Below are 135,162 nucleotides of genomic sequence, written 5' to 3' on the forward strand. Positions count from 1 at the left end.
GTTACAAAATTGGTTCCAGTTTGTAGTGAACAGGACCTCGACCATTTTTACAAAAAACTGCTGCCACCATTAAGGTCCAATCCCAAACTACACATTGGAGTCATATTTGTAATCAGTCTACGGAACAAGAGTGTTGCAACCTGGTTCCCATGTGTGGTGTAGACAAGGGACAAGATTGTCTCTCTGAGGAGCGAAAGTGGAGTGAGTCATGCAGGATTGAGTCAGGTCCAAAATTTGAAAGGGAAGCTATGTTGTTTGGTGATATGGCCACCTAATGACCAAGTCTAGTGATTTAGATAGTCTTTGTAGCGAAAGCTTTCCTCTAAACATGGGATAGCTCAGTGGTTTGAGCATTGGCCTGCTAAACCTAGGGTTGTGAGTTCAATCCTTGAGGGGGCCATTTAGGGATCTGGGGCAAAAATTGGGGATTAGTCCTGCTTTGAGCAGGGGGTTGGACTAGATGACCTCCTGAGGTCCCTTCCAACCCGGATATTGTATGATTTTAAACATTATGCTGAGTGTTTACAAAGTTGTCTAGGAAACAGTTCCCCCACCTCTTCAAGCTGGCAACAATCTCATGGGATTGTGCAACACTCTCAGATCTTGTCTATTCCGAGAATGTGGTGTTTTTAAACTAGCCCTATTTTAGGGCTTGTCTACACTGGCAATTTACAGCACTGCAACTTTCTCGCTCAGGGGTGTGAAAACACACACCCCTGAGTGCAGCAAGTTTCAGCACTGTAAAGTGCCAGTGTAGACAGTGCTATGCCCCTTGTGGAGGTGGGGTGTTTTTTTTTTTTTGGTTTTTTTTTTGGTTTTTTTAAGAGCGCTGGGAAAGCTCTCTCCCAGCGCTCTGCCGTGACCACACAAGCCAGCGTAGACTAGCCTTTAGCATACGCTAGGTGCTGAATGGGGATATACGTGTTAACTAATATGTTTTAGCTAACATATGCTAAACACCTCATTTTCCTGTCTAAACAGGGCCAATGAGAAATAAGATCCCATTAGGGTTGCCAGTTTTGGTTGGATGTACTCCTAGATGTTTCATCACACGGCATAATCTTTAATTAAAGATTAACCTTTAAATCTTTCCTCCACCTCCACCCTTCCTCATCTTGTATGTATCACACACAGTACTCATTTCCCTCTGTGCTCTCATTCCTGCCCATCTGAATCTCTGTAGCGGAGGGCTTTAGGAATTCAATGGATTTTAAATTCACTTTTCCGTTACTAGTCAGTTGCCTTTAGTTTGGTTTGAACAGCCCTAGATTGCAATACCAGCTTAACGGCGGCCTGAAAACAATAGAGATTTCTCTTCTGGCAAATGCAGCTGTTCAGTTTAGTGCGGATAATTCATCTGTAAATCCATCTGTTTCCTGTTAGAGTTTCTCAAAGGAATGATGCCAGCTGGTGTGTGGTGGAGCAAGGGGCCACATAGATGACTCGGAGGGCTGCTCAGACTATTTAAATTAGGGGATGTTGCATATGCTGCTTTCTGATTGTGAGGGAGCCTCTGGACCTGCAGCACTGTGACTCATTGGCAGTCAACATTCTGTCTCTTCTATAGGCTATGTCGCAATAAATAGGAAGCCGTGGAGGAGCAGAGCTGAGAGTAAGAAAAGTAGAAACGGGGCCCAGTAGAAATGCTGGACCTCCTCCTCACAAGCCTCCTGAACTTCCACAATGACGATGACACTCAGCCTGGAGAGGCATTTTCCTTTTCAGACTAGCCTTGAGAGTCACCAATGGCAAGAACCAGAGTAAAGGCATTTTAGTGGCTCAGTCCAAAAATGAAACTGGTGAATGATCTCTAGACACCTTGAAGGCGAGTGTATAAGTGCCTAGGTAGGGTCCTTTGGTCCTTCTCAGGTCTCCTTAATGGAAAAATTACAACTTGCAATCCTGGCAAGTCCTCTCTGGGGCTGAAACAGGGAGACAAACACCACATCTTTATCTCCAGTGCAAATGAGGCAACTGGATTTTAAGGAGTCATTTTTACTCAATTAGAAGCATTACATTCTTGCAGGAATCTGGTACAGCATGACTGTATTACAGTCAGTTCTTTAAGTGCATGCAATTTGAATGCATAGGTGAAACCACAGCAAAATTTTGATAGGCACTAACAAGACAACTTATCTACAGAAGGAAAAAAATTAAGAGGAGGCAGTGCAAAGGCTTCTTCCAGGGATGCTTTTTTCCTCTCATTTCCAAAAGTTAGGACATTGGAAAATAAAGAAATTGTGCAAAAAATGTGGTTCATGCAAAGCAGCACACCCGCTACGAATGAAAGCCTCTTTATCATTCAGACTGGTGCTGTACAAGACTGCTGCCTCGGCGGGACATGCTCAGTTTCTAAGCTGACAGAGGCACTAAGGTATATAAAATAAATCACGTGCCTTCCTGGAAGTCACATATCTAGTGAGTGAAAATGAGTGTCATTCTATACAGTTGATAATCAGTGGTGGGGATAACATTTATGTCAAACCTAAACCACATTAAATCCTGTGTCTTTTCACTCTTGAAAGAGTTAAAGCCTGTAGGCCAGTCAAATCATCTCTCCTTGCAGAGGTTGGTGATGCTCCATCAGGTGGTACATAACACGGATCTCAAACTTTAGTTAACATTACAATTTTTCATCTATCCACTTAATAATTACCAGTAATACTGCACATTCACAGCACCTTTTGGACGAGACTCTCATATTACTTTCCGAACACTGGTGACTAAGCGTTCCCCAGAGGTTCACACTTCCTACTCCCCCAGTGAACTGCAGTCACCTGTGGGATGGAAAGCAGCAGCAGTTTGACAGTATCAACTCAGCAACATTACAGAGTCATTTATGAGCAGAAGTGAAGGTGAACTGCATCCGTAGGAAACTGCAGAGCATTAATGTTTTGGATTGTAGTTTGGCCACAACAGTGAGGTTAACGCCTCTATCTTTATGAAAAAGTTGCCATGACAGACCAGCCTGGTAAGGACCTTTACGGTTCATCTGAATGACTGCAGGTGTAACAGCACACGGCATCCTACCCTTCTGGGGCATTAGTTTAGAATGGTCTCAGAGGAAAGAGCTCCTTCTGCTGAACTAAGACTACTTACTGCAGCATCTAGGATTTACTTGGTTCTGATCCAGCTCAGTTTGCAGGATTTGATGGGCTCACAACAGAATGTGGCAAGCAACAGGCCATTTCATCTGCTTTATCCCACATAAGTGTCAAAGTGTGCCCCAAAGTCACCTAGCTGTGGTGGTGGTTTAAAACAGGTCTGAGATAATAGTTTAATACTTGAAATTCTAATATAATCAGTTAAATCCCAAGCCCTACTGGTGTTGTGAAGCCTCAGAAAATATTACTATTTACATTTCCAATCTGCTACACAGGTGCTTTTGGAAAATTCTTGGCATGGACTCTGGCACAAAACAAAAAGAATATTTCCATTTTTTTTGGACACTGGAGTGGGAGTAAACAGAAAGAAGAAGTTAGAGTAAAATGATTGTGAAACAAAACGAAACTCACCATGTGAACTCTGGCGGTTTTCATCCAGTAATAATTCATAAATTAATGTTAGAGAAGGCTGGTCTTGATTTTAAGGTATTGGACTGAGATTCAGGAAATCTGAGTTCAATTCCCCACTTCTGCTTCAGACTTCCAGTGTGACCTTGGGACCTTAATCTCTGGGCCTCAAGGTTCCTCCGTAAAATGGGGGTGATAATATTTCTTTTCTTATATATTTAGACTGTAAACGATTTGGGACAGAAATTGGATAGTGTCTATTAGAATGGGACCTTGATATCAGTGTGGGGCTTGCTACCATAATATAAATAATTAACAAGCTTCATTATGACAATGCTGCTATTAGGTCTCAGCTCAGCAGTTACTCACTGAGACTGGGAAGAGAGCACACCCACACGCATGAACCAGAAACATTTTAAAGAGAACAAAAAGCAACACATTATGTGAGAAATTAAGAAACTGGTAAGTCAGAGTCACTAAGGGAGTAAAACATACTCCTCAGTAAGGCTGAGGAGCAACTTCAGAGTGTAGAAAAATCTTATTTCTTCAACAGCTGCTACAAATTTATACAATAAAATAAATTGTTAAAAACACTAACAAGCTGGACTCAGAAATCTCAACAAACTGTTAGAAGCCTCCACCCTGTTTCCATTTGCCCCAGTTCTCCTCCAGTTTTCATCATTTCTTGTATAATCACCAATTAATAGCCAAATTTAGACTACAAGTACCTCTGTGCAGGGACAGTGTTATATTTGTTCGGCATGGTTATGATACTGTATAAATAAGAGACACCTGAACCCTTTCCATTGCACCAAAGAGTCTCATGCAAAATCTTTTATAAATCAACATTTTAATGCCATTCTAATTTAAAAAATGGCAATTTGAGCATCAGACTCAGTCCCCTCAATCTAATTTTTGGAATGCATCTTCTGAAGTGGAATAACATAGCATGATTTTGATTCAGGCATAACAGACGAACTTAAAGGAACACAGAGTGAACTTACATTTGACTCAAAGTTTAAAAATACGTTGGTAAAAACATGATTTTAGAGAACTTCAGACTAGTACAAAACGTTTCCACAATTAAAAATCCAAAGACAGCAGCTTTGAAACAAATCAGCATCCCCTATATTACCCCCCGCAGTGTTTGAAACTCTGCCACTGCTACTCTGAGAACATGAAAATGAATACAAATGAAAACTTAAAAAAAAAACAAAAAAACCAACCAAAAAAAGGAGTATAAACAGGAACTGACTCCATTGATTGATTTTTTTTTTTTTTTTGGTCACTGCCTCCATCAAAAATTGCAACTGAAAGGGGGAAAAAAAGAAACAGGAAATTATACCACATTTCATTACAGGTAAAAAACCACATTTTCAGATCATTGGCATTTTAAGTGGCATCCAAATCTGTGCACATATTAAAGCATAATGTCCATATGATTCTACGATCTAAAACTTGGTAATGGGCATGTTTTTGTTTATACAGTTTTGTTTATGCTGCATTGATTAGTGGGTATTGACAGAAAACAACACATTCCATATTATACTGAATATAGCTCTAGATTTTTTTTTTTTAAAACAAAAATGTCAAAATATGATGGCTTCCAAAATTTCTCAATCCACTGCATTGTTTCCTTATTTGGTTAATCTTTGCTTGGGTGACTCAGTGTTATAGTAACATTCAGAATTTCTTAGCTCATCTACAACCAAATATTGTTATGGTGCCTGAAAGGGGGAAATGAAAGCACTAGTTTTGAAAACAAATCTGGAGTATGCATAAGGATTGCCCAATTTTTTTAACACACTTTTTTTTTTTTTTTTTTTTTTTTACAAGGAATTGAGCAATTAAGTAGAATCACAGCAAGATAAACAGTCTGCAGAATGCAAGCTAAATATTTAGGTCCCAGCTGCTTGCAAGGCTGCCTCTCTTCCCCATATGGTAGCTCACCAGTTGCGGTTATCACAAGCATCCTTTTGGTGTAAGTGGGAGGGAATAGGCAGCAGGGCATTCCCAGGTCTTGACTACACAAAACATTCAGCAGTTTAATTAAACTGGTTTAGTTAGTTAGGACAAACCCCTGTAGACACTTCTTTCAGTTGAAGAGTCACTTAGTTTTGTCTTTTAAATTTCCTGCATGAATAAGAGTGTGTGTGGGGGGGCCTTTGGCAGATTGAAAACTATGGTCTAGACTGCAGGGATGTCTTGATCTGAGGTTTCTTTCAAGCTCAGCCATCCTTAACACTCACACACTGCAAGGCATATAGAAACATGCAGTGCTGTGCAAGAGACGTGTTGTGTCAAAAAGCAACAGTCACGCATAGAGCTAAGATAAACAGCAAAGACAGCATTTCAGATGACATGAAGCAGGCTTAAAAAGAAAAGAATAAGATATTTTCTTCCATTTACAGCAAAGCTGTTGGAGATGTTTGCTCCAGACCTTGCAGCCTCTCCCAGTTTTCCTTCACCTCAGAACTACCCAATTCTCAAGGCATTTGAAACTCATTTAAGCAACAACAACAACAAAGTGTGTTTGCAACGAGCAGATATAAGCTATGCATAAGCTGGTGTCTTCATCTGTGAAATCTATTCTCCATTTCCAGGCTACAAATACAGAAGTTTGATTTGCAACTCCTGTGTCCAGCTGGAAAGAACATCACACTCTCCACTGAAAGACACTGAACAACTTCATTGAAGAGTTTTCCTTTTCTCCCTGTAAATTTTTGAGTAATTTTAGACTATCAAGAGCTAATTAGAGAGATGCGAAATTCAAAGATACTGAGTTGTCTTTAATAGGCAAAATCACTACACACCTATTGAGTACGTTAAGCACATCGCTGAGCTCCAATGCTGTGGGCACTCTATTGATATATATTGTGGTAGCGCCTAGCAGTGGTTTTCAAACTTTTTTCCAGGGGACCCAGTTGAAGAAAATTGTTGATGCCTGTGACCCAACGGAGCTGGGGATGAGGGGTTTGGAGTAGGAGGGGCTCAGGGCTGGGGCAGAGGATTGGGGTGTGGGCTGCGGGCTGGGAGGTGCAGGCTCTGCGGTGGGGCCAGGGATGAGGGATTTGGGGTGCAGGAGGGGCTCCAGGTTTGGAGGAGGCTTAGGGCTGGGGCACGGACTTGCCTCCAGTGGCTTCCGGTTAGCGTCACAGCAGGGGTGCTAAGGCAGGCTTCCTGCCTGTCCTGGCGCCACAGACAAGTGCTGCATCCCGGAACCAGACAGCAGCAGGTCTGGCTCCTAGGCGGAAGTGTGCAAGCGGCTCTGTGCGGCTCTCACCAGCAGGGAACCCACCAATGAGAGTGCGGAACTGGTGCTTGGGCAGCATGCGGAGCTCCGTGACCCCCCTGCCTAGAAGCCGGACCTGCTGCTGGCTGCTTCTGGGGCCCAGCGCAGGTGTCAGAGCAGGTAGGCACTAGCCTGCCTTAGCTGGGCAGCACCGCTGATGGGACTTTTAACATCCTGGTCAGTGGTGCTAACCAGAGCCGCTAGGGTCCCTGGGTGCTGAGCAAGGCGACCCAGTACCTTATATGCTGCAATCCAGTACTGGGTCGTGATCTGAACTTTGAAAAACACTGGCCTAGAGGCCCACATCGGACATCAGGGCTATTTGTGCTAGGCACTGTACACACAATGAGAAGCTGGTTCCTGCCCTGAAGGAAAATTAGACAGGTCTTACTTTAATTTCTTCCCTTGTTCAGGAAATCTACCACTCATTCTTTTTGTCCCTTAATTCTTTCTCAGCCTGATCTGTTTTCTACTTTAAAATGTTTTTCTTACTCAGAACACTCTTTCTGTGCCGTCTCCCACTGTCAACTCAGCATTCACAGCCTAACTGTTATCAGCTAGAAGTCAGGTCAGAGTGGATCAGTTTAGCTCTCTATGGCCAACATAGATTTTTAGATCAAGCAGAACAGGTCCAGTACAAGTTTCCCTATGACATACTGGAGAATTTCTGTAGACTCAAGAATTCTTCTGCACTCCAGGTGAAAAACCCCTTAAACCTATGATGCAGTGCAATTGTCTTAAACAGGCACTTATTTTTAATACACTTGTTTGCTTCTAAACATACCAAAATTGATCATGAATCAGAATCACCACAGCAAGACTAATTCAATCAAAAATGAAAGATACCAGACCATTTAGGACAACACACTAACACATCTGCATTTGTGATGGCTCATCCATGACCAGTTTGGATTGCCCAGTTATTAACATGGATTAACATGGCACAATTTTCTGGAGTAATCATGGATTTAAAAAAAAAAACAAAACCAAAAAACCCCAACACGCAATCACTATGACTCCAAACTCTGGTTCTTCAAATGAACTGAACTTGAGCAACACTTGGAAAGGAACAACATTTCTTATGAGGTAAGAGTACACTTGCTTAGAGCAGCCAGTCAGTAGTTCTGCTTCACTTTAATCTTTCCTCCTGCAGATCTGTTAAAGGCTAAGGACAACTCAGACTCATGAGTACAGCATTACTTCCTCAGCAGCAGTTTAACACACAGGATTCCACAACGTTTGGAACCACATAAGGATCAAAAAAATTCCCAATGCAAATACAGCAGAGGAGCTCAAAGCACTTAACCACCAATTATTCTTACCACCCCTTATTGCTACCATTTTACAAATGCGTAAACAGCCCGGAGAGGTTGAAAGATGGTATATTGGGACTTTCAGCAACAGGATACCGTACTGAGTTCAAAGACTAGCATGCTTACTATTAAACAATGCCTCCTTTCCTTGTCTAGTGTGAGAATGTGCAACAAAAGTGAAATTTTGATGAGGTAACATCTTATGCCGTGTACCTCTTACTTTCCTTCGTGATTCTCATCTTTAGACCACTCATCCATTGAGATATTTCTATAGCCCCATCACCATAATAGCCACTCTTTACACTAGATACAGTCGCTCAACAGTTGGCTCTTCATGGAATTACAGTTTAAAGCCTTTACTTAATTTTGCATGTCCTGGAGAAAGGGAGAGAGAGCTTTGATTAAAGAGAGAACCCCAGAATACCATACACATGGTCAAACTGAAAATATCTTAAGGGCAGACAATACATTCAGCCTTACGCAAGTAACAAAGACAGCCCCTCATCCATGAAGCCCAGTAATTAAGAGCAATCACAGAGATGACAGGATGCTTCAGGAAGTGGTGTTCAAACAGTTCCTCTCCTCAACTTCCAGTAAAATATAAATCACTTAAATTGTTTAAATAATCATTTTAAGTGATATGGGGGAAAAAAAAAGAGCACAGTGAATCTTTAACTTCACAGCAGCCAACAAAGTAACATCCATATTTTACGCAATACAATCACACCACTGTGCAACAGTACTGAAAAGGCTTTCCAAAAATAATAATTCTCAAACTTTCTCTTCCTAGAACTGCAGAGAAGAGAAAATGTGTGTTTCTTTTTAGAAATTGTAAGGCAGACAGACAGTAGGGCCAGGAGCATAGTGCAAATACTCTAGCTGATGGATCATAGTTCTGGGAGGGTGGGTCTCAAACATGTTTCAGGGGCTCTGATCACCCTTCTTTTCTTTATGGCTCGATTGGGGAAGGGAGGAGGAAGAGGGAATATCCATATATTTTTTTCCTGATTAACACGGGGTTGCAATATAGAAAGGTTGAAAGTCCCTTCACTATAAGATTCTTTCAGTGAATCAAATTAATGAGAATTTTCTTAGGGATGCATTCTAATATGATAGATATAGATATTAACTTGATTCTTATGCCGTAGCCCTATCTACACATTTTAGTTACACACACGCACACCTTGCAAAGACACGAGGATTGAGAGCGCAGGTGGAGATGTTTGAAGACCAAAATATCTGGCATTGACAGACCTTGCTCTTGCTATTTCTTTTGGAAATGGATGAGCCTGGGGTAAAAGATACTTCTGACATATTTCCAATTAACAGTGAGAAGCTTCCAGTCAAACAGGTTCTGGCAGTGAAACATGCTTGGGAGATTGTTACTCCTAGAATCCTACCCTTCGTTTACTCAGAACTGAAGGCATGATCTCAGATTATAGTCAGGCAAGCAAGGACAGTCTCATGAGGTTATTCCCAGAATGTTAGAGAGCTTCAACAGAAGAGCCCTAAAAGGTGGCCTGCAACACAAGGTCTATTAAAACAGCAGCAGATTTCCGACCATTTATGTGTTTTAGTGGATTATGACACACAAGCCTCAACATTGAAGTCCTAGATGCAAATTCTGTTTGGTCACAATTGAAAATGAATTTGGACAGCCTCATCCTCACTGTTTGGACACACCAAAAAACAATTACACCTTTGGTTTGAGCTGGCAGTCTCTCTGCTTAACAGAAATCAAAATGGAGCTAGCAAGTCAGGACTGAGGTGCAAAACGGAACCCACGTCTTCCAAGAATCAAGCCAGTGTAAACTGGTTGGGTGACCTACCTGACTCAGAGAACATACTTATCTTAGGTAACTACAGAGATATAAACTGTAGATAAGGTAGAAGCTGCACTAGTGTGGATTTTTTGTTTTATTGTTCAATGCATTGACCTGGGAGAGGAAAAACGTATGGCATTGTGTATGCCTACAACTTCCCATTTTTCATAGGTGGGAAGCCACATGTATGGATGATACTAGAAATGAAGGTTAGACTTTGTTAGATGTGGTGAGCGGAAACTAGGGGTGAAATCCTGGCCCTATGGAATTCAATGGCAGTTTTGGATTTCATAGTTGACACCACTCTTTGAGCATGCAATACATTACATGGGCCAGTAAATCAAAGGGTGTAAGCCATTAAAGCAGGCAGGATTCCAAGGGTGGAAGAAAAGGGGACATAACCAAAGAAGAATTTAAAGACCTTCCTCAGAGAAGGTTTGGCACAAGCTTGAGCTTTCAACTGATGGGGGCTGGAGAAGGAGGCAAAGAAGCAAGCAAGAAAATACATTATCTTTCAAGATGATGAAAACAGGGCCACAAATAAAACTGCTGTACATAAGACCAGTCCTTCCTCTATCGGTCTCTGCCACTAACTAAAAGCAATGAATTAGCTTGTTATTTAGATTTACAGTAGGACTTAAAATATACAACAATTTCGCTCTGGATGCTTCTAGTGGAAGCAGAACAGAGATTGATGCTGGTTAAGAAAACACAAGCTGATGAAAACTTCAACTCTTATCACTAGTTGCCTACAGTCTTTTGGCAGCTCCAGGGAAAGATTGCCCAGTAGCCTGCATTGATAGATCCATCCATCTGTGCAGATTTTGTTTCTCACACCCACCTCTGTAGTACCTGAGGAAACAGAATAAAGATTTAAATAGAAGGGTAAAGGCTGAGGAGTGTTTACTGCATTTATAGCCTACTGGTTAGACAACGTTGCCAAATGAATGTATGACAATAAGCTCTACTTTGAAATTCTATCTTGTTGAAAGGGGCAGTGCCAAGGAGCACCGACCCTAAATTAGACTGCAAAAAAGTTGTGGTTTTTTTTTAAACCCACAAATTGAAAAAGATTTTTATTAAATTAAAAGAAGTCAATGAAACCAGCCAGGAAAACCAGTGATCTGTAGAGCAGCAAGTCAAGGTATACGCATCCTCTAAATAGCACTGATTAAAAGGGGAGATTGCCAACCTGTAAGTTATGTTTCCCCAAGTATGTTGTATCTACTATTGCAACTAGAAACCCTATAAAATTATTACAATGGAATCTGATTGCAGAAAAGGTGTATTTTGCCTTAAATTTTTTACCAGTTTGTTTACTTGGTGCATTTATCAGCAATTTGGGTAGATTCCATGTCACCATTTCATTGATGCTAGCTGTGCTTCCTGGCTTGTGCCCAAACAGGAAGCCATCTCTCAGGCACAGAACTGCAGGAAGGTCACATGTGCACTCTACAAGAAGAGGTTTATTGGTAACAGCAGCAGCAAAGCTGAAATTAAATATGAAGAGGCATAGGCAGGTGTGTACAGAGAAACGAGAGGGAAGAGGAAGATGGAGAAAAAGGGAGCCCAAAAGGGTTGATGTTGTTCTTAGGTCCATGCAAAAAGTTTTAACACACAGTAGGGTAAACAGGGAAAAGACAGACAACAAAAAAACAGACACAAACCACAACTTTTTAGAAGGTTTAAGAAAAACAACCCCAAAACAATCCAGACCATCCTATTAAAGGGGCTCTATCAGAACACTATATTTTAAAAAAGTTATTCAGTTTAAGAAAAATGAAAGTTGACATTGTTCATTTAAATTGGCACAAATGCTCTAGGACCATGCAAGGTTGGAGGGTCTCACAACTGCCTGAATGGCTACACTGCAATTAAACAGCCCCTTTACCCAAGCTCCGGGACCCCAAGTCAGCTGGCACAGAGCAGCTGCAGGGGTCTAATTGCAGGGTAAACATAGCCTAAGGTAATGTTATGTAAACTCAGGGTTAGTAGAACTCGAGTTAGCTGACCCCAGGTTTGTTAACCTAGGGCTTGAGCATCTACACTCATTTGTAACCCCCAAGTTATGAATTATTGAACCCTGGGTTCCAACCTGGGGCTCCAAGGCTTAAGTCCAACCACCAATAACCCAGCCTTCCTAGCGCCATCCCAAAATGTGGCCCTTCTAGTCCTTTGTTCGTGGTGTAGTGTGGGAAAACTTGACTGTCCGGAGGACAAATAAAGTCAGCCCATAGGGCTGTGGGATATTTTTGGGGGACTTCCAGAGCATAAGTCCAGTGGGGCTGACTCACTGCAAAGCAATAGGGTTTGAACCCTGGGCTCCAGCTTGACTTAGCCTCAGACACTCCACCCCCATGTGGTCCTTAGGATGATTTGTGTATAGATGGAAGCCGGAGTTAGGCTTGAGCCCGAGTTCAAAGCCTGGACTTACACTGCAATGTAGACATACCCTAAATGTGCTAGGGGCTATCAGATCACCTCTGAAACTACACACCACCAGAGCAGCGGCATTTGACATGGAAACACTTATGAGGCTCTTACCTATGGAATTTGTCACAGATAGGGATAGCCTGAGCCTGAGTCATGTCATTCTTAAGGTGTGGTACAAGGACTGGCTCATCTGCCTTCGTCTAGAAACAAGTTGTGAAATAGGTCTAGCTGCATGTTCTAGGAAATAAACTACTGAAATGCGAAACTTCTGAAATAACTGGCTTTAGCCTGTGGGGAGAGGAGGAGTTTTATTCCTTTCCTGAGAAGGAACTGAAGTTTTTTCAAGTTTATGCAATGGCATCCAGACACCACAGGGATCGGCACAGAACAATGCGTAACCATCACCACCTACTACAAACAGAACCTGTGGTAGTCCATAGAAATGGAGACATGTCTACACTTCGGAATAACCCTAATTCAGCAGTGTTCCTGAAGTAAATGGGACTAATTCAATTGGTATAAGATCCTGCATGCCCTTGTCTACACATTAAGAGCCTGTGCATTTCTGCAGATAACTCATCTCTGACGTGTGAGCTGGCTATTACCAAGTGTGGACAAGACCAAAGTGAGAATGGTTGAAGAGGTTATAGCTGACCAGTCTAGTTTCATCCCCCAAAAGAGAGTCATACACCCAAAGTAAAACACAGCATAGTGACATCAATTTACCTAACATTTTTAGTCTTGTGTGTTAAGACATAAGGAATTAAGATAAAAGGTAACAAATACAAGCCATCTATTCTGACAGCTCTGGAAACATGTAAAATTTGGAAAATTGGTATTTTAGAAAAGAAAAATTTGATTTTGGAGGGGAGGGGGAGAATGGACAGGAATGTTCAGGACAGGACAGGAATGTTCCTGAATTGCAGATAAGCCTAACTGGGATTCCGATCATTAGCACTTACTTGTAATACAATTTTTAATATAGAAAGTTTCCCTTTAAAGTATGAGGCCTATCAATTGACTTAATCTTTAAACTTAGATTTTTCTGAAGGTGTAAATGCAAAATAAGGCAGTCAAAAAAGCTATACTGTACTCTCCATGCTGCCTCACCCTGTTCAGACGTGCATTATGTGCGTACTTATTGTATGTGTGGGGTTCCTATAATTACAAATTGCACAACTTAATTAGTGCTGAGATATATTTGAAATTGTAAGAGACTACCAAAATAAAAGTTATACTAGTAATATTTAAGGGTTTAATTTGTGTATTCTAATATGAAGGAGCCCACTTTAAAATGAATAAAGACCTAATAAGATGCAAAGAGGGTTGTCTTTGCTTCACTGAAATACAGATAGTGATATACTGAAGTGTTTTTATAAAGCTGCTATCCAGATTAGAGCAAATAATGCTAACTTCAACAATGAACACAACAAGGGATTGGTGTTACAACTGGAAAGTCGTCAAAATGGGTTACATTGAGATTTGGGTCCTCACTGTGGTAGGTCTCATTTACATCAGCAAATTTAAGATCTAAAATGTTTACCACAGGTGTTATCATCAGCAAAGGTGGCTGTACTGAAGACACTGCTGAATAGGTTATAAAAAAAAATCTTTGGCGTCCAGGCTAGACTACTGCTTTCACCATTGCCATGTTCAGCAGGGCTGGATTAAGTTTGATGAGTTGTTATAGTTTTGCCGCCTCCTCTTTGCATACTCAGTTCCTTCCCTTTACTATTTTACCAACACGCATGCCTGATGTCAAATATTTTATTGTTAAATGACCTTGATTATTTCAGTTCCAGATTTTAAATCTGAGATACCAATTGTAAAGCTGAAAGAGTTACAATTAGGTCTGTCAAATGATTAAAAAAGTTAATCACAATTAATCACAGGTTTAATTGCACTGTTGAACAATAATAGAATACTATTTATTTAAATATTTTTGGATAATTTCTACATTTTCAAATATACGGATTTTCAATTCCAGCACAGAATATAAATGGTACAGTGCTCACTTTATATTTATTACAAATGTTTGCACTCTAAAAAAGGAATGAGGTGAATTGAAAATTCTATTTCTTTTAAGCACTGTAGTGTGATCTCTATCGTGAAAGTGCAATTTACAAGCCCACTCAGTCCTACTTCTTGTTCAGCCAAACGTTAAGACAAACAAGTTCGTTTACATTTAGGGGCGATAATGCTGCCCTCTTTTTATTTACAATGCCACCTGAAAGTGAGAACTGGTATTCGCATGGCACTGTTGTAGCCAGTGTTGCAAAATATGCTAAATATTCATATGCCCCTTCACGCTTTGACCACCATTCTGGAGGACATGCTTCCATGCTGCCAGGTTCTACTCAATAATGATCCAAAGCAGTGCGGGCTCATGCACCTTCATTTTCATCACCTGAGTCAGAGGCCACCAGCAGAAGGTTGATTTTCTTTTTTTGGTGGTTCGGGTTCTGTAGTTTCCGCATCAGAGGGTTGCTCTTTTAAGACTTCTGACAGCACGTTCCACATCTAGTTCCTCTCAGATTTTGGACGGCGCTTCAGATTCTTAAACCTTGGGTCGAGTGCTGTAGCTATTTTAAGTGCTGGTTTGCACTACCGCTTAAGTCAATGTACGTTACACAGCAGTGTGAAAAAGTCACCCCCTTGAGCGATGCAACTTACAGTGACGCTGTCCCACCGACATAGCTTCTGCCTCTCGCAGAGGTGGAGTAATTATGCTGATGGTAGAGTGCTCTCCCGTCAGCATAGCGTGTCTTCACCAAACGTGCTACAGCAGCACAGCTGCATCGGTGAAGCTGCGCCAATGTACCGCTATCGTGTAGATTTGCCCTTAGAAATCTCACCATTGGTACCTTCTTTTCATTTTGCCAAGTCTGTAGTGAAAGTATTCTTAAATTGAACAACATGTACTGGGTCGTCAGAGACTGCCAGAACACAAAATATATGGCAGAATGCAGCTAAAACCACAGAGCAGGAGACCTACAATTCAGCCTCAAGGAGTTGAGTCACAAATTTAATTAACTTTTTTTTTGTTTGTTTTTTTAACAAGCATCATCGGCATGGAACCATGTCCCCTGGAATAACGGTCGAAGCATAAAGGGGCATACAAATGTTTAGGATATCGGGCACGTAAATAACTTGCAACGCTTGCTGCAAAAGTGCCATGCGAATGCCTGTTCTCACTTTAAGGTGACATTGTAAATAAGAAGTGGTCATCATTATCTCCCGTAAACGAAACTTGTTTGTCTTAGCAATTGGCTGAACAAGAAGTAGGACTGAGTGGACCTGCAGGCTCTAAAGTTTTACATTGTTTTGTTTTTGTGTGCAGTTATGCAACAAAAAATATACATTTGTAAGTTGAACTTTCATGATAAAGAGACTGCATTTGGATGAGGTGAACTGAAAAATACTATTTCTTTTGTTTATCTTTTTACAGTGCAAATATTTGTGATAAAAATATAAAGTGAGCACTGTACACTTTGTATTCTGTGTTGTAATTGCAATCAATATATTTAAAAAGGTAGAAAAAACCATCCAAATATATTTATAATAAATTTCAATTGGTATTCTATTGTTTAACAGAGCGATTAAAACTGCGATTAATCGTGATTTTTTTAATCAAATTTGTTTTGAGTTAATTGTTTGTTAATTGAGTTAACTGTGATTAATTGACAGCCCTAATTACAATGCATAAAACCATTTTTATTTAGGCACATAATTGGTAGTAATTCACAGTGATGCTATGGCTTTAATTACCTAATAACCTATAGCATTTATAGCAGTGGTATTCAATGCCTTATCTGGCCTTCCAGAAAATGTAAATGTCCAAACCTTGGCAGGCCAAAAGGCAATCACTAGGACCAAGGGGCTTTGCTTTCTACTGGGCTGCAGCATGGCCCCCGCCAGGGGTTCTTTACCCCCCTTCTCCCTTCCCAGGTTGGGCATAACAGAGAGGGAGGGAGTGGAGAGAAGCCATTCCTGCTCACTGGAGGGGAGAAGGGAAGAGGGTGTGGAGCTGCAGGGCTCTTTCTGTTTTGTCCTCCTCTCCTGTGAGGAGGGACGGCTTCTCCCTTCCTGTGAGAGTAGAGGCTAAGCTCCTGAGGGAAGGGGGACTGAGCTCAGCAGTTTGTGGAGCAGTTGTGATTGGCTGCTGCTTCCCAGGAGGCATGAAAGGAGAGCAGATACCCAGCAGTGGGCCAAACAGAAGCCCCTCACAAGTCAGAACTGGACTGCAGGCTGCCAGCTGAAGAACAATGAAGTAATTGATTCATATTTTTGGGGTATCCTCAAAATCCAAGGGCCCAGGCTGCAGTCCCTAATGCCCCTGCATTAATCCAGCCCTGACTGTCACTAATGATCACTGCTAGTGTGGATGCAGGCTTAGAACATCCACATTTAACCCTATTTGGATCTAGGGAGTAATGAAGGCCTGAACAATTCTGTACCCCTATGGTTTGGACTCCCCTGTTCATAACTCCTGTCTGCACTTGGGAAACGTTTCAAGAATTTCCCAACCTTGTTAATAAATTTACCATAATTGCTGTTAGCAGTGCTAAGAGCCATCATGTGGACAGGCCAAGAACGACAGGTTAGATCCATTCTGAGGAGGCTAGATGGCAGTGCTTAGAACAGCAGTGGCAGCTGGAAGCCTGTCTACATTATGGCTTTCAAAGCTGCTAATATTGGTAGCACTGAACTGGCATGAGCAACAGCGGGAAATTGTTTGAAAAACACCCCTAATACAGACAGAGTCTGACAGACAATGATGTAAGAAATACAGTTAAAAAAAAGAGAGCCTCCCCACAGCAGACTGGATGCAAAACTGCATTTTGCATGCACTGCAATTATGTTAGAAAACTTTTAAATTAGTTACATTTAGGTTAAAGAAAACAGACCTAAATATATTTATGTATCAAGCCAGAAAATTTGTATTTCTGAGCAAAGACAATGATGTTTCAGGCAATAATATTGTGTTTTACAAACCTTAATAATAATGCTCAGTGTTTAGATACCACTTTGCATCTTCACAGAACTTTTCAAACATTACCTAAATGAAGCCTTATTGTATGCTTGGAAAGTATTATCATACCCATTTTACAGACAGGGTAACAGACTGAGAGGTTAAGTGATTTGCCCAAGATCATAGAAAAAGTAACTATTAGAGCAAGGATTAGTACTGGGTTCCTGGATCCTAGCCCTGTCCACACCTCTGATTGTCCTTACTGAAACAATTATGAAGTGGGGGTAGGGTGGAGGAGCGACTTGCCTGTAAATTCTCATCAGACAGGAGCAATAGGTGATCCATTCAGACTTATTCTTCCATGCTTTCCATGGAGTGGCTGGAACTGAATAAGCTTTATCTGTATATTCTGGTCAGCTGTGAAGAACATTGAGGTACCAACTTCTAAGAATGAAAGTTACATATAACAATTCAAGTGTGGGGGAAGTCTTTTTGTTAAGTCTTATAAAATGAATATTTTCAAAACAGAGAAAAGGAAATCATGTTATATAAACAGCTTATTGAGTGCACCATGTTAAATACATGGGGAGGAAAGGTAATTTTTATTAAAACATTCTAAGTGTAGGAAGTGACTTACATGTATTTTAAATAGATTTTAGAAAACCCAACATTTGCCCCCTTAAAAGCACACCTATTGGTGGGGAAGAGGGAAGAGAAGAAAATTGCATAGTATTTGGAATCTCGAACATTACCTGTTCACATGATAGGATGCAGACATTCCATTTAACACTAATAGTTCGCTGCTGAATAAATCATTCAAAACTTAAATTTCAAGTAGTTGTGATCCACAATGCCACCCTGTGTTATACCTTGGTACTGAAGAGCTTAGATTTCACACTGATAGCCAATCTTTACAATGGTGGGTTGAAATCAATGGTATTCTTTAGTGCATTATATAGCACAAAGAGCTGATGAGGACAAGAATCCTTTCATTTTTACATAACTGGGTAAAATTTAGCCCAGTCTGGCACAGACCAAAAGCTGTTCCCATTTGACTGCTGTTTGAGTCTGATTTCAACTTTCCATGCATGGCCCATCAGTTATCCAAAATAATTGGCATTAATTAGTAGAATTGTTTGTAGAGTTAATAGAGAAACCAGGTACTGGGTGTGCATGAGGAGCGTCTTCATTTCAATAAAGCAGTCCCTCGAGGATAAGGTGAGATATAATGGCTGAGCAAGAGTGGAAAGCCTGTACTGTTTCTATCTGTGCTGTGTCTCATCTACAGACAAAGAGAAGATTTCAGTCTCTAGAGCTATCATGCCATAGCCACTTTCATAAGCACTAAATTTACATAACAGTATCTTTAATCAAATCAGAACCTTGAGTTATTCCTTCAAGCTAGAAAAGGCATTGGTGACCTGTACTATTGTTATTTAACATTTGTATTGTGGTAGCATGGAAACCATACCATGTACCGTATTTTCTACAGTGGTATTAAAGCTTTATGTAGTTTCTCTCCTCACATAATATCTATTGAAAGAGAGGTATCAGAGTGCTTATCAGAGTATAATCCATGGTATGAATTCCAGCATTCGCAAGAGTACACCATACTTACAGCAGATAGTGTGCATACTGCTATTGGATGGGTTCAATACAATTGTTCACAGACATTTTGAAGAGTCTAGAGCTTACTCACCAGTCCCTTTCTGTTCCTCCACTCCCTGTCCCCAAGCAGAAATAAGCAAGACACAAGCCTTCTGCCATACTAATGTATTCCATCTTTCAAAAAGAAAGACATGATTTTAATATTACTTAACAATATGTTAAAAAAGTAGCCAGTTAGGCTTCAGTGTTAATACAATTATACTCTCTATAACAGATTTGATAGTGTGAGTATTGTTCTTTTTTAAACGTTCTCATTCTGCAAGTATTCTTACACAAGCTGGCTACAAGTCAGGAAAAAATCAAAACACAAATAGCGTAACTTGTACACTCTTTAACAGTAGATTGTGAAAGAACTGAGGAAATGCTTGTCCCATGAGAGCCTCTTTTCCATGAAACCGTGTCAGGAGAGTTCTGGAGCAGATGAAAGCGCAACTGACTAGGTCCATTCCTTTGTCAGGAGTCAGAATGACAAAACATAGCTAGATGCAGAAGTGACAGGAGCCACTGCAGATGATGCAAAATAAGATTTTGGCCTCCACCCAAGCCTAGGAAGCAGGTTTAAAGTCTCTGAGGCCAAGGCAATCAGAAGGAGTTGGAAAAAAAGCTATTGTTCCAACTCCAACAGCATACAGCTACAATCAAGTAAGTCTCACTCACAGACTACAAGCACACAAGCTAACAAATTCAGGTAGAAAGTGGCAATTTCTCAGTCTGCAAGAACTATCAGGCCAAGGGGTTCAGTGCAGATCCACACAGCACTGGGGACAAGGCAAGGCAGCACTGGCTCAAGACCAGATAAGCTCTCAGCACAGCAGGACAGATAAGTGGAGTTGTCTTTCATTGATTCCTGCAGGGTTCCCTCCCCAAACTGTGTCATTTCAATGAGCAGCAAAGGTGGTTTTTTTCAAGCTAAAATTGGACCAGTTGATGGAAAGTCTCTGCCTTGTCTGCCTGGCAGAGTCCAAGCAGAATCTGTAAACAAAACAAGCAAACGATAAAGTGAAACCGTTACACTGTTTACCAGCAAAAAGGTACAAATATTAGTTTGCATTTAAATAGCATCTTTAATCCCAGTGGACCATAAAACACTGTAAAAATCACACACAGAGGAAACACTTCACCCACCACTGAAATGTAACTACCCCTGGTGTGGAATATACCAACCATTTTAACAGTCCGCAGTAACACTAACGTTTAAGAGATATAGTGAAGACTACTGCATTCAACAAAGAATAGGAAGTACTAAGGCAAAGAAAATGTTATTATCCAAACTGGAATCTGCCTAGACACTGAGCCAACACTTTTTTTTTTGGTAAAAATAGAACACCCCCCCAGGATAGACTAATTAATGAACTTAAGTTGTCAGTGCCTCTGCTTTACATATCATCTGTATTCAGGACACCATTACTCCTATACAGTGGTCCTCTCCTGACTGTAGTGAATCTGTACTTTTAAAAGCTATGTTTCAGACACAAATGAATGCCATGAGAAAGTATCCAGGAAGTGGCTATAACTAGGACAAAGACAATAGTCCATTTGTCTGGATAAAAGTTCAAAACAAAAAAATATCTACCTAGTTTCATTGGACATATAGTTCATGAATAAGACAATGTTTCAAGAACAACTCAATAGAACAGGTAAGCACGTATTCTAATGATTGTTAACGTGTATTTGTGTCCTGTATCAACGGCAAGCTATATTCTCTATTGAGTGTGATTGTGCAATTCTTAGCATCTGTGGTAGTTACATGTAAGCCTCAAGAGAACACACTCACAAAAAGTAGTATCTAGTTCCTCTTTGGTGTGCTAAATTGCTTTCACTAAAAGTACATCTACACTGCTATGGCTGTGATGCTGTACCACCATATTACAGAAGCTTCTTGCATTGATGGAAGGGGGTTTTCTGTTGATACCACCCCTCAGCAGTGGTAGGTAGGTCAACCGAAGACCTTTCTGTTGACCTGGTCAACCTACAGTGGGTATTAGGTCTACTTAACTACAGGGCTCAGGGCATGATGTAGCTAGGTTGACTGAAGTTTTAGGAGTAAATCAGGCCTATGAATTAAAGTCCACGGAAGAGAGGGAACAGAGTGAGAGGGGCAAGGCAAAAGTTACCCTGCACGTACTAAGCTTTTATTTAACCTGGAATGGAGGAGATTTAAAGGCAACTTGCTAGAGAAATTCCAAAATGTGGATAAAGTGACACTAACTACATTACAGAGGCAGTAAAAAGTACCAGTTACACAACTCCTAGTCAGCCTGTACCATTCATTGCTGTAGTACAATTCATTGCTAGAAATTGTAAAGAGTACTGGCAAACTGTATAACAATATTTGTAACTGGATTTTCTATGAATTCTGACTGATTATATCTATGAAGGAAACCTCTGAAACAATTTTTAAAAAAAATGATAGAAAATAAAGCCCATTAAATGTGTCTTCTTGGTGTAAGTAGACAACTTGCCAGAGTTCAGAAGAAATTGTACGAAGTGTTCAGATACCATGGTGATCAACAGTTTAAAAAACTAAACAGACAGCACTGAACAGATAGCTAAGTGCATTGTGGGAAAGTTTAGTCTTCCTCCAAAGTAATAAGTAATGTCAGTGATGGAGGTAGAAGAGCAGATGACATGGATAAATGTCTGTTCCAGTATGGCAAATACATATTATTGGCTCTTGTCCGGTTCTCCATATTCTGTGCTAAGGCCACATGACTATAATTTCTACCCATAAAGCTATAGCTTTGAAGCTCATTGTGTAACCAGATTGTGTCAGCAGTGACTGGTGATTTAAGACAGTCCTAGTAAAAGCACATGCTTTTATGCAAAAAGAGTTAATTATTTTCATTTTGGTCACATATATTAAGCAACACAACAGGTGTACATGCAGGGTTGACAGCACTTTTATTTACCTTTTAAAATACTCCACTTCCCGTTCTGTCTCATCCATTTCTACACTGTCTAGGTCAATGTCTTTGGGCAGAAACACATCATCTGCAAAATGGAAAGATACATCAAATGAGTTTCAGTTGGCTGTTTTACTCTAGAAGAAAAACAAAATTTGGACAGACTGAAGTGAGGTCTCCGAGGACTGCTTGGCCTTTGTATACCTCTTTTGACTGAAGGCTTAAAAAACTAAACAATTTATTTCCAAAAGTAAAGACAAAGGAATCAGCAGCAGATTTACTCTTCATATTGATTACAAAACATTCCACAGGACTGGCCCATGCAAGAGAGAGTTCAGTTACAGAACAGACTGGAAAACTGAAGAGCTGCTCAGCCAGCAAGGGTTACTCGGAGTGAAAAATATACAATAATTGGCTGTCCTGAACTTGCTAGCCTCATCACCCTCTGATGAATCTAAACACCTGAGAGGCAATTTTTGCAAATACCTAATTCACGTTTGCATTTAAAAATACTTTTGGAGTTGGTTTTTTGCAGTACTGATAATACTGGCCCTGGGTCATAGTGTCTGGCCCTGTCCACAATGTAACCAGAATAATGATATAGCTATGATTGTGATCATCTGTGCTTTTACCATGATTAACATCCATACTTAAACATAGTCTGACCTCAGGACCTATTTAGGATATATAAAGAATAGTGCTGGCCCAGGATGGAATGCTTAAAAAACCACAATTCATTACGGCTTTGTCTAGACTAGTTTTTGGTCAGGTTGTAACGCAAGTTAACGAACGTGATTTGAATGCTAATCTAAACATAAGAATGGCCATACTGGGTCAGACCAATGATCAATCTAGCTCAGTATCCTGTCTTCCAACAGTGGCTAATACCAGATGCTTCAAAGGGAATGAACAGAATACGGCAATTATCAAGTGATCCATCTCCGACATCTGATCCCAGCTTCTGGTCATCAGAAGCTTAGGGAACATGGGACTGCATCCTAACTAGCCTGTCTAATAGTCTTTGATGGACCTATCCTCCATGAACGTATCTAATTCCTTTTTTGAACCCAGTTATACTTTTGGCCTTCACATCATCCCCCAGCAATGAGTTCCACAGGTGTTGTGTGATGAAGTACTTCCTTTTGTTTGTTTTAAACCTGCTGCCTATTAATTTCAATCAGGTGACCGCTGGTTCTTGTATTATGCGAAGTGGTAAATAACACTTCCTTATCCACTTTCTCTACACCATTCATCATTTTATAGACCTCTATCATAGCCCCCTTTAGTTGTTTCTTTTCCAAGCTGAACAGTCCCAATCTTTTTAATATCTTCTCATATGGAAGCTGTTCTGTACCCTTAATCATTTTTTGCTGCCCTTCCCTGTATCTTTTTTTGAGATGGGACAACCAGAACTGCACAAAGCATTCAAGGTGTTGGATTACCATGGATTTATACAGCAGTATTATGTTAGTTACCATCTTATTATCTATCCCACTCCACAATCATTTGTTCCTGGTCATGGTTCAGTTTACACTCTGCTGAAGCATGATCTAGAACGAGTGCTTATGGAACACATAGTGTAGCACTAAAACTATATTAGTTAACTCCAGTTAATCGGCAATCAATTAACTTTGGAACAACATGACCAAGAACTCCCAGTCTAAACAAAGCCCATGAGTAATTGGAGATTCATAGTGCTGAAATGGATGGCTGAATCCAGAATAAGAGCACATCAGGGTATCGCTTCTGAATACTTGTAATAATATTAAAGGATGCCTCATTTGTTCTGCACTAGTCCAGGTTCTTCAAAGAATAATTACAGAATAAAATTACTGCTTTGTAAAACAGGGCCCATGTCCAATTACTTTTTCTGAAAGTGATTTTACATTTAAAAAGGAAGTAGTACTTGATCTAAGGAGAAAAACAACAGAAATAGCTAATACGATGCAGAGGCTGCCCTCCCCTTCCTGTCCCTTCCCACCCAGGGTACAGACTAGAGCTGCACAAAATTTTTCAGATGAATACTTCACCTCCCCCGCCCCCCGCAAAAACCACACTGCTGTTTTGGTCAACTGAAAACTATTTCCTGAATTTAGCCTAATTAGCGTCATGAATGTGCACGTGTGCCATTTAGCCCAGTGCTTAAGGCATATGGGAAACCCAGGTTTGAATACACAAATGGAGCAGAGACTTCAACTCAGATCTCCCAGCTGAGCATACTAACTATAGCTATTCTAGAGTGGGTTCCCCACAATCTCTCCTGCTGAAGCAGTTTCTCTTTGTATAGATATTTAAATATTCACTGGGCCTTAGAGAGAGAATAACTCTACAGCTTAATGAGTAAGATATTCAACAGGGAGAAAGGATATATGAATTCAAATTGTTCCTCTGAATCAGCCAGAGAGAAGATTCATCAGGACAAAAACATGTTTCATTTCTTATACAACCATGCTATGGCATATGCTTTCTTAGAACATGATTTAGAGGGCATTAAAAGAATTTGGTCCAGTCTACCCTGCCAGATTTAATTGTATCTTAACCATAATTGGAGACTACTGTTGTTGACTATAAAGTTGTTTCTACAGGAATTGGGTATATACAATGGCTTTATTTTACAATTTAATTTTGCTTTTCTAAAAAGTCTCTCTCCATGTAATCTAAGTAAATATGCTAAAAACTAACAGCAGCAGCAGCCGCCTTTACAGTCTTCTTGTTAGCACAGATCCTTGTGCTGTACCTTCCAAGACAACTGGCCGTCAAAAGGACTGAGAAGAATGCTCTCTCATCCTCCTCCTTCTAATCCCACCTTAAAACTCTGTCGTGATGCCTACAAAATCTTGGTGTACTGTCACTGGAGGTTTTTAAGAACAGGTTAAACACACACCTGCCAGGGATGGCCAAAGCATATTTGGTCCTGCCTCAGTGCAGGGGCCTGGACTACGCAGCCTCTCGAGGTCCCCTCCAGCCCTACATTTTGATAATTCTATGATAATCAGCAGGTGCTCTGAGCTACTGAATAGTAAATCTGTAAACTGTATTTGGAACAACATGTGGTCACCAAGCAAGACAAGCAAGAGTTCACTAATTGTAATATTCCACATGCTCCCAATTCAGGCCTTAAAATGGAGATGAGATGAAATTAGGAAGGGTGAAAAGATAATTTCAACTTAAAAGGTGAATTTTAAAATGGAGATAATTGGAAGAAGGATAGGCAAGCTCCATTGTCGTAGAAAGTGAATATGAAAATCAGTAGACAAACTTGAGGGAAGAAGCTAGTGCTGCTTCCAGTGAGGGATCCCTTCTCATTTAACAAAGCATCATTTTATTGTAGGATAATGTAATAGTTCCTTCTTATGATGAAACCACGCAGAATGAGAGTACAGGAGAGATGCTATGTATTTACAGGGCTTTCTGGTTCACAGAAGGGTAAACTTCGAAGGCTAGTTAAATTACATGAAACTCTTCTCTACAGATGCTACTGGGTTTGGCACTCTGGAGAATCCTGGGGTACCTAAGGGCTTTCATGGTTAACTTACTCCAGTCTCTTCCTTTTTAGAGCAACTTTTGAAGCTGCTACAAAAATGTGCAAAATTAAAGTGTCCCTGTTTTAAATCTACTTTGAACAAGCCTGTGTTTGTATAAAAGCTAACTGGAGAATCCCATGCATCTGAAGAAGTGGGTTTTTTACCCATGACAGCTTATGTCCAAATAAATCGGTTAGTCTTTAAGGTGCCACCAGATTTCTCATTGTTTTTGTGGGTACAGACTAACACAGCTACCCCTCTGATACTTTCCTTATTTATTATTTGTATGATCACAGCACCTAGGTGCCCTAGTCCAGGACCAGGACCCGGACCCAGACCCCACTGTGCTCAATTAGGCAGCATGAAGATTTGAATCCATGTCTCCTACCTCCCAGGGCAGAGCCTTTATCACGAGGCTACAGAGTCACAGTCACTCTGTCTTTGGCCAAATAAATACTTAAGTACACAAAGTAGAATAGCTTCAAGGGAGGAGAGACTGAGAACAGCCCACCCCAGAAGACCTTGTAGATTAATGGTTAGGATGCCTGCCTGGGAGGAGAGATATCTGAGCTGACATTCCTGCTCCAGGATGGGGATTCAAAGCTGGGTGTCCCAGGAAAGTGCCCTAACCACTGGACTAAAGCTTACAGACACACAACTTAGTCCAATGGTTAGGGCACTTGTCTTGGACATGCACAAACGTTTCTGGAACCAACCAAATGTTTCCTGATTTTTCACTTGGCTGGCTGAAGCAAAAAAATTCACTTATTCACCCAGCTCTATTATAGAACCTTCCACACCTTTCAGTTCCTCACCAGTAGTGATCATTAATTCCCACCAAATATATCTGGAACTAGGAGGAAGAAGAGAGGTGCCATGGTCTATGATTCTCCTCTGCATATTGAGAAGGATAGTATGCACAGGAGAGTGGGAAATAAAGGAGTTAGGGTAGGGAGGCCAATGTGAAGAAAAAACAAAACCCAACAAACTACAACTAGATGTGCAGGGAAGGGTCAAGGAATGGGAAGAATTTGAGAGAGATCTGAAGTAGTTTCATTCAATCCCAGCATAAAACCACTGAAAACAAACCTGGGCTCCCCATCCAGCACTCATGACCACCATGCATTTGTTCTGTGCTCTGGTAATGAAACTTACAATAATTCAGTTTTGTAAAAGTGCTGGAACATAGCCCACACCACCCTCCAAGGTTCTCAATTCTAAATCTGCAGAATACTAAAGGGAGCTGCAGGGATGAAATACAAAATACTAAAATTAAGTGCCATTATGCCATAGAGGCTTCGTTCAAGCACTGCTATCACACAGCTATTTGGTGATTTATGGAAAATTAGTTGATATTCTCAGTCCAAGTCGACAAGTGTCCATATCACTAAATTCGTAGTCTCATCAATGGCTAAATAGACACATTCTGAACTATGCTAGCACGTGGAGGTGGTATTCAGGGTAGCATGTTGGCAGGGCACTGTGGGGAAGCCTGGACTGCACCTGCTCATGATATGCCTGTTCTGAGGTGAGAAAGGGAAATTAAAGTAACCTGGTTAATCTGTGCATTTTCAGAAGTGCTAAAATCACTTTATGAAAAGAATTCTACATCTTTCCACCTTGTGTGAGAAATATAGAGACATGCCTTACTATTAATAACTTCTTAGCATGGAAAAATGCATAAAATAACTGTATGAAGCAATTCTTATCTGATGTGTGTTATTTGGATGGCAAACTTTCACATTCAATTATGTTACTTCACAGTATATTTACTCATTGTGAATGCATAGTGAAACTGTTTGTAGTGGAATAAAATGAAATACTGAATTTGCTTTGTAATCACCTTTCCTGTACAGAGAAGATGTTCTATGGAGAATGATTTTAGTTAAAAACAATCTATATATGTATAACTCTTCACTGTCTGCAAAATCCTGTGCTCTTTGATTTACCATGTGATGTGAGAGTGACGCATTTTAGACTCTATATTCCTACTGATTCAATCCTACTATCACAATAGAGATTAATTTTAAAAACATGCTTTGAAAACTAGTTAAAGAGTTTCTCCAAAATGGGTTTTGTCATCAAAATATCAAGTAATTATATTTCAAGTCTGTCACTTCATATAGGCCTTATGAAAGAGATGCTACCTGTATCTTATTGTTTAGCTGACTCAAAGTGTATGGAAAGGATACAAAACACTACTAGTTGTAATGTTCTCTTACATGTTTTTCCATACTTATTAATATTCCATACTGGTTAGCTATTTGCATCTCTATTATTAATACTGAACATCAGATTAAACATCAATGCTAAGAGCACAGAAAAATAGCAGAATTAACTAAAAATGTCATTTTAGTGATTGACTCAACAGATGAAGGAGATCTGATTCTCCTCTCACACATGTTTAACATCAGTGAGTTACTCCCAATTTACACTGATATGGGTGATTGGAGAGCTGTCCCAAAATTTTGAAACGAATCTATATGAAAAATTCTTAGTTATGCACTTACCTATGGAATTGTTGACTTTGTCTCCCTTCTTCTTCTTGTTTTTCTTGTTCTTGCCTTTTGGCTGAGGAGATTCTGCGAGTATCAGTTTATTGTTTTGTTGCTGCTCACTTGGAGAAGGGGATTCACTCACTACAGGTGTTTTCTCTTCCTTTACGTGATTCAGCTGCTTTTTGTTATTATTACTGCTTGTTTTTTTCTCCTCTTTTTTCGGCTCTGCAAGCTGTGGGAGCTCTGCTTCTTTCACTTTGGATTCTATTTGGTTTCTGGTCTTAGATTGAATCTCTGTTGCTTTGGGGGATTCAGCAGGCTTTTTCACTTGTTCAGCACAGGGTTTGTTTATTTGCTTTAGTTTTTGTTTACTATTACCTTCTTTATGATGATGCATTATATCAAAGAGAAAAGACAGGGGCTCATGCTGTTTCACATTCATCTCTTTCTGGAAAAGCAACTTTGAGTCTCTAGTGTTTGTGGGATCAGATAGTTCACAGATCATCTCAGGAATTGGCCTCTGTGCCACATGATTTACATGCCTAGACAGTGAACTAGATGAGGTTTCTACCTTTTCTGATTGCTCAAATATGCCATTCTGAATGTCTTCGGGTGTTTTTGGGATTGATTCCTTCACTGCCTGGCAGTCTCGAGTAAGCATTTCCATCTTCTCACAGTCTTTACTTGTTCTGTCTTTTTTCTTTTTCTTTACAGCCTGTAACTGCTGAAGTTCTTGAAGTCGTTGCAGCTCCTGTTTTAGTCTTTCTTCCTCCTCCTCTTCCCGCCGTCTCTGCTCTTCAATCAACTGATGATGCTCCCTCTCTTTGGCTTCTGCTTCAAGACGAGCCTTTTCTTCTAGCTACAAAAGCAGCAGTTTATTAAATAAAGGATGACAAAGATTCTAAGAACTAGACATTTGGGAAAAGATCTTCATCTCAGTAGCTAATTCCTAAACATTCCATGTTACAAGGATGTGTTAAGGTATTTTAGAAGTCACAGTATGAAACATAAATGTACCCCTCAAGAATAGTATTAGAATGGGTAAGCAATTTAAAACGAACACACTTAGCAGCTACCTACAGATATTGTCCATGAAGCTATAGCACATTTTCCATTTACAATAACTTGTATTGTGCTCAATAGAAAGCAGGAAAAAAGCATTTTTCAGCCCATTTTTGTAACATTAAAGAGGCAATATTTAACTGAGTGCACAACTGTATATCCTTCAGAATATTATCACAAGCAAGAATAGGTCGCTGGGGTGGATAAAGGCTGGGTGTTCATATATAGTACTAATAGGTGTAAATATGATACAAGAAACATGACAGTGTTATTCCTGACCACAAACAGGCCCTTATTCTGAAAATCCAATGAATGCACCCAGATAAAGGTATTAGGCATATAACTAAAGTTGATCACACCTTTTTCAGTATTGTTTTTACAATATTAAAAGTCTAGTATTCTACTGAACATTTGACAAATTGATAGGAAAATATGCTCTTCATTGGAAAATTCCACAGTAGTTTAAATTTTAACAACCACCAGTAAAAATAATGTTATCCAGTAACACTATATGAGAATCACAGTCCTTTTTACTTGTACATTATGAAACAAATGAACACTAAAGTTGTAAAAAATAAAAGGACAGTCATTCATTATTAATTTTTAAAAATGGTTTACTTGATTACTAATTCACAATGGGTTTTCCCAGTTATAACTGAAAATAATCAAGGTTTTATTGTGCTAAGTTTGCTTACCCCTCTTAATTAAATTACGAGCAGTAGCTTTTTGCGCAATGCCATTTGCTAGTTGACAGCCAGATCTCGCAAAAATTTTGTGAATTTTTGGAAGCGCTTATGTGTGACCCATTCCTTTTAAGAGATTAGCAAGTTTTGGGAGGGTGGGGGAGGGTTCTTAAAAAAAAATCCTATAAAATCTTCCGATTCTTTTCTTCTGAGTACACAGCACTGTATTTGCATAATTTGTGTTTTTAAAATGAATTAATGGACAATGTTAAAAACAAGCAGTTTAAAGAAAAACTACTTGTTAACTTTGGGACTTATGAAAAAAATAGTTTTCAGAGTAGCAGCCACGTTAGTCTGTATCTGCAAAAAGAAAAGGAGTATTTGTGGTACCTTAGAGACTAACAAATTTATCTGAGCATAAGCTTTCGTGAACATCCGATGAAGTGAGCTGTAGCTCACGAAAGCTTATGCTCAAATAAATTTGTTAGTCTCTAAGGTGCCACAAGTATTCCTTTTCTTTTTGCGAAAAAAATAGTCTGTTTTTCATTAGTATGGCCTATGTTAAAACACAACTTTGGCCCCCCCACAAAATACCCCAAACTACAAAAATCCAAATGTGCAAAGTAAAGTATCACCTAAAATGTGGAATACTTAGGGAGCTTATAAAATTTATTTTCCAGATTTCAAACACACACAGTAACTTAAGCCTTATTTTGAACCTTTTCCTGTATATCCTGAAGTTGGTGTGTGAAGATATCAGCTCAACAAAAGACAAAAATTTAACTATTTTCCTGCATCCCCTCACAACCAAATCGTCACAATTTTTGAAGGACATAATTCCATATATTTTCTCTTTTTTTGCCAACTGACATTTGAAAGCTAGTTAAGTTCAGACGTCATACTGCAACTTGCCACTTCTCCCTGACCCAATATTTATTTAGTTGATGAATTAGTTGGGGTTGGTCCTGCTTTGAGCAGAGGGTTGGACTAGATGACCTCCTGAGGTCTCTTCCAACCCTGATATTCTATGATTCTATGAATATTTACCCTCCAGCCAACCAGGGAGACCATGGCTCTTCACTCAACCTGTCTTTTATTCCACTTAGACCACAGTAGAGACCAAATAACTTACAAACCTTGACTCTCCTCCACATCAGCACAGACATACTGCTCCTATGCTACATGGTTGAAGGAACATTTTAATGGAGCTGACTGATGTCCTGGTGAAGAATGCTAGATTTTGACATCCACCCATTATTACTGTGTCACTTTGGGTAACCACCCTGGAGTGCATTAAAGATCCTGAAATTCTGACACTAAGAAATACCCCCTTTGATGATGTGCAGTTCTAATATGTAATTTACTTGCCACAAAAAAAAAAAAAAAAGGGCTATGATATACTGGTAAATCCTCTGAGAGCAAAAAATCTCAGGTAGCTTTCAAAACAGCACCATGAATATACTCACCAGACTAAACCAGCTGTGTTATATACCTGTATGCTACAGAGTACATCAATGCCAGTTTAAAATCAGTAATGCACATTCAATCAGTAGTGTGCCATTTAAAATGATGCCTATGGAAAATTTCACACAAATACCTAGACACACAATGCCTTTATAAATTCAAGTTAGATAATTTGTGACAAATATGGGTCTGTTTCTTACCTTTCTTTGCTTATGTCTCGCTCGCTTGGCTGCCCGAGAGCTGCTTACTGGTTTGGTCTCAGAGCTGTTTATGAATTGTAGCAAGTCTTCCACTTTTCGATGGTCAACTACACTCTCTCTTTCAGAAATCTGGTCTGGTTTCTTCGGCTGCTCCTCTTTCCTCTTTGTCAAACGTAAGCGAAGTTTTTCCCTCATTTCTGCATAATTTCTACTGGTTGGTGCAGCTGGTGGCTAATGGCCATAAGAGAAAAAAAATGGCTTGAAAGTTTCACAGTGCTGCTTAGAATTTTGCAATATGAAGTTTCAGATAGTGCATAAAAAATACCGACCCCCAATGCCAGTTGTGTGCACATGCAATACGTATGCAACAGACAACAGTATCACAACAGATTTTTGGCTGTCTCATTAGCCAGAGCTGTTTATTTTCATCTTGCAGGTGGGTGGGGAGGTAGAGGGAGACCAAATGCCAGCAGAGGAGTTTCCAGTGGTAGGTCAGGACTTAGTTATGGTTGTTGACAGTTTATCAAATGTAAGTTGAAAAAGGAGTAAGGAGTTGCTGCCACTGTTTTCCATGTAAATATTTAGTGGCAGGGAAAAAAAATAAGCCACCACGACTTTCATGCAGTTGTTTGTTTGACTTTGGGCTAAAACTGTAGCCCAATCCAGTCAGCTAGGTTGGTTGTCACTTTGAATTGTCTTTACTGCTATACAATGTAGGTAGTATTGGCTGATTTTATTTTAATCCCCATAAGCACAGTTTTTACCCCAAAATGGGAAAAGCGCCAGAGACTCCATGAAGTCTACTAGGTGCTTTATTATTACAGATTTTACATGGAAGATCATTAGCTACTATGGTAATGGATGGCTGTGTAAAACCCTAAAATAGACTGCCACATTAAAAGTATCTATTTCAATTTATAAAAACTGCAATTAAACAGAACATTTAAAATGTTCATATTTGCTGCTTATGCAAGGAGTATGCACTTAAGTCTTCAGATTCCCATTGACTTAAACAGGCTTGAGTCAAATCCTCAGCACTGAAGAAAAGCAGACAAAAGGAGAGATCCCATAGCCAATTAATAAGTATTAAAGCTTTGTTATGACTACAAAACGCCTTTTAAGTTGGTCAAGTCACTGTTTCAGTGTACTTTTCTTATTAGTGAATTATTTTTCAGAATTGTAAGTATATTTGTAATACTAAGAATTAGGAAACTTTTTAAATTTAATTTAAAAACACGGGGTTTTAAGCTTTGCTCATACTAGATACACAAATTTCCCAGTTTACATTTTATTTTCTACTCTTATATTGATCTCTCTAGCTCCATCCCTTTCTATTATTTCTCTGTTCTTAGTGTACTACAAAGGTGGCTAGAGTACAATCACCCTATTTCACAAATATAACAGAGGTTAAATAATTTGCCTAAGATCACACAGTGCTGGAAATCTAGCTGTGAAATAGTTTTATTGTCACTAGCTTATTTTTAGTGCTTCTTAGAAAAGGCTTTAGAATGCATTTTCTGTCTACAAAACTCCTATCTTTGCAGTAAGCTTATTATAAGATACCAGATTAAAATTTACAGTTAAAAATGAAAAAAGGAATTTACAGTCATTTATTTTTACTATTTCTGCCACTAAACAGTTACAGCCAATTAGATAACATAACAAGCAGCAGATGATGGCACACTTGAAAACAGTTACTCTTATTAAAATAATTAAACAAAACTTACACCTCCATGACCGAAGAACTCACAGTAGCAACAGTCACAGTATTTTCCTTCTTTCTGATTTGTGGATGTTGAGGTACTAGAGCTATGCTCTGAACAGCTGTCTTCATCTTGGCTCTCCTCTCCATCATACTGTTGATGATCATACGTATTACTGTTCTCACAGCGATGGCCCTCACAGTCAGGATCACTGTATTAAAGAAAACAGAGGGTTTATTACAATATAACAAAAAAGAAACATATTATATGTATATATAGAGAGATATGTATGTGAATCAGAAGCAGCAGTTCTCAAACTGTGGGACGTGCATCACCTCAAAACCTATTCTAGCAGTCTGCAGACCTGTATGTTCAAAACCAAGCAATGAGACTAGGGTATTTTAAAGGGAAGATGGCTCCATGAAATGCTCATGAAGCGGTCCACTGAATGAGTAAATGGGAGAATCACTGTTTAGAGAAATCCATCCTGGTCTAAAAGGTATACTTGTATTCAGAATCTGGAAACCAGTTATTTTCATTTGTTAAAACAAAGTGATTTACAAACTGTGATCTATGGATCATTGGTGGTCAGTAGAGCTGGTTGGTCACACAGTATTTGCTCTCCTCCTTGTTTCCCCCCTTGCTTCTACAGATGTCCAAACTCTTTACTACAAACAAGACTCTCAAGATCATCTGAAAACAAGGAGCAGACAGTGATCCAACTAGTCCAGTATCAGGTGCCTCAGAGGAAGGTGTAAAGTTCTGCAGGAGGCAGTTATAAAATAGTTTAGCCCAGGGAAAGTTTATTTACCAAGAAACACAGGTTGATTTATATCCTTACATATTTAAAATAACCTTCATGCTTATAACTTTGCACATGCACGTAATTCATGTAAGTGCCCAATCCTTTTTGATTTCTGCTAAGCTATTGTCCCCAAAGATAGCAAAAGTCAGTCCCATAAGGTAACCATGCATAGTGTGAAAAAAGTACTTATAATTAATGTCTCATTATGAGAAACTGTAAAATGTAGTGCATGTTCTACATGTTCTATGTTTATTTATCTCTTCACAAGGTGAACAGTGCCAGTCTTTTCACTATCTCTTCATACTGAATTTTTCCCATGTCTCTCCCCATTCTCTTCACCTGTCTCTGAACCCCCTCTACTTGAACTATATCCTTTTTAGACAGGATAACGGAACTGAACAAAGTTTTTCCAGTGAGGATGTACAATTGATTCACATAACAGCATGATATTTTCTGTCTTTTTCTCCATCCCATTTCCTACACATCCTAATATTATTCGCATTGCAGCAGCACCTAGTGGTGCTAACAGAAATTTGGGTTCTATTGCACTAGACTAGGTAACCTACGCTCAAAGAAACATTTCTCTTTTTATTGCAAAGAATCATTTTTATATTTCAATAATTTCCTCTAGTTCAAACAGCAGTAATACAAAGCTAGCCAGATGTTACAAAGCTAACTTTTTGAAAAGTAATTCAAGTGGATAGCTATCACTCTGCTTGGTTCTCAAGATCCCCCATCATAACTACGGCTGTGGCCTCCCATCTCCTCCATAGCAACCATCAACACAGTACTACAAGTCAGAGTACTCAGAAGAATGAGTCAGCTGCTTTGCCTTTAGGACATTCCTGCTCTTCAGACACTAGAGAATCAGTGTCACTATGAAATCACTCTGCCATAACGTCCTGTACTCAATTCATCCAATGCTTTCAAAGATCTTTAAAATTTTAAGTATCACAAAAAAGGTTAGTTATTACATTCATTTTACAAATGGGGAACTGATACTCAGAGAAGTTGCAAGCACAGTTATGGTCAAAACACTGTTTAAATATGGTAGCTTTCACATGAAGTATGCTCCTTGTATGGTCTCCAAGTCAAGTCTTTAAACCATGATTTGAGGACTTCAATAACTCAGACATAGGTGAGAGGTTTATTGCAGGAGCAGGTAGGTAAGATTCGGTGGCTTGCATTGTGCAGGAGGTCAGACTAGATGATCATAATGGTCCCTTCTGACCTTAATATCTATGAATCTATGAAGTCTGCTGACTAAACTAACAAAAAGTATGTTGTCACTTGAATGATGAATGAACCAGAAAGCACAGTTTGACTTTTCCATCCCATTTTAGCGCACACAGTGAGAAAACATGTCTTTTTACTTATAAGCTGAACAAGTGTGATTCTGCATGTGACAAAAAAAATGCAACCCCAGAAACACCATGGCCACACTTTCCTGAGAGTAACACCACACTTGATGTGACTTGTGCAAAGTCACACGGCTAGTGAGTGGCAAACCAGGGAACAGAACTCAGGTGTCCTGCTCATCTATCAAATGGACAAGACTCCCTCTCACGTTATAATGGTGTACAAAGTGGTGCTGCAACAGTGAACATTTATTTTGCATGTTTGTTACTATTTTTAATGCCAATTTAAGTATGAACAAAGTAAACTCACCTGCAGACACTTGGTGGCGCACTTACGGAGCTGTTTGTGGTTGAAGTTGGGGGTGCAACTGTGGAGGGACAAAGACCTGAATGTGGATCCACAAATCCAGGGGCTGTTGCAGCAGTTTTGGGGAAAGATGGAGCAGCAAGATTTGGGATATGGGGTGTAGCGGCTGGAGACAGTGCAGCAGGAGAGAGTGAAGGAAGGGATGCTAAACTAGTAGGGCTATTTCGTGGTGCAACTGGTGCAGAATGTCTATGGTCCTCTTTATTGATATTGTGGAAGACTTCTCCTAAATTTGGAAAAAAAGAAAAAAAAAAAAAAAAGAAAAGGTTAATTTCCTTCAAAAAATGAAGTAACAAATCTCCACTAGCTTGAACCAGCTATTCTTGACTTCTAGCTCTTTAAAAATCAGCAAAAAGAAAAGGAGTACTTGTGGCACCTTAGAGGCTAACAAATTTATCTGAGCATAAGCTTTCGTGAGCTACAGCTCACTTCACTGGATGCATGCAGTGGAAAATACACCTCCACAGTATGCATCCGATGAAGTGAGCTGTAGCTCACGAAAGCTTATGCTCAGATAAATTTGTTAGCCTCTCAGGTGCCACAAGTACTCCTTTTCTTTTTGTGGATACAGACTAACATGGCTGCTACTCCGAAACCTTTAAAAATAAGGTAAGTGATCTTTTTAGTCACAAACTAAGCAATTAAGATATTCAAGCATATTTAAAGAATATATTTTTAAAATGTATTTTCCCTTTTTACACACCAACATTTTGGCCAAACCAACCCTAACCCAAAAGGACTTAAGAGTCCTAAAATTAAGAGAGTACAGAAAAAATATAGTTCCAGAGTAATAGCTCAGTTTTGAGTAAAAGAAGCTGTTTAAACCATTTAAATACATAATATGAATAATAATACCTTAAAACCTTTGTGGCTCATTAATTTAGGAACTGACTTCAAGTTACTTCGCATGCATTATAGTTCTTACCTATTGATGAAGGTCTCTTAGATGATACTTTAAACTGGTTGCTGCTTGACTGCACTGTAGTAGCTGTGCAAGAGACAGAAGAAGTGGCAGAAGAGGTTGCCATGACAACTTTATTAGCTTCCATAAAGGCATCCTGGAAATTGTACAGACATTTCTTCTTTGCAGCATTTTTTTTGTCTTTGCTATCTGTAACTGCTGTTGCTTCACTGCTAGATGTAGTAGGAAGTGCTTCAGGTCTTATTTCCGAGAGTGCTGGTGCTAATAGATCACTCCCTTCAAGTGAAACATACAGAAATTAAGACTTCTAGAATTACAAGAATTGTGTTTATGGCACTTGGCCAGATTTAAGCATGTTCTAATTTGCTGAACTCTGATGTTTACTTCTATATCTAGCTATGTATGTTATTACTGGCGTGGTAGGACTACTGAAGTAAATATGTTCTCACTGAATGTTAGTCTATGTAAGTGTAACTAAATTTAAATTCTCAGGCCAATTTGTCATATAAACTAAAATTTGAAAAGTGTTCTTAAAGATCAGTAGAGGTAATAAGCAGCATACTGCATTACTGTACATATCTGTTCAACCTTTTAATTTTTTTAAGTGAATTTACACTTGTGAAATGTGTAAGATTGACAGCTCTGGAGTCTAATGCCCAGTTTAGCCATATAACACAACAGGCACTGACAGCATACCACCTCAATCAGAGTGAGAAGAAAATGTAGCCTTAATGCTTACTTAGTTATTGGCGACTCCAAGTGCCAGTTTGTGCTGGTGTTTTTTGGGGTGTGACTTTCCATAACGGAGATTACTCTCACTTGTTTTCCACTAGTGACCTGGATGGAGTATTTTGTTAGTTTTTTAATGCTACTATAGTAGCTGGGTACAAATTAGAAACAGGCCAGACAAGAGACAATCAGAACAAAAAGCAAAATAAAGTCTCAGAACAAGACAGTTTTTCAGTGAGTCATGTTTTACAACAGAAGGAAGTCTTGCAAAAAAATGCACTATTTGTAATGAAAACAAGAGAAGTAAGGTACATGTATACTGTACTATTTTAGTATACTATAAGGTACTATTTTACTGGTTGAGTTTCCACTGTTCTCTCTCACCTTAACAGTATTTTAGATTTCAAGAATGTTGCTGCAAAGCAGCACAGACTTTTCGGTATCCAAATGCCAATTAGAATTCCCTCAGACTTACTAGTTTAATGAAGCAAGACATACTGAACTCACATGAAACATACCTATACACATTCAAATTTGGACAAGCCCCTAAATACCTGATCCTATAGTGGCAACTGATCTATAAATTGTTCCTTTGTATGATAAGTCAAATAAATTCACAGATCTAAGGAAGTAATTCTACAACATAATGTAACATGAAAATATTCTGAAGCTTGTTTTGCATCTAAGTCATCCACTCTGGGTTCTTCTAGCTTTTCTCCCATCACAGTGGCAAGAGGAAGGAATCTGTGGCAGTTGTGGTGGCGTTAGTCTAGCAGTGCTCCTATAATTTTATGAAACAAGATCAAGATCTTGTGACAGGAGACTCAGGATTTTTACTTCTTATCCCTTCCTTATAAGTATCTCTCTAAACCCACATCTTTCTGTAGCTGCACGAATCTGAAGATACAAGCATCTCTATAAATCTTTCTCTATACCAGAGGCCAAGAGAAGCAGTTTCTTTTTGCTTTTGCCCCTGCAATGAGATTAAAGAGTTTTTACTTTCATGTTTTCAGCCATTATAGCTACCATGACTCCCTGTCTATGCAAATCTTTACCAGAACTGCTCTCTCAAAAATGACAATGAAATGTACCACTGCCAGAAAGTGCCATATTCAGTTTCATAATGTAGTTTTCATCGCTATCCAGTGCGAAATTATAACAAACCCTCACCAGGAAGTGTGTCAGGCAAAAATGTAGCTGGATTCCAGTTCTTGTCATTCATCATTTCTGTTTCCCAAAGACTTATAAATTTCGAGCTATTCCAGTCGGGAGTGCTCCCAAAACAGCTTGGATAAATATGATCTTGGAGCGATGCATTGAATACCTGATGCTTGTTTGTATGATTCTGAACCGGTGCTGGCGGTAATGCCTACAAAAATTATAAGAGTATTTTCTAATTAATAATCTGTCTGCCTACACAGTTATTCCAACAGCAATATTCAAGTCATTATAATAAAGTGTTATGATCCTGTAAGAAATTATGTAAACTAAAAACTAATAGAAGTTTGCTCCTGAAGTAACAATTATGGCAGGTTTGTTTATATTTATATAGGAATATATGTGGGTCGTACCTTAACTGCTATATCTATATACACATACATACATATACACACTTATATACAGCTCTTGAACAACCAGCTGACAGAAAAATTTTCCTCTTGTAAAAAGTTGTGTGCATATTGAGTTTCTGTTGGTCTTAACTTTTTATTAAAAATTATATTTGCATAAAAGCTGAACCTTTAAGGACTCATTATTTTTAACTACCTATTATCCACCAGAAAACAATCCTCTGTGACAATATAATCATTACCACAACAGGGGATCAGGGGATTATGAAAATATCAGTTGGTAAATAAGCACAGGAGAAAGAGAAATAAAGTATATATTCTAGTCTAAACAGATGTGTTTCTAAATAGATTCTCTCTAGTACTCTAAATCTTCTACTCTTGTCATCTCAACAGGAGTTTTAACAGTATTTTTTTAACAACTGGAATCTATGAAATGTGTAAACTATTTTGTTCCTAGAATTATTAAGTCAAAAGCACATAGCATCCTCCTTTAGTTGCATGGAAGTAGGTTCTGGATTTCTTCTGGTTTAAATTTTGTAATTTCAGTTTTCAATATTAGGGATGAAGTTTGAGTGTGTTGTACAAGCCCTCTGAGTACCATGGCCTTTAAGCAAGCCTAGAAAAAGTGTTTCAGTTTTATTCTTCCAAAATTAATGGGATGGAAAGATATATACAACTGGAAATCTGCATATTAACACTGAAATCACTGGCCGTGTCCAATAACTTTTCTAACAGCAAAGGTAAATACCACTCATAGTTGAGAAGGGTCTTCACAATTTAGCCCCCCTTTTTAATATGCTCTCAGTACTGCATCTGCAACTCCCCACTTCTTTGGCAAAGATGCTAGCCAACTAAGCCCACTTATTCCACAGGCACCCAGCATGCTTTCTTTCATGCCACACCTTGTGTATGAATAGACTCCTTCAAAAACAAAACAAAACAAAACAAAACAGAACACAAAACAAAAAAACCACAAAGCACTATCCTGTCCTCTTTCCAACTCATTTTTACTGGGATGGTTACAGAACACTATCAGCTGATGATGACTAGGAAGTTGGCAAGATCAGATCACTTCTACAGATCTACTTGTCTGCAGGAACAAAAAACCTCTCACCTACTAACTAGGCACAAAGTTAGCCTATGAAAAGACATGTTCATACACTTTTCACTGTTCCCGCTTCTCCTCCAGTTTCACCAACCTCTTAAACCTCTGAATTAAAGATTACAAGCTCTGATTTACTGTGCCTGGTGAGCACTTCCCAAAGGGATGTGACGTGGATGACGCCTGTAGAACTACTGTAATACAAATGTAATCTCCCCAAAACCCACACATACCAATGTGTGTCTCATCATCATAAGCACGACAATCGTTCATGAATTTAGTCTCACAACAACCCTGTAAAGTAGGGAAGTTTTACTGCCTCTCCCCCTTTTATTATTATTCCTCCTGCCCCCCATCTTTTTTCTAAACACAGATGCAGAAATGTGGCAGATTTAACAACTTGCCCAGGTTCACATAAGAAATGTATCAAAGCTGGGAATTTAACCCAAACCTTATCTTCAGTGCAGTGCCTTAACCAAAAGATCATCTCTCTCTTTTGAGAAATAACCTCTTTCCTATAATCTTTGTTAATTTCATATCTTCCAGTTTATACAAAGGCTTACTTGTATCTGGTCACACACCATATCCTCTCCTCAAATCTTTAACGCTTTCAAAAGTAAAGAGAAAGCCAGTCACAAAAGTTTCCTGTACAATCTCCAAAGTTTCTCTCAGGGGGCTGTGTCTTCACTACCGGGATAAGTAGACCTAAATTACGCTACTCCACCTATGATGTAGCTTAGGTCGATTTACCCTTGTGTCTTCACTGCATTGCATCGATGGGAGACGCTCTCCGGTTGACTTCCCTTACTCCTCTCAGAGAGGTGGAGTACCAGGCTCGACCGGAGAGTGCTCTACTGTAGATTTCGCAGGTCTTCACTACATCTGCTACATTGACCCCTGCTGCATCGATTGCAGCAGCGTCGATCTCCCCATGACGACGACCAGCTCAGACTTCCTGTTCCACTGACTTATTTCCCATCCTACTCCCTCTCTTCCTGCTGTCTCTCCAATGACTAATACAAACTCCTTTATGCATCCCCACTATCTGCAATAGCTTTTCCTCTGTGCCTATTCAGCTCCTTCTCAATACTAAAACCCTATTTTAGAACCCCCTTTCTGCCTAACCTACTGTCAAAAAGTCCAAAACCAATTAAACCTTACTCTGACTTATTTTCCTTACTTCTTATCCCTGAAGCTTTTATATACTCACTTCACACCTCTTTTACAGATGTTACCAGTATAGTTTGCTTTCATCTGAATATATACACCAATTGATGTGTTCTGTGATCTTTTTTGTACGATACACTAAGATTTTGCATTCCAACTATCTTTGTTTTCATCACAGAAATACACATTTAATTCACTTTGGACCAGACATTAAAGCCTCCATCTGAATCAGACTAAGATATGTGAGTGCAAGTTTCCTCTAATCTGGAGAGTTACACTCTAAAAGTAGCACTGCAGGGTCCCAAATTTTCTGAGTCACTGACTCCATATAAAGTCTGCTCCATTTTCAAATAAAGATTTGTAGTTTTCCAATTGCCAGCTCTGCATATACAACTTGGAAATTGAAACTGAAGCGGTGTTTTTCCCCCCTCTCACATATAACTGACAGTAAAAGCGATTCAGCTTGTTACGCTGGCAGACCAGGTGCCAGCTCATGCCAGAGACCCAGGCCAATTCATTTGTATATTAATATAGATCAAAGTGATTCTTAGATGTACAAGAGTGTATTTGGTGTTTAAACTTCATGAAAACTAATGGGATGTTACATGCATTGTTTTCACTTATTTGTATCTGTTATAATATAGTACCCAACATTTACATTGTGTATGCTCCTATAACTAAATAATCCATCAAACGAGAAAGAAGCCTTGTGGAATGGTAATGATGAATTTTAACAGAAAAGTTCAAAGCAAGTGGTTATTGTGTGAGATGATCGGCGGTCAAAGACTCAAAATGCATTCCTCACTATTGGTCATCAAATGAAAAGCCTACGTGGGTAGTAACAAAGTCAGCTTGTTTTCTGTGAAAGAAGCTATAAGTATGGATTCGGGCAAAGATCCTGTATGTTTGGACTGTTTTGACCTCTTACAGGGAAGTGTATCAGATGCAACACGGAGCTCCCCAGAGACAATTTAAGAATGCTGAAAAGACTTTGGGGAAACTGGCAAGTTATATCATCACTACCACCATTTGGAATTACAAACTGACTCATGCTTTAATCTCTCAATAACTCTCACTTCCTTCTCTTAGCTAATAAACCGTTAGTTAGTTTACTATACAATTGGCTACCAGAGTGGTCTTTGGTGTCAGATCTAGAATACCAATTGATTGGGAGTAAGTGACTGGTCTCTTGGCATTGGAAGCAACTTGAGTGTATTGTGATTTTTGGTTTAATCACAAAGTCCAGTTTGTCTAGGTGGCAAGGTAGACTGGAGGGCCTAAGGGGACTATCTGTGACCTAATATGGTAAGACTAGTATAGTGATTCAGAAGTTCACATTTGTTATTGCCTTTGTGAAATCTAATTATAGAACACAACACCAGCATGGGGTGTCTGCCCTGTTTTCTGACAGTGTGCCCTGAGATAGACAGTCACAATTGTGAGCCACTCCAGACAGCATGACACAGGCTAAGTTCAGCCTTCCACACTACTTACACAATCCCACTAACCTTTCATTTCAGAGGTAATTATGCATGAGAGCACAAGGAATCTTCCCTCCCTGCCCCACCCAGCCCTGTTTGGCACCACTCAAAGCTCAGACTGAGTTTATGGGGCTGATTAGAATACTTTATACATGAAAAATTAACTAATTGATTTTGAATAAAATGATGTGGAACTCCACAGAGCTAATTTTTAGAATCCCTTTTCAGAGCAGACCTGTACTGCAAAGGTGAATCACATTTTTGTTTCAGTCTTATCTGACAGTCTTCATTAAGTGCAAAAAAACCCTCAAAAATTTAAATCAGAGCAACTTCTGAAAAACTAACCAGGCAATTATCTGGCCCCACTCACTGAAGTGTCAGAGTGCCTGAACATCTCCAGATGAACATGGATTATAATAGCCTTATCTTGCTAGTTAACCATGCTCTTTTGCAGAAGTGCTTTGCTGAATTTACTCTCTCCTAAAAGCACAAAAACCTTGAACAAGTAGTCCTCTACACTTGACCTTATTCACAGTATTACCATTTTGACCCAAATCCAGGACAGTAATGTTGAAAAGGAACAACAGCTGCCTTTCTTCTATTAACTTTTGACCTCAAATATATACAAATTTAAAATTTAGCACAGCCATATTACATTAAATGTAACACTGATCTTTTAAAGACTTTTTTCTTGTCCCTACATCTACTCCAATTGATAAGAAACTGACAAAATCTTTACCAAGATTAGCCTTACGATAGCAACTGCTAATCCAGTGATGGCCAAATTCCATCAGAACTGGGGTATTCTCAACTTCAGGTTTCCCTTTTACAGAATGTATGAGTAGATTACCTTTATAAATTAGGAAAAAAGTAAATGTAATGTGCCAATAAGGCCTTAAGTTAAATTACTGTAATGCACACAAATTTACAATTGTTTTCCTGAAATTAGAAAGCATTTTTTTAGTCACACTTACCTTATTGTGTGTAAAGGGGGAAGCTGTATATAAGGTAGGGTGGATAAGTGGACGAGGCAGATGAGGAATAGTATGCAATGGTACATGTCCATGTATATGGGGGTAAAGGTGAAGTGCAGGATGTGCAGGTTTTTCTGGGTTCACAAACTGATGGCCAGCAGGAAGGCGTCCGGCTGCGAGCGCTGAAGCAGTCAGACCTGAAGCTTCCTGTTTGCAAACATGGCATTCACAAGTATTTGGACCTTGGTCAGCCTGTAAGGAATGAAAAGTTGCTCTCCTCATTTTGTCAGACAAGGAATTCAGATAGTTTTATTTCTTTTAAATGTCATAAAACAGCAAGTCTAAATATTGTTTAGTCTTGTATAATGAAGGAGAATGGGTAAGGAGCAATTGACACATTTATACAGGTTTAAAACCAAAGTTAATATTCATCAGGGTTCACAGGTCCAGAGTTGTAGCAAAGGCAACGTAAAGCTATTCAAAGCATTTTTATGGTGGTTCCTGTGGTCAGGGCTACAAAAGCATGAGCGCGGTTTGGTTCTTGCTTGGAAGGAATTAACGAAGGCAACTGATTTTGTTCCACAATCAAACTATTAAAAAGCTTGATTACCAGTCTGGAAATGATCCAGTCAGAATATGGCATTATGAATGCAAGCAAGCAGATTTATAATAAAGTATAATGGTTGTTTTTAATCAATAGTACATACAGGTTCCCTTGGATTTGTAGCAACTGTCTTTTAAAAAAATTAGCTCACACATAACTGACTAATTTTTTTTATTTACTCATTAAAATAGAAACTAATACACACTGAGCAGAGAGCCAAGTATGATATTTGGGAATTTTTAGTAAACAGATCAGCAATCCAATAAAATATTGAGTCACAACAGATCTACATGCAAGACATCTATATAAAGTATGAAGCACTGAACTATCCTAGACTCCCCTACATTTGCAAATCAGTTTTAGATCAATTATTGAAATATTCATTAATTACTTCAACAATGGGGAAAAAATCACTGTCCATCACTTAACTAAAAGTTTTTCACCATTCAAGCTCACAACAGTAAGTTCATCCTGGATTTCTGTTATAAGTTCAACAGTTTAAGTTCATGCTGACTGAAGTACTATTTCAACCAGGAAGCAGTCTTTTTAAGACAGCAGCAGCAAAGAGTACAACTCCTTACAAAAGGTCTCAGATTTCAGTTTCAAGAAGGCCAGCCAACACTAGATTTCTAACGGTTATATATTCAGTTGTGAAAATAATTTAAGTCTCATAATGACAACTTAAGAGATCAAAAGATTCCCTATATCTGCAACTTACCTTCTAATTAAACTATTTTCACTCATTCTCAAATAGTCAAGATTTTAAAGGTAACTTACAATGGATATAAGACTTCAGTGAGCTATACCTGCTGACTCGGATAAGATGGGGGTGGACTATCCATTTTGGCCTCATCTTTCCTTAATGTTCTTTTTCCTAGACTTATTTCCTCCTTCTGAGTCCCTGGTGGTTCACCACTGCTTTCCCCATCTGCTTCTTCATCATCTGCTTCTGAAGAACTGCTGCTAGTACTGCTCACCTGAGGAGACTGAAAATCCATAGTTTAAAAAAAAAAAAAAGAAACTAGTCTCCAATGATTATTTCATTTGACAGATTAAAGACAAAATTTATGTAAAGTGCCATATACCTCATCTTTCAATGCCATGTTTTCCCCTCCACCATTTAATTCGCTATGGATTCCATTCATGTTGGCTACGACCTCTGCATCATCATAGTTATTCAATGGATAGATATCAGTAAATTTTGCTGATAATGGTGCAACATCTTCATCATCACTACCACTGCGGAAAGAGAGGTTTACATAAATGATGATGATGATGATTAGTAACCTAAGCCACTGTGAAAGCAGTTACAAAACATTGGAATGAAATAAAATTTAGATACATAATTTGTATTTCAATTTAAATTGATCTGCTTCGAAATAGTTAAAAGATAGCTGTTTTTTAAAACAGACTTGCTAACTACCTACCATCTAGCCTGTTTAAGGTACTAGCTTAACTCCTCACCAGAAAGCCTGGGCTAAAAAGATTTTCTAGTATTTTTATGTGTAATTTTTCCCTAATACTGTGCCATCAAGAAATCCAATAACTCCACCATGCCAAAACACAATGAAGGGTAAATCCAGCTTTGCTCTGATGAGACAAAAGCCTTATTTCAATGAGTTTATTGGTAGAAAATGTATGAACTGTAAAAGTTTAAAATATTTCAAGCACTGACATGTTAAGCCAGAATTCCCTACATGAATTACTAAGTATAACAATCTCATTTTTTGATTAATGATCATTCATTTTAAAATTTCCCCCTAATAACGCATTCTTGGATACCACACTATATTAGCTTAGCTATGTTTAAAAAATAAAAAAAAAAAGCATTCATCCTTCAGGCCTTTTTATAGTGCCTATTCATACAATTCCTGAATAGGGGACTAGAAATTTTTCCTGCCACAACTGAACAAAGTATGCAAGCTTAGTTACCTACCTCACGAGGGTGTTGCAGTAATATCTGTATAGCACTCAAACATATAAAGAGCTCTTTAAGTGTATTATTATGTCCTTTTGCATTCCAGTAAGACTTTTGCTGAGATTTAATTACAGTACAGTACCATTAGGCATACGTCACATGTGCCACAGGGATAGAAATACCTAAGAGATTATTTAGGCCCTAATTTGAGAAACAGAATGATCCTCCCCTGAAGGAAGAGTGAACTAGTGTCTGTCTGTAGATAATACTGCCTTCAGTAAGTGCGGTTTAAATTAGTATCTCAGAAGACAGTTAATATTATTGATCTTCATTCTTGGAGAACTGAAGTTAGCTTAAGAACTTCTGAGATAATATAGTAAAATATTGGCAAAAGCAGATCCATAATATTACAAAAGCCCACCCTCATCTTTGAAAATTTTACGAAGATGAAGAACTAGAAGACAGATAATTTAAATACAGGAGAAGAAAACCTACTGATGTTTTTCATAACACCACAGTGCAACATCATAGAACTACCCAAACAACTGTTTTGGTCTCATTTAGGCATTAGGCTAGTATCAACACAGCAAACAGAGAGAGATATAGATGCTAGTATTTAAGTAGATAGGAAAATTGAAATACTTGCACAATGCTAGTTGTTTTGGAAACATGCTGATTTAAATGTGTGTCAAAATAAACAAACAAGCTGAACGGCACTTTAACTGCTTCAAACAGAAAAATAATTACAGTGATCAGAAACACTGAGTATAATGCAACTGCGCCACTGCATAAATGGCCATATAAATGCCCTTTTCAATAAACTTTGCACAAGATTATAATGAAAGCATAGATTCTTGAACATAAAGCAGTAAGTCTAGCAATAATAAATGCAAAGAGAAAATTTGAAATGAGACCCAGGTAGAAATCAATGAAGTGATATTAGCTTGAAACAATAACTGACATATTTGTGCTATTCCCATTCACTTCAATAAAATGTTAACGTTGAATCTTAATGACAACTCCCTAAAATACTGAGGTTAGCTATTTCACTACTGATCACCATAGCAGAATCAACTTAAATGTTCTTCACTGTTGTTGATGTGCCACATACTGTAACAGGGTGTAGTAGTTAGATAGTTGCTAAGAAGGCTTGATGGGTCGGGAATAAAAAATTCAATCCACTCCCACAATTTTAAAATCATTTCTACCCCTTTCTGGTTTTGGGGAAGGGTCAGGAAGCAATATCAAATGCCTCAGTTTCTAAAATCACTATGATTATTAGAAGGAGATGAGAGAAGAACTTTTTTCACTGCACATGAATCTTTGCTAGGAGTCTTAATTAATGTCAACTCAACAGTCTTGATAGAAGATTTCAGAAGTCAGTTACTTGTAATCAGGTGACTAACCTTTCAAAAAAAGTCTCCTGTTCTCACACTAGATAGCCAAAAAAAAAAAAATCATTAAGCAGTTCTTATATTCAGGTTTATCGTTGCTCAATCATTGCTTGAAAGTTTGAGCGAGTGCTTGATCGGTTGGCTGAAAAAGGCGGGAGTTGGGAGTGTTTTGTTTCAGGTGAGCCTGGCTGTCTAAAAAAGCCAGCGCTCCGCTAACCAGCTGAGCAGTGGGGAACAGCAGAGCAGCAAACAGCAGGAGTTTGCCTGGGAGTTCGCCTGGGGTAAGCCCACTGAGGCTTGCACCCTGACAGCTTCTCTGAGTAATTACTGCATCTCCTGAGGAAGCTCGTAGTAGGACGGTAATATGGATGGGGAGTGTTCAGCTGTTGTGACCTGCACTGGATGTGCCATGTTTGTCTTTCTTCCACAGGACAGAAGCGACTTTGTGTGTACAAAGTGCAAGCTGGTCTCCATACTGGAAGAGAAGGTTCAAGGTCTGGAGCAACAGGTATCGACCCTGTGTTGCATAAGAGAATCTGAAGATTTCCTGGACAGATGTCAGGATATGCTTCTACGGGCACAAGGTTCTGAAGATTCAGAGCAGGCTGCGCAGCGGGGACAGAAGGACGGTGAAGAAATTTGGCAACATGTGACCTCCAGAAGAAGGGGGAACGTCCATGTACCAGCAACGCAGAGACAAGTAAGTAACCGTTTTCATGTTCTCTCCCCAGGTACCATTGCGGGGAGTGGCCCAGATGATCCGTCTGGGAGAAGGGAGCAGAAGACGACTCCGCCAGTTGAAAGGCATGAGATGCACTGTCCTGAGGTTGGGGGTCCCACGACCACCACTCCCAAGAAAAGGAGACGGGTGGTGGTGGTTGGGGACTCTCTCCTCAGGGGGACTGAGTCATCTACCTGCCGTCCTGACCAGGAAAAAACAGAGAAGCCTGCTGCTTGCCAGGGGCTAAGATTCGCGATGTGACGGAGAGACTGCCGAGACTCATCAAGCCCTCGGACCGCTACCCCTTCCTGCTTTTCCACGTGGGAACCAATGATACTGCCAAGAATGACCTTGAGCAGATCACTGCAGACTACGTGGCTCTGGGAAGGAGGTTAAAGGAGTATGAGGCGCAAGTGGTGTTCTCGTCCATCTTCCCCGTGGAAGGAAAAGGCCGGGGTAGGGATCATTGAATTGTGGAAGTCAATGAATGGCTACGCAGGTGCTGTAGGAGAGAAGGCTTTGGATTCTTTGACCCTGAGAAGGTGTTCCAAGAAGGAGGAGTGCTAGGCAGAGACAGGCTCCACTTAACGAAGAGAGCATCTTCGCGAGCAGGCTGGCTAACCTAGTGAGGAGGGCTTTAAACTAGGTTCAGTGGGGGAAGGAGACCAAAGCCCTGAGGCAGGTGGGGAAGCGGGATACTGGGAGGAAGCACAAGCAGGAGCGTGTGAGGGGGAGGGCTCCTGCCTCATACTGAGAATGAGGAGCGATCAGCAGGTTCTCTCAAGTGCCTATATACAAATGCACAAAGCCTGGGAAACAAGCAGGGAGAACTGGAGGTCCTGGCAAAGTCAGGGAATTATAATGTGATTGGAATAACAGAGACTTGGTGGGATAACTCACATGACTGGAATACTGTCATGGATGGGTATAAACTGTTCAGAAAGGACAGGGAGGTCAGAAAAGGTGGGGGAGTTGCACTGTATGTAAGGGAGCAGTATGACTGCTCAGAGCTCAAATATGAAACTACAGAAAAACCCGAGAGTCTCTGGATTAAGTTTAGAAGCGTGAGCAACAAGGGTGATGTCGTGGTGGGAGTCTGCTATTGACCACCGGACCAGGGGGATGAAGTGGACGAGGCTTTCTTCTGCCAACTACCAGAAGCTACTAGATCGCACGCCCTGTTTCTCATGGGCGACTTCAATCATCATGATATCTGCTGGGAGAGCAATACAGCGGTGCACAGACGATCCAGGAAGTTTTTGGAAAGTGTAGGGGACAATTTCCTGGTGCAAGTGCTGGAGGAACCAACTGGGGCAGAGCTCTTCTTGACCTGCTGCTCACAAGAAGAATTACTAGGGGAAGCAAAAGTGGATGGGAACCTGGGAGGCAGTGACCATGAGATGGTCGAGTTCAGGATCCTGACACAGGGAAGAAAGGAGAGCAGCAGAATACGGACCTGGACTTCAGAAAAGCAGACTTTGACTCCCTCCGGGAACTGATGGGCAGGATCCCCTGGGAGAATAACATGAGGAGGAAAGGAGTCCAGGAGAGCTGGCTGTATTTTAAAGAATCCTTATTGAGGTTACAGGGACAAACCATCCCGACGTGTAGAAAGAATAGTAAATATGGCAGGCGACCAGCTTGGCTTAACAGTGAAATCCTTGCTGATCTTAAACACAAAAAAGAGACTTACAAGAAGTGGAAGATCGGACAAATAACCAGGGAAGACTATAAAAATATTGCTCGGGCATGCAGGAGTGAAATCAGGAAGGCTAAAAATCACACCTGGAGTTGCAGCTAGCAAGAGATGTTAAGAGTAACAAGAAGGGTTTCTTCAGGTATGTTGGCAACAAGAAGAAAGTCAAGGAAAGTGTGGGCCCCTTACTGAATGAGGGAGGCAACCTAGTGACAGAGGATGTGGAAAAAGCTAATGTACTCAATGCTTTTTTTGCCTTTGTCTTCACGAACAAGGTCAGCTCCCAGACTGCTGCGCTGGGCAGCACAGCATGGGGAGGAGGTGGCCAGCCCTCTGTGAAGGAAGAAGTGGTTCGGGACTATTTAGAAAAACTGGACGTGCACAAATCCATGGGGCTGGATGCATTACATCGGAGAGTGCTAAAGGAATTGGCAGATGTGATTGCAGAGCCATTGGCCATTATCTTTGAAAACTCATGGCGATCGGGGGAGGTCCTGGACGACTGGAAAAAGGCTAATGTAGTGCCCATCTTTAAAAAAAGGGAAGAAGGAAGATCCTGAGAACTATAGGCCAGTCAGCCTCCCCTCAGTCCCCGGAAAAATCATGGAGCATGTCCTCAAGGAATCAATTCTGAAGCACTTAGAGGAGAGGAAAGTGATCAGGAACAGTCAGCATGGATTCACCAAGGGAAAGTCATGCTTGACTAATCTAATTGCCTTCTATGATGAGATAACTGGTTCTGTGGATGAAGGGAAAGCAGTGGACGTGTTATTCCTTGACTTTAGCAAAACTTTTGACATGATCTCTCACAGTATTCTTGCCAGCAAGTTAAAGAAGTATGGGCTGGATGGATGCACTACAAGGTGGGTAGAAAGTTGGCTAGATTGTCGGGCTCAACGGGTAGTGATCAATGGCTCCATGTCTAGTTGGCAGCCGGTATCTAGCGGAGTGCCCCAAGGGTCGGTCCTGGGGCCGGTTTTGTTCAATATCTTCATTAATGATCTGGAGGATGGTGTGGATTGCACCCTCAGCAAGTTTGTGGATGACACTGAACTGGGAGGAGTGGTAGATACGCTGGAGGGTAGGGATAGGATACAAAGGGCCCTAGACAAATTAGAGGATTGGGCCAAAAGAAATCTGATGAGGTTCAACAAGGACAAGGGCAGAGTCCTGCACTTAGGACGGAAGAATCCAATGCACCGTTACAGACTAGGGACCGAGAGGCTAAGCAGCAGTTCTGCAGAGAAGGACCTAGGGATTACACTGGATGAGAAGCTGGATATGAGTCAACAGTGTGCCCTTGTTGCCAAGAAGGCCAATGGCATTTTGGGGTGTATAAGGAGGGGCATTGCCAGCAGAATGAGGGACGTGATCATTCCCCTCTATTCGACATTGGTGAGGCCTCATCTGGAGTACTGTGTCCAGTTTTGGGCCCCACACTACAAGAAGGATGTGGAAAAATTGGAGAGAATCCAGTGAAGGGCAACAAAAATGATTAGGGGTCTGGAACACATTACTTATGAGGAGAGGCTGAGGGAACTGGGATTGTTTAGTCTATGGAAGAGAAGAATGAGGGGGGATTTGATAGCTGCTTTTAACTACCTGAAAGGTGGATCCAAAGAGGATGGATCTAGATTATTCTCAGTGACAGCAGATGACAGGACAAGGAATAATGGTCTCAAGTTGCAGTGGGGGAGATTTAGGTTGGATATTAGGAAAAAAACTTTTTCACTAGGAGGGTGGTGAAACACTGGAATGCGTTACCTAGAGAGGTGGTGGAATCCCCTTCCTTAGAAGCTTTTAAGGTCAGGCTTGACAAAGCCCTGGGTGGGATGATTTAATTGGGATTGGTTCTGCTCTTGGCAGGGGGTTGGACTAGATGACCTCCAGAGGTCCCTTCCAACTCTGATATTCTAGGATTCTATGATTCTTTGTAAGGCAAACCAGAAAAACACCAGTTATGATTGTCTGAGTCATCTCTGGTTAGTACGTGACAGGTAAGGTTGTATTCCTTAGACATGTGGTGCACGTGTAACAATATTTCATTCACAGAGGATTAAAACCAATTTTAAAAGGAAACTTTAAAAATCAGATTTTTCTAGTTTAAATCAGATTTTTATATTTAAAGTTAAATTTGAATTTATGATAGTTTATGTTAAGGTCTTAATCTAAATCATTTTAATAGATTAGAATAAGTAAAAAACAAAAACAAAAAAAATAACCCACACCCAAAACACTACGCAATACATGTTTCCTGCCAAAGTTTTAAAGGAAGTCAAATCACTGAACTGGTGAAGCACCTGGAACCAGACATTGTTGAAATGCTAAGCCACCTTTTGAGAGCACTAGCTTCTTCTGTAGGTGCAAAGAGAATATTTTCTTCATTTCAGTTTATTTAACTAATTCAGTTCAATGACTAGATCAAAGTTAACAAGTCAACTGAGAGTTGAAAAAAGCAGGAAAGCTTGTTTTCCTCTTCCAACCTAGGAACAAAAAGTAGATGTAGGAGGACGAGGTCTGCTACTTCTAAAATCTTGAAGGACATGGTGACCAGGAACAATCGGTTTAATTCACTAACTACAGATAATACTCCCTTTGTTTAATAATCAGTTAGTTTTAAAACTCAAAACCTGTTTTTATAAGTTTTCTTATATATCACACAGATTTTAAGGTAGATTAATTAAAAACCAACCTTTAAATGCTGCTTTTGTACATTTTTTATTACATCTGAATTCCCACTCAACCTTGGCACAAATCACAAGTAAATATTTTATCTCATAAATAATACATTACTCACCATTTTTAACATAACATACAGAACATAAGAATGGCCATACTGGGTCAGACCAAAGGTCCATCTAGCCCAGTATCCTGTCTTCCAACAGGTGGCCAATGCCAGGTGCCCCAGAGGGAATCAACAGAACAGAAAATCATCAAATGATCCATCCCCTGTTGCCCATTCCCAGCTTCTGGCAAACACCATCCCTGCCCAACCTGGCTAATAGCCATTGATGGACCTATCCTCCATGAATTTACCTAGTTCTTTTTTGAACCCTGTTATAGTCTTGGCCTTCACAACATTCTCTGGCAAGGAGTTCCACAGGTTGACTGCGCTGTGTGAAAAAATACTTCCTTTTCTCATGGTTTTATAGACCTCAATCATATCCCCCCTTAGTCGTGTCTTTTCTAAGATGAAAAGTCCAAGTCTTATTAATCTCTACTCATATGGCAGCCATTCCATACCCCTAATCATTTCTGTTGCCCGTTTCTGAACCTTTTCCAATACCAATACATCTTTTTTGAGATGGGATGACCACATCTGCAAGCAGTATTCAGGATGTGGTGTGCCATGGATTTATATAGAAGCAATATGATGATATTTTCTTATTAGCTATCCCTTTCCTAATGTTTCCCAACATTCTGTTCGCTTTTTTGACTGCCGCTGCACACTGAGTGGATGTTTTCAGAGAACAATCCACAGTGACTCCAAGATCTCTTTCTTGAGTGGTCACAGCTAATTTAGACCCCATCATTTTATACGTATAGTTGGGACTATGTTTTCCAATGTACATTACTTTGCATTGATCAACATGAAATTTCACCTGCCATTTTGTTGCCCAGTCACCCAGTTTTGAGAGAACTTTTTGTAGCTCTTGGCAGTCTGCCTGGGACTTAACTATCTTGAATAGTTTTGTATCATCGGCAAAATTTGCAACCTCACGGTTTACTTCTTTTTCCAAATCATTTATGAATATGTTGAATAGGACTGGACTCAGTACAGACCCCTGGGGGACACCACTATTTACCTCTCTCCGTTCTGAAAACTATTTTTTTTCCTACCCTTTGTTTCCTATCTTTTAACCAGTTACCAATCCATGAGAGAACCTTCCCTCTTATCCCATGACTGCTTACTTTGCTTCAGAGCCTTTGGTGAAGAACCTTGTCAAAGGCTTTCTGAAAATCTAAATACAGTATATCCACTAGATCCCTCGTCCACATGCTTGTTGACCCTCAAAGAATTCTAGTAGATTGGTGAAGCATGATTTCCCTTTACAAAAACCATGTTGACTCTTCCCCCAACAAATTATGTTCATCTATGTGTCTAACAATTTCGTTCTTTACTATAGTTTCAACCAGTTTACCCAGCACTGAAGTCAGGTTTACTGGCCTGTAATTGCCAGGGTCACCTCTGGAGCCCTTTTTAAAAATTGGCGTCACATTAGTGACTTATTACTGTTTAGTTCATCAATTCGTTCCAAAACCTCCTCTAATGACATCTCAATCTGGGACAGTTCCTCAGATTTGTCACCTAAAAAGACTGGCTCAGGTTTGGGAATCTCCCTCACATCCTCATATAAAATTAAGAATCTCAATGAAAGTAATGTGTATAGACACAGCATAACCTTTTGGTATGCAAAAGCAGCAAGATATACAGCATAAAGGCAAACCAACGCGTTTTAATGGTTACCAACCACTCATTCAAATTTTCTTTGGAAAAATACCTAAAAAGTACAAATGCAAAACAAGATTTAAAACAATGATTTAAACCAAGATTTCCTGCTTGCTGATTTACATGATGATCAAAATCAGTGATTCAAATCAATCCACCCTGATTTCACTTAGGGTAGATGTCTAAAGCAAGATCTCAGATGATGTGAAAAAAATGTGTGGAACAACAGGAAGTCATCTAGCTAGCAGGTCACCATCCAGAAAGTTTATCCTTACCACTGCCAGTGGCTAAACGTGTATGCAGGGTTCTGTGGTGGATGTCTCCCTGAACTCCTGAATGTACAGCCATTTGGAGGCATAAAATTAAGACATATATTCAAGAATTACCACTTCATTGTAATGAATTCAGGCAGTTGATACCTCTCGGAGTAAGTTCCCCAATGTGGCTAAGTACTACTGCAAATATAAGTGTTAAATCTTTAAACAATGACAGTTTCACTTTAAATGACTATCAAACTTTCCGTAACTTGTCTTCCATAGTTCTCTCAATTTCATTAGGATTCCAAAATTTGCAATAAAAACAGCACTCACAAAGTTGGTGCAGAGCCATTATCTGTAAGGATGAGTCTTGGGTGCTGCTGAATTGTGATAGGAGAACTGGAACCTGATTCTGAGCTTGCTGAAGACATACTAGGTGGGCGGATCTCAGACAGATAATCCGGAGCAGAATCAATTTGTAGTGGTAACTGGTTAATATGGATGTCATCTGTTATTGGTGAATCCATGATGCCACATGTTAAAATGTGTGAAAGGCTGCAGTCATCACAAGTACATCTGCTCAAGAATTAAGATAGTAATAAAACTTATCAGTGTCACAGATTTCTAAAAAGGTATCGTTTGAAGTTGCATTCAATTTTATTAAATGCACTGTGCCAGTTACAATATTTGATATCCTCTTTTCTCTAACCCAAGAGATTAATGTTTTATTATGAACTCATTAAAAACATCAGCTCACCTTCTTCTATAATTACAGTTGGGACAGTCAGGCATGCTCAAACGTGACGACAACATATGCCTCATTGTGTCTGTGAAGTTGTTCTCACCAGCTAGTGCTTTCTTGTTATTTAACTAAAGTAAATTGTAAGGCAGTGGTTTAGTATTGCAAGTATATGTTCACTAAAATTTTAACCAGTTTATAGCATAACTAACGGCAAAAAAATATCCTTTCCTTTTATAATGCTCAACTTAAAAAGACAATTATAATGCAAGTAATAACTTGATAAAAGTATCCTTTTGATCATCTATCACAATACCCAAAGTCAAAAACATTTATACCTACAAAAGTTTAAAGTTAGAAGCAGTAAACACCTGGCATTCAAAATACATTAGCTCAAAGACAATGTATTTCCATATTAAAGAAATCACAAGGCTAAGTCAATCTCTCTAATCCAGTTATAACTGGAGTTTTGTATATTATTTTTATTAGATCACAACACAGTTCTCTCACTTCAGCAGTTACACGCCTTTTATGGATATACACAAAGGGACTAACATGTAGGAACAAACTCAATTACCCTTAAAGTTTAGAAAAAACATGGGGGCCCAATTCTGTAGCTGATCTGTGCTTAACTCCCATTTATCCAAGTGTGCTCTAAGCATAGGGTTGAAGAATTAGAACACATATGGTTAGTATAATATACAGATTACTCTTTCAGCTGCAAGTGTCTGTCTCTCATAGCATACAGAAAATATTCAAACTACCTAATATAAATTGCTAAAACACCATAATCCTACCTGCTCTTCAATAAAACGCCTCTGTTTAAAAAATTCCCAGTCTTCTTTTAGCATGCGCTGTTTTGTTTTCATTGCCATCTAAAATAGAATACAGGGAGATTCATTGGTTTAAACATGAAAACACTACACTGTATTTGTTATGCCACCGTCACATTTTATTTTATTTATCCTGTCCATGTTTATTTCAGAAAAAACTCACAAGAATTTTGTGTAATTAAAAACAAAGTTAAGTTATTCAAGTTATATTAAAAAGACAGAATTTATCTTATCCAAGTGCTGTTCTTATTTCATTAGCAAGGCCACTGTATTTAAACTCTAAAGCAAATGTAAAATCATTTGGCAATCTTCCCCCCCTTGTACCCTCCCCACCACAGTTAAGACTTTACACTGACATTAAGTTCAACTGTATACTATATACAAAGTGTTGATAAAATTTAAAGTGTTCTGCATCAGATACCCAATATCTCATCTCCTGATCAATGTGAAGATCTCGCAATACAGGACTTATGGCAAGTCTCAGATACACGCTCAAGGTCAAGAGCAAGTCTTGTGGTGTTCCACAGACCTAGAGCTCTTCGTTCAATCATAGAAGAACATTGGTTACTGAAGCTGGACTGTTCTTTTTTATAAGATTATATAAAAAGAAAAGATCAAGTTTAAAATTATAACCATTCAAATGTAATGGTCTAGATTGTTAGTGTTTAAGATTGAGGTTAAAATGTATTTCTTGCCTATGGTTTAGCTAACTCAGCAAGATACTTCTTTTTAATTATAGAGCACCATGGGGCACGTTACTGGAAAAGCACTATTAAAATCAGATTACATTTTGTCTTTGAAGAGTACACTTTTTAGAGTTAACAAACAATGCTACAAACATAAAACAAAAAAAGAAAAATCTGTAAATTTTTGAGACACAAGGTGGGTGAGATATCATCTTTTACTGGACCACCTTCTGTTGGTGAGAGAGTGCCCAGACCTGAAGAAGAGCTCTCTGTACACTTGAAAGCTTGTCTCTCAGCAACAGAAGTTCTCTTTTATCTGACTAATACTTCACACACCTTCTCTGTAGTATCCTGAGACCAGCGCGCATACAACAATACTACATTCAGTAAATTTTTTTTTAACATTGAAGTACAAAAATGGAGTTTCTCCATCTGTTTCCCAAATCATTTTGAAAGAACTGGTTCAACAGGTAAGGGAAAGCACCTATCCAGGTTTCTTTCAACACTTACCTAGTTATTTAGCATATAAGTACTAGAAATTCAAAACCTTTCAGAGGTTATATATTTATGGAACAAAATTTGCAGCAAATGAGCCAGAACTTACTAGGATTAGCTCATGTTGTAACCCTCAGTTTGTAGTACTACCTTAAATTCATATTTCAAGGAATGAACATAGAATTCAAACATGAACATGAGTTTAAAAGATTACCACTTACAATAGGAATATTGTTTCACTCTGGAAATACTATGTTGAACTATACCCACTACACCTCAAGACTTGAATTTGAATGTTACTTGGCATGATTTTGCTCTCTAATGCTGAATCAGAAAAATCAAATGTAATTTGGATTACTACTATTCAATTTTGAATTCCCTTCACAGCAAGGGAATTATGTTAATTTACACTAAAAGCAATACTGTAAGTCACGTAATGTTTTTAAATGGTTAAAAGTAATAGTAAGCATGAACACTTATGGACCCTCCTTTGTACCACTTCTCAGAGGGATTAAAATGTTCCTGATTTATGGCAATACAGAATGCTCAAGAGCTATTCCTGGCTCTGCTACTGACTGTTTTGAGGACATGGGCAGTCACTTAATTTCTGTATCAGTTATTCTACCTACTTATCCATCCCTTCAAGTAGCGCCTATCACTGCTAAATCTAGGCACCTAAAAAAATATTTATTCACCTACCTTACGTGGGTGTAAAGCACTGTACAAATGTGAATGGTTGATCTACACAGCAACCACACCACCATAGTGGATGCATTTAATCTCTACTAATTTGAGAGGTAATTTCACTTATACTGTATTCTCAGTTTTTCCCAAAACAGTGATGCCCTCACTTAGGCACACAGGAGTGGAGGGACAAGCAAGAAGCCTTCCCTACTCACCCGTGCATCTCACAACAATTGCTATATTTTTCCTCTCCATGGGAGCAAGCTAGTGAAGACGGGTGGGAAGGGAGTGCGGTCATTATTCTGTCCCCTTCACTTTGCACCAGCCTGTGGAGCAGGGCTGGCATACAAAATTGAGCAGACCAACACGACCTCATATGCAAGCAGAAGCCTCAGTGTGATTGTGCCTCAGGCAGGTATAATTTCTCCAGTGTTATTCCTGGCATGATTAGATTCCGTACTCCTCTCTACACAAGGGCTGTGGTCTTAAAGACAAAATCTAGGCCTTTAAGTATGGGAACTCTCACAAACTAATATGATCTTTCAAATGTATAAAGACTGCAAAGTATGACAAATGCACATTAGCACTAGTACTACCAGACATTCTCATATTCATGTTATTGAAGCAATGGCATAAAGGCTACTTCAGAGTCATTAGCCTTTGAATACTTCAGTGGCTTCATTATGCAAATTATTCATACCATAATAGCCTGATTTTTAGTGTTTCTGTGAGAATTTAATCATTAAAGAAAAAGAAGCTCCGCTTCCAGAATAATGTTACTTCATTAAATAAATGTGGATCACAGGCTGTAATTCCTTTTTAGGACTTTTAAATATTCTTTATACTAGCTGCTGATAGCATAACAGATTAACTTTAGAAGTCAACATGATCATCTTAAAATCCATTTGTGGGAAGAAACCTGGACATATTTGAGATGGTCTATGTTAGCATTTTCCTAAGGAGTAACTGCTTTGACAGGCCCACTTTTCCAATGCTGCACTTTAAGTCAGAAGGTGATGGATATTTTTGCTGTAGTGACGCCTAGGGTGTCAGGAACTTGTTCTCTGCATCTGCCACCCCACTTTTTTTTTTTTAATTAAATTGTCTCCTACTTTAATCACTGTTTCCCCTACATTCTTTTATTTACATGAGATCTGTTTGGTTTTTTTAAACTATTTTGATTTCACATTATTTAACTAGTGACTCTTTACCTGTATTGTACTTTGCTTGTATAATACCCTGAGTACATCTGTCAAGAGGTTTTTGTTCACAAAGATATTGGAAGATGTTGTATAAAGAGTTTGCCGAGCTTTTCTCATGCCTACAAATTCTATGAGGCCTTAACAGTAGGTAGCATTTGTCTCTCCAGTGTGGATTTTAGATACTTTGGTTCAGTTTAATTTCTCAACGGCAACGCACATTTCTTATTTTTCCTAGTGTTATTTTAAAAAAGTTGTACACATGCTACAGGGAGACTGTTTCAAACCTTTAACTCTATTTCTGACCATTCTCACCAACGTATCCAAGATGACAACGGTGCAAAGTCTAGTTGCAGCATAGAAAAATTTTTGTAAGATTTCTTGATTTAAAAAAATTTTTTTTTTGCGCTCTGTGCATCTTCAACAGGAGCAATGGCCTTATTGACAAAATTTCTTCTGCCTTGCCTCCCAGAGACCATCTCAGTGATGCCTCTCCCCTCAGATATTCCTTACATATGGACTCTGAACACGCCATATATTCAAAAACTATAAAAGCATAGAATAGCTTCTGCCCAATCACAGCTTTTTACTTTAAAAAGAGCTCATTTTACCCTAAGAAAGGGCTTGTTTTCACTTACTGGAGTTCTCTTTTGGTTCTTGCTCCTTTTATACAGCTAAATAATTGGTGGCAATTCAGCAGTTTCGTTGTCTCAGCCTCTTGTGTTAGCAAAGTTCTCTCTGACTGTGATGTCAGTGTACTGATCTTCTCATCATTCACTCATGCTCCCAATGGCAGGACCATTTGAAGCAGGCAATGGCTTGTTTATAAACTGCTCTTTTAAAGAAGAAAAAAATCCACTCTTTCCTAGGAGGCTCATCTATTGGTGGTCCTCCCCCCCGCCCCCCCGAAAAAATCTGGAGTCCAGAATGCTTCCTGTTTCCATTACACAACCTATTGGATAGTTCCCAAAACTACAGTGTAACTCTGTAGCATTTTCTCTGTAGCAGGAGACTGGTCAAAGTCTGCACTCAGACACATGCTCAACACTTTATATCAGATGATGGCTACTATAACATGTGCTTATTTCCTGCTTACAAATTGAGCCTGCAAAGACCTACACCTCTCAAGCCCCAGAAAGACTGTAAATTTTAGAAGAGACACTGTCATTTACATATGCAAAAATGGGTTTCACTGTTCCCCCTCAAGAGCTTCTCTTGTGATGCCTATAATTATACTTTGTAAAGCAAAGATGCAACACAGCCTTTAACCATTTGTATTCATTGTTAGTACATGAATATTACAAGGAAATTCAAATAAGGTAAAATCAGATAGACAACTACTGTGAAGACAGGTTTCAGAGTAGCAGCCGTTACTTCTGTCTGATTCTTATAAACAATAGCAAACGTTCATTATTTGCTGTGCCTACTTTTCTTTAACAAAGAAAAGTGATTTCTTTATGGTGATTTTTCACTTTTAGTATACCTAGGATTAGAGCATGCAGGCTATACAGGTGGCAGAGTTTGGCAACAAGAATGTTCTTCAGATACTTTGAAGCTATCCTCAAGATTTTATGCAAGACATTAACAAAGACTGCTAACAGACTTACTTGCAACATCCCAAAGTGGATTGTAGTAGTTGTTAACTAAGCAGAAATGAGTAACTTTATTGACAATGTACATAAAACATGGGGATTAAGTTTTTAATTAACAAAACTCATCTTAAAGACTATGGTTTCTTATCCAAAAGTAGTAATTAAAATACACGATACATCGGTGCATGCTATAGGAATTCAGACTAAGTAATAATTCATTTTTATCAGCACCTGTTATACCACCTTGACTAAAGGTCATAATTTTTGGAGTACATCTAAGAATTAATATGTATGCAATATATAACTTTGTATGTTTTACATTTACTGCAAGGCAGGCAATAGCTTACACGGTCCTTACCTGTTCATCTACATAATCATCTATTTTTTTCTGGCATTCAAGCCAGGCTTCAGCCACTTGACACATCTCCTGTTCCAATTGATGATACCTTTGTAGCAAGGTACTATACATATCTTCACTACAGGAATCATGTGTTGTTCCAAGCCTAAAAGTTTAAATAGCAATTATTAGAGTATGAAATAGAAGCAGAGGCATCCACCTAATAATCAAAATGATTCACTGATGTCCACTAACCTTTCTGATATACACCACCACTTAGAATCACAGAAGGTTATGGTTGAAAGACACCTCAGGAGGTCTTCTAGTCCAAACCCCTGCTCAAAGCAGGGCCAACCCCAACTAAATCTTAAAATAGTTTTAGGATCCAAAAAAATGGCTTTAGGCGTTTAATGTAACTACAGTAACTGACACAGAAGCTATTTGGCCACTAGTTCCCCAAAACGTGTTTATTTGTATTTTTAAGCATAAAGGTCTGACAACAGCTCACTCTTTATGTTCTGTAACCCGTGTAAGCAATAACTGTGAGTAAGAAAGAAGCAAACCTAGGGTCATCGCAACTGAGCCATACTTATTCACCCAGCTTTATTGCTTGATATACTTATCTTCCTGAACCACATACGTGTTAAGTAGAGATGACCATCTACCAAAGGGCTGGATAGCAAAGACAAACCCTGGTCTGGTGAAGCGTTAATCAGCATAATGATTAAGGATGACACTAATTATTTAATAGCTAGGGCTGTTGGGCCTCCATTTGGGGAAACAGACATGAAATCAAGCTATTGCATAACTAGGTTACACACAGTAACTCGTACCCCTGGGGGAATTTTGTGCCACTGCACATGATAGAATTCATGTCCCCCGCGACTTTTTTGCTTCCCCACAGCAAAATGACTTTCTGACTGGGAAGCAAAGGGAAGCCACAAGAAGTCATGCTGCCGCTCCCCAGCGGCACACGTGCTTTGTCTCAGGTGCCCAGAGCAGCTAGTGGAGAGGTAAATCACTGGGGGAAGGTGCGGCAGGGCTGGGGATGCCTCAGCCACTGGCTCCTACCTTGCTTGTCCCAGCTGGGCTGGGGAGGATGGGACTTGCTTCTCCTGTACAAGGAGCGGCCAGGGCTGTGTCAGACTCACCCCCAGAAACCTCTCCGGCTACAGAAGCTCTGCACCACTGCTCCCTTCGCTCCTCAGCCATACGGGAGGGTTAACTCTACAGGTAGCTGCTTCCCTCGTCCACCCAACCCCTGTGCATCCAGACCTGCCTCATACCCAGATCACCCCACCAAACCTCACGCCCTAAACCCAGAACCCTGAACCCACACCCTAACAAGCCTCATCCTCTGCATCCGGACCCCACCCCTTCACCCAAACTACCCTCCTCCACTCACCCCCCTCCACCTGGACCACACTGACAAGCCCCCACAAACCCAGATCCCCATCCCACTGAGCACCACCAAGCAAGCACCCAGATCTGCAACACACAAAGCCAGAACCTGGACCGCCCCCTCCAGTTGAGCCCTCCACACCCAGACCCCCCTGCAGAACTCCAACTACCTTCACCTGGACCCCCCCCTCCCCGCATAGTCCCATTGTCTCTGCATCCAGAACCTCTCCCCCACACCACCCATGAGCCCCTGTTCATCCAGATCCCCCCACAAAGCTGCCCAAACACAGATTGGGTTCTGTGTGGGGCAATTACCCCACATCTGGATCTCTCCACATTAAGTTGCTCCACACTTGGATCCTGCTGGGCTGAACCTGCCTCCCTACATCTAGTGTACTTGGCATAAAGGGGCAAGGCCCCGGGTGTTTCTGGGGCTGGCCTGGCCCTTGCGCTGTGTCAGGATCAGGTGCAGCTTCACTGCTGAGTCCATGTCCAGGGAGAGAGGGGGGAGGCCTGCAGGGTGATCTCCCACCTCTGTGCAGTCAGTGGCCTGTGCTCCCCACTGCCATGCTGGAGCCTCTGCATTTATTTATTGACAAATAAAATTTGCAGAATTTTGGAGAATTTTAAAATAGTGTGTGCAGATTTTTTTTTTTTTGGCACAGAATTCCCTCATGAGTAAACTCACATCCTACCCACTAGAGGCAGCATTTGTTCTCAGACTGGTAGGTTAAAAGAGACTTCTCCCTCAAAAGAGGAATTTTCAGGAATGGAAGACAGAGGCTTTCCTGATCCCCTACTACTGTGGAATCAGCAGTTTTATACTGCTTGTTTCTTTGAGGTCTGCCATAAAACATCAGTGCAAGCATCCGCAAACTACCAAGTCAGCATCCTGAACCTTGGTCTCAGAACCAAGTAAGGTAGAGATTATAGTACGTTACACACTTCTAACGTGCATTTCATTACAAAGGTCTTTGAGTTCCTCCAAATATAAACCAAGCCATGCCACTCAGTCAAGTATTATCCCCATTTTACCAATTGGTGAACTAAGGCAAAGAGGTTAAGTGACTTGCCGAGAGCTTCTCAAAAAGTTATTGTCAGAACCAGGCATCTCATCTCATAAGATGAAATCCTGGTCACAATCAGGTTCACAGAGTTTTGCCATTGACTTTAATGGGGCCAGGACTTCATACCTAGTTCTCTATTCTAACTGCTATGCAATACTGCCTACCACCATCTGGCAGCAATGGAACCTAAAATAACTAAGAACAAAGTGAATGCAGACAACTATTGCCCACTGTTAAACAAAAGCCACTAACTCCATTTCACCCAAGATCTCAAGTTGTTTATTTTTTATGGAAACCTCAGCTACAGCTTTTTTAGGACAATACTTTCTACATACCAAAAATCATGAAAACATAAAAATGCATTAAGAATATAAGTTAACTACATGGAATGCTCAATGGTGCTTAAAATTCTACCAGCAATCAGTGTTGCCAATTCTCATGATTTTATCATGAGACTCACGAAATTAATTTTTTTTCTTAATGCCCTCGCTCCTGAAGTAATGACAACTCTGGACAACGTTACCCTTCTTATACAAAATAGCAAGTTTCTAGCCTTCACGACTATAGAGAAGAACATGATAATTTAACCCCAATGAACCCTACACTGGTTCAAAAACCAAAAGGCAAATAAAACTCTCAAAACACATTTTTTCAAAATTTCCATTTCTGAAGCCAACTCATGATCTAACATTTTCCGTTGGCAATACTGCAGTATTTATACCTGTATAAAATCAGAAGTTATAATAAAATACTTAAAAAGAAAAGGAGGACTTGTGGCACCTTAGAGACTAACAAATTTATTTTGAGCATAAGCTTTCGTGAGCTACAGCTCACTTCATCGGCTGTAGCTCACGAAAGCTTATGCTCGAATAAATTTGTTAGTCTCTAAGGTGCCACAAGTCCTCCTTTTCTTTCAGCAGATACAGACTAACACGGCTGCTACTCTGAAATAAAATACTTGGCATTTACACATTTACAACAAATTTATTTGTTTAAGACAAATGTAGGGCAACAGTTACTAAATAGAGAGAGTTTAATCTTTCAATTGTATGGGATCCAAGACAGATCGCAAATATTCCTAACTTATTTGGGTCAAAACACATGATCCGTTTACAAATCTATCAAAACTATTATTCAAACGCGCTACTGCATTTCCTATAGTGCACCAGCAATTTCACATACAAACAACAGGTGCACAGACTAAGAAAGTAACTCATTTTTAAAGGTCTCTATGAAAGCAAAACTCAGAGGAGCAGCAGCAATGTTTTAAAAACCTGTGTTTAATAGGGTTTTGTCCATTTGATTGCTTTTGTTTAATAATATATTATGACCATTAATTTGTTTTATGTTTTTTGGTGTGTGTTTAGGATAGTGGCATGTAGGCCACTGCTAAAGATATTATCTGAGGGTTGCTTATGAGAGCCTAATTCTGCTAACACTTACCACCAGGGATATACTGTGAAGCCACTCTTGGATCCAATCATGGTAATATGTACCATCCTCAGGGGTGAACCTTTGCAGGATTGAGCTCTACATTTGTAAGGTTTGTGTTTTTCAGTGTACCTACAGTAGCAGACCAGCTAAAGATTCTAAACAAACATGCAGTAATTAAAAGAAAAACCCAATTTACATACAAGTGCACCAACTGAACAGATGTTTTCATCACACCTCATCTTAAAGTAGTTTGTGAGGAATGTGAAGAGGTATTTCAGTGGTTTGCTTAGTGAAAAAAAATAAATCAGAATCTAATCCTTTAAAAAAAAAAAAGGAATGAATAGTTTTACCATTAGTCTTATCAAAAGTATCTAACTATTTTGTTACAGATACTATGTAATCTATTATTCTCTTTACTTAATGTGTGTGTATACAGATATATTGAAAGACACTTTACCTTAGCTGTGACACCAGTGTTGGCAAGCTGTTCTGCAGAAGTGGCTCAGAAAATACCAGATTTTCAAATAGATGCTTATTGTGCAATTCCCAAGTCACCTGAAATTTCTTCAAGTGTTCATTTTCCTATTAAAAATATTTAAATTTTCTATAAATCTAACATATTTCTAAAAGAACTCTTCAGATGCCAGAAAGAAAATTTCTTTAGCTAGTAACCTTTTAAACCCACCAGCCCAGAAGATGGGTTATTCAGCTTAGACCTTAGCAAGTTTTAACATTAACAATCATAAAATATATTATTTTGCCACTGATCTATGAATCAGGACCTTCACTGACTTCTGAAAGTCACTCTAGCTTCTTTTCTCAGCTTTCTGAATAGTCCGGGGGGGGGGGGGGGAGGGAGGTTGGGAAATCAGAAGAAGGTACTATCTTGTTGAAAGGCCTTCCACAAATTCACAGTTCAATTTCTCTCTCAATAGACATCAAGTGTATCATCTTAGCACATCAAAACCCCTGGAAAGTTTCTGGCTATCATCCCTGATCAATGTTAGATTCTTCTTTACCATGTATAGCAGGCAATACCTCTCTCCTAGAGCGTTCTGCTTTTCCCACACAGTTTAACTAAAAAACTGAAAAAGTTGTCCTTTCTAAGTATGGTTACTCAGAAATGTTCTTCTTCAAACAAGCAATAATCTATTTACTCATCTGGCTAGCATACTAAATGTGCATCTTGGTTTCTGGATTATCAACCATGTACCCATTTCCAACCTTGAGGTACTTCTAAAACAGAAGAGTTAACATCTATGGTTATAGTAATTCAGTTTTGACAGCTGAACAACGGACCACCTATGAGAGATCCCCTAACTATCAATTCAGCAAGTGTTTCATTTATGGAACAAACACGAGTGTCTGTTTTTTGTCATCAGACCCCACACTCAGCAAAATTAAACAAAGGCATTCTGGCTGTCACACCAGCAAGTGAATCCCCTGCACTATGACTTTGAGTAATCAGTAATACAAGCATCACATGGGAGAGAGTCATCTTATTTTATAGATCTCAAACTTTGATTGGAGTTATGTATTCCAAGTCAGACCTCAGTATCAAGCACTTCTAGTCCGGCTAGCACTGCTCGAAGAAAACAATGGAAAACACTCATCTGTACATAATTATAGCCTCTCCACTCCTGAGGTGTGCAATGAAGCAATGTACTCCCTTGCTTTGGATGATGAATGATTTAAAAGATTTTAGTTCCTACACATTACTAATAAAACTTAAAGTTTAGCCCGATTATCCTGAAAACAAGTGAGCCTTCTGGTAGGTTCCATAGGTCTGAGAAGAACAAAACTGAAAACTTCTTTAGAAGGCTTACATCCCTAGTTCAGTTGATCAGGTTCTGTACTGCCTACAAAAAGTATCAGGCAAGTTTTTCTTTTAGACTGCTAAATTGGGGATTGAGGGACTTTTCTGTACTGACCACAGTCTCTCCATCTTGATCTTGGTATGGTGTCTCATCCCCTGGTGGGGCAAAAAGGCTTTAATGCTTGTTCTTGAACCTCTCCAAAGAGCTGGACTCCTTTGAAAGGAAGGAAAATCAGTCATAATTTCACTAAGAAATTAAGTGCACATGGATGGAGGTTCAAGGCTCTTCCTGCCATCATACTGCAGGCTACACACAAAGGTTGGACCTTAGCCAAGTGGAAGACTGAATTACAAAGTTTACAGTATGATGATCTAGCCACTCGTGTGTGTTTGAGGCTAAAAGGATTTCTCTTGATCTCAAACAGTGCAGTAGAGTCTTAACAAAATGCATTCACGTGCACTGAAAATGCTAAATGAGACCACTTCCTTACGCTTTTTCTCTGCAGTTAAATCTTAGTTTCCAAGCTCTAAATATTAGCGTGCTTAAGGAAAAGGCCATGTAGCAATCCAAGAAATCTATATAAAAAGCCACCACAGGAACAATATCCTATGTTCCTACTACAGCTTTAGTTCAATTTCTGAATGCTGAAGCCTATTAGCGGAACAATGGCTGTTCTCAATACTGACTGAACTGCTGAACCAATCACACATAAGGAAGGGGTTAGTATAGAAATACCATATCCACTCAAACTCTTTGGAGAATGGGGTACCCTTTCCACTTAAGTAGGGCAAAAACTGCTATGTTGGAGAGTTCAAGTCCATGCTAAGCATTTCCTGTCAATTTGATCTCTTACACATGTCGACTTCACTACTACTGGTCCACAGTAGAGACCAGAAAAAGGAGGAAAGGAGTGGCTAAACATGAAAACAAATTTATGATTAGCTATATCTTCTTGACAACAAAGTGTACAAAATTAGTGGATTCTCAGAGAGGAAAATAAAAACTGTCTAGTTTCAGTTGCATCAATTTAATTTTCATACTGCAATAAATCTGTTCTGAAGTCAAGTATGTTTCTAAACAGTAAAGCAACTCAGTAACCTTAAGAACCATCCTCTCAAGAGAGAAATTTTAAGACTTTACTACAGGAATATGCTAATGAATGGGAGGTAATGAATTATTTCTAATAAAAGTGCATCATGTCTAAGGGTAGGGAAAGAAGATGAGAAAATAGCGAGCTCAGACCAAGGAGGGTAGGAAACAGTCAACTATCATATACTTTTGTATATCTGAACACCAATAAACTGTGTTTCTTTGAATATTTAATTCTATGCATCTCCTTTTCTCTTTGAGAAACTTTTCTTCACCACCATTTTTTTTTAAAATCACCCAAGAGGTCTGAACACCATCCCCTTCTATATTTCTTCCCTTTTGTCTACCACTACTTACTGCCCATTTCATTCCTTTCTACAACTCTGTCCCACACCTCTCCAGTCCATCTACAGCAAAACCAAACTTTACTCTGTCAATATTCCCGTTGCAGTCTTCAGCATGTACATAGTATGAAAAGAAATAAGGGAGTACAGCATAACAAAAAGGCTGTAAAGACTGAAGTCCTCAAAGCAAAGTGAAAAAACATTAGAAATAACTGTTTCTACTACTTATATTTTCTGTATTTCTCTTCTCTTCTGGTAGACCTTTGCCTGCTGCTTGCTCTCTACCTGTCAACATAACCTGAAGTGTGACAACAGAATTGGTTAGTAGCAAAGGATTATATCGAAGAGGATGACGACTTTGGTTGTAATAAGTAACAGGAGCAGATTAATTCCTATGCAAGAGATAGTCTTCTCAAGCAAGCATCTTTGATGATCAGGGAAGAGAAAAGAAAATATGTAGAATCAGAATATCTGAATTAATGTAGCTGAAAGGGCATTAATGCTTTCATAATACTTTTCTTAAGACATCACTGAAGCTGACTAGTGTAATATTCTACCCATCCTAGATATGGGGCTGTGTAAAATAAAATAATTCAAAATATGGCAACACCAAATATTTCAATATTGAACAGACGACTCAAAAGTTTTGTTTTGAAACTAGTCAGTCCCATTAACCATTTGCAGTACTTGTTTAATAGCTTCCTCTTGATCATTCAGATGATGTAGCAGCTTACCCTGCCCCTCGCAAATGGACAGTTTTGGCAATTTCACCCATTTGTGACTTAACTTCTATGTCCTCATTTTGAAATCTAGCCTGGGACATCCTTAACAAAACAGTTAAGTGTATTCCCCACTCTCCCATCCAAACACACAAAAGCGTATACTCTGCAATCTGCAAAAGAACTGTGAAAGAACTCACAGCACATATTTTTAACAAATTTGTATTATCTCTATAGATCAACAGCACACAGGAATATTTTTTGTATCTTACCAGAGTGACAAGAAAGGTGCTGATTGTGCATGCTGCCTGACAGAGTGCACTGTATTCCTCAAGAAGGAGTGAGATGAACTGATGTGCCTGCGGTGGGCCTGGTATTGATAATGTTGATGCAACTTTAGATCCCAGCGACAAGTGCCTGAGTAGACGAACCTTCATTTCAAGCACATATTCTCTAGCTTGCTGTTCCAACCGTTGATAAAGCTGATAAGGATCTCTTTCACAAAGCCTGCATGTTTGGAATAATAATTGTGACCAAAAATTGACAATCAAAATAGTGTTTACTCTCCTAGGAATATTTAGGAGACCGTGAGCATTATTCTAGAGGAAGGATGGTCGAGGGGTTAGGGAACTAACCTAGGACTTTGAGACCTGGGTCCAGATTCCCTGCTCTGCAACAGATTTCTTGTGTAACCTTGGGCAAGCCACTTAGTCTCTCTGTGCCTCAAATGGATAAAAGATAACAGTACTTCTCTAACTTGTGAGGATAACTACATTATGAGGTACTCAGAAACTATGGTAATTGGGGCTATACATGTATTCAAGATAGGCAGATCTAGCTAAGCAGCATCCTGGTCTCTCAGATTGAGCATGCAGCAATGAGACAGGAATTCCTGAATCCTAAATCTGGCTCTACTCAGCTCATTGCATGGACTCTGGCAATTTAGCTACCCTCTCCTGTGTTTACAAATTGGGGTAATATGCTTACCTACCATACCTACATCTAATATGTTGTCGAACATTTTGAATAGTTAGCTTTTGTACAGTGCTATAAAAAGATTATTACTGGGCTCACACTACAATATACTTGGCTTATGGAAAACCTGAGATTTGAGTCTCATCTTCCGTCTCTCACACTGCCAAAGGTTAAGAGCAGTCCCAAAAAGAGGGGAATATAGATAATGTAGTTCTAGGGCATCATCATAGTTTTGAACAGTGGTTTCCAACTCTTTCAGATTGAGAACCATAATTCCACTTTAAATACTAGTTCCCCACCCCTATGCCTCAAATGTAAAATAAACTTATGGAAGTAACATCTGCAGTTACATTAGAAATGTCACATAGTACATCCTGAAATTCCTAAATGTCCTCTGCTAAAAAGAAAATTTATATAAACACACATATAATGCATATTTAATCAAAGAAAAAAATAGTGAGTCACAACTACACCACCTTTCACATTCTCTAGTTTAAAATCTGAAATGTATGTTTTTATTAAGTATTTGACAAACAAGTCAAGACTAATAGTGGTATTTTCTTGCAATATAATTGAACAAAATGTGTTCAAACCCAGTGGATAGGCTCACACAATAGAAGCAGATATTGAAACAGCAATCCATTGTTTGACAGCAAGTCTGATACAACAAAACACTGACAGATTAAGAATGATGAGCAAGTGGATCATCATGGCAAGCTATAACTAACAGTAAAAGCCAAAGTCTCTTGACCAGCCAATTATAGTCAAAGATCATTTGGGAATCCCAGAGCAATTATGATTCCAGAATGAGACAGACTGCATGATATTTGAACACTCCCAGGATGGTATCAATTGATGATAAAGTCCTTCAAAACATTTCTCTCTACCCACCATCACACTTATCTTGCCAGAATTTAGGCGTTGTCTTCACTACCGGGGTAAGTCAACCTAAATTACGCTACTCCAGCTACGTGAACATAGCTTGAGTCGACATCAGTAGGTCGACCTACCGCAGTGTCTTCACTGTGCTGTATCAACAGGAGATGCTCTCCGATCGACTTCGCTTACTCTTCTCAGAGAGCTGGAGTACTGGGGTTGACCGGAGAGCGCTCTGCTGTTGATTTAGCGGGTCTTCACTAGACCCGCTAAATCGATTCCTGCTGCATTGATTGCAGCAGTAGTGAAGACAAGCCCTTAGTTCCAGCCAGAAGCTCTTACTCATAGTGCTATTGTCATCCAGGTACCAGGAGAGCTGACCCACTAATATTTTAAACGTTCAGGACACTAGTAGGCTATTCTTGGATTCGCATTTCCAGCGAGGTTAAGAAATTAAGATAGTTACCCAATATACTGGGGAAGTTTAAAGACATTCAGATTGTTATATTATCTTCAATAGCATGAATATTCAGTGATCACATTAAGCTAATCTTCTCTACATCATACTAAGAAAGGATTCCCATTCCAAATATGCAACTAATTTTTAAGTGTCTACAAATCTCAATTTTCCTACTGTAATAATCCACTGGTATGTACTAATTTCTTTTTTTTTTTAATTATGTAATATTTTAGCTGTCATCAGGGTTATAAGAATCCACCACTGTTCGTTCTAATCCAATGCACTAAATAAGGACAAAGTCTAATGTATGGAAATGTCATCTGAGAGTAGTACGTCAGCACTTAATATTAACTTCTCATATTCTTTTGAAGAGATGAATTTTTAGGAGATATGCATAATTTATGCATCAATAGCCCTCTTACCGACTAGTATGTCAGAGTTTAATAATTTCATGATACATTCAAGCCAATGTTCAACATATTTATGCAGGAGTTTTGGTTAAAATTGCTCTGATTCCTCATTCTAATGACAAATTCTGAATATTTGGACACGTAAGAGATTCATGATTTTAACAAGTATGGCCACAGATTAAGCGGGGGTAAATACACTTCTACTAAAGAAATCAGTGATTCTGAATTATTTGCAGCTTCATAATAAAGACCCTTTAAACTGGAGGAACAATTCTAATCTACATAAGAAAATTCTATAAAAATTTTTTATACCTATCTACCAACTCCTTCATTCCCTCTTTATCTGGTACCAGGGATTGGTCTTGATCATCTGCCAATGGGGTCCCAGCTTGGCGATATACACATCGGACCATGTATCTTACTTCTGACCAGTAATTTTGAAGCTGCTGAGATTCACGTTCAGTCTCTGCTGAAATTTCTCTGCAACAATGCGAGAAAGGTTAACATAGCATACAAACTAAGGTTATTGTACCACCACATTATTTCAAAGATGCACTTCAGTAAAAACAGAGTGCCTATCCACCAACTAAATTAGATTAGAAAACCAATTAAAAAGTAGAATTACCACTGAATTACAAAAATTATTTAAATAAGCAAAATGAGAGCAGAATAAGTTGCAATATTACCAAGTTTACTGATTGCAGCCTCAAGTTTGCAGCAAGCCTCACCTGCGCTCATTACAGGCCTCACAGTTACACGCTACGTCAGAAGGAGAGGAATTACTGAGATCTGCAGAGGGTACTGTCTGTGCTCCAACAGTTATTCTCCCTCCTCCTACAGATTCCTGCTGTGATCCACTGTTTCCAAGAGGCATGTGCAAAAGGAAATCTTGGCTCTGTTTAAAAAAAAAAACAAAAAAAACAAAAACAAAAAACGTACCTTACAAAACAGACAAACATGAACCTTAGACAAGCAGGCAAAGCTTTAATAACTAGAATTAACTTTACTTCAAAGCTTATTTATACAGCCCTGTTCTAAACTACAAACTTATGTTGGTATAACTACGTTGCTCTTGGGTGTGGATATCCAGCCCTCCTGAGCAACACAGATATGCCAACTGAACTCACGGTGTAGACAGTACTATGTCAACAGAAGAGTTTCTCCCATCGACACAGCTACCATCTCTCGGGGAGGTGAAGTACCTATGCTAACGGGAGAAGATCTCATATCAGCATAAGTAGCATCTTCACTAAGCACTACAGCAGCACAACTGCAGCACTATAAGCGTAGACAAGTCCTTAGTGCTGACACTGTACAACACAAAACTAAAGGCACTCCCTTTCTTGAAGAGCTTATGGTTTAAGAAACAAGCACAAGAATTGACAAACAAGGAAATCCAGAGGTGGGAATAACAATTTCTTTTCTACTAACCCTAAAATATGTTGATTATTAACATCCTCATGAATATAAATAATATTTTACAACAAGCTGTAAATGCAAAGTAATGCACATTGGAAAACATAATCCCAACTATACATATAAAATGATGGGGTCTAAATTAGCTGTGACCACTCAAGAAAGATCTAGGAGTCATTGTGGATAGTTCTCTGAAAACATCCACTCAACGTGCAGCGGCAGTCGAAAAAGCGAACAGCGTGTTGGAAATCATTAAGGGACAGATAATAAGACAGAAAATATATTGCCTCTGTATAAATCCATGGTATGCGCACATCTTGAATACTGCATGCAGATGTGGTTGCCCCACCTCAAAAAATATATATTAGAATTGGAAAAGGTTCAGAAAAGGGTAACAAATATTATTAGGGGTATGGAACGGCTGTCATATGAGGAGAGCTTAATAAAACCGTGACTTTTCAGCTGGGAAAAGAGATGACTAAGGGGGGATATGATAGATGTCTATAAAATCATGACTGGTGTCGAGAAAAAAATAAATAAGTGTTATTTACTCTCATTACACAAGGACTAGGGGCCACCAAATGAAATTAATAGGCCTCAGGTTTAAAACAAACAAAAAGAAATATTTTTTCACAAAACGCACAGTCAACCTGTGGAACTCCTTGCCAGAGAATGTTGTGAAGGCCAAGACTAGAACAGGGTTAAAAAAAGAACTAGATAAATTCATGGAGGATAGGTCCATCAATGGGTATTAGCCAGGATGGGCAGGGATAATGTCCCTAGCCTGTTTGCCAGAAGCTGGGAATGGAAGACAGGGCATGGATCACTTGACGATTACCTGTTCTGTTCATTCCCTCTGGAGCATCTGGCATTGGCCACTGTTGGCAGACAGGATACTGGGCTAGATGAACCTTTGGTCTGACCCAGTATGGCCACTTAGGTTTTTATGTAAAGTGCTAGATAGAAATTTAATTAGAATGTGTTTTGGAATTAATCATGTAACCTATTTAATCTATGGTTTGGATTTGACAGCTTGTAGCTCATTTTCTATAGTTTGATAACCTAGCTAAATGCATAAAATGTTGCTGTTTCCAATAACTAGATGTTACTCTACAGACAGTGCTGCTGGAAAGATGCTGTTTTCGGGTGCTTGGTAATAACAGTTAGTAGTGTGACCATGGGCCTGCTGTAAGAGGTCATCTACATTCCAGCCCACGCTGACTGATATATCTAAGGCCTGGTCTACAGTATGCGGTTATTTCAGAATTAGCCAAGTTACCTCGAAATAAAACTGGTTCCGTCCAAACGAGTTTTTCCGATTTAAAGGGCTCTTTACTCCAATTTCTGTACTCCACCTCAGAAAGTGGAGTAGCGCTAAAATCAAGATCGCAGTTCCGGGTTACAGGTACTGTGGACGCAATTCAACAAAAGGGAGCATTCTGGGATAGCTCCCAGAGGCCAATAGTGATTGCTCTGGACAACACTCAACTCCGATGCACTAGCCAGGTAGGCAGTAAAAGCCCCGGGAACTTTTGAATTTCCTCTTTGGTCACCATCAGCACAGTCCATCATCACAGACAACCATGCTGAGTCCCCCATCTCAAGAGACCATGCAGTCCCGGATTTGCAGACGAGCTCCAGCACGGTCCGAACGGGAGGTACTGGATCTCATCGCATGTTGGGGAGACGAATGTGTTATGGCAGAACTACATTCCCCCCCCAAAAAAAAGGAACGCAAATACGTACGCTAAAGTCTCCAGTGCCATGACGGAAAGAGGCTACTCCAGGGACACAGAACAGTGTTGTATAAAAATCAAGAAGCTCAGGCAAGCATACCAAAAAACCAGGGAGGCGAACGGGTGCTCTGGGTCACAGCACCATACGTGTTGCTTCTACTGTGAGCTGCATGCAATATGGGGGGGTGACGACACCACTAGCCCACCACTGTCCGTGGACACCTGCAAGGAAGAGGTAGCACCGAGCGAGGAGGATGAGTTTTTGGAGGACGAAGAGGACAGTGCACAGGCGGTAAGTGAGGAATCAGTTTTCCCCCCTAGCCAGGAACTATTCTGAACGCTGCAGCCAATAGCTTCCCCCCACTCCCAAGGCATGCTCCCGGACCATGACCCTGGAGAAGGCACTTCTGGTGAGTGAGAGCTTGATTGGAGCCACATGTTGGGGGGAAACCCAGCCACGCTGGGCTGTCTGCGTTTAGTTTAAAGGGCGCATCCCTGCTCAGAGCCTCATCGGAGCCCCACAATGGGTGGGTGTGTGGGGGGCAGGTTGTTGTGCGAAGCGACCATCCCAGAGTGCCCACAGGCTGCCTGAAAGCTGAATTCTGTTGCCTGGCCACATGTGATGGCTTACTCACACCAAAGTGGCAGGCACTTCAGTAGAAGAGGCAAAATGCGACCTTGTACAGAAAGAACATGTGCTGTATACTATGAATTGCCTGTTTCACTGAGAAACAGTTTCCCCTTTGTTCTCTAAAAATGTATCTTAAAATACTACCTTCCCTTTTTCTCCTCCTGCACCAGGTGCAAATGTTTCAGCGCAGCCCCTATCTACTCTGTCCCAGAGGCTGGTCCAGATTAGAAAGCAGAAAAAAAAACTCGGGACGACATGTTTGCCGAGCTCATGCAGTCCTCCTGCACTGATAGGGCCCAGTTGAATGCATGGAGGGAAACAATTGTGGAGTCGCGTAAAGCGTTACATGAGGGACATGCGCAATGAGAACAGGCAGGATGCTATGGTCAAGCTCATGGGGGAGCAAACTGACATGCTCTGCTGTATGGTGGATCTAATGCGGGAAAGACAGCAAGACCACAGACTGCCGCTGCAGGCCCTGAATAACTGCCCTCCCTCCTCCCCAAGTTCCACAGTCTCCTCACCCAGACGCCCAAGAACACGTGGGGGGAGGGGGGACAGAGGCTACGGGGACCCACGCAGTCAACCCCAGAGGACTGCACAAGTAGTAGAAAACTGGCATATCGTAAATTTTTATTTGGTTTCTGGATTTCTCCTTCCCTCCTCCTCCACCCCCCTAACCCAATACCCCCCTCTCCCCCCGTCTAGCTTCTTATTTCTCTCAAGGTTTTGTGCAACAAATAATGAAGAACTTTTTTTAAACAATTGTGACTTTATTTCCATATATATACACACATATACATATATACATATACATACACACACACATATATATAGAGGGGACGGGTAACTAAGAGAAACACACAACTCTCATGAAACTGGCTTTCAAAGCTTCTCTGATGGGCAGCAGGCCCTGCTTTGCTCTTCTAATATCCCTGTTGTCTGGCTGTGCAAAACTGGCCACCAGGAGAGTTGCTTCAACCTCCCACCCCACCATAAATGTCTCCCCCTAACTCTCGCAGATATTGGGGAGCACACAACAAGCAGCAATTACAATTGGAATACTGGTTGTGCTGAGATCTAACCGAGTCAGTAAACTGCACCAGCGCGCTTTCAAACGCCCAAAGCCACATTCAACCACCATTCTGCATTTGCTCAGCATAGAGTTGAACTGCTCCTTACTACTGTCCAGGGTGCCTGTGTACGGCTTCATGAGCCATGGCATTAAGGGGTAGGCTGGGTCCCCGAGGATAACTATAGGCATTTCAACATCCCCAACAGTAATTTTCTGGTCTGGGAAGTAAGTCCCTTCCTGCACGTGTTCAAACAGACCAGAGCTCCTGAAGAAGCAAGCGTCATGCACCTTTCCTGGCCATCCCACGTTGATGTCGGTGAAATGTCCCTTGCGATCCACCAGTGCTTGCAGCACCATGGAAAAGTACCCCTTGCGGTTTATGTACTGGCCGCTCCGGTGTTCCGGAGCCAAGATAGGGATATGCGTTCCGTCTATTGCCCCGCCGCAGTTAGGGAACCCCAGCGCATTAAAGCCATCCTCAATGGTCTCCATATTTCCCAAAGTCACTACCCTTGATAGCAGCTGGTCAATGATTGAGTTGCAGCACAGCAGCCCCGACAGTCCATTTCCCCACTCCAAACTGATTCCTGACTGACCGGTGGCTGTTGGGCGTTGCAAGCTTCCACAGAGCTATGGCCACTCGCTTCTCAACTGTGAGGGCTGCTCTCATTTTGGTGTCTTTGTGCTTCAGGGCAGGGGACAGCAAATCCAAGTTCCACGAAAGTGGCCCTACGCACACGAAAGTTTCTCAGCCACTGGGAATCATCCCATACCTGCAACACTGTGTGGTCCCACCAATCTGTGCTTGTTTCCCGGGCCCAGAATCGGCGTTGCACAGCATCAACCTGGCCCAATACCACCATGATCTCCCAATCGCCATATGCCGTGCCGTCCGTGTCCTCATCACTATCGTAATCGCGCTGTCGTCACTTCCTCGCCCGGTTTTGCAGGTACTGCACATACTGCTGGATAATGCGCGAGGTATTTCCAATGGTCAAAACTGCAGCGGAGATCTGATCAGGCTCCATGGCTATGGTGCCTGCATGGGTAATTCTGGAAAAAGGGCGCAAAACGTAGGACAGCAGAGTGGCAGAAGAAGCTGTGCTGTTTGGTTCACAGTAGCCGAACTAAGGCTGAAAATGGTTGAATTCTGTGGCTTTCACGGAGGTGGGAGCCCAGGACAGACAACATGGAGAAGCTTGGAAGTGTGGCAATAGCGGGAGAGCAGAGTTGGCGGCGGAAGCTGTGCTGCTCAGTTCACGATGGCCGAGCAGAGTTGGCAGCGGAAGCGTTCAATGAGGAAGAGAAAAAGTAGATAGTACAGATTACATAGGAAGATGAGAGGAAATGAGAGGTGGATTCATAGTAGCAGGAGAGCAGCGGTGCACAGTCTGCCGAAAGCAGTATGGCGTCTGCATGCCAAAGAGGCGCGAAATGATTGTCTGCCATAGCTTTCTGACGACACACACCCAGAAACACCCACGAGAATGTTTTTGCCACATCTTGCACTGGAAGCTTAACCCAGAATTCCAGTGGGCGGTGGGGACTACAGGAACTGTGGGATAGCTACCCACAGTGCACCACTCAGACAGTCGATGCTAGCCTTGGTACTGTGGACGCAATCCACTGAATTCACGTGCTTTAGTGGGGACACAGAAGACCGAATGCATAAAATAGCTTCCGAAAATTAGAATAGAATAATTTTGAAATAATTTCGTACTGTAGAAGTACCCTAAGTCTGGAGTTGTTAGCCACCTTCTACAGTTTGTTTGATGAAAAACTCAATTAAAAAGTTATCAATTCAAGTTAAATTCAGACAACTCTGAGACGCTCCTTTAATCACTTACCTTTAAAATGCATTTTTAACATTGCTGTGATGCTGGCAGGCACAAAGGCCCAGAGCCTCACTGAACACTGATAAATGCAGTTGGAAACCAGTCTGGCTTATGTGTGGGGTTAGTATAGTTAAAATAGATAGTGTTATAAGAATGTGTTTGTATTTATGCTTTATGGAATGCTTGTACAATGCTACATATATTAATCCCGTTTATAGTATCTGTATCTCATGATACAAAGTTATATTGAGTGTTTGCATTGTAAATCTCTATAATTGTGTAACTCACCAAACAGGAAAAGCAGGTATTCAGCAGGTATTAATTAAGGTAAAGTATTCACCATGCACACAAAAAGGCCCACTGAAGGCAAATCAGTGGACAGAGACTTTGGTGATTGTATTCCTGATTCCCTCCAGGAAAGAGGGACCGACACATGAACTCATCCAATCAGATTGGATTTTGTGGTGAGGGGAGCATAAAAATCCTGACAAGGAGAAACTGGTCTCTTCATGCTGCCTAGACTCTGAGGAGCAAAGATTCCTGAACATAAGCAAGAGATCCCCGTGATGCTTGGCATGGGTCAGCCCTATAGGAAGTATAGAGCTGTTTATTATGGAAGCTTATATTACCTTTTATATCTAAGACTAACTCATTTGTGTGTCAAGTATCAGAGGGGTAGCCGTGTTAGTCTGTATCCACAGCTGTCGTCCCCTAACACCCCTCCTCTACTTGCGCTACATTGATGACATCTTCATCATATGGACCCACGGGAAGGAGGCCCTTGAAGAATTCCACCTGGACTTCAACAATTTCCACCCCACCATCAACCTCAGCCTGGACCAGTCCCCACAAAAGATCCACTTCCTAGACACTACAGTGCTAATAAGCGATGGTCACAAACACCACACTACACCAGAAACTTACTGACCGCTATACTTACCTACATGTCTCCAGCTTCCATCCAGGACACATCACACGATCCATTGTCTACAGCCAAGCCCTAAGATACAACCGCATTTGCTCCAATCCCTCAGAGACTGTCATAAATATAAAGGGAAGGGTAAACCCCTTTAAAATCCCTCCTGGCCAGAGGAAAAATCCTCTCACCTGTAAAGGGTTAAGAAGCTAAAGGTAACCTCGCTGGCACCTGACCAAAACGACCAATGAGGAGACAAGATACTTTCAAAAGCTGGGAGGAGGGAGAGAAACAAAGGGTCTGTGTGTCTGTTCGTATGCTGCTTTTGTCGGGGATAGACCAGGAATGGAGTCTTAGAACTTTTAGTAAGTAATCTAGCTAGGTATGTGTTAGATTATGATTTCTTTAAATGGCTGAGAAAAGAACTGTGCTGAATAGAATGACTATTTCTGTCTGTGTGTCTTTTTTGTAACTTAAGGTTTTGCCTAGAGGGATTCTCTATGTTTTGAATCTAATTACCCTGTAAGGTACCTACCATCCTGATTTTACAGGGGTGATTCCTTTACTTCTATTTACTTCTATTTCTATTAAAAGTCTTCTTGTAAGAAAACTGAATGCTTTTTCATTGTTCTCAGATCCAAGGGTTTGGGTCTGTGGTCACCTATGCAAATTGGTGAGGATTTTTACCAAACCTCTCCCACGAAGTGGGGTGCAAGGGTTGGGAGGATTTTTGGGGGAAAGACGTGTCCAAACTACATTTCCCAGTAAACCCAGTTAGAGTTTGGGGGTGGCAGTGGTTATTCCAAGGACAAAGGATAAAATTAATTTGGACCTTGGGGAAGTTTTAACCTAAGCTGGTCAAAGTAAGCTTAGGAGGTTTTCATGCAGGTCCCCACATCTGTACCCTAGAGTTCAGAGTGGGGGAGGAACCTTGACAGAGACAAACACCTACAAGATCTTCATCAAGCATTCTTAAAACTACAATACCCACCCGGGGAAATAAGGAAACAGACCGACAACAAGACGGGTACCCAGAAGTCACCTACTAGAGGACAGGCCCAACAAGGAAAGTAACAGAACACCACTGGCCATCACCTACAGCCCCCAGTTAAAACCTCTCAAGCATATCATCATCGATCTACAATCTATCCTGGAAAACAATCCCTCACTCTCGCAGACCTTGGGAGGCAGGCCAGTCCTCGCTTACAGACAGCCCCCCAACCTGAAGCAAATACTCACCAGCAATTACACACCACACCAACCCAGGAACCAATTTCTGGAACAAACCCTGTTGCCTACTCTATCCCCATATCTACTCTAGTGACACCATCACAGGACCCGGCCCAATCAGCCACACCATCCGGGGCTCATTCACTTGCACATCTACGAATGTGAAACATGCCATCATGTGCCAGCAATGCCCCTCTGCCACGTACATTGGCCAAACCGGACAGTCTCTACGTAAAAGAATGAATGGACACAAATCAGACATCAGAAATGGTAACATACAAAAGCCAGTAGGAGAACACTTCAGTCTGCCTGGACAGTCAATAACGGATTTAAAAGTAGCCATACTTCAACAACAAAAACGTCAAACACAAACTTCAAAGAGAAACTGCACAGCTAAAATTCATTTGCAAATTTAACACCATTAATTTGAGCTCAAATAGGGACTGGGAGTGGCTGGCTCACTACAAAAGCAGTTTTCCCTCTCTTGGTATTGACACCTCCTCATTCATTATTGGGAGTGGACCACATCCACCCTGACTGAATTAGCCTTGTCAACACTGGTTCTCCACTTGTAAGGTAACTCCCTTCTCTTCATGTGTCAGTATATTTATGCCTGTATCTGTAATTTTCACTCCATGCATCTGAAGAAGTGGGTTTTTTTTACCCATGAATGCTTATGCCCAAATAAATCTGTTAGTCTTTGAAGTGCCACTGGACTTCATTTGTGTGTGTGTTTCCTGTTCTAACCTTGCAAATAACTCATTTCCTTCCTTTGTTAATAAATCTTTAGCTAGTTTATTACAGTATTGGCTACAGGCATTGTCTTTGGTTTGAGGTCTGAGTACAATTGACTTGGGGTAAGTGACTGGTCCTTTGGGATTGGAAGTAACCTGAATATTATTGGGATTTTGGGTGTAACATGACCATTTATCACATCGTCCAGCTTGCCTGGTTTGCAAGATGGACTGGAATGCCCAAGGGGACTCTCTGTGACTCCATGGTAAAACTGTTATAGTGCTTTAGGAGTTCACACACTTGTCACCAAGTCAGTAACAGCTAATTATAGAAAATTCAACCAGTTTGAGGTTTCTCCCCAGCTTTTTGACATTCTACCCTGAAGGTGGCACTCACAGTTATGAGCCACTGCAGACAGCATGACAAGTGTAATGGTTGCTAAATCTAGGGGCTTATATATTTTTGTTTCACCTGACTTACTTGTAGTTTGATACAATTGCTTTCAACTTCTTTGTTATCATTCTTCAAAATTTGGTGTTCCTGGTGTCTGGCTCACTGTTCGTTCTTCCTCATTCCTTTCCAAGCTGAATTTAGAAGAAATGCCTAGGCCTTGTGACTTGGCCAAGACTGTCCTTTGAACCCACTGTTTTCTGCAACTTTTAGGAGAGGTCTAGAATTAAGCTACCTCCTCTCTGAAGATGGCCTGTCTATGGTAATTATCATTAAATGTTGGCTAATGAGATGAGAAGTACATCAAACATTGTTTATGGTTAATATGGGTAAAATACGCTTATGTCTAGCTTATTAACTTAAAACTCACATTATAGCTGAATTAGATTCCTTTTGTATAAAACAGATCACTGTTCTAAAACTGGCTTGTTGATTTATCAATAGATGCCCCTTGGTCCTTCAATATCAAGCTAGTTGGAAGTGTTACAGAATTCCATCCTAATCTAAAATATGGGACTTTAATAAAAACTCTATTCTATGATCTAGCAGAATTTTGCTCAGAATGCTTTTTCGTCCTCTTTTCATTTACAGACCCTTAAAAAAAATGCCAAATGGAGGTCCAGACCCATTTTGGAAATCTTAAGATAGTCTGTGGACCGTCGGGGATCCATGGACCACAGATTGAAAGCCTCTGTCCTAGTATATTTTCTCCATGGTATATATGCATTGTTTCTGTATTACTTGGTGTACATGAGCTACCATTTAAAAAAGGAAAATTCAATTTAAAAGTTGTTAAAATTTAAGAATTCAAACTTGAGTCTCAAATTAGTATACTGAATTTGAGAGTCTGCAGATGGCACAAGTGTTCGTTGGCTGCATACCCTACAAAGAGGCATATGTTTAATAGCCTCTCTAAAGTGAGCAGAATGGATAAAAACAGAGACCCGAAGAAAAGTAGCAATGAAAGATAGTAACCTGAGAGGAAGAAAGAAAGGAGAAGCCTGAAGAACAGATGGGTGGCAAAACAGTCAAAGATCAGCATAAGTAGACAAAACAAGGTAAGAGTTGGGGGAAAGGATCATACAAAAAGGAATGGAAGAAGGTAAAAAGAATAAAATTGAGGGAAAAGGCAAAGAGTAGAAAAGAAAAGTTGAAAGGGCTTAACAAAAATCAATTAAAAGGATCCAAGACTGAATTCTATCTTATGGCCCAAAACGTTCTTAAGAGACTCATTTTCAAAGCTAGGGAACCATGTGACACATTCAGTTTCATTTCTAGAACAAAACTCCCTAGCAAATGAATACATTATAGGGATTTAAAAAAAAAAAAAAAGCAAGCGTCTAGTCCATCATGGTATCATCTCAATTTAGTCAACTCATACACTGAAACTTACCACAAGAGATTGCTCTAGCGTGGCATGCCTCTCCTCCTTCTCGACTGTTCGTCGACAGTCTGGACACACCCACAGTGGAAGATGCAGCATACTATTTGCTTTTGGAGATGTAGAAAGTGCTGTTTTGCTAGAATTTTTAATCCCGCTCTCTGAAAGCAAGGTGTCTTTCCGTTCACTTCTACAAAGAAGACAATGCTCGCCTGTTGTATATGGTGCCCTTTGACCCAAGCCAAAAGTAAATGGAGTCTACAAACAAATATTTGAATAGACACAACTGGTTACTTCCATGCTTAACGGACAAAAAAAGTCATCTTTACATTTCTTATTCTACAAAGTATTCAGTAGGAGCAACAAAGTCTGTGTTAATACTTGATGCATGCTTTGGGTGCATTGAAACCCCAATGCTGAATATCCTATTAACATAGAACCTGGAAGGTCTTATTGCTATTATGAATAAGGCTTCATAATTACACATTTCATTTAAATAAAAAATTACTTTTGGAGGAATGCACTATAGCTTTCTACTATTAAATGATTCAAAGTAGAAGTTAAAATAGAAGGGAAAAATTGAACTCCTTTCACTAGTTTCAATGTTTATTGTTTTTTGTATTAAAAGGGAAAGAAATTAGGAAAATAGAATGGCTCCTTAGACTTCCTTCCCTTCTGTCTGCTACAGGCCCAGCTGCTCCTTCAGCATCAGCTGTGGCCCAAACACTTAACTAACTTGGCTATAAAGACTGGATTTAGCTTTTGCAAATCTGAAGTGGCTTACAAGAGGGCCCCAAACTGCTTTGGAATGAAGTCATCTTAGCATTTTAAAGCTATTCCTTTCCTCCAGACCCTCCTCTGGACAGTGGATGTAAAAAGGAACAAGTTTCCAGCAATAAAATGCTTACTGTGCACTATCCAAAAATGGTGTATATAATGTGTCAGTATCAGAAAGGCCCAATAAATTGAGCACTGATTGTTCAAAGCTGCAGTCTATAGAGTCAAGCATCAATTCCCTTACCTATCTGGTCATAGATTCCAAGATCAGAAGGGGCCATTGTGATAATCTAACCTGACCTCCTATACAACACAGGCCATAGAACTTTCCTAAAATAAATTCCTAGAGCGTATCTTTTAGAAAAAACATCCAATCTTGATCAAAAAAAAAAAAAAAAATCAGTGATGGAGAATCCACTAGGACCCCTGGCAAAAACTGTTCTACTGATTAGTTACCCTGACTGTTCAAAATGTGTGCCTTATTTCAATTTTGAATTTGTTGAGCTTAAACTTCCAGCCATTAGATCTTATTATACCGGTCTCTGCTAGATTGAAGAGCTTAGTATTTGTTCCCCATCTAGATACTCAGACTGTGATCAAGTCATTCCTTAACTTGCTCTCTATAAAACTAAATAGATTGAATTCCTAGAGTGTCACTATAAGACATGTTTTCTAATCCTTTGATCATTCTCATGGTGGTTCTCTGAATCCTCTCCTATTAGTCAACATCCTTTTTTGGATTGTGGACACCAGAACTGGAGACAGTATTTTAGCAGCAGGCACATCAATGCCAAATACAGAGGTAAAACCTCCCTACTCCCACTCAAGATTCCAGTTTATGCAACCAAGGATCACATTAGCCCTTTTGGACACAGCCTCACACTGAGAACTCATGACAGTGGAGAAATAAGGACACTCAGGAATTTTGGGTTCTAGTCAAGATTATGGAAGGGAGTGTTCTCTAGCGGTCACACACCCTTCAGGCCCTGTTTCCTCACAAGCCTGACTTCTTCTGCCCATCGAGTCCGTGCTAGTCTTCCTTTCCTACCCCACTGACTCTCAGCCATCCATTCTCCCCAGCACCCAGTCCCAGTCTCCTCATCCAACTGCCATTTTCCCACTTGCTCCCATTTCCCTGCACCACCCCCATCTTAAGCTCCCAGTCTATCTTCCTCTTCCCCACTCTTTGCCCAGCCAAACCCAGTCTTCCCTCACTGGCTATCTGTCTGATCTTAGTCTCCCCCTAGCAGCTGGTTTCTGCCCGCCTCCCAGTCTTCATAATCAGTCCCAGCACCACTGCTTCCAGTCTCAGTCTCCCCGCAAACGGCTTGGCTAAATCTACTCTCTCTGGCACCCATAGTACTGGAGAGAGAGAGAGACAGACAGACAGACATGCCCTGCTTTCAGTTCTAGTTCCTGGCACCACAGCAGCCTGCGACATTGAGTGTAACAACTACAGGGATAGTCCTGCTCATCCCCTGCAGCCCTGGGTTGGTGCAGATAAAATCTTCAAAGAATTCAGCTGCCAAACTGTAACAAGTCACTACTGAGCTTGTGTAATTTCAGATTTTTCAAAAGCTTATAACTGAATGAGATTTGGGTGGTGTTTCCAGGGAAGATCAAGGGGCACATCTCTGACATAAAGGCCATCCCCTACCAAATTTCAAAGCCTTTCTTCAAAGCATGGAAGCACTAGGGATTCCCAATGCCCTTAGGTGTTTGTATTTTTTAAAAAAAAACACACATCGCCAAATACAACACTTCAGCATTAACAAATAGCCAGTACTGTTTTGGAAACATGTTGAAAGTTTGCAACATTAGAGTACAGCTGGATCTCTGACACTCACTTCGGCACAACAAGAGGATCATATCAAGATGTAGACCAATCTTATTTGTGTTCCACTAACCCTACTCTCTTCCTCACTGCAGCAACAACCTCCATCCCCAATGCTGCCATCTGAAGAGAATCTGCCTGTATTTTCCTCACTGCAGCATCAGGCAGCCCAAATGCCAGGAACAGAAGATTCACAGAGCTGAGACTAGCATCAAAAGCTTCCTAAAGCCATTCTGGAAGGTGGGTGTGAAGGAAGACTTAACAAGCCCAAACCTTCATAAGAACACAGTGATTTCAGATAGTCATGTTCCATCAATCCTCTCCACCTACCCACAAACTTTCTCCAGGAAGTAGAAGGTCCTAAGGGCAACCTGTGGTGGGCAACCTGTGGGCCATCAGGGTAATCTGATTGCAGGAACAGCAAACTGCAGCCACTGGGAGTTGCAGGGGGCCATGCCTGCAGACGGTCAACGTCAGCAAAATGTCTTGTGGCCTGCAATCAGATTACCCTGATGGGCCACATGTGGCCCACAGGTTACCCACCACTGTCCTAAGGTGTTCAGCCAGCTTTTTTCCACTACCTGTGAAATTGTCCACAAGGTCACCTGCCTCCTCTTGATCCTACCTGCAAGCTGCAGACACCTCACCACTTCCTGCCATAATAAGTTGCATTAGGGGAAAAGGAGAAAAGCATTGTTCTCATGCAAACTCCCACTGGAGGGACTTTTGAGAGTGAAGAGGCCCCCTTTGTGTCTCCTTATGAGCTAGGCTTGGCTTGTCCCTTCATTGGCTCTGCGCAGTCAAACAACAGATTTCAAACGCAGCAAAGTTAGTCAGCCACTCTTTCTAGGAGGGCTGTTCCTGGACCCACCCCTTCATGCAACAGTTGGGTCTTGCGGATACTTGGAACCAGTCTGAAAAGCTTGCAGCAGGTGGCCTGGCTGCTCATCTCCTTGTTCAAGATTATTTTTTTCAGAAGTCAGGCTGTCTCCCTGCTGCTGCCATGAGGATCTGTGTAGAGCTATTTACCAGTAGATCCTTATGGACAGCAGCAGCAGCAGGGTTTCTTGCCCCCAGAAAGGAAGACAGAAGTGTAATGATCTCAAACAATAATTAAAAGGTATGTATCAACACATCCTGACCTTCAACCTTTTAAATAGGTTAATGTCAGGGAAGCTGGCCTCCAACCTTCCTATACAAGGATTTGTAGATTCAGTCTAGATTGTTGCATTGTAGTACAAGGAAAAATAAAACTAGTCAGTACTATTTAAAGGAGAACCACCACCACAAACAGCAGGAACAATGATTTCAAAGGCTGGCCATCTAGAAGATTCCCTTTGTTTATATTTACAGCACAGTTTTAAACGTTGAACTACAAACATTTGGTTCATAAAACAAGAAACATCACTTGATATTCAGAAAGAGAGGTGGGGCGAATTATACGCAGTGGTAGTTTCTAAACTATTTTGTATTCTAACAAAATTAACCTTTACCATCTTGACTATGGGCAATCCGAGATGCCAACTTCCTGTTACTTCTGCCACAGTAAAATTGCAACTAGTCTCAAACATATCTTGAAGCAAATCAATCAATTCTAAACCCCTACTTTCATATCTTTGCAACTTTCTCAGAAACATGAGGCTGAAATCTCTCATGCTTTCTCGCAGCCCAAAAGGTGGAGAGTGCATGCATACTTGTATGTGAAAGCATCCACAATAACAGTTGAGCTCTTTTTCAATTACATGAACTTTAATCTAGATCCATACACCTGTACATTTCACATTTTCGAGGTAAAAAGTGTACACTTGGGGGGGAAAAAGTTTGCACTTTGCTAATCAAATTTCAAAACCTGCCATAGCCTTCAATGAGGAAGAGTATCTGATGTCCGTAGAAGTTTGCTTATAATTTTATTTGTTAACAAATTTGGAAGAACAGAAATGTCAGCATTACTTAAATGGAATATCTATTTAAGTTTGTTTCCAAGAATTCTCTTTTTGTCTTCAGAACAAAATTAACATGACGCTAAAGTCGAGATAATAATTTAAAGTTTTCCCTATCCATGTTTCCACCTCAAAGATTATTAGCTCAATAATTGTTTTAAAATCTAGTTTACTTTTCACCATTCATACTGTCATTTTTGTACTTTGTTAGCTTGCACAACAAAACCATTTAGTGAGTTTCATAAGCACATTGCTATTTGGGATATAAATCTTCCAGGAATTTTTTTACATTGTTTCATGAAAATAAAAATTCTGTTAGGGTTTGTAATACTTTAGTATTTGATTCAGCATCAAGGTAGTTTATCCTTACAGTGCTGCACTAGTGCAGCTGCACCGCTGTAGTGCTTGGTGAAGACGCTACCTATGCTAACAGGAGAGCTTCTCCTGTTGACGTAGGTACTCCATCTCCCCAAGAGGGGACAGAACCCTCCCCTCAACATAGCACTGTCTACAACGGGAGCTTGGTCGGTATAACTTTTTAGGGTAGACCAGGGCTACCATGGACTTCAGCGAACAGAGTCAAGCCCTAAAACCTATATTAATGAGGTCTCCGCCGCATATTTGCACTTCAGTACTTCTTCCATAAATAAATCGTTCAATGACTATTGACCAACCAAACTTGACTGTACCTACCTGAGAAACACCTGTGAACTCTGATCCAACGGAACTGACTGTAAACTGGGTACCATTTAATGAAACCTAGAAAACAACAAGAGTAGACTGATTATAACAGCTAAGTATTTTTTGTTTTTTACTGCATCTTAGAGAGAATGGCACTTGCTACCACCACAATTGAGCCTATATCTATAGCATTACAAGCCTTTTTCGAGAGGACTTGACAGAGACATTTCTTCCCCTTGTGATAAAATTCTCCAGATACAGGAGTTAATAATGTGGACATTTCAAAGTACAGCAGTATGAGTAGGAACTGAATGGATCTATTACAAATGCAATTCAAACCCCAAATATAGAGCAAAGTCACCCAGTGAAATGGATATAAGGACCAAAAATATGATTGCCTGTTTGCTCAAGTTTCTGGGTTCATGTAGGCCTTTCATTAACTGTTCTCGTTTTTGTATTTTTATCATCTTAATTTACAAAAGTTTCACCTTTTTGGAGGTTCTGCATAATATAGCTTAGAAAAATAGGTTTTCACATATTAGCTAAGCAAAATTCTTCCCCTCAGAAAAACATTTTGAAATTAGATAATATATTTTAAGGGCAGAAGGAACTACTTGGATCATCTAGGCCAATCTGCATAACACAGGCCACAGAATTTCATCCAGTAATACCTGCATTAAGCCCGTAGTCTCAAGTTTAACCAGAAGTTATTTTCCACCCTCCTCTCCATACACACTGAACTAAGCATTGCCTGATAAGCCACAAGTGACACTATATGTCACCAAACCCAAATAAAGTGAAAATAGGACACAACAAGTCAATGACAACACTCAAGAAAGAGGATGATCTGGTTATGAAATTATCTAAGAACAAGATTTCAATTCATTTGTGAGAGAAACAAAGTGCACTGCAGGGAGGGTGAGAGGGGAACTTTCAAATGTCAATTCTTTTCAGTGGGTTTTTACTGGGGGAGAGGAAGGAGACTTATCCCCATTCCCTTCTCTTTGTTTGGGTATTGCCCACCCTCTGAGATTTCAGACAGGTCTTCACTTTATTTTCATCAGCCCCCTGTCCCCTTTTCCCATTTCTGTTTATCCCTTTTTGTTTCCCTCACTGCACTATGTAACATTAAGTGAGATTAGTATGATAAGGAGCTAACTAAATACGACACCTCTTACTTAAGAGAAGCATGTATTTGTATCAGATCTGGTCACTTAAGTGAACAGAATATTCTTTTACTCCTGCTAGCCACAGAGACCATGGACTTACAGTATGAGCTAGAGTCTATTATTCCTGCACATCAACAGAACTAGGAATTTCTGACCAATGATGCCTACTCACTGGATGGCCTTGAATAAAGATTTCTACTAACTCTTCTCCCTCCTACCAGTAAAAAAAGTGGCTCAATGCCTTACTCACAAGAGATGCTGCAAAGGTTAGTGATTTCACAATACCCTGATAATGTTAAACTCTACTGTTACAGGCTATTAGTGACACTGACAAGGCCCAACGACCATATGGCTTAACAGACTTAAATTATTCAGCACTGTCCGTCCCCTAGTCCAATTCAAACAGTAGCGGGGGACAGGCAATCTCTATTTTGACATGAAGTTTAATTGGACAAGGTCAAAAATTTTATTTTTTTCAGTGTATTGCTGATTTTTGTATTTACAATGAAGAACTGCATTAGTTGTCTCAGGAAATCTGGAGGCTCTAACAGCTGAATCGGAGCAAGTGAAGCTTGACACCCATGAAGGTGTGGTAGCTTAAGTTTTTGGCATTCAGGTGGTTGCTTGCCCAAAAAAGGAGGGGGAAGAAAGCTCTGCATCCCCTCTGAAGTATCAAAAGCCCAGCAGGGTTTTACATTGGTGAAGGAGGAGTCCCTCACTAGTTTTTCTAGTTTTACAATCAGATTTACCTATTTGAAAATTCTTCTCTGTTGTGAGAAAGATTCACATGAGGAGGTAATACACCCTGTCACAATCCTGCACTGGTGAGGCGAAGGTTAAGGAGCTGCTCTAGACACAGGAAGCCACACCCCCTCGTCTCTGCTTGGCATGCTCCCAGGGGCAGGAGCATTCAAAAGGGAGCAGGTCAGCTCAGTCTGAGCTGACTGAGGAGGAGAGCAGTTGGGTGCAGCAGCCTCCTGCCAAGAAGCTGCTGGGACTGAGTCTATCTAGCCAATCTTCTGGAGCAGAGGGCAACGACTTGCTGTTGCCAGGGGAAGGAGCTCCAGAGATGAACCTAGGAAGAAGGTAGGAAGACTGAACTGTGACATCAACGGAGGTACAGGAAACAGGTAAGAAGAAGTGATCCACGGAGAGGGAGTAAGGGTAATGGATTTTAGGCCATGTATACGTCCTACTGCTTTGAAGGGCCCTGGGTCGGAACCCAGTGGAGTAGGATGGACCTGGGTTTCCTACCCCCCCTCTGGGGACTGTAGCCGCTAGGCAGGGTGGCCCTTGACTCTGGCTGCTGGGACACACTCTCACGAACTGCAGCAGCTAGGCAAAGCGGCCCTGGACATCCATCACTAGGCAGTACTGCCAGCCTGCCCACAGAGGCACTCCCCAACAAGAGGGGAAAGAGTGAAACGAAGTGCACAGGAAGTGCTATCAAAAGTACAAAATAGGAATAAAGACAATTTCCCTTTTTCCATTAGTTAATGCTATCTGTAACAAGTTTAGTAGCATGATTAAGTGGGCATTCTTTTAACCTTTTTCTTGTTAAAATTTAGCTTCTAGAGCACAGTTATGGGATAAACTATTCAATAGTATAATCTCAATATACATAGAACATAAAAGAATGATAGTCCCTACTACAACCAATGTGCTTGTAACAATCTAGCTTGCAGGATTTGGAGAACACTAACTCGGTAATTGGCATTTATACATACATTACTCCTGAGGGCATTCTGTGCCAAAAAAAATAATAAAAATTCTGCACACAAAATTTTAAAATTCTGTGAATTTTATTTGACAAATAAATGTGGAGGCTCCAGCACGGCATTGGGGAGCACAGGCCACTGACTGCACAAAGGTAGGAGACCACTGTGCAGCTCCTCCGGGGACATGGACTCAGTAGTGAGGCTGCAACCAACCCTGACACAGTGCAAGAACGGAGTCTCCCCCAGAAACACACCAGGGCCTAGCCCCTCTGTGACAGGTGCACCATGTGTGGGCAGGCAGGCTCAGCAAGGCACGATTCAAGTGTGGGGTCCAGGTGTAGGTTAAGAGGCTTCTGTGTGGGGCAATCTGGGTGTGAGCAGCTCAGTGGGGGATCTGGGTGCTGGGTGGGATCTGGATGCACAGGTGCTTGTTGGGGAGCTCTGGGTGCAACAGTAATGGGACTCTAGGGGGGTCCAGGTGAAGGTGGTTGGAGCTCAGTGGCAGGGGTTGGGTGTGGGAGAGAGAACTTGGCAGGGGGGTATGGGTGTAGGGTGTCAGTGGAGAGTCCAGATGCAGCTGGTTGGGGCTCAGTGGGGCTTGTTGGGGTGGTCCAGGTACATGGGGAGTGGAACTCATCGGAAAGGGGGCGTGTTTCTGAGTGTGGGAGGTGAGGCTCAGTGGCAGGGTCTGGGTATGAGGGGATCTGGATGCAGAGGGGTTGGGCAGATGGGGGAACAGCTCCCTCTATAGGGATCCCTCCCCCTGCAGCTCAGGAGCGACAGGTGCAAGAAGCTGGGGTGAGGGGGAGAAGGGATTTTGCAGAGCTTCGTTCAGCCGAGGTAGAAATTTGCGGGTGGGTCTTTGGTCGGCCCGGACTAGCAGCTGAGCCCAGTGCAGGGTAGGAACCATCAGCTGGGTCTTCCCTAGTTCTGCCTCTTGCCCCACAGTGATTTACATCTCTGCTGGCTGCCCTGGGCCCCCAAAACATACCGCTGGAAAGGGTCGCATGACCGCTCTTGTGGCTTCTCTTTGCTTTCCCGTCAGTCATTTTTCTGCAGGGAAGCAAAGAAATCTGTGGGGGAAGTAAATTCTGCACATACAAGGTTAGACATGGGTCATAATTTGCTGACTGCTATCAACGATAATGAAGGGGTGATTTTATCAGAGCTTCAGTGAGTTGACCACCAAGTTACAGATTCTGAAATTCTATCTTAGCTCATTTTAAAATGATAAAACAATGCTGAATCAAATAGATGTGCCAGAAAATGAAAAATGAGTGACTTATCCATGTTTGGTGGAAGTACAGGAGAATAGAAAACTTGCAGACAGGCCTTCTTAATCTGACACTCTCATTACTAAGCTCCAGAACAGTTCTATAGAAGAGTTTGGTTTTGTAACTTACACATTTGTCTACTGCTGTATGAAAATTGTAAGTTAATCTTTCAATTTCCAAAATCTTTTCAATGGAAGACAGACATTTAAGAAAGTTGGAGCAAAGCTTTTTTACAAATATTAACAGTACTACATTATTACAAAAAATGCAAAACTATTTATGGAAAGAGTGTTTAAGGCGACAGTAGCCAAATAGCAGAGTTAGTCATATCAGAGGGGTAGCTGTGTTAGTCTGTATCCACAAAAACTATGCGGGGCCACTGGACTCCTATCTGTTAGTCGTATCAGAACAGCCTATTTCACTCTTAAGTAGCTAAGAGTGCATATATTCTTTATGAACGAACACTGTGCTGAGGTGAGTACTATATTGGGAAAAGAGGAAAATGTGTGCTGTTCAATCAATGAATGTTCTGATATAAGAAAGTTATAAAAGTTAGAGTTGAGTATGTTGCCATCAAATAGCATTAGGACAGGTAGCACACCCTGAGGAAAGGTTATGCTACCAAGTGTAAATTCAGGCTGGTGAAAATTACGTAAGACTACCACATATGGGCTTATTTTGATATTCTAAATATCACACAGGATTAATAGATTTCAAAGTTGTTTTCCCTCTGACTAAAGTAGTAAAACCAATATCCAGCAAGCTTTTTAAAAAAATGTTAAGACAATAGAGGAGTCTTTCCCCCTTTCTGTGATAAAGACAAGATTTAAATCAGATATCGGATGAACCCATTAATCAGAATGTTTTATTTATGCCACTTGCTACACCACCTATGCTTTTTAAACCAACCGTATTAGAGTTCTACTTTGAGGCTGAGCTCTCTCCACTCTAACCTTCTTTCAGAACTAAATCTTCAGTTCTAACTAACACTTTGCAGAATGGTACAAACAGAAATTTAAATTTTTGGATTAGAAATAAGAAATTTATTGGGTTTTTATCTACAGGGACTTCACTATCTACAACTGGTCCTGTTGACATTTACCAGCCTGACTGAAGATTAGCACAAGTCACACATGGTTTCAGAGGTCCTGAAAACCTCTCAGGAAAATTTAAGACAAAACCTACAACAAACCCATGCATCCTCTTGGATGGATGAGACAACACTGAACAACTGTGTCCACTACCATAACAACTCAATGTCTCCTTTCAGAGTAGCAAGCCTAGTAAATATCCCTGAAAAAGCGCAAAAAGGAAGTCCTGACAACCAGAGGCCTGCTCTCAGTGCTCACACTGTTCCACCATGAGTGCTGTGTTACTAATTAAATATGATAACAGTATATTACCTTCAATCATCTTTTTCCAACAGAATCCATAGGGCAGCACTAGTCTGAACTACTACTCTTCAGTAAGGGTCCCTACCTACCAAGTAACAAGGATCCACCCTGTCCCCAATCGATTCTCTTCATCTACTTACAGCCACCTTCAGTATCCACTTGAGACCACCAGAAGTAGTAAAGTCACCTTGTGGACTCTGGTACCAATAATATGCCACAGGTACTCTGCTGTACATCTGATCTTCCACAGATGCAGCTTAAAGCATCACAGATGTTACCAGGACCATCCCTAGCTCCCGACTCCCAGCTACACTGCTGGCGAGTGCTGGGGGTCAGTTCCCCCCTCCCCCGAAGCCTGGGAGCCAAGGGAGCAGAGCAGGCTGGGGCTGGGTCACTCCACTTCCTGCAGGAAGTGGCCAGCCCCCGTCCCCCACGGACACCTGGGGCCAGCCCCTCCCTGCTCCCCCCCACGGAGGCCTGGGGCCCAACATGCCCCAACACGGAGGCCTGAGGCCAGTTCCCTCCCCCCCCACCCCCCGGCTCATGACCACAGAGGCCTGGGGCCTCAGGCTGCTCTGCTCCCCGGCTCAGGGGGAGGGGGCAAACCGCCCCCCAGCACTTGCCGGTGGCATGGCTGGGAGCCAGGGGAGTGGAGCAGGCTGGGGCCAGGTCCCTCCACTTACCATGCGATGAGTGCAGGGTCGGGCCTGGCTGCAATCTTCAGGGGAGTGGGGACAGGGCTGGGGTGGGGCAGAGGCACGGGCTTTGGGGAAGATCCGGAGCAGGGGCTGGAGCAACACAGAGCTGCGCAGGGCACCACGAAATTTGGTGACCCAAATTTGCTGGTGCCCTATACAGCTGCGTTCTTTACATATGGGTAATGACGGCCCTGGACGTTACAATGCTTACAGGAAATCAGCACCAATATTCTACCCTTTCTCTAGGCTTTATTTTTTTAGTGTTTCTCCCCAGCTACTAGCTCTAGTGCCTAACTCTGCTGCAACTCAGTATTCTGAAGCACAAGTAGAATGGAACTGAATAGATTTCACTTCTGCTTTCAGGGTTCTCAATAGTATCCATGCAAACAAACTCTGGGCTGAAGCTATACAGTGGCCCTGGTTTGCCATTCCCAGCCAATGGGAGCTGTGGGAAGTGGTGCAGGCTGCAGGGACGTGCTGGCCACTGCGTCCCAAAGTTCCCATTAGCCGAGAGCGGCAAACTGCGGCCACGCCTGCGGACAGTCAATGTAAACAAACTGTCTCATGGCCCACCAGCCTCAGGCTGCCCACCACTGGACTAGATGATCATACTGGTTCCTTCTTGCCTTGAAATCTATGACTTGGAAGACTTAGGACATAGCACTGGCTCACATGCTGGGCATTCTAAAAATAATGTTCCAAATTCCATAACAAATATGAAGGTTTTAAATGAATGTTTAGACTCCGCAGAAAACAGTCTGGGAAAGCTTCCTGCTCATTGGGCAAGTCAGTTTTTTCAAGAATTCAGCATCATACTTGTTTTAAAAATCACCCATGAAAATGCCACAATCCCAACAAGACAGTGAGCTATATGCATAAACCAGGTTACATAAAAAAGGCGTTGATTAATCTGTGTTCTGGAGGGACAACTCCTCATGTCACCCATTACCCCTAATGACGTCACATACGCGTTAAAAGAGGGTTGACAGATTAAAGCCCTCAGGTTAGATAAGCAGTTATTTAATTATTTAATATGCAATGCTCCTGAAAGCTTTTAAGTCTTATAGAGGTACTGCTGCCATAAAACTGCCCAACTGTAGGGATGCATATTAAAAAAATCATGTTAAGAACACAGGAAGATCTCTTTACAATTACACCCTATATTATGAAAGGTGCAAGGCCTAAGAAATCCAGTTTGTCACAACATTGTTTTTTTATAGTTCTCTCAGCTTGCACAATGAAAAAAATCAGTGAAGCCAGGTTCATAGTTTCTAACCACTTAAACCAGTTTTAAAAACATTTAAATTTGTCTTTTATTTTGATTTTAGTGAGTACATTCCTTTTGCTCTTCAGTAATATAGAAGTCTTTAGAACATTTAAATTTGGGGCCCATTTAAGACTGCATCCCTTGAAGGGCCAACATCCCAAAATAAATTTTTCAGCAGTGGCAATCAAAACTAGAGCTTCAGCTCTCCCATGTATTATCATAGTTTGTTGACAAAGTAGTGCAATAATACTTGGTTGTTGCAATAATGGTCTTTGTCCTTCATATTTAAATAAAGAGCTCTGGAAAACTGTTTGTAGGTTATTGGTAAAAAAAGTGTCCACAAAAAACAGACTGAGAACTAGTAGATGTTTTAATTAAGAAAGGCGACACTATAGGTGTGCATTTCTGGGTGATAATTGCTCACCTCAGATGGCGATGAACAGAAGGCAGAGTTATTTCTGCTAACACATACTCGTCAGTGTCTCACTACTATAGCGTAGAAACTAGCAAAACAAAACAAAAAAACCCCAAAAAGAATATTTACTGGTTGCTAATGTCATAAGTATGACTACAGTCAATCAAAAGACAGAGTGCTAAAGGCATCTCATAAAATGACAAAGTTCCTTGATCTATATAAGGGATTTCAGAGTTCCTAAGAGTCAGTGAAATCTGCTACAAAACAAAACACTAAGATTTCAGCAGAAACTTAAAGCAATATAAATTGCAAGAAGTGTCAATTTATTTATTAATTATTTTGAAGTGTGCCAGGGTGACTAGGTTTCATTCCAAGCATTAATGTTAACAATCAATCCACAAGAATTAAGCTGTTAAAGAGACAAATCTGTTTAAGGACCATCTCTTGTGAAGAAACCATGCTTTTCAGGGAAGTCAACAATTCCTTATATCTTAGAATCATAGAACTGGAATGGACCTCCAGAGGTCTTTTAGTCCAGTCCCCTGCACTCAAGGCAGGACTAAGTATTATCTAAACCATCACAGAATATCAGGGTTGGAACGGACCTCAGGAAGTCATCTAGTCCAACCCCCTGCTCAAAGCAGGGCCGATCCCCAACTAAATCATCCCAGCCAGGGCTTGGTCAAGCCTGACTTTAAAAACCTCTAAGGAAGGAGATTCCACGACCTCCCTAGTTAACGCATTCCAGTGTTTCACCACCCTCCTAGTGAAAAAGGTTTTCTTAATATCCAACCTAAACCTCCCCCACTGCAACTTGAGACCATTACTCCTCATTCTGTCATCTGCTACCACTGAGAACAGTCTAGATCCATCTTCTTTGGAACCCCCCTTTCAGGTAGTTGAAAGCAGCTACCAAATCCTCCCTCATTCTTCTTTTCCACAGACTAAACAATCCCAGTTCCCTCTGCCTCTCCTCATAACTCACGTGTTCCAGTCCCCTAATCATTTTTGTTGCCCTCTGCTGGACATTTTCCAATTTTTCCACATCCTTCTTGTAGTGTGGGGCCCAAAACTGGACACAGTACTCCAGATGAAGCCTCACCAATGTCGAAGAGAGGGGAATGATCACGTCCCTCGATCTGCTGACAATGCCCCTAGTTATACACCCCAAAATGCCATTGGCCTTCTTGGCAACAACGGCACACTGTTGACTCATATCCAGCTTCTCGCCCATTGTAACCCCTAGGTCCTTTTCTGCAGAACTGCTGCCTAGCCATTCGGTCCCTAGTCTGTAGCGGTGCATGGGATTCTTCCATCCTAAGTGCAGGACCCTGCACTTGTCCTTGTTTAACCTCAGATTTCTTTTGGCCCAATCGTCCAATTTGTCTAGGGCCCTCTGTATCCTATCTCTACCCTCCAGCGTATCTACCTCTCCTCCCTGTTTAGTGTCATCTGCAAAACTTGCTGAGGGTGCAATCCACACCATCCTCCAGATCATTTATGAAGATATTGAACAAAAGCGGCCCCAGGACCGACCCTTGGGGCACTCCGCTTGATACCGGCTGCCAACTAGACATGGAGCCATTAATCACTACCCATTGAGCCCGACAATCTAGCCAGCTTCCTATCCACCTTATCGTCCATTCATCCAGCCCATACTTCCATAACTTGCTGGCAAGAATACTGTGGGAGACTGTGTCAAAAGCTTTGCTAAAGTCAAGGAACACCACGTCCACTGCTTTCCCCTCATCCATAGAGCCAGTTATCTCGTCATAGAAGGCAATTAGATTAGTCAGGCATGACTTTCCCTTGGTGAATCCATGCTGACTTTTCCTGATCACTTTCCTCTCCTCTAAGTGCTTCAGAATTGATTCCTTGAGGACCTGCTTCATGACTTTTTCCAGGGACTGACGGGAGGCTGACTGGCCTGTAGTTCCCAGGATCATCCTCCTTCCCTTTTTTAAAGATGGGCACTACATTAGCCTTTTTCCAGTCATCCAGGACCTCCCCAGATCGCCATGAGTTTTCAAAGATAATGGCCAATAACTCTGCAATCACATCCGCCAATTCCTTTAGCACTCTCCAATGCAGCACATCCGGCCCCATGGACTTGTGGTCGTCCAGCTTTTCTAAATAGTCCCAAACAACTTCTTTCTCCACAGAGGGCTGGCCACCTCCTCCCCATGCTGTGCTGTCCAGTGCAGTAGTCTGGGAGCTGACCTTGTTCGTGAAGACAGAGGCAAAAAAAGCATTGAGTACATTAGCTTTTTCCACATCCTCTGTCACTAGGTTGCTTCCCTCATTTAGTAAGGGGCCCACATTTTCCTTGACTTTCTTCTTCTTGCTAACATACCTGAAGAAACCCTTCTTGTTACTCTTAATATCTCTTGCTAGCTGCAACTCCAGGTGTGATTTGGCCTTCCTGATTTCACTCCTGCATGCCCGAGCAATATTTTTATACTCATCCCTGGTCATTTGTCTAATCTTCCACTTCTTGTAAGCTTCTTTTTTGTGTTTAAGATCAGCAAGGATTTCACTGTTAAGCCAAGCTGGTTGCCTGCCATATTTACTATTCTTTCTACACATCGGGATGGTTTGTCCCTGTAACCTCCATAAGGATTCTTTAAAATACAGCCAGCTCTCCTGGACTCCTTTCCCCCTCATGTTATTCTCCCAGGGGATCCTGCCCATCAGTTCCCTGAGTTTGTCAAAGTCTGCTTTTCTGAAGTCCAGGGTCTATATTCTGCTGCTCTCCTTTCTTCCTTGTGTCAGGATCCTGAACTCGACCATCTCATGGTCACTGCCTCCCAGGTTCCCACAACTATGATTCAAGGAAATAATTTAGGTCATTAGCTCAATAGCCTGAGCAGCAAAAATTGATAAAGGTTTCAGTGGTAGCTGTGTTAGTCTGTATCAGCAAAAAAACGAGGAGTCCTTGTGGCACCTTAGAGAGAGTAACAAATTTATTTGGGCATAAGCTTTCATGAGCTAGAACCCACTTCATCAGATGTATGGAGTAAAAGATACAGGAGCAGGTATAAATACATGAAAGGATATGGGTTGCTTTACCAAGTGTTAGGTCAGTCTAATGAGCTAAATCAATTAACAGCAGGATACCAAGGGAGGAGAAATCTCTTTTGAAGTGATAAGAGAGTGGCCCATTACAGACAGTTGACAAGAAAGTGAGAACAACAGTAGGGAGAAATTAGTATTGGGGGAAATTAAGTTTAGGTTTTGTAATGACCCACCTACTCCATATGGTGTGTGGAAAGAGAAAGTTCCAACAATTTAAAAAAAAACAATCACATACACGAAACCCTAAGCTTCTGAACAGAGAAAATGAAAATATAAAGCCTGAACAAAAAGAGACGACCTATCCTATGGAGAGTGATCTGAAACAACAGCAGCTCTCTAATTCTTTGCTAAAAAAAAGGCAGCACAGAGTTCAGGAAAGATGAGGGCTCTTGTCGGGAAATTATACCCTTGTATCTAGAGAAGACCAGTGGAAAGTCTATCTTAACCACCTACCAGCCAAACCATCATCATCCACAACTACATAACTTTCAAAAGCAGCCAATCTGACTTTGTTTGAAATAACGAAAGGAAGTTCAGTGGGTGAAAGGGACAAATGAAAATTAGTGAAGAATTTAATCGCACTTCTGGATGTCAGAAAAAGTGTTAAACATGGCTCCATCAATTGCCACTAAAAATTCGCTTTTGGTTATCACAATGATAACCAATGTACAGCAGTTATTTTCTACATCTAGGATAGCTATCGATGGTGCTTTTATGGCCACCCCCTCACAATAGCATCTGAGTGCTCTACAATCTTTAATGTACTTATCCTCATACCAACCCCGTAAGGTCAGGAAGTTCCATTATATCTATTTTACAGATGGGGAATGGAGTCATATGCAATTCCTGCTCTGCCTCAAACATCCAGTGTGACTTTCCCCAGGTCTCACAGGATGTTTGTGGGAGACCAGGAATTGAATCCAGATCTCACAGGGCTCAGGCTAGTGTTCTTACCACTGGACCATCCAGTGAAACAACTACGGTAACTGTGGCAAGATGCTGACACGGCTACTATATAAATGTATACCTTGTGTGACGTATTTGAATATGCCAGGATCAGGGCTGTCATGCCAGTGCACACTCCATCTATTGTAGTGTAAACAGTATACATGGCCATACTCTCTCCAGCATGTTTAGCCTGCAGGAAATACATGTTCATTGGTGACAGAGGAAATGTTGCCTCAAGAAAACGCAAACTCTGGCACCAGGCAATGAAGGATTACCTAACCTGAAAGTAAAAGAAGGAAAATGCCAGGGAGAGAGAGCCTCTCAGTTACACAGATATGAGGTGGTGGGGCCTGGGAGTGCTGAGGAGGTAACTCACTTAAGCCCTTTGGGAAGTAGTCAGATGTCACCTAGCAGCAGTCTATTAGCAGTATGTAGCCACTAATACATTTACAGATCACATTTTTACCTTCACTGGGGCAGATTTTACATCTAGTTAAAAAAACACTGATATTTCCCCAGAGATATTTAAACAAGTATGTCGGTTACAAAAAGACCCCAAACCATCTCATTAGTGTGCTCCCAACCTTGCTAGTTCTCTAACAAAACTGCTTCAGAGCTGTTACACCAGTAGTCTAATCATATTTAGAAAGTTACTGAAAGTTTTTTAATCCTGTATAAATTAAGACTTCATGAACTTTAAATGAAATTTTGATTCCAAATTTACTGTTTAATTTTTGTAATGATTGAAACACTTCATCCTGCAACATTTTATTCTCTCACTACCACTGCTGCAGCAATGCCATTTGAAAACTTCACTAACCTGTGAAATTAATGCTTTGTGGGTTGGGGAACGGGAGCCTTGTTAGTGTCTGCACATTAGATGCAGATGAAGATGATTTTTGTTAATGTTTTCAGTTCAGGCTGAATTTTAAATAAATACGAAAAATTGTACCAGTATAGTTTAGCAAAACTAAAAATCATTCCGAGAATAGATTATGTAAAATATTATAAACAGCACAGGTGGACAGCTTCTAAGGGTATTTTTTAAGTCTAGGAAATCACATTAAACTACATTAAGAGAGTGAGGAAAGCTTAAAAAAGAATTCAAAAGCCAAGAACTAACTGAGTTAGAAAGTTAACTAAACAACCTTAATTATGCCTTCTTGTGAACATGCATTGGTCTAGCTAAGCAATTCAATATTCCCCCCTTTCCCACACACACAACCTTAAACACATCTGCCGCATCTTATAGTACTGTGCATTACTGCACAACAGTCATGTGTATGAAATACTGACCTACACTTATACTGATTTGATAATACATAGAGTAATAGAATAATTTAAATCTTATAGCATATAGGCTTCCTTAACTTGTGGCTAAGAGTGAAGACAGACTGCACTGCCAGGAAAAAGTAAGTAAATGTTACATGGCTGCTAACAGACATCCAGTTCAGGTAAGTGTCCCTATTCAGGCATGTGCTTTAAATATTTTCCTATGTGTTTTACAGACCAAGGGACTAAAATTATAAAAATACATACATTAAAGAAGGTGACTTCTATACAAAGTCTGTCAGATGTACAGTAGAACCTCAGTTACGGACACCTCGGGAATGGAGGTTGTCCATAACTCTGAAATGTTTGTAACTCTAAACAAAGTGCAGTTCAGGCTCCAGAGCCAGCAGCTGACACTCCAGGCCAGGCTTCAGTAGCATCTAAGCTCCCTAGTCAGTGGGTGGGGACAAGCAGCCCAGACGTGCCTACTTTTAAGATGCAATGTAGGCACAGTACAGTATTTGCTTTTCTTTTTTTTAAATTTTGGCTCTGCTATGGCTGATTGGTTACTTCCAGTTTTACCGGGTGTCCAGTTGATCGGTCAGTCCGTAACTCTGGTGTTCATATCTTTGAGATTCTACTGTACTTACAATGAAAATAACGTAAGTGAGCAAAAATGAAGTTACAAGATACTAGGTATCTCCACTAGAAGAAAAAATTATATGAATTAACAATGCATATGCAGCATAAGAGGAAGAAAAATTATGTATACAACTTTAAAGTATCACTTTCTGACTCAAATACTTAACTATGGAACTGTACTATTAATTTAATAGCTTGTACACATACATAACATCCCTGTAATAAGAGAAATCCACTAGTTTAAAAAAAAAAAAGGCCTACTCCAACTAAATATATTGACCCACTTACCCACCTTAGACAAAGCCAGATAAGACAGCTCAAAACAGACTTTTTAAACTACTGAGACAGAACTCCAAATATTAATTATAATAAGCTGCAGAAAAGACCCTGCCCGCCAAACCATTTTAACCACTAGGGAGATAAGTGCGTTGGATTGTAACTTGAGTTGCCTGAATATAAAAAAACCCATCCAAATCACAAAGTTCCCACCAAGACTTGAAGAGCACGTAAAGGACTTGTGTAACAGAGTATAAGGCAAGACAAAAGGAAAGTATTCCATTCTGCCTAATTTTCAGATGCTGAGGTAGGAGAAAATGTAGGCTACAGTTATTGGAGAATGGGGTAATTGAAAACTCTCTGACTAAGGGATCTCAGACTAAGGCAGATCCCTAAGTCCCTCTTCCAAGAAAAGAAGATTTTTGCCAGAAGTTATGGTGAGACATATGAAATAAGAAGCTACATGTCTGAGGTCTCCCAAAGTGGAACCAGGAGTTAAAATTATGAAGCCATAAAAACAGAAGGAGGTATTTTACTTACAAAAGTAGACAGATCAGTAAGTAATCAAGTTAATTATTTTATGTGTTTGATAAGAGTTTTCAGGGAGGGTTGAGATATGTTCCTTGAGAATGAAAGTGCTTTTCTGTTTCTTTAATCTATTGGCTGGCTAAACTGATTTGTTACCTTGGAAAAGCCAGCATGCTTTCATTTAAATAAAAAAATAAAAAATAATAAACAATAAAAACCATCCACAAAGCAAGGAAGTTTCTAGCAGTTTGAAGAAAACCTAAAAAAAATGTGAGCACAGAGTAACTGATGTACAGTTGTCTATGCAAGTCTGCGGCAAGCCTAAAAATAGCTCTAAGATGTCAACTCAGATGCCCAATGACAATTTAAGGGACTACCCTACAAAGTTAGGTCCCATAAATCACCTTGCATTGACTTATTTGTGTATGTGTATCCACACCTAAGTTTGTCTCCAGCTGACGTAAGACTCCCCGTTATAGCTACGCAGTAAAAGCACCTCTCCAAATGGCACAGAATCATGGTCGACCTACTGAGGTTTATACAGTCCAAGTATAGACACTTGGACGGCATGCGTAGACACTTGGATTGCATGTTGACCTGTGTATCAACAGTCCTCCAGCAGCAGTCCCACAAGGCCCCACACTCCCTGCAATTGTGACCACTCTGGTCAGTTTTAAACTTCACCACCCAGGGGTTACAGAGACTGGAAGCCACCACCCCTTTTGAAGCTCTTCACATGTTTTTTGAAATGCCTTTTCCTGATTGTCCATCTTGGCAACCACATCTAGCAGCTCACCCATGTTGTGAGCAACTGACCATGCTGGCTTCATGCACTAGACATACTCCTGCCTGGAGGAGACAGGATATACTGGATCTCTTTCCCCACAGGCACAGGACAGGCTGTGCAACCACAGCTACAGACCAGCTGTAGAAAAATCAGCATCTACAAGAAAATTGCACAGGAGGCATGCAGGCAAAGAGATATGATGGGAATCAGTACTGCATGAAGGAGGTCAATAATAGATCTGGTGCCGCTCTGCCATAGTTGACGAAGATCCCACCAGCAACCCACAGACCAATGTGGACATCTTGGAGGAGCCCAAGACAGAGACCCTTGCCATGAACAGTGACAAGGAAATGGCGGGGGAAGGTGCATGCAAGGAGTGCACCAGGGGACTCTAGCCAGGCTATGAGCCAGGACGTGATTGAGACTCCACCAGTGTCTAGCCAGTCCTGCCAAACGAGTGCAGATGAGCCTGATGAAGGGGAAGGGAACTTAAGTACGTTTCTGCATGCATTTTCCTTTACAACGTTTAGAGACGGCACCTGACCCACCCCCAATTTAACAAGACAAAGGTATCTAGTTCATTGTTTTACTGGTATAAGAAGAATTACAGCTACAAACAAACAGAGGTAGAGCTGGCATCTGCTTTTCATTCATTCATGGGTTAGGCGGGGATGGAGGGAGGTATGGAGAGCACTTTGGTTATGTACATAGGGAAACCCCTATGTACAGAAGAGGTTCCATAAATACATTATCAGCAAAAGACAAAGAAAAGTGTAGATTCACTACTTATTGGGTAATGTGAGCTAACCGCAAATGACATTAATAAGGCTGAGATGTTCAATGTCTACTTTGTTTCAGTCTTCACTAATTACTATTAATGACAAGGGGGAAGGAATACAAGCCAGAATAGGAAAAGAACAGGTTAAAGAATATTTAGACAAGTTAGATGCAATCAAGCAAGACGGGCCTAATAAAATTCATCCTAGGGTACTTAAACTAGCAGAAGCGATCTCTGAACCATCTGAGATTATTTTCAAGAACACATGAAGAAGGGCAAACATAGCATCTATCTTTAAAAATGGGAACAAAGAAGACCTGGGGAATTACAGACCAGTCTGTCTAACTTTGATATCTGGAAAGATACTGGAACAAATTATAAACAATTTACCACAGTCTAGAGAATAATAGCGTTATAAGGCATAGTAAACATTTATTTGTCAAAAACAAATCATGCCAGACCAACCCAATTTCTTTCTTTGACAGAGTTACTGGCCTAGTGGCTGGGGAAAGCAGGAGATGTGATCTTGATTTTAGAAAGCCTTTTGATCCAGTCCCACATGACATTCTCAAAAGCAAACTATGGAGATACAGACTAGATGAAATTACTCCAAAGTGGATGCACAACATATTCAAAGAAAAGGTATCAATGGTTTGCTGTCAAATTGGGATGATGTATCTAGTCAGATCACACAGGAGTCTGTCCTGGGACCAGTACCATTCAATGTTTTAATCAATCACTTGGATAATAGGAGTGAAGAGTGTGGTTATAAAATCTGTGATTACATCAAGTTAAGAGGGGTTGCAAGCACTCTGGAAGACGGGATTACCAGTCAAAATGATTACCTTCAAAATGACTGACAAATTGGATAATTGGTCTGAAATCAACAAAATGAAATTCAGTAAAGTGCAATGTACTACAATTAGGAAGAGGGAAAAAAATCAAAAGCACAACTACAAAATGGGGAATAACTGGCTAGGTGGTAGTACTGTAGAAAAGGAGCTGGGGGTTATAGTTAATCATAAGTTGATTACATCTACAAGGTGAAGCAGCTGCAAAAATAATATTGTAGGGTGTTTTAATAGGAACATCATATATAAGACATGGGAGAGAACTGTCTCTCTCTGCTATGCACTGGTGAGGCCTCCGCTGGAGTACTGTGTCCAGTTCTGGGCATAATACTTAAAAAGATGTGGACAAATTGGAGAGAGTCCAGAGAAAAGCAACCAATATGACAAAAGGTTAAGAAACCCAGAGGTATGAGGAAAGCTTAAAACTGGGCATGTTTAGTCTTGAAAAAGTAGACTGAAGGGGAGATCTGATAAGTCTTCAGGTATGTTAAGGGCTCTTATAAAGAGGACAGTGATCAACTGCTCTCCAGGTCTACTGAAGGTAGGAAAAGTAGTAATGGGCTTAATCTGCAGCAAGCGAGATTTAGATTAAATTTTTTCCCCGAAAATCTAGCTATAGTACTGGAATAAACTTGCAAAGGCGGCTGTGGAATCCCCATCACTGAAAGTTAAGACCAGGTTAGACCAGGGGTGGGCAAATTACGACCCAAGGGCCGGATCCAGCCCAACAGGGCTTTGGATCTGGCCCATGGGATTGCCACCCCCAATGGCACCATCGGCCCCGCGCCACTCCCAGAAGCAGCCAGCACCACATCCCTGCAGCCCCTGGGGGAGAGGTGGGACAGAGGGCTCCGTGCGCTGCCCTTGCCTGCAGGCTCTGCCCCCCCTCAGTCCCAATTGGCTGGGAACAGGGAACCGTGGCCAATGGGAGGTTCGGGGGAGGTACCCACAGGCAAGGGCAGTGCATGGAGCCCTCTGCCTCCCTCCCCCAGGGGTCGCAGGGACATGTTGCAGCTGCTTCCAGGAGAGGCGGGGCACAGGGCCAGGGCAGACGGGGAGCCCTGGGTTAGACAAACCCACATCAGGAATGGTCTAGGTATACTTTATCCTGCCTCAGCATTGGGAGGCAGGGGAGAATGAGACTAGATGAGATCCCTTCCAGCCCTGCATTTCTATGATGCTATAATACCAGGGGAAAAGAGTGAAAATTAATGGCCTATGATACACAAGTCAGACATGATTGTCCCTTTTGACCTTAAGCTATGAATCAGTGAAACCTCAGAATAGACGTTTATGTACAGAGAATATTAAGTTTTTACCACAACATCTCTATCTTACTCTATCCAAGGCCAGAGTTAAGGTTGGGCATTTAAATGTAATTGTGGCGAATTCTGCTTGTGGGTGGTTATTTTAGACTACAATTGAGTTTGACTGCTTGGCTATTATGTGGTTCAAATAGCAAGGTATGCAAGTTGAGATTAGTGTAGTTGTGAATGTTGACAGAACTGGCAGTTCTGGTGACTGCACTAAAGAATGTGCAGTTACGAGTCAAATTTACTGTCAGGTAAATATACTATAGTACAAATTAGTGACATCTTGCAGGGGAATTTTCTAGGTTTTTACTAAATAGGTGTCAAAGCAGATATTTAACCACACTGACATTATCAATATTAGAGAGAGAGAAATGGGCAGGGAGCTGGGGGCCATGGGTTCATTCTAATCTATGTCAGGAAGGGCAAAGGAGGAAACAGGTCTGGGCAGTAGAATCGCTGCTGTCTCCATGGCCCCCCACTACGTTGTCGTTCCCACGCCAATTACATAGCCCAGTTCCTTGTTCCCAAACAAAGGCTTAATTGTTAGTGAACACAGGAAAAGGAATGAGGCAAGCAGGCTAGACATTGGATTGGGAAACTGGGATCAGCAGCAAGACATCTCACTGGGCAGCTCTACTTCCCTCTCCTTTTCCCTTCTCCACAGATCTACTCAGTCTAGCTGCAAAATAATTTTAGCTCTCAATTTTTGGATGTTTAAGGCTTTGTGCTACTGAATTTGAAGTCTCTAACATGTGACTCTGCCGTCTAAGACAGTGGATCTCCACTGAATCAGAAGTTACATGAATGTAAATGTGGCTGCTTCACGTGATGAAGCATGAACATTGCCAAACCAATCACTCTGAGTTGTGAGTCTTTTGGGTGGGGTAGGGGTAGATTTCTTGTAATTGTGACAACCGCTTTTTTAAAAAATGCGGGGTTTTATTTTTTCCCCTTCTTCTTGGGAACCTGCACCCAGAGGTATTTCAGGAACACATCTTCACTGGGTGGTTACCAGTTGTGTTTCAACAAGCTGCTGAAGAACAGGTGATCTAATATTTTCCTCTGACGAAAAAGAAATAGGTCTGGAAGCATAAACCAAGAACGCTCCTATTCACTACTGCTATGAGGCAATTTCAGCCATGTTAAAAAGTCGTGATAAGATGGAAGAGACCTAAAAACCTATTCCATAGTTGTCACTAAAGTAAAAGGTTAGAATTTTGAAATCCTGGAATATTACTGTTTATCATCTCAGCGGATCACAAAACTCTGAACTATGCAACCAATGAAACTGTGTCCCCCAAAATATAAATATGTAATACAATAGATAACTCATCTTTGTTTATGTTACCTATTCTTTTGGGACTAGGTTACCTGGGGGCAGGGGGAGAAAGAGGTGTAACAGTTGCACCACAGAAAGTTTATAATATTCTGTAGTCATGAACTTGAAATAAGTATGGTAGCCAGTTCTCAATACTGAATCAAAATTCATGGTTTGAAAAAACCCTCTCTACCCCCAAAAAAGTGATACGTCTCCTTGAGAGTGTCACCAACTTCTGCAGAATCTAAGTTTTCATTTTTTAAAAATTTCCAACTCTTATGATTGTGCTGATGGTTCACATTTGGAAAGCTAAGTATACCTGATATATTTTTGTTTTCCTAAGTCTGCAGACAGCTCCAGTGCCTAATATAACTTGGGAAAGTTTTGAGTATCAGTAGGGTAATAATCAGTAGGTTCATTTTCACCACAGCTATTCAAAACCCTGTGGATAACAATGAAACCGACAAAAATCAGTCCGTTTCCCTCTACTCTTGCTTGGAATAGTTATGAGCAGAAGTAGAGGAAGACATGAATGCTACTTCACTAAGAGGACTCCTCAAACTGAAGTTAGGGAAAGGGATAGGGTAATGGAGATAAACCTGCACAACAGCCCAGGGGAGAGGAGAACACAGAATAAAGACAACCACACATACAACCGCAGCAACAAGGAGAATCTTGGGGACTGGGAAGAGAGAATGCATCTTCTAAGCATAGACACCACCTTCTGCTCCCACCAGTGGGTGCTCAACCCCATCTGCCCCCAGCCCCGCCCTGACTCCACTCCTTCCATGAAGCCCTGCCCCCATTCCAACCCCTTCCCCAAATCCCCACCCTGAGCACGCCATGTTCCTGCTTCTCTTCCACCCCATCCCAGAGCTGCCAAACAACTGTCTGGTGGCAGCCGGGTGGGAAGCGCTGGGAGGTAAGCGGAGGAGAGGGGACACGGCATGCTCAGGGGAGGAGAGGGCGGCGGTGAGGGGAGGGGAGATTGGCTGACTGTGGGTGCAGAGCGCTCACTAAATTTTCCCCGCAGGTGATCCAGCCCCAGAGCACCCAAGGAATCGGCGCCTATGCTTCTAAGAACATAAGAACGACCATACTAGGTCAGACCAAAGGTCCATCTGCCCAGTATCCTGTCTTCCAACAGTGGCCAATGCCAGATGCCCCATAGGGAATGAACAGAACAGGGAATCATTAAGTGATCCAACCCGTCACCCATTCAGAAGTGAAGAAGTCCTTTATTTCCCACACATCCACACAATAAAACTTCAAAACTGATTTATATTACAGTAAGTCAAATTGAAGAAGACTTGTGCTTCCACCATGAGACATCTTTCTTCTGCAGCAATTTACCTATATCTACACAAGTCGCTGCTATCTTACAACAAGATCATGGAGCACTTACAATGAACTCCAAACAAAACCATTAACTTATGACCTGATGTGGCAGCAGCTTACTGAGGATCAACAGCCTGGAGTAGTTCAGTTCAGAAAAGCTAAGCAATCACTTGGATGCGAACTTTACATAAGTTATAAACACTAAAGGCTGACAAAGCAGTATGGTAGTCCAGACATGGTTAAAAAGCTGGTGGCAAGATGGATGTTGTATAAGGCAAGTATTCTGTTTCCAAAGGCTGCTAAATACTACAAATGAAACTGAATGAGCAAGACTAGCAAGGAACTACATTAGCTTCAGGTAGCCACTTCATAACCTTTGCTTAATAAGAACTCAAATGTATTTTATTTCAGTGATTTCCTACCCCAAAAATGAAAATTTACATGAATACAGAAGAGTATGTACTACACACATACACATGCCATGATAATACATTCTTAAAGAAAATTAAGTATAACAATTTTCCATCAGTGACAGAAGTCCAGAAATTCACACTTAATGGTAGCATTCTAATTAAAATCACAAAGCTTCACACATCCTTCTAACCCCAGCTCTAAAAAGTTTGAGTCATTTAAATTGTTCAGTTTAGTATTTAAATACCTACACTACTGTGCCAAAATTCTGTTTCCATATTTTGTCTTAACAGCCATAAAAGGCATAAAAAATGCTCAAAAAAGATCATTTACTCAAAGCATTTTAGTCAGGTGGGGCTATCCACACTTAATTTTTTGGATCAAGATAATTAAAAACTGGAGAAAAACGATAGTTTTTAAATAGTTTATGTTTTCACACAACTGTCTGATTCTAGCGCCATCCTCAGAGCTTTTTATGTGCTTACCTTTGGGAGTTAAAACTACTACTTCTGCATACTGGTTAAGTAGGAAATGAAGCAGATCTAATTTTCAAATAAAAACTAGTGCCCCATTTAAGTGCAATAACACTTAGTTCTTGATGTGTAAGAGAAGTGAAAGTTCACAACAGCTATAGTTTATTTATTGGCTCAGAAACCACCTCAGCATAAAGCTACTTGACACCAGTTTCCTCGCCTCAAAAAAGCATCAAAGATAACAAGTGGTTGAAGACAGTATGCATTCCAAAGCTGGCAATGCCACCTCTTCTCATTTGCACTGTGCTGCCATAGATGCATTCTGACAGGATGAGGTTTTAAATGGAACATAAGTCAATGTAGACTCAGAACACTTTGCAGAATGTCACATTAACACTGAATATTTTCAAATAAATAAAAAAATAGTTATTTGTAATGGAATGCTAAATCCCAATAATGAAATGCACAGATTATGAAAACTCATAATTCACACTAAAAGAAAATTCTTCAGAGACTATGATATAATAGACTCCGTCCACCCATTTTGGATCTGTATTAGTTTTATCAAGTGAATGGCTGTGATTAGTTATAATACAGAGGCACTGAGAGGTAGATAATAACAGGGTTTAAAACATTTAACACCTATGAACCCAAAGGCTAATCTTACTAGCCAAGGTAAAAAGAATACCTGTAATGCCATGACACATGCACCCTTGTCCCTCAGGTCATATCCCCAGTAATAAAGGAATCAAGTATTTAACTGTATAATACTGTCAGTCACATTTCAATATAGATGTTTTTAAAAAAAACTTTACTTTTGTTTAGATTCTTTCCCTTCCTGTTTCATCAACTCTCTATCATCTCATCATCTTTGATTATTATCCATCTTTTCCTGGTTTGTTAGTGTTTCCTCTTTTCATTCTCATCCCCCTCTCCAATTATCTCTCTCCCTACATCAAGGTACATAGCCTATTTAGTCTGCCCCCAGAGTCTCTTCAATTTAGTCCATCACTCCTTCCTCACCTGCCCATTCCACCCCCATACTCAGTCACCTACACAGTCCCTCAGACGGGGCTTGGAAATTTTACCGGACTCCAAACAGCCAGGAGACTAAATCAAACATAATATACAGAAGTTGTAACCTCTCCCCCTGCCCCATTCATCCAGGGAAAAGTAATCAGCTGCTGGGAAAAGGGACTCTGTTACAATTAATTCCTGCCAGGGTGCTGTCCCTGGAACCTGATCAGTGGCTCCATCTTGCCTTTGAAGCCCCTCCCACTACCCCGGGTTGCCAGAACACAAGAGCATTCTGTGTTCCCCCCTCCGTGAAGTCTCCTATGTATTGCAACTGTGAGTGGGGTTTCTGCTACAATACCCCCCTCCACAACCCACTTATGGATGCTGTGGAGTGATGTGCCCAACATTCAATCCTTTCCCCAACCTGTTTGTGAGTTATGCTTTCCAATGAACAGTTTCAGTGTGCTCGCATCTGCTGTTGCTTACAGATTTTCCAAAAATCTGAGTTGACTTAGAACTAATTTAAAGGCAGCCACCCCAGGGTTTTCAAGAGAAGCAGTGAAAACAATTGTGTCAGTTCTCAGTCTGTTATAGCTTGGAAAGCTACCGCCAGCTACCACAACACTAGAGCCATCTGTCTGCAAACTCTGGCAGACCACAATTGGATCCATTTACATTCTAGTCACATTTAGCAATCATACAGTATTAAGGGTATGTGTATTTAATATGTATATATAATATTTAATTTTAACATCCCATGCTGCTGATAGTGTGTGTGTGTGTGTGTGTATATATATATATAAAAACACTGATTCTGCAGAAGCGATGACCCAGGAAAACTTTATACTAATGGTTATTATCCTCACTTTTAAAAAAACCTGACACTTATTTCTACTGTGACTTTCTCTAGCTTCTGCAGGTCCGGCCATTAGATCTCATTAATCTAGCGGAAAAAGACAAAATTTCACTTTCTGTAGACAAGGGCTGTTCAGATAAGTCAGCTTAAAGTACTTGTAATGAATAGTTTACTTCATCCTTCTAAATCAGGTACACTTCTTAGAAGAATATGAATTTCAGTACTAATCTCCAGTGAAAAATAATGGTTATTGATTCTAAAAATGAAAAACTGAACAAAACTGACACACTGTGACAAGCAACAAGTTATTTATTTAACATTTCAATAATTTAGACGAGTAATGCCCCTTCCTTCCCTCCAAAGGGATCTGAAATGTAATGAAGAACAAAGATCTCAGTTCTGAAATACTATGAATTTCGTACCTTGTGAATGAATAGAATTATCTAACAAATGTTTGTTTTCTTTGTTCTTTACTATTCTGAAGTATTTTAAAATTAACTGTTTTACAAAGCTATCACAGCTTAGTTCAATGGATCATTATATATTAAAGGACCTCTATTGTGCAGAATACTGCACTTGAAGACAGTTCTTGAAGTTCAATCATACTCCATGTTACCTCTTCATCTATACTCCCTCCCCATCTTATTTCACTGGCTTCAGGAAAAAGATTTTAGCAACAGCAAGATTTCATGGAAGTGCCCATGATTGTACTATCATAACTTAACTTCAGAAAAATAGAGTAAAATTGGAGGCTTTTTACAAGGAGTGAACTAAGTTAGCAAACTTTTTATTTCAAAATTTTAAAAAAGATATCAATGGAATTTTAGTTTTAAAGTGGACCCAGAATTATCATTCTCCACTTTAAAAAAAAAAACAAAAACAAATGCATGCTACATGTCTTACAAAGATGCCATGAGTACACTTTTTGGATAAGTTGACGAAAGACCAATCCCCAACTAAATCATCCCAGCCAGGGCTTTGTCAAGCCTGACCTTAAAAATATCTAAGGAAGGAGATTCCACCACCTCCCTAGGTAATGCATTCCAGTGTTTCACCACCCTCCTAGTGAAAAATTTTTCCTAATATCCAACCTAAACCTCCCCCACTGCAACTTGAGACCATTACTCCTCGTTCTGTCATCTGCTACTACTGAGAACAGTCTAGATCCATCCTCTTTGGAACCCCCTTTCAGGTAGTTGAAAGCAGCCCCTCATTTTTCTCTTCTGCAGGCTAAACAATCCCAGTTCCCTCAGCCTCTCCTCATAAATCATGTGCTCCAGCCCCCTAATCATTTTTGTTGCCCTCCGCAACTTTTCAAACTTTCCATATCCTTCTTGTAGGGTGGGGTCCCAAACTGGACACAGCACTCCAGAGGAGGCCCCACCAATGCCGAATAGAGGGGAACGATCACATCGCTCCATCTGCTGGCAATGCTCCTACTTTTACACCCCAAAATGCCGTTAGCCTTCTTGGCAACAAGGCATACTGTTGACTCACATGACACACTGTTGACCCACTGGGACCCCTTTTCAGTGTGGTCCCAGTGCCATTGTAAACCCGGTACTGGCTCTGGTGGTGGCGGCACGCCCTGAGGCTCCAGGTGGCAGGACCCTTCTCCCCAGTATTGGCCCTGCTGTCAGTTTCATGTCCCGTCCCCCAGTCCAGTCTGCAAGGCCCTCATGTCTGACAGGTCTCCCTCTGCTCAGCCCTCTCTGATAAAGGCCCCACCTCGCTCCCTCCTGCCACTCACTGTGCTTCACTCCAGTGTTACTTGTGGCATAGCTGGCATCTGCTCCCCTGCTCTGGCCCTGCATCTCCCTGCTGTAGCTCAACCCTGGCTCACCATCGGAGCAACTGATCTGTGCTGCTCCAGCTCTGCCTCAGTGCTACTGTTGCTGCTTTGCCCCCAGCTCAACTCTGGCTGCTTAACTCTCCTTAGCTCTCCTCTACTTTGCCACTGGCAGTCCCAGCTCACATGGGGGATGGGTCCCGGGCTCGACTCCCCCACTGGCCTGCCTGCCTGTCAATCTTGCTGACTTGGAGCATTGGCCTCTTCCCATTTGCCTTGGGCACTGGGAGTCTCAGGATCCTGATTTCTCTTCAACCAAAAAAGAACGCACTAAGTTTCAGTACAGGACAAACAGTCCTGTTACATATATATTTGACCAATATACTGAGTCTGAAATTGGTTAAATATTTAGAGTAAACGAGATACATAAAATTCAAAACATTATTCTATCAGTCATCAGGCATCTGAGGAAGTGAGCTGTAGCTCACGAAAGCTTATGCTCTAATAAATTGGTTAGTCTCTAAGGTGCCACAAGTACTCCTTTTCTTTTTGTGAATACAGACTAACACAGCTGTTACTCTGAAACTGATACAAATATTACTTTAGACTGACCACTAATTTAGGGACCAATTTTTTTTAAAAAATAAAAGCACTAGTGTTCTGTATTGTATTGGGCCTCATGATAGTGTGGAAATGCCCATTCTGTTACATTTCAGTCTTTCTAATGAGGTAGAAACAAACTTTTTAAGCCATTTCTCTTAAAACTATCTTCGGAATGAATCAAATTAGCTCAGGCTTCGGTCCCCGCTCCTGGGGTCGTGTAGTAACTTTTGTTGTCAGAAGGGGGTTGTGGTGCAATGAAGTTTGAGAACCCCTACCTTAGGGACCCAACATTTTCCTTGTAAACTGCTATGGGTTGCTTCTACCTGTAGATTGAAAAGATAAGAGGGCCCAATTCCTCCTCCAAGTTACCAAAGGAAAGGTAAAAGAGTGCATCAATCAAAAAAAAAAATCACAAACAAAAATAAAGGTTCAAAATTCAACCTTATTAGTTTATACTGTGATTAGACTGAGATTTGGATAATACCTTACCTTGCTCTCTATCTGCACCCATTCATTTTTCAGAAACTATTTTTTCACGTGAATTTGCATCTAATCATTATGTAGTGACCTACAATAGGATTTAAGTTTTTGCAAACAATGGAGTTTTGGGGGCAGCTGCATTGTATATTTGAAGGTAGCTAAAATTAGATTTTTAAGTTTTCTCTCAAAATTTTTAAGTCCAACAAGGAAAGACAAATGTTCCCTCTGACTGTATGTTTCAAGCCATAGGATACCTTAGTTATATGAAATATCTGATGATATAGCTAAGCCAGAATCTGACGCATGTGAAACTTCAACCGTATTAATATTTGTTCTAGACAAGCTGTTTGGATGTTTAATGTAGCAGTTCAAGTCTGATTACTCTGGATATCTGCTCACATTAACACATGTATAATAGGAAAAAATGCAGCCAACAGACCTGGATTTGAGATCCATCAACGTCATATATACATACCCTTTTATCAGATAAATCTGAGACACGGGAAGAGTGTATCTCAATTAGCCCAAGGAACAAATAAAGCAAAAGCTACTTTTGCCAGAAGCTGGGAACGACAGACAGGGAATGGATCACTTGATGATTACCTGTTCTGTTCATTCCCTCTGGGGCACCTGACATTGACCACTGTTGGAAGACATGATACTGGGCTAGATGGACCTTTGGTCTTTGTTCTTATGTCAGTATAAAGGGGACATTAAGTTTGTTTTGAAATTTTAAGTGATCGGAGAGTTAAAAATAATTTAAACTACAGCGGATTTTGTTTCTAACTTCACAAGTCTATTTAACTATGTAAGCTATAAAAACCCACTCTAATGATTCCACTCTGTTTAATGTATCTACTATTATCAGACTGTCAGATCTTTAGGGCAGGGACAGTCTGCATTTAAATAACAAAATAAAAATGTAGTGCCTGCAGTTAAGCGCACAAGTGAACTACTACAGAAGTGTCTCAATACCCAATATACTTATATGTTTTAATAGGAAAGTGTCTACTTTACACTAGATAAAGTTGGTCAAAAATAATATATACCCTTACACAAAGAAAAGAAAAAAGTGACAGAACAAAAGGAAAAGTGTTAGCTAAAATTTAGATTTCAATAAGAATAGAAACTGCCTCTTCTGTAATCAGTTTCCTCTGCCTGTTTGAATCATTCAGTAATGCCACAATCCAATGCATGCAATATCACTACCATGAAAGTAATCATGTCATGGGCACTGGATTGCAGTTGCTGAATGAATCAAATTAGAGGAACCAGCCTATTCTGGAGGGGGATCCATCAATACCTTTGATAATGAGAGAAAGGTAAATGAAGTACATCTAACAGAGTTTTGGTAAAATATTTTAAGTTAGTCTGTGTCAGAAGGTTTTTAACTGTACAAAGATTGATCACATTAGTACACGTTATCTACAGACAATAATTCTAAGATAGATAGCAATTTCTCCCCTCTTTGGCTTACTAAATTGTTCATTCTAGTTAAAGCACACAAATTCACTCAGACCTGTAGTAAGGTCTACTGGAACAGGTCAGTCATAGACAAGCAGTTCTTCACACCCAACTACCTAGGCAAGCTATCACACAAAGCCAACTTTACAACTTTTTTCTGCACCACAGAATCCTGTATTATGCAGTGAACAATAAAAAGCAACTCCAAATATATCCCACAGATTCAATCAAAATTTCAACCATTAATCGAAATCTTAATATTTCATCATCACAGAACACAGTATAATCACACTTTTTTAAAAACGCTCACTTTTCTTTTCACTGATAAATGAGATATTTAATTTAAAAATGTCTGGTCTATATGCTCAAACTTCAGATCATAAATTATTCTATTTTTAATGTGACACTTGATTCTCCATCCCACAACACTATTCCCAGTAGCCATTATTTTATCATTACAAAGATATATGTAAAGTCTTATGATCCTACCCCACAAGCCTAAATTGTGTAGCTTCCAATTCCAGTTAAACTAGTGTCACCAACAAGTTTCCTTACTAGAGGAACACCAAGGAAAGCATCTTTAGTTTCTGTAGAACACTTGCACAATATTATTTGTAAAACAGGAATTCTGATGTTTTCAAGTACGTACATAGGGCCAAAAGAGTAACCTCCAACATGATCTTTTTTTAAAAAAGAATTGCTTGCATCACAGGACAAGATTTAGCATATATTTAATGCAGAAACTCAGGGAAATGAGAATCTTAGGCTAAGAACCATAAAAATCTCAATTTAATTATGATGTTCATTAGCTATGAAAATCATAGCTAGAATTTGAAAATTAAGAAAAGGGCTTTTTAATTGGAAGTATAAAATTTTATGTATTTTAAAACTCAATCCAACTTTGCTTATAAAACATCTTTTATCAATATATCACCAGATAATTAGCAACTGATTTGCACGTAACAAATATGTAGGATACAAGAGGTCATTCCTTAAAAAAAATTTCTAAAGTGTAGGTTAAATTTAATGATGTGTTCTAATGGGAGTTCACGCTAATAGAACTCTAATGGGAGGGAGTGCCATAGTTCAGCAACATAAAAACAGTCTTTCCAACATGAGGGGGATACAACTGACACAGAGCAGTATTAGTGGGCTAGCAACTTGACTACATTATATTCTGGGGTGCAGTCCCAGCTAAGCAGTCAACAGTAACAGGATTTTAAAATATATATTATGAGCGATCAGAAGCCATTAAAGTTTGTAAATTAGAACAATGGCTTTTGATTTTTCATACCACCTCACAGACACTTAGCAACATTTTGTACAAGATGAAAGTAATGCAAATCTGATTATGACAGTAGAGATACTAGCATGCCATTTTCTTTTCATGCAGCCAACATAAATAATGCACCTGATTTTTACAGGTCACTCGTGAAAAGTACACAGAGCTTCTGGGTTGTGAGGAGAAGGAAAGCAAACACATGGTAAGCCATCACCCCAGTGAATGAAGATCACAAATCTTGTCTTGAACCTGTACTACTGACTGTCAGAGTGGTTAACTATTTAGAGTATTACATTCTGGAGCACAAGCAACATTTAGAAAATGACAAATTATTTGAGCTTATATGCTTGAAACAACTGTGGCATTAAATGACAAAGTATTGGCAATTTTGTTGCATTACCACAATCAAAAAATATTTATCGTGTCAAGAAAAACATCAGTGTATATGACATGAGGCAAGTGAGCCAATCCACATCTATCAGTGTTCAAATGTAGTATTAAGTATATGTGGCTTTCAGTAACATGGCATAGTGGATTATCTGTTTACTCCCATTATAAAACCAATTGTAATGTTTGCTACCTTGTATATATAAATCCAGTCTCATGAATTTACTTCCAACTTAACTAGTTGGTCCAATTGATATTTGCCAACCAGCTTGCAGAATCGTTCGTAACATACTGTTCATCAAATGTTGTGAAAACATGGAAACAGTTGATAACCTGTGAGTATATTTAAAAGTATAAAAGTAAAATAAATTGTTATATGTGGAACTGACTTACAAAATAATGACTTGTATAATACAGTACTCTCTCATTTAAGGGCAGAAATTTTTTTTTAAGTTCTCTACTATGAACAAGGGCAAACAGTAACATCTGAAAGTGTTTTCACAATTATTTAAATACTGTATAAATTTCAAAGAGATGGTGGTCTATCTTAGAAGTGAGACAGATAAATGACAACTGCTAAGTCTAAAATCTAAAGGCAGCGCTTAAGTGGAATGTTTACCAGCCCATTCTGTCCTCCTGGATGAGCTTTTGCAAGAGATCTGCTAGTCAGTAACCATCTTAAGAAAGCCACTCGCAGAATATTTTTCTGGACTCTGCTTATCGCGGACACACAATCTATAGACAACCCAAGTTATCAGGGACAGTAAACCCCTTCACTGGCTGAATCACTTCCATCTACCATATTGTGTATTATGTTCGCTCCATTTTCCCCTGGCATGTCAATCACATGTATTACCACAGTGCTTAGGAATCAACCAACATTGGGGCGCCATTGCACTAGACATTGTAGTAGGCAGACCCTGTCCCCAAAGCACCTGCATTCTATTAAAGTGTTATACAGATTTTTAACTTGAACTTCAGCCTCTCACTAGATATTTTCTGGGATAACAGTAGAGTTTTACGGCCTCCTCCCAATGTAGCAGTAAAATCCATACCTCTTCTAGATATTCACAAGTTATGTTTAAAAAAAAAAAGGAGTACTTGTGGCACCTTAGAGACTAACAAGTTATGTTAGCACCTATTGTCCCAAATGGAAATTATGTTTGACATAAATACTGCATTAGCAGGATAGCTTCGTGGTTGTCATAACTAAGTTGCAGCTGATGCTGGGTGGGGGGCTTTGAGGAGGGAAGGCCAGGTTACTGTATTTATAAATAAAACAAGTTTATATTTATCACTGATGAATTCTCATTGCCCTAGCAAAACAAACAGGAGATAAGACCACACACAGAACTAAAATCCAGTTGGTTACATCATTAAGTATTTTGGATCCCTCTCACACCACAGAAACCATTTCTTCTTTCTTCCCCCAGGTATCTGACAATTTCCTTATGGAGAAGGAAGATGAAGGTGCCAAATGAGGTATACACTGAAACTTGCAAGTAAGGACATTGCCAACAGTTAACCACCCTGTAAGTGGAGCACCTAAATCTAACCTTAGTGCACTTCTCAACAAAAATCTGTTCAACCTTTAAAGAAAAAGTGGTGAAAAAAGGTCAACCTCAGTTGCTGTCTTGCTAGTTATGACAACAGAGCATCTCTAAAAAAAAAAAAATAAAAAATCAATACTGTAACTGATTTTTGCTTGAACCTCAGTCACCTACCTAAGACAAGTATCACTGCACAATATGAGATGCTTACCATAAACCTCACTGAAGTGCAACTAGTAAAACTGAGCAAACATGCCCAAACGGTTTCAACAGCTCAACAGACAAGCCTGCAAACCCACTAGTAACAAACATGCAACTTTTCAATGAAAATATTTTCGGAGAAAAGGGAACGTCACTTTAAGGAGAGAGCCTGTGCCCTAGGGGGCAAAGGCTCAAACCTCTTCTTTCACTCCTCCTCCCACAAGGTTCAGCACAAGCCCTGGGGGCGCAGAAAGATGGGATGCCTGGCACGGGATGCTCCCCGAGACTCCCCACCACCACGCTGCCTGGATCAGGCTGCAGCGCCCTGCCCCTGTGGGGGGAAGGGGGGGGAACAGTGCCCAGCCCTGCATCCCCGCTGCAAGGGTGGGGGGGCAGGCAACACCCCGGGCCTCCCTGCTGCTGGGGGGCTGCGAACGGGCCAAAAGGGGGCTCTCCCCGCCACCGCGGATGACTGCCCAGCTCCCCCAGGCTTCCTCCCGCGGGCGGGCGGGCGTGCGCGGGGCTCCGCTGCCGCGGGACGCCTGTCACTGCGGCCGCAGAGCGGACCCCGCTACAGGCTCCCCGCCTCCCCACCCAGGGGCGGCGGCCCCTGCTCCCGGAGAGGGGGTGGGTGCGGCCAGGCCTCCCCACGCAGCGCGCCCCCCCCTCACCTCGCCATGTCCCGCCCCGGCCCCTCCAGCGCCGCCGCTCAGGGCTCCGTTGCCGGTGGCCGTTGCCGGCGCTGTCAGCAGGCCGCCCACCACGCTCGGCGTGGCAGCCACCGCCTGGGCTGGAGCCCGCAGGGCGGCCGATGCCGAGGCGGCCCCGCTCTTGCTCAGGCCTCCCGCCCCGCCGCCGCCGCCGGGTCCGGGGCCGCCGGTACTGCCGAGGCCGCCGCCCCGCTTGTTCTTTCTGCGCTTGGCTCCTCGCTTGGCGTCGGCCGGACTCATCGTGTCTGACACCCGGGCAGCGAGGGGGCAGCGAGGAGGTCGGAGCCGCCGTCAGCGCCCGGAGGGGGGAGCGGGTAAGGGCGGGGCACAGGCCGCCCCGGGCACCGAGGAGCAGGGGGGCACGAACTGTCACTGTAACGGGGACTCCCTTGGCCCCAGCGCCGCTGACCAGAGTTACCGTCCAATATGGCGGACACAAGGGGAAAGTGATCCCCCTTTACGTCGGGGGGCTCCCCCTTGCGCTGACGGGAACCCGCGCCGCGCAGCACACCGGGAAATGCAGTCGTAATCCGCCGCCACTTCGGCACCGCATCCTATCAGCAGGAGGGGATAGGACTACAACTCCCGGCGTGCATTGCGCGGCCCAGCCGGGAGCGGTCGGTTATGTCATCTCGTTTCGCAGCTTTCGATGGGATTTGTAGTTTTCTTCGCAGCCGTTAGCCTGGTTGACCAACGTTGCCACCCTTGTCAGGGGACTACAGAGCCGCAAAGAAGGAGTAGCGGTGGAGGAGTCTAACAGCACCGCGTGATTGTTGGCTACAGGAGCTTTTAAAGGGGTAGAGTCCTTAGGCAGCCCTCCAAGAGTCCATTGCACAGAAAGAGGGTATGTCAGGACAGTCCTGTGTAGAATACAGTGTAGCTACTTTATTAGGTGCAATGTCGTTTCCCAGCTGTGCACCGAATACAGGGGGGTCTAATGGCACTGCAATTTCCAGATGTGAAGTCTGAGGTAGCTGAGCTGCAGCAGTGTTTTTCACCAGAGTGGAACCCCCATGCAGGGAACATGATTGGAATGCATCTCGGTTCAATGTAGTTCAGTCTCCATGGTCCGTGCAGGTTTTGACCTCTACTGAGTCTTCCAATTAGTGCAAAGCACAGTGGTGAGTTTGGAATAGGGGAGCTAAAACCAACCACAGTCATCGCAAATATGGCCCATCAAACATCCATTGGATGATGACAGCTTTTAACCTCATCACAGTTGTCCTGGATTTGTTACACCTTTAGATATAGGGCTTGTTTTCCAGAAATATATATTTATTAACTTGAGGTCTGACCCTTTGGAACTTACACAGGTAGAGTCTTTCAGTGAAACTGCATGTATCAGTTTTGTATCAGTATCTCAAACACACTACTAGGAGCCTTCTGCAAATACATTGTATAATACAAAACAAACAATTTTTTTAAATTAAGTATTTTAAACTGTTAAGTACACAATAGCAAACCATTTCAATAGTTACTTTTTATTACAGCATCTTCACAGTTACAAGGTGAGCACCAGTGCCACCTCCTCCCTTTGCCAGATTTTGAATGGGACCTGATCCTGTAGGAGTGCTCAGAGGCTGCCTACTGGATAGGCAGGCAAACACCTATTTTCCCCCGTCTGGGACTTAGGCAGGACATAGGTGTCTGAGCATATGAGGCAGCAGTGCACATGCCCAGAGGGAGGAATTCAGGTGCCAAATAAGTTTAGGCACCTACAGGGTTAGGTGGCAGCCAAGAAGGAATTTTGTGGATGGCAGTGAAGCCTAAAATTTGGACTCAGCCGTCTAAGTACCTTTGTGGATCTGGGTCTCCCTACTCATCACTGTGCTTCCAACACTGACTTTCTACACTTTTTCTAACACAAGGGTAAATTCCGGCTGGTTCCTGATCCAAAAGTACAGGCCCGTAGCACTTGTGCTAGTGGAAAATCTCCATTAATTCTTTGTAGTAACAGGTTTATTACAGGTTTCAGAGTAACAGCCGTGTTAGTCTGTCTTCGCAAAAAGAAAAGGAGTACTTGTGGCACCTTAGCGACTAACCAATTTATTTGAGCATGAGCTTTCGTGAGCTACAGCTCACTTCATCAGATGCATACCATGGAAACTGCAGCAGACATTATATACACACAGAGATCATGAAACAATACCTCCTCCCACCCCACTGTCCTGCTGGTAATAGCTTATCTAAAGTGATCATCAAGTTGGGCCATTTCCAGCACAAATCCAGGTTTTCTCACCCTCCGCCCCCCCCCCCACAAACTCACTCTCCTGCTGGTAATAGCCCATCCAAAGTTATTACACACAGTTGAGAAGTTCTAATTCCATCCAGTAGAGGGCAGTGGTACACACGCCACAAACCCATCCCTCTATCTAATACTCTATCAGTGGATTTCTAAATCAGGAACCACTTAGTAGGTTGGCATAATTTTCTGGGATTAGCTATGTTTTTGGCATGACAAAGGCCCATGAATCATGTGACACTGCATCACTATATGTTGACACAATATGATGAAGTAGCATTGCAGCATGCAAATAGATCGATAGGACCAGACGATATATTGATGCTTTATCATATTTTATTGTAGCCAGTGGCAGATTACCGTAGCATTATATTTTGATGCAATTCAAGATGACAATATATGATAGTATGAAGATGAGTGTTGAAAGCAGATTGTTTTTCACTCTAAGCAATCTTGCAACATAGTTTACTAATATTTTTGACCCCACTGGCACAATGACTACACTGGGCCTCTCCTACTCACAAAAAGGGCAACTCTAGGTTACAGTGCTGTGGATTGAAAGTGCACAGTTGTTTCATTGTCTTGTAATGAGCAAAGTGGTGTTTCCGTTCTAGCAAACCTTCTGCCTACAGTGAAATTATTCTATGACTAGTCTTTCTCAGTCGACTGAAAAAGATATTTCTATGTACACACATGCAATTATGGAAGTAGAAAGACATGTGCTTTACTTCACCCTTGAATCTCACTGCTGATCATATCCCCTTCCCACCTTGTTCTGTACGATGGCGGGTTAGATTGTGAATTCTTTGGAGCTTGGCCTTTGTCTTCATATCTGCCGGTTATGCTCCTAGTGCAGGGGTGGGCAAACTTTTTGGCCCAAGGACCACATCTGAGAATAGAAATTGTATGGTGGGCCATGAATGCTCACAAAATTGGGGTTGGGGTGCAGGAGGGAGTGAGGGCTCTGATTGGAGGTGCGGGCTCTGGGGTGGGGCCAGAAATGAGGAGTTCAGGGTGTGGGAGGGGTCTCTGGGCTGGGAAGTGGGGTGCAGGGGGGGGGTGAGGGCTCCGGCTGAGCGTGTGGGCTCAGGTGGGGCTGAGGGGTTTGGGGTGTAGGAAGGTGCTCCGGGCTGGGATCGAGGGGTTCAGAGGGTGGGAGAGGGATCATGGCTGGGGCAGGGGGTTGGGGTGCGGGGGGAGACTCAGAGATGCAGGCTCTGGGCAGCGCTTACCTCAAACAGCAGCACGTCCCTTCTTCGGCTCCCGGAAGCAGCAGCATGTCCCTTCTCTGGCTCCTACGTGGAGGCACGGCCGGGCGGCTCTCCAAGCTGCCCTGTCCACAGGCACCACCCCTGCAGCTCCCATTGGAGAGCCGGAGGGGGCCATTGGAGCAGGGCCATTGGAACATGTAGGAGCTGGAGGGGGACCATGCCGCGGCTTCTAGGAGCTGCGTTGCGTGGCCATGACCCTGCTTGACCCTGGAGATGGGGGATCATGCTGCGGCTTCCGGGAGCCACGTGGAGCAGCACCTGACCCTGCTTCCCGGCTGGAGCGCCGCAGCGCTGCAGGGGGGCAAGCTCCAGGAGCTCAAGGACCGTCTTAAAAGGGCTAGCAGGCCGGATCTAGCCCACAGCCCATAGTTTGCTCACCCTGTCCTAGTGGAATGTTAGTGTTATACAAACAAATAAGTGTTATACAAAATGCACACCCTCACAAACCTGAGGAAGAGCTCTGTGTAAGTTCGAAAGCATGTCTCTCTCACCAACAGAAGTTGGTCCAATAAAAGATATTACCTCATCCACCTTGTCCTACCTTCACAAACAGCATTTTATTTCAAGCAAAAAATATGCATAATAGCAGAAATTCTGATTTTACTTCATAAAGCATCATTTTTACGTAGGGTATTATTTTTAATGTAGAGAGCTCCTATCTTTCATTTGATGTTTTGGCATGCTATTATTTAAGTCTGATCCAGAGCCAGCTTTCTTTTTTCCGAGTTATTTTATTTACACTTGTGCCCATTCACCCAACCCTGGGCTTTCAAAAGAAATTATTACAGCTCTGCCAGTTTGTATATTCCCCACGTGTTGCAGATAAGATGCATTAATCTGGGAACTATTATAATAAAAAGCAGTCAACACTGCAGCAATAAGAGTAATAATACTCTGTTCTCACCATGTTTAATTCCCTTGTTACAGAAGCATCACCATGTTGTTTTTACTCTTCAGACCATAAAGGACCAGCAAGTCATCTTTTTTTAATTCAGTTTTCAAAATTAAAAACAGGTCCCATGCCTGAATGGGGTTGTGAATATTTATAAACTGTGAAAAGCAGAGCTGTGGTTTTGGGTTTTTTGAAAATCTGAGTGAATTTACTGCCCACGAAAATGAGAGACTTGTGTGGTTTCCTACACAGCTCTGCCGCTATACCTCATTTTTAACTTGCAGTCCAATCTTAGCTGCTGCAGGCCTGGGTTGTTTTAGAAATCACTTTGCCAGTTTAATGGCAAATTTGAAATATGTATAGCGTGGAAGGGGGTGGGGAGATGATGTGACCAAACTCATGTGGCTGTGACTGCTCAAAAGACCTACACCTTCGTTTCTTGCCCTTACTTGAATCAGCTCAAGTGTAGTGCTCCTCGTCATCACTAAGAAAATAAAACCATTCCGCTAAAACATTTGAGAGAATTAACTTTAATTTGCCTCACTCTTTCTTTTCGCCAGAGCCTCACACTTTGAATTAGTGTGCAAAATGATATTATTTAGACTGCTAATAATTTCAAAACTGCTCAGACTGGCACCCAAAATGGTCACAAACAGGAGGACTGATGAACCGAATGTTTGTAAGACTATTGTCGTGCATTCCAATGTTTTGCCATCTGAACAGGTCAGTCTTCCACAGTATTGTAGCTTAGTCTTTGAGGCATATGGTCTATAAAAAGCTGTGTGCAGAGTTCCACAGGGCTCAATTAGGGTCAGATTCGGTCTTCAAAATTCACATGAGCACAGGAAAGCACAATGTAGCTTTTACAGTTTAACTGGAAGGTTTGTGGCAGTGTCCTGTCATGCATCTGACAACGATCTGTAGAAATGTACCACTCAATGTGTCCATCACAAAAAGTAAAGAGAGATCTCCTACTGCTTATTGTTATTAATCAATCATGTATTATTGTAGCTCTTAGGTACCCTAGCCATAGATCATGATCCAGTTGGGCTAGGCATCAGTCAAACACTGAACAAAAAGACAGTTTCTGCCCCCAAAGATCTTAATATCTACATAATTAATAATAAATAATTGGTTCATAGCAACCCAAAGTGTGCTAGGTGCTGTACAGATATATAGAAGTTACAGGTTTCAGAGTAGCAGCTGTGTGAGTCTGTTACAGTACAGCATCTGCCCCAGTGAGATTTGAATGCAGTGGGCTTTGGATCCGGCCCTTCAGCCCAGTCCTGCAAACACAGGCAGAAGTATTTCCATTGAAGTCAATGGGACTACTCCGATGTCCAAGGGTTCACAGCTGTGTAGAGCAACAGAGGCATCTTGATGGGATTTTAAAGCTGTAATTTTTTCTCCACTGTTTTGTACATTATGTAATGGCTTTATTTATATTTCCCAAGTTATTTCTGGGCTCTGTTTTTCTTTTCCCCTTGCCTAGCAGATAGGTTTAAGGGTCTCATTGAAAATATGGGGTCTTTTCCTATAACAGGGCAGAGAAGGCTAAGCCTGCCCCGGTGCAGCCGCTGCCACCCCACTGCCAGACAGCTGGGCTGTAGTGGCCCCACCTGCGCTCTGCCTCTTCCCCTCCCTGTTCTGCCCCTTCCCGAGGCCCGCATAGCCCGCTGCTGCCAGGCGAGTCCCTCCTCTCCTCCACTCCAGCCCCCGTCTATGGAGGTCCCCACCACTTGCTGCGTCCCTCCTCTCCTCCACCCCCGTCTCCACAAGACCCTGCCTGCCCACCGTGTCCCTTCCCCCCTGCAAGGTCGCCTGCCGTTCGCTGCATCCCTCTTCACCCCCCCGACCCCTGTGAGACCCCTCACCCACCACTTGCTGCGTCGCTCCTCACCTCTACGCCCCCGCATGGAGGGGGATAGAAGAGAGGAGGGATGCTGAGAGGGTGAGCAGTGGGGGATTTCGGGGTGGGGAAAGGAGGAGAGGAGGGATACAGGGAGCAGCAGGTGGTGGGAGCCTTGTGTAATAGTAGCCCAGGCACTCCACCCTGAGGGATATATTTCACGACAGCTGGACATACACCCAGCTGTGAGAGCCTCATTTGAAAATCTGCTCATAGTTTAAATGTTTCTTGCAGAACACACAAATGTTTGCAGCAATGTTGAATAAAAATGTACTTATAGAAAGAAGGAATCTTTATTTGTCCCCTACATACAGTGGTTGCTGCTGACATACATACACAATGGCAATGGGGACATTTACATTGTAAAATTAAAGCACAGACAGCATTCATTACAAGGTTTATACTACAGTGCAAGAAAACAATGCCGGGCTCAATTAATTACATAAACCCTATTACTGGGGCTCATTGTCAAAATACTCCTTTAAAGTCTCCCTGATTTGAATAACAACCTGTTAAGCCCCTCTAACAGCCCTGGTATCTGGCTGCTCACAGGCAGCAGCCAGCTGATCCACCTCAATGCTTCACCCCTGTGGAAACTTCTCCCCCTCAGATTCACAAATGTTATGCAGAGCACAGCAGTCTGCTATGACCATGGGAATATTTTCCTCATTGAGATCTAACCTGCAAAAAGGCAGTGCCAGCAACCCTTTAAGCATCTAAAGGCACATTTAAAAATCATTCTGCACCTGCTCAGGCTGTTGTTGAAGTGCTCCTTGCTGCGGTTAAAGTTGCCTGTATAAGGCTTCATGAGCCATGGGAGCAAGGGGTAGGCTGGGTCTCCAAGGATCCCTATTGGCATTTCCACATCCCCAATTGGAATCTTCTGGTCTGGAGAGAAAGTCCCTGCTTGCAACTTTCTGTATAGGGCAGTGTTCCTGAAGATGCATGCATCATGTACCTTCCCAGACCACCCTGTGTTGATGTCAGTGAAACAACCCTGGTGCTCCACCAGAGCTTGCAATACCATAGAAAAGTAGTCCTTTCTGTTGATGTACTCCATCACAAAGTGGTCTGGGGCCAAAACGGGGATATGCATGCCATCTATTGCTCCACTGCAGGATCAATCGGTAGCAGTCTGGAATTGCCAGCTTCCATACAGCATTTGCCACTTGCTTCTCCACTGTTATGGCAGCTCTCATTTTGGTGTTCTTGAGCTGGAGTGCAAGGGCAAGCTCCTCACACAGTCCCAGGAAAGTTCTGCAGCCACTGCTCATCATCCTATACCTGCAGCATGATGTCATCCCACCACACAGTGCTTGTTTCCCGAGCCCAGTAATGACAGTCCACCATGGGCAGCTGCTCCGTGAATGTCAACAGCAATCTTGAATTGTTTCTGTCCATGGCATACAGCAGGGCAGACACCATGATGTCATTATCAGATTGTCAGCTCATGAAATACCACAAGATCAGCCTGGTTGTGTTCATAATGCTTATCACAAGACTGGAGAGCAGTGCAGGATCCATGCTTTCAGACAGAGATGGCGGGTGAACAGGTTACAGGGGCTGTTGAAAAGCAGCATGAAATGTTGTTGGAAGCCCATGGAATGATCCGATGGAGAAAACTGGGACATTGAGCCCACCCCCGTGAGGGACTGCAATCCCTTCCCACAACACCAGTGGCAGATGGGGGGAGGGGGTGAGTTGCACAGGGGAATAGCTGTCCACAGTGCACTGCTCTCTCTGTCGATGCATGAGCACCGACTGTGGATGCACTCTGCCGTCACAAGGCATGTTGTGTGGACATGCAAATGTGGTTTAATTACAGCAGCAGATGAATGGTGGTGTAACTAAAGTCGACTTAACTCTGTAGTTTAGACATAGCCTTAGTCTCATGTTTTCACTATGAGGTCTCACTAATGTTAATATCAGGAGGAGAAAGGACTTGAGGGGTCTCTCACATCCCAGGTGAGTTCCCTAACGACTAGGCTAAATATCATGAGGGAGGGTATCCTCCTCCCCACTGGCTGTTTTGTGCGAACTTGCCTGAGGGGCCGGATGCTGTAGATGTTTTCAAAGACCATCTACAGCCTGGACCCCAGCATGCCACTTGGGCAGCTGAATACCTATTGTTCTTGGTTTGTGGGAGTTAGGTGTCTAAAATACCTTTGAGGATCTGGGCCTCAGTGCCCATTTCACATCTGGCCAGTATGTGTTCTTCCTCCATTTCAAATTTCAACAACTAGCCCCCTAGCTGGATGAGATGCAACTAGAGACCTGTGAGTTGGTAACTTCCTCTGGAGTCATATGTTCTGTAAGGAAGTTCTGACTGACATGGCTGTAACAATCCTTTACTTTGGGGACATCCTGGCTCCATTAAAGTCAATGAGAATTTTGTTCTGGACCTCAACAGAGCCAGGATTTAACCCTGGGTATTTTAATATTCTTCCTCTTCTCTGATTTTTCTGGAATCTGCTTTTCTCCCTTTTTATCTTCCCCCTGCGCAGAAGAGGTTGGGAAGTAGCCCCTTTCAATTCACCTTCTAAATTGTTGATAAATATAACCAGGCAAGATGCAAGTCCCAACGAGTGGAGTGAAGTTCTTGGACACACCTTGAATTAGGACTTCATAATGTATTACAAAGAAACTGCCAGTTGGAGTGAGAGAAGCTTATTCCTACAAACCAATGATATTGACTTTGCTTTGTAAAGATGGGCCAAGACTGGACTATGATGTGAACTTTCCCAACATTTTAGGTTGTTTGGAGCTGGGTTTTGGTCCAGGCCCAAGCCAGAGCAATGAGACAGCTGTGAATTTCAGACCCAGATGGAAACTCCCCACTAGATAAGTCTTTTTGCATCTAGTTAAATATTTAGCTTATTTGATGAGATTATTGATATTGAATGGACTAGAATGTAGAACCATTTTTATAATGTCTCCTAAAATCCAGAGCATATTTTAATTTTATTTGGATAATCCTCAGAGAACTTTGGCATGGTTTAGTTTGTAATGATACACTCCTGGGAGATATTGTACATCCCAAATTTCATAATAGGGGTGGTAGGACTTAAGCACTCTCCTGATCATGCCCAAAATACTTTAAAAGCCGCTCAGAGTCCTGCTTGCTTAATGTCAGTTGTGAAGTGGGATTTTTTTGGCACATTTATAGTCAGTTAAAAGTTACATTATAGCCAACTCTGAGTTTCAGTGTATTGATACAGGGGAGCATAGCTTAGCGCTTCTCTTATTCCCACGGTAGAAAACATTCAAGGGAATCCCCCTTAGGCCAGGTCACATTTGGCAGAGACTGGCACAAATCCAAGAATGTGAGACTGCCTTTTTATGTGTGACTTGTCTTATGAAGGAGGAGAACGTAGCATTATTTAAAAGTAAGAGGCTTGATCCTGCATGGTGCTGAGCATCAACCTCCTTGGCTTACACATGAGTTGAGGTTGCTCAGCACCTCAGGTGCAGGCTGAACAAACACCGACATGCTGGCACACTGTGTGCTTTTAAGAGGCAGTTATAGAATGGCAAGAAGGCAGTCTGTGCATTAATGAAGCAGGCAGAGACATTTCCTGAGTAGCTTCAGTGTCTGAGTCTTCACTTGCAACAGCAGTATCAAGAGCATTGGCAGAGGCAGGCTAATTAATCCAGGCAGTTCCTGTGTAGAGGGCTGCTTTTTTTTTTTTTTTTTTTTTTTTAAGTAGCAAAACACCATGTGCACTGCACTGTTTGCTTGTATAGATAAAAAGGAGCTTAATCCCTCTGGTCATATTTAGCACCCACCGTCAAATATACCATTGGCAAAACCCCACAGAGAAATCAGGGCACCGTTGTGGGGTGTAGTTTGTTTTTAAAAATCAGAATATCATAGAGCCAACATACCCATCCAGCTGAGTAGCTCTTTGATTGGAAAGGATGGTGGGTGTGTGAGAGAGAAATGCAACATGTGGCAAAATTTGTACAGTATATTAACAAATACAATATTTGAGCACCTAGGACATGATCCTGTACATAGTTACGAGTCACTCTACTCATGTAAATAGCTCCATTGATTTGAGTGGGTCTACCCATCGAGTAACTGCTCACCTGTTTAAGCGTTTGAAGGATCTGGCCGTCAGATTGGAAGCTCCTTATGACAAGGACTCCTGACTTTCTCAGTTCTCATATCTTAGACTTCTCACTGTACTTACCATCATGGTATCTGAGCGCCTTTGAACAGCAGTCAGGCACTGTGGAAATTTAAGAAATAATCCCAAATTGTGTTTCCTACTTCAATGAAGAGATTTCACAGCACGACTTGAAGCCCAGCAGTTTGTCAAGGTTAATTGAAAAAAAGGGAAGATCATTTACTTGATTTTAAAAAGCTGCTCTAATAATTCTCTGAAATAAACATCATCACCTCCCCGCCCCTGAAGAAAAAAAAAAAAAAAGCAGCAATGACACTGTTGTGGCAAATGCAGCCCTGCTGAAGTCAACAGAACCGAAGGCTGGATGGATTTGGCCCAGTAAGTTAATGGACACTTTTCATTTCTCTCTCTAAGAATAATACTGTATCACATTACAGTTTTTCACACTGAACTATAACCATGTTACCTTTGTATCTTGTCAGGGTTCCTTCCCCACTCTGAACTCTAGCGTACAGATGTGGGAACCTGCATGAAAACCTCCAAAACTTATTTTTACCAGCTTAGGTTAAAACTTCCCCAAGGTACAAACTATTTTACCTTTTGCCCTTGGACTTTCGCTGCCACCATCAAATGTCTAACCGGTATTATATTATTAGGAAAGAGTCGGTTTGGAAACGGCTCTCCCCCCCAAATCTTACACCCCCTTTCCTGGGGAAGGTTTGATAAAAATCCTCACCAATTTGCATAGGTGAAGACAGACCCACACCCTTGGATCTTAAGAACAATGCAAAAGCATTCAGTTTCTTAAAAGAAGAATTTTAATAGAAGAAAAAGTAAAAAGAATCACCTCTGTAAAATCAGGACGGTCAATACCTTACAGGGTAATTAGATTCAAAATATAGAGAATCCCTCTAGGCAAAACCTTAAGTTACAAAAAGACACAAAAACAGGAATATCCATTCCATTCAGCACAGCTTATTTCCTCAGCCATTTAAACAAACAGAATCTAACACATCTCTAGCTAGATTATTTACTAAGTTCTAAGACCCCATTCCTGTTCTGTCCCCAGCAAAGGCATCACACAGACAGAGAGAGAGGCTTTGTTTCTCCCTCCCCCCAGCTTTTGAAAGTATCTTGTCTCCTCATTGGTCATTTTGGTCAGATGCCAGCGACGTTATCCTAGCTTCTTAACCCTTTACACGTGAAAGGGTTTTTCCTCTGGCCAGGAGGGATTTTAAAAGTGTTTACCCTTCCCTTTATAATTTATGATATATCTATTGAAGTGATTTTTGTGTTCTCCTTCAAAACTTAAGTCTGCAGTGCAGATTTACCAGAAAAGAAAATGTGTTATCTTCAATATTCATTTATTCTATGGCAACGAATTGTTCCCACCTCATTTTAAATAAATGGCATGTCATTAAATCACTGCAGATGTACACACTGTTTGCAATGTATACCATAAAATGTGCTTCAATAATGTAACTTGCTACTATGTGAAATACAGTACACTGAACATTTACATGAAAATGCCACTTTTCTTGTCAAAGTGGGAATCAATGGCTCCAAGTGTACAAACCAAGCAATCACATTTAGAAAAAGAGAGGCATTTTTAATAATCTACATAATTGCTTGGGCAGTTGGGTGCACCACTGATAAAAACCATAGTGTACAACTCAGAAATCGGGAAGTGGATGCCAGATGGACCTCAGTTAATGCACACTTTGCTAGGAAAGCTATTAAGCCTGGTGGCTGATCTCATGCAGGAAACTCATTCTGTTCCTCCACTGAGAATTCCATTCCCTAACAGAGGAAACCTAGAATAGAGAGGAAGGATGCTTCAGTTGTTAGCATGCTAGCCAAGGATTTGTTAGACCTGGTTTGAAGTCCCTGCTTTGCCACAGTCTTCTGTGTGATTTTGGGCAAGTCACTTACTCAGGGCATGTCTCCACTTGAGAATGTAGAGCGCTTTGAGTTAAACCAGCCTTCGTAGAGCGCAGTAGGGAAAGCGCTGCAGTCTGTCCACACTGACAGCTGCAAGCGCACTGGCATGTCCACATTTGCAGCACTTGCAGTGGCATTGGGAGCGGTGCATTGTGGGCAGCTATTCCACAGAGCACCTCTTCCCATTCTGGCACTGTGGCTTGTGGGGAGGATGCAAGGGTAATGGGACATTCTGGGTCCTGTTCCAATGCCCTGTGATACATCGGTTTGCATCCCAGCAATCCCTCTGCTTCCGTCCACAATTGGCGCCATCTTTCAATGTTTTTTGTATTGCGCGCGCTGTCTTCCCTTTGGGTCCGCAGGAATGGAGCTCAAACTGCTGAGGAATATGCTGACAAGTCTCGCCAGCACATCACATTTGTCAGTCGAGTTACTCCTTAAGATCCAAAGTGACAGTGAGGACTCCAATGATATCGACACGAGTAACGCATACGACACAAGATTGCTTGTGGCATTCATGGACCTGCTCACCACCGTGGAACGGCACTTTTGGGCTTGGGAAACAAGTACTGAGTGGTGGGATCACATCATCATGGAAGTCTGGGATGACGAGCAGTGGCTGCAGAACTTTCGGATGAGAAAAGCCACTTTCACAGGACTGTGTGAAGAGCTCGCCCCCACCCTGTGGTGTAAGGACACGAGATTAAGAGCTGCCCTGATGGTGGAAAAGCGGGTGGCTATTGCAATCTGGAAGCTGGGAACTCCAGACAGCTACCGATCGGTTGCTAACCAGTTTGGAGGGGGGGAAGTTGACCATTGGAATTGTGTTGATGCAAGTTTGCAGGGCTATTAATCGCATCCTGCTCAGAAGAACCGTGACTCCGGGTAACGTGCATGACATTGTGGCCGGCTTTGCACAAATGGGTTTCCTTAACTGCGGAGGGGTGATAGATGGAACGCATATTCCAATTCTGGCACCAGCCCACCTCGCCTCTGAGTACGTTAATCGGAAGGGGTATTTCTCTATGGTTCTCCAGGAGCTTGTGGATCACCGTGGGCGTTTCATTGACATTAACGCAGGCTGGTCTGGAAAGGTGCATGACGCATGCATCTTTCGGAACACTGCAAGGAAGCTGCAAGCCGGGACTTTTTTCCCCAAACCAGAAGATCGCCGTAGGGAAATCGAAATGCCCATTGTGATCCTTGGAGATCCCGCTTACCCTTTAATGCGGTGGCTCATGAAACCCTACACAGGGAGCCTTGACAGCAGCAAGGACCGGTTCAACAACAGGCTGAGCCGGTGCAGAATGACTGTGGAGTATGCTTTGGGCCATTTAAAGGGCCGCTGGCATTCTCTGTATGGAAAGCTGGACCTGGCCAATAACAGCATCCCCGCGGTTATATCCATGTGCTGTACCCTCCATAACATTTGTGAAGGGAAGGGTGAAAGATTCACTCAGGCATGGAACTCGGAGGTTCAACACCAGGAGGCTAAATTTGAACAGCCAGAGAGCAGGGTTATTACAGGGGCTCAGCACGGGGCTGCAAGGATTAGGGATGCCTTGCCACCAGTAATGTCTGGTGCCCTGCACGGGAGTGAAGTGTAGTGGTTCCAATGTTAGTAGGAATCTGTGTTTGCTACGTATGATACACTGACTTGCAGTGCCTGTTGCTTTCCTAGGCCAAGGTATCTTTTACATTATGCAATAATAAAGAACATTTTCAAAGCAAAAAAAAATCCATTTAATGAAAAGAAACACAACTGCTTGGGAAACACGATAGTGCTCCACCTGCATGGCTACGAGCTCCTGGATCGAGTCCGCTTGGCACTCCATGATGCTTATCAGCCGCTCTGTGCTTTGATGCTAGCGACCCACATTCTGCTGGCAGACCCTCCTTTCACTCTCCCGCCACTCCTGCACTTTTTAATTTTCATTAAGGGAGTGCCTCATGACTTTATGCAGCATGTCCTCTTTGCTTCTTCGTGGCCTCCTGATTCTTTACAGCCTCTCAACCAGTGATAACATGGATGGCTGAGATCTCAAGGTTGCATCTGTAAAGGCAAAAATGCAGCACTTAACAGAGGCAGCATTGTTCACACAAGACAGAGCAATGATTCCTCTGTACTTAAGGGCA

General features: G+C 41.2%; 1 protein-coding gene across 1 annotated transcript; it reads right to left on the reverse strand.

The window, feature by feature from the left end:
• Window positions 1–17,999: 17,999 nt before the first annotated feature.
• On the reverse strand, window positions 18,000–121,068 carry FAM193A (family with sequence similarity 193 member A). The gene is made up of 22 exons (XM_084625861.1): window positions 120,603–121,068; window positions 88,370–88,435; window positions 83,138–83,383; window positions 72,449–72,615; window positions 72,033–72,200; window positions 69,272–69,506; window positions 65,488–65,612; window positions 61,150–61,294; window positions 56,100–56,177; window positions 55,321–55,433; window positions 54,897–55,139; window positions 45,213–45,366; window positions 44,934–45,113; window positions 43,524–43,775; window positions 38,402–38,600; window positions 36,506–36,778; window positions 35,524–35,806; window positions 33,075–33,261; window positions 31,348–31,578; window positions 27,951–28,797; window positions 21,923–22,004; window positions 18,000–19,985 (listed from the first exon to the last, which is right to left on the reverse strand). Exons 1-22 carry the CDS (start codon window positions 120,879–120,881, stop codon window positions 19,892–19,894), a joined length of 4,647 nt encoding a protein of 1,548 aa, XP_084481987.1. The 5' UTR covers window positions 120,882–121,068; the 3' UTR covers window positions 18,000–19,891.
• Between the last annotated feature and the right edge of the window lie 14,094 nt (window positions 121,069–135,162).

Source organism: Lepidochelys olivacea (assembly GCF_965140295.1).
Source record: "Lepidochelys olivacea isolate rLepOli2 genome assembly, chromosome: 4".
NCBI lineage: Eukaryota > Metazoa > Chordata > Testudines > Cheloniidae > Lepidochelys > Lepidochelys olivacea.

Excerpts from the sequence above, each read along its gene's own strand:
- FAM193A (XM_084625861.1), bottom strand. The coding sequence starts at position 120,881 with ATGAGTCCGGCCGACGCCAAGCGAGGAGCCAAGCGCAGAAAGAACAAG. Across the intron at positions 61,295-65,487 it reads ACACTGGTGTCACAGCTAAG|GCTTGGAACAACACATGATT; the intron begins GTAAAGTGTCTT and ends TTAAACTTTTAG. Across the intron at positions 28,798-31,347 it reads CGAGACATAAGCAAAGAAAG|CTAGAAGAAAAGGCTCGTCT; the intron begins GTAAGAAACAGA and ends CTGCTTTTGTAG.